Genomic DNA, 144,179 nt, shown 5'->3' with positions numbered 1-144,179 from the left:
TTATTGATTGCTTGTCAAAAGTCAAAATAATAAAAAGAAAACGTTTCAGCCAAACTTGGAAAAAGTCAAGAATTAAATAAGCTAGAATGCAGGGAGGGAGGGGAAATTAAGTTGTTTATTATTCTCGTCCTAAAAGTTTTAATATAGTGTTTAATATGACTTTAGGGACTTTTATTGAATTTGTTTGGTTGGTTCATTAAGTTAAGTGTCAAACGTTTAAACAACTATTTGTAATCTGAAGAAAAGTTAATTTTGTGTTTCATAATAGCGGATGTATGTACATTAATTTACCAGCTATTGTCTTATCCCGTTAGATCCCTGGCTAGAATGACATAAATGCATGACAAAATTATAATCTCCCAAAAATAGATCTATTCAGGAATCTAAAGGGATAAGACAATTGCCGATAAATTGATGTACTTGGTGTACATACTCACTGTAAATACACAAAAGTACCCCTTCTGTAGATTGAAATTAGTGGTTAAAAAGTTTTGACACTCAAGTTAATGAAACAACCAATCAAAATTCAATAAACTCCTCAAAGATGTTAAGCCAACGAATAAGAAAACGTTATTTCAAACCTTTATGGACTAGTGTAATAAACAGCTCATTATCCCCTTTCTCTGTCAGATACTAATTGCCCACAAATAGCGGAAGAAGAATTTTGTTTATATTCAAACACATATTATTAAATTCCATAATACAATGCGATGAAACATTTTGGACAATAGAATTCATTGTTTCATCCCAAGCAAGCCAAATTTTTATGGCTGTTCTCTCATTAGTTGAAAAAAAACCTTACCAAATCTTCACTAGGTTTAACAACAGTGTTTAAACTCTTCCTCCTATAACTTTAAACACAGAAGATATAATTTAGTTTAACATAATTAGGGAGGACTTTTTCACTTTTACTAACTTTTTCACTAATGACTTTAATCTACAGGAGGGGTAATTGAGTTTATCATAATTAAGGTTGTACATACATAATTTATCGTCCATTGTCTAATCCCTTCAGAATCCTAGTCTCTTACAGAGCTTTATTACAAACAAGGATGACAACATCCATAAGTAGCGAAGCACAAAAAAAATCATGAATAATAGAAAAAAATCACGAAACCTTTCTAAAATATTTTTTGCTTTTTAATATTTTTATTTTAGGGATCATGGAAAGAAAACAAAGTCAATGATCCTATTTTAGTATGATGACTGCCAGTTTAAAATCAACCAAAAACACCAAACATATGGAGAAATATGTGGAATATAAAAAAGTACCTAGCTAAAAACTTGCCTTAAAGCAATCCGACCGCAATAAATGTTTTATAATTATTTATTAATGGAAATGCTGACAAGAAAATCACATTTCCTCAAAACGTTTCAGACTGAAGGACAGATAGACAGACATTTCAAATTATAGAGTAGCTTCGCTACTAAATAAGCTTTTAATCATAAAAAACTTTTATATTGTTTTTATTATCAATACAAAAAAGACAAAACAATTAAAACTAATAATGAAGTTATAATCAGTACTATTGTCTAGTGACTATCTATTACGAGTGGCCACTCTATAACTCACTTTGTTTGTATGTCTGTCTAACAATTATTGTGAATATTCCTCTGACTTATGAACAAATGACAAAACATACTTGCTTGAATAATCTGTATATTATAGAGCAGCTTATAGTGCCTAATAACAAATGATAGGCCAGTATTAATTATCCCATTAGTCAATTACAATATTTTCTGGTTCATCATTGGTCATTTGTATTGTATGACGTCAGTTTTTATTAGACACTATATGCTGATTCGTATATTATATTTTTGACTATGCAAACTAACTTAAAAGGCCAAATCCGAACCAGTAGTTAGTAATTTTGAATCTTACATATTTCTTCAGATCTAGGTAAGACGAAGGAAGCCATGAAAAATCATAGTGTCTGGACAAAGTGTCTAAAAAATCAGCCATGTGACGTCATAAAGATTAGGGAGATGGGAGGAGAAGTGAGAAAGAAAACCCCTAATAAGAGATGGATAGTCAATCAATTTTATGACATCACAAGGCTGATTTTAAAGACACTTTGTCCAGTTACAATTTTTATAATTCTTCTTTTAATATTAAAATTGAAACACACCTTTATAATAGGTCCCAATGCACAAACATCCCAACTATAGCAGATAACTAACCCTTTAATTGTACGACCTTTCTCTAAAAGTCCTCGCTGTGCATGGTAATAAATTGTGCCTGTTTTAGGCCAAGGCATTCCCCATATTATCTCTATTAATTTCGCGCATCTGACATTGCAGCATTAGGTACAACTTTTAACATGTGATATAGACCAAGATTCGAACCATTCACCTCCTCAGCGGGTTTATGTTTACTGATAAAAGTTTTTTTCCTTTGTATAATTTTGTTTTGATATAAATAGCTTTTATCATTTTCCTTATCAAAGGAAGAAGTTACATTGTTATTATTAACTTGCGTGGCTTTTCAGAAACTATTAGTTTTTCTAAATATCAGAAAAATACTAAAGGAAAAATAAATTTTATTACATGTACAGCATAATGATAAAAAAATAAAAAATAAATATTTTACAGAAATGTTCTTTAAAAAAACCGATCTTGTCTGTATGTGTGTCGACCTTTAATACCAACAATAAATAATTTCTCGTTCTCATTTCCCCTAAATTTCTCTCTTTACAAAACAAGCTTCTTGGTTCTATTCCTCAAAGTGCCTTGCGAATAAACCCCCCTTCTCATATTTTTAAAATAGATGGAATTAAGGAGTTGGATTTAAATCCTGCGATGACCTTTGCCTAACACACGAAAAACTGTTTTAAGTATTCGACTAGGCATTTTGAGAGAAAAATCCATTTTTTCTTCATTTGATTATTGTTTATTGTTAAAACATTATATTAATTGTTTTAATTTTAAAGGAAGTCCTATCAAGAATGCAATGCAACGCTTAATCAAAGCAGTAACCTAAAGGGATAAGACAATGGCCGATAAATTGCTTTACATACCCAATGATGATTAACAAAATTACCCATACTGTAGATTACAATTAGTGGTTGAAGCGTTTGGACACTCAACTTAATAAACCAACCAATCACAATTTTTAAAGTTTTCAAAGTTGTTTAGTCAACAAATAAGAAAACGTTAGTACAAAACTTAGGGGCCTAGTCTAATAAACGGTCCATTATCCCCCCTCTCTCGCTCTCTGCAATCAAAGTATATTGAAAATATAAAAAAAAAACTTTATCAACTCAATTAAAGTGATACTGTAAAACTTTTCTTCCCCTCCCCCTTTTTTATTGTAAGAAACGATTCTGTTTGATTTTATTGGTGATAGGATCGAATCTCAGCCCAACACCGCGTCATAACTCAAGACATTTAAAAGGCTCCTACTGCTTTAATTGCGCGATATTGTTAAAGAAGGTGGAATGCCTTAGCCTGAATCAGGCGAAACTCATTACCATGCACAGTAAGGATTTCCAGACAAGGGTCATGCACTCAAAGGGTTGGGTGTCTGAAGGGCTTTTGCTTATATAATCATGCAGAATCCACAAAAAATATTCTGATTTGGCGCAGAGAAAAAAAATAAATAAGATCTCTAGGTGTTTGAAACGTTTGAACACTCAACTAAATAAAGCAACCTATAAAAAATCACTAAAGTCCCTAAAGTTCTTAAGCCAACCAATAAGATAAAGTTATTCTAAAACTTACGGGACTAGTGTAATTGACAGGCTAATGTCCTCTACCTCCCTCCTGCTAAAGATATCTGAAAATACTTGTTAAATCTAGCTATGTGCATATTATATACTATGTTAAATAGAAATGTTTATATTATAATAATTATGAGATATTTATCCGATCAATATTAATGTATTTTTTTCCCACACGTCTACATATAATTAAGATAGAATAGAGAAAAAAAACATCATAAAGGAGGGGATAGGCATTCTGTAAATTAATGGTTGGTTGTTTTTTTTCTTTTGTAGTCCCCAAAGATTTATGATAACTTTTTCTTATTCTTTGGCTTCACAATTTTGGAGACAATTTTTAAATTTTGTTGGGTCATGAAGTTGAGTGGTGTACAAACGTTTCAACCACTAATAGTAATGTACAAGAGGGGTAATTTTGTGTATCATCATTGGGGATGGGGAGGTACATCAATTTAACTGCCATTGTCTTATCCTTTTAAATCTCTGCATGATTACAGGCACCCAGTAAACAGAGAATGTACGACACCATGGAAACTGTCCCAATTTTGTATAACTTTTGCGGAACATGTTCCAGTTACGTCATATTTTTCTTTCCCGAAAAAGGGAAGGGGGGAAGAAAATCTCTTCAAAAGATATGGGGAAATTCCCCTTTTCTCCCATATCTTTTTTCTTCCCCCCTTCCCTTTTTTTTCTTTCTCCCTTCCCTTTTTCGGGAAAGAAAAATATGACGTAACTGGAACATGTTCCGCAAAAGTTATACAAAATTGGGACAGTTTCCATGGTGTCAGAATGTACACAAACTTGTACAAAGGTTAAAAACTTAATAGTGCCTTTAAATTTTTATTGGGTTTTATAGACCTTTCTTTAAATATTTATAAAATTCGACAAAAACTCTAATATATTCAATCTACAAAATCGGTCTCTTAATTAACCCCCAATAAAGAAGAGAGAAATAATCCAGGGATATAAAGGGATAAGACAGTGGCCGATTAATTGAAGTAAAATGTACATCCCCATTGGTGATACAAAAAAATCAACCATCTGTCCATTACAATGACGTTTGGACACTCAACTTAATAAAGCAACCAATCAAAATTCACTTTCCCAGTGTTGTTAAGCCAACGAATAAGAAACTGGTATTATAAAACTTTGGGGACTAGTGTAATAAACAGCCCATTATCCCCTCTCTCTCTCTCTGAACCTCTTCTCTTAAAAAACTTTTCTTCTCAAGAATATTTATTTTTGTTTTCTAGATAATGCGTTCTAACAAAGGTTTTAAAATACATAGACCAGATAGATAGATACAAGTTTTAAAGTTTTAATCATTTCACATTAAAATTCTAATAATGAAAAAATCTAGGATTAAAAGTATAATTGATATATGCATGTATAGATTAAAAACTTGTTTTTTTGCCAGTCATGGATTTATTTTTGTACAGTATCTTATACTAAAGTAACAGGATGTCTGTGTGTCTGTCTGTGTGTCTGTGTGTACCGAAGGATCTCGCTAACCGCTGAACCGATCGGGTTCTTCTTAACAGGGTAGCTTCTCATAAGTCCCAGGAAGGTTTTTAACTATTTTGAGGGAGGGTACCACCAACCTCCCAAGAGAAATGACAAAAAAATCAAAATTTAAAAAAACGTTTAGGAGACTTCAACGTCAAATGAAGAGGTATCGTACGTAAAAAAAATTATAGTATAGACTTTATCAAACAAAAACATTTAAAGTGCCACTAGAGGCCTCTAGGGGCGTAGCCGCTAGTATTGAATAAAGTATTATGGTTCTTTTTGTCTGTAGCTAAAGATCTCAATAACTACCGAATCGATTGGGTTCTCTATTTTAGGTAAGCTACACATAGGTCCCCTGATGGTACTAGGCTATAAAATTTTCAGATTCAAGTCTTTGGATGGTTTTAAGCTATTTTTCTCGCTCTTTTCTTCTCCTTTGAATACAGAGAACCTAGATGCTAGGGATGCAGTCGCTAGTATTCTATACAGTAGCATGTTTTTAGTATACATCTAAAGATTTCGGTGACTACTGATTAGATTAAGCTCTTCATTTTAAATAAGCTTTGTATAAGTCTTGGGAGGGTTTTAGGCCATTTTATTCATACATTGTTGTGATGACTTTAGGCTATTTTTCTTATCTTCCCTACCTCTTCAAAGAAAGGGTGAAACCGTCTGAAAGTAATTTATTAAATTTTAAAAATAAATATACTAGCTGCTTTGCCCATAGAATCTAGGGGCTCTGTACTCAAAGTGGTAGTAGGGGGCTAAAATATTAAGACTTAAATCTTAAAATAATAGTCTAAAACCAACCAAGGGCATATTTGAATCTTTCCTAAATTAGAGAACTCCTTTAGTCTAGTAGTTACTGAAATCTTAAGCACCAGACCAAATCTCTACTACTTTATATGATAGAATCAATAATGTTCCTTAGCCCCTAACTTGTTAAGCTTGGCTTCTTTGTCAAATTTTATTTTTTACAATCACAAATAGAAAACATATGATTTTTTACACTTGTTGTATTTTGTATTATCACATTAAAAAATTTTCACCAACTGCCTGTAGTTAGTTACTAGTGTGTGTGTCTTCAAAATGCATGGATCTTAAGGGACAAGACAATGGACAATGAATTGATGTACATCCCAAATGATGGTTATAAATGATCCTTTCCTTATTATTGGTTGAAGAGTTTGTACATGGAGGGTTTAGAACCAACCAATCAAAATTTTATAAAGGTACCCAAAGCTTTGAGCCAATGAGTAAGTTAAATTGGTTATAAAACTTTGGGTACCAGTGTAATTTGCCGTCCAATGTCCCCCTCCCTCCCTGCCAAAGTTATACTATTTTATTTACTACACATGTTACTAGGCTGTTTTTGTAAGATAACAAAAAATTCTAAATGTTATTTTTACAGTTTGACTTTGAATTCGGTATAAAAATTAAACAGATTTTTAAAAATTGTATAGTATTATAGACAGTTTTCCGCGTCTAGAAAAATGAGAAATTAGAAGATGAATTCCAGTTTTATGAAACTGAGGGGTCGAACGCCCGGGCCAATGAAAAAGTATAAAGTTCATGATATTTATTTTATTATTTGTGGAAAATTCTCTATATTAAGATATTATACATGATTTTTCAGTATGTCTCAGAACTGGTTATAATCAAGCGGAAATTATTCGGATTCGGTGACATACTGAAAACTATTATGCTGCATTACTTTTGAGCTGCATGACTTATATAATTTATTAATCTTTTGTAAATTGGACTTTTATCATTGTGTTATTTGCTGAAAAGTATTTTCATATTATTTCTGTATTACGAAGCTCTTTATAGTGCCAATAAAAAAAATGACGTCATACAATACAAATGACCAATGATAGGCCAATAAACAGACTTCATTTAAAATATTCACTATAAAAACTCCATGTAACACTTTTTAGCTATATGACTTCTAGTATTTATTAATCTTGTAATCTTGTAAAACTTTTATTTATTAAAAATTTATATCATTTTATATTTGCTGTTTAAATTTTTGGTGTCTTTTCTTAAAATTGTTAAAAACCAGATATTTCTGAAACAAGCCTTCAAATCAACAACAATATTAAAGCCGAGCCCCCAAACTTTAGTTACTAAAGAACATATTAACTTGGAAGGAGGGGACATTTGGCAGTTTATTACTCAAGTCCACAAAGTTTCATAATAACGTTTTTTTTTATTCGTTTGCTTAACAACTTAATTTGGTACGTTTACTGAATTTTGATTGGCTGGTTTATTAAGTTTAGTGTCCATATGTTTCAACCACTAATTGTAATCTACAGAAGAAAAATATTGTGTCACGTTGGGGATGTACATCAATTTACCGGTCATTGTCTTATCCTTTTAGATCCCTGACATATTGAGCATATATGTATTGATATCAGCACAGCTACTCTATATTTAGGTTATGTATATTTGTCCGTGCGTCACTTTGCCCCTAGTCTCTAATAACTTTTACCCTCCCCCCGCATTTATTTTTTTCTTCCGATATAGAAATTTTTTTCTGAGGTGGTTTTCGTACCTATCTTCTCCCTCCAAAAAAAAAATAAAAATTTGTCTAATATATCTGTAAATAGTGGATTAAACTGTTAACTAGATCTTAGCAAACATACAGACAGATATAACAGGGATAAGAGAATGGCGAATAAAATAATGTATAACCCCATTGATTATGCACAAAATTACCACTTCTATAGATTAAAATTAGTGGTCGAAACGTTTGGACACTCAACCTAAAGAACCAACCAATCTAAATTCATTTAAGTCCCCAAAGTTGTTACCTAACGAATAAGAAAACGGTTTTATACAGTTTTGTGCATTAAACAGTCCAATGTCCCCACCCTCCCTGCAGATATAAACAAACATCCTGTTACTTTTGCATATTGGATTGTTTTAACTTCATCAACGTTAGCCTATTATTTTGTCCATTCTTTGAAAGGTTACAATTTCGACGTGAATGTCAGTAAATGAACAAGGATGAAAATATACAAAAGTAGTTAAGCAGTTAAAATAATGTAGATGGAGAATCGAAAAAAGTGAGTCAATATCTATAATACTAAGTAGAACGATGTCTGTCTGTTTGTTTGTAGCGAAGGATCTCGCTACCCGCTAAACCGATCGGGTTCTCCTTTACAGGGTAGCTTCTCATAGGTCCCGGGAAGGTTTATAACTATTTTCTTGGGGGGTGGGACACCCCGAACCCCCCAAAAAATTAAAATTCCCGCCCTCAAAATTTTTTTTCTTTTTAAAACTAAAATAAAATAGTAGGGTCGACTACCCCCCCCCCTAAAAAAAAAAAAAATTTCATCCCTCCCAAAAATTTTAACATACAAAAATTTGTTGTTAAAAAAGTAAAAAAATCTGCATGTTTCAAATGGACGTAGGACATTTTGGTAACAATCATAGAGATGATGCGCTATCTAAATCGTACCTAACTGTTTTATTAATCATCATACAAAGTTAGAAATCGATAGGACAATTCTAACTTGTTTAAATCAAGAATGAAAAGAGCTAACTATTACGGACGTACGGACCGTCCCTAATTATGGAAAAGCTTCGCTTTTGATAATCAAAAGTAAAACTTTAAATATATTTATTTGGTAGTTATATCACATATTATATTTTGACAAACATAAATACTAATTTTCACTAAACATTTATATCACACTAGTATATTATTACATATTTTAGGTCAAGTGAAGTTCAAGGTTAAATGTTCCCGGTAACGATTATCTCCAAAAATCTATGAACTTTAAAAGCGGAACGTATAGATTTTGCTCGCACAAAATTTTACCGGCCAAAGAACGCCTACAAATAATCTGGAATAGTCTTTAATAAATAATGAACAGCTATCTCGCAGCGCACATAAATGCGCAATAAAAACACTTATCTTACGCGTTTTTCTTCAGTGAAGCTTTCCCTGTGCATCATTTATTATTCCAGATTATTATTTGTATGCCTTCTTATGTCGCTTAAAACGATTTGCGGGCATGATAAGTACGTTCAGCCGTTTGGCAGCTAGCAGCCTTTAAAATTCATAGTTTTTTTTTTTTTTTTGGAGATAATCGTTACCAGGAACATTTTACCGTGACTTGCACTTGATCCTATTTTTAGAATATTTTAAGTACTTTATTTTTAGATTATTATTGTTATACAAATACAAATAAAATACTTAATTAATATTATGTTTATATGTAGCAAATTAACTACATGTTTGATGAAAAATAAAGACAATTTAAACTTATACTAACGGTTGCACCCCTAGTATTTAGGGATAGCATAGACTGAAAAATAGGCTAAAAACTAAATCTAAAAACAAAACAGTCTGAAACCATCCTGGGACCTATGTGAAGATTCCCTAAAAAGTAGAACTCAAACAGTTTTAGACATAAAAAATCTTACTACTTTATATTAAAGGATATTAAAAAAAATCTTATGTGTGATGCTTTAAGGATAGGTTAGGCTACAAAAAGGGTTAAGAAGCTCTACAGGGTTACTGCTACTAGTTTAAAAGATTTTAACAAAAGTTGAAAGGTTCTAGTAACTGTCCTACTACCTAGATAAGTTTTGACCAAAAACAAATTAAATAAAAAGATAACAACAACAAAATATAGATTTTCAAATTTTAATTTTCTTATAATACTAAAATATAATTATTGAGGTAATGAACTATCACTCTATTTCTATATATTACAGTTATTTATTTGGGTCAACTGCAGTTCACGGTAAAATGATCCTGTAAAACGAATAATAATATCTCCAAAAATAATAAATTTTACAGGCTGCCAAACGGCTGAACGTATAAATGATGCCCATAATCCGTTTTTAGCAGCATAAAATTGCCTACAAATAATCTAGAATAGCCAAGATCCAATAATGAACAGAGAAAGCTACACTGAAGACAAAACGCTAAAAATAATTCTTCTTTGCGCATTTATGTGCACTGCGAGATAATTGTGCATTATTGATTAATGACTATTAGGCTATAAAAGTTTTCCGGAATTTTAATAAATATAATAGATTTGAAATCTGCATAAAATTTTAAGGATTTTTTATAAAATTCGTTTTTTATATAATTCATTATTTAAAAGCGCAAATCCAATTTTAGTTAATAAATTTTGACCAATAGGATAGGTGGATTGGAAACTACCTGCGCTCTAATTGGTTGAATGATGTACGTCACTTAAGCTTCTCCAATCAGAGCGCAGATAGTTTTTAATCCACCAATCACAGATGTCAAAATTATTTAACTTAATTTGTATTTGCGCTTATAGATAAAGAATTATACAAAAAACGAATTTTATAAAAATTCCTTAAAATTTTATGCAGATTTCAAATCTATTATATTTATTAAAATTCCGGAAAACTTTTATAGCCTAATGACTATTCCAAAATAATTGTATGCCTTCTTTTGTCTTTTACAATTTTGTTCGAGCATAATCTATACGTTCCACCATTCGGCCATTAGAGACCTTTAAAGTTCGTATATTTTTAGAGATATTCGTAATCAGGAACATTTTATGGTAAACTACAGTTGACCCATTTATTTAATCATTTTACATTGAAATTCAATAATCTTTTAAGTCAATTCAAACTGCAAAAAGTATAATTTCTTTTAAAACTTGAGACATTTAATAATTATAAAAATATTAGCTAAATATTATTCATTGAAAAATATATGTTTAATATTTTGATTTATTCTAAAACTAACATATAGGCTTTATAAACTTTTTATTAAGACTGTATTTTTTCATCAAATAACATTAATTTTAATTTTAAATATTTCTACTATTGCATTGTATTTTAAGTTTTGTTTTCATATTTTTTAATAACTTTTTTTAAGGCTGATTACATTTTAAACACTTTAAATAATGTGTTCTTAGCATGAAACTTATATTTAAGTTTCAACTAATATTCATTTTTTCACTTTTTAAGATTATTTTTAAGCTTTTAAGCTTTTTTCTTCTATTGTCTAAAAACTTCCAAATGCCGTCAGTTTAGCAGTAGAGGACCTCAGGAAGGTAGGGGACGTTTGGCTGTTTATTGCACTGGTCCCCAAAGTTTTATGATAGCGTTTTCTTATCCGTTGGCTTCACACCTTCGGGGACTTTTAATGAATTTTGATTGGATGGTTCATTAAGATGAGTGTCCAAACGCTTCAACCACTAATTATTATGTAGGGAAGGCATAATATTGTGTAGCATCATTTGTCAGCCATTGTCCCTTCCCTTTAGATCCATGTAAGGATCTAAACTCGTGTAACCGTGGGTACTATGAGGTAAGAGTTGTTAACTTCTTTCATCGGAATTTCAACTTGAATTTGATAATTAGAGTTGGTCTCTCTGGAGGATGAAAATGGGGAAGCTGCTGAAATCTGAGTCTGAAATAATTTTTAATTTGTTAGAATTTTAGTTTACTGAAAATTGTCTGTCCGTAACGCTATAAAAAAAAAAGATTTTCTCAGCTGCTTTTAATTATTGACAGCTAAATTTTTGGTGATAATTCCTGTACCAATGAGCATCCAGTATACTAATTTCTGTCTGTCTGTATGTAGCTCAAGTAGTTTGATATTGAAAAAAAAATATGTTAATTGAGTAGTTATTGAATAAAACTAAAGGATGGTTAGAGAGATTCTTTGTAATGAAAAATTCATAGGAAAAAAGTGAGGCTTTGAAACCGATGAATATCCGCTGGATAAGAACCAGTTCTAAGGACTACGGAAAAATCATGTATTATATCGTATTATATCCAGTTTTCTACAATTATAAAAAGTACAATAAAAATATTATTCCAGTGCCCTATGCCCTATATTACTTTGCTTACCGTACGTCTGGCCAGTGGTTTCCTGATGCTGATTGCTGATGTGTTCATAAGGCGGGAATTATTCTGATTGTCGTCTTTGTAACTGAAATAGGATAAAATTTTACGCGGGAATGCGCATGAAATCCACGTGATATCCCAGCTTCAATAATAGATATAGAACAGGTGGATATTGTGGGATATATTTGCTTGAACCTGATGAAATATTTCTCATAGAATTCTACCGCACCCCATCCCCCTTATGATTTTTACCCATCCCATCCCCTGACCATATAGAAACGTATTGATCAATATCTGAGGACTTCATTGAACCTAAATTGACCACAAATATCCACGTATTCTATATCTCTTGCTAGACTATACTTTCAATTCAATCTTTTTATTTTAGATAATAATAAAAATAATGTTAGAAAGAAATATGAATTTTTAATTAGGAAAATAAAAATTTAATTACCTTTCATTTCTTTCATTTGATCCATTCCTGAAAAAAGAAAATTTTCTAGATTTGATTTTATATCTTTTTAGTAAATAAAAAAAAAAACTGGTGGGTGGATAGTTTTCATTTGTTCTTTAGTTTATTTCTTTAGCGCGTTAGGTTAGGTTATATTGGATACTGTGTAGTCCTATAGGGTTGGAGCACTGTAGGTTTAGGCCTTACAGGTTTAAGACCCTCTCAGGAATAAAGCATATTAAAAAAACTAAATCCCCCCCCCCCTTATTATCAATTAATTAAAAAGATAATTGGTTGGGGTAGTCCACATAAAGACCAGCTTTGCTTCTAGAAATATTTTCTTATTTTCCTCATTTTTTATTTTATATGATCAATGCTAATTGATTAATATTGTAGCACTTACTGGAAAATAATTTTTGTTTTCAGAAATCAAAATGAATATGTTTATTTATTTATTACATTAATTATAATTAATTAATAACAAGGATGACAACATTCAAAGCAAAGCTTAAAAATTATGGATGGACAAATGGATGAAGAAAAAAAGAATCATGAAAACTTTTATAAAAAAACAAGGATGACAACATCCATAAGTAGCGAAGCATAAACAATTAAATAAGAATTTAGATATTAGTTGACAAAAGCATGTATATTAGGAAAAAATCACGAAACCTTTTCAACATATGTTTTTAATTTCTTAATATTTATTTATATTTCAGTACTATGACTAACAGACTGACGGTCAAAGTAAATTACATACTGGATGCTCAGAACAACGGGAAATTTAATTTTGATATTTTTAACTACAAAAATTTTAAAAAACGGACCATAAACACCAAAGATATGAAGAAAAATGTGAAAAATATAAAAATATCCAAAAACCTGCAAAAAGGCAGTCTGACCGCCATTGATGTGTTCTTGAAACGAAAGGAAATTTAATATTGATATCTATAACTGAAAAACTTTGGAAATTGGGCCATAAACACCAAAGGTATGGAGAAAAATGTGAAAAATACAAAAATAGCCTAAAACCTGCTAAAAAGCGGTCCTATCGCCATTGATGTTTTATAGTTAATTGTGCTCCTTGCTAATGGGAATGTTGTCAAAAAATTACAGCCTTTTATCTTTTATAGGAGCCGAGAAAATCACGTTTCCCCCAAATTAAGACGGACATACGGACAGACGGACATACGGACAGACGGACATTTCAAATTATAGAGTAGCTTCCCTACTAATAACATTACGGATGCAATTGCACACCAATACATAAATTTCTGACATATATCTTGAAAAGCATCCTAGAAAATCAAATTTCCCCAATTTTTTGCATTAAGGCTGAAGATACAAATGTTTTTACAGGTCCCATACCTTGTTTTTTTAGGGAGAGGGATGAGACATTGGGCTGTTTATTTAACTTGTCCCTAAAGTTTTATGATAATGGTTTCTAATTTGTTGGTTTAATAACTTTGGGGACTTTAATAGAAATTTGATTGGTTGGGACATTAAGTTGAGTGTTCAAACGTTTTAACTACTATTTGTAATCTACCGAAGGGGTAATTTGGTGTATCCTCATTTGGGATGTACATTATTTTATCGGTCATTGTCTTATCCCTTTGAATCCCTGTTTTTATTACCTGGATTTAAAACAGAAATTAATGCACAGGGCTTGGTGGAAGTAATTCTGAAATTTCCTGAAATAATTAATATACTTATAATTTGATAATGGATATAGAATATACGTGGATATATTGACAGGGAAAAATTTGTTATTAATTTATGTTGCTAATGTGGTCAGTTCGTTCATCCAGTAGAAGAGGAGGGGATGGGGTACAGGGGGGTGAATAGAGGTTATCATTATTTTAGCCAGCCGCGAGTATCACCTTACAGAGTAAAGGAAAATCTTTTTTTAAAAGTTATTTATATTATGAAATATTTTTGTAATTTAATGCAGGGAGGGAGGAGACATTGGGCAGTTTATGACACTAGTCCCAAAAATTTTATAAAACGTTTTCTTATTAGTTGTCCTACCAACTTTTAGGACTTCCATTAAAATTCAATTGGATGGTTCATTAAGTTGAGTGTCCAAATGTTTCAACCACTAAATGTAATCTACAAAGGGTAACTTTGTTTATCATCATTGAAGATGTACATCAATTTATCGGCCATTGTATCATCCCTTTAGATACCTGAATTGTAATAAATCATAAAGTCTTAAAAGGCTATATATTTTTGAAAGTATAATAATATAGCAAAAAGTTTGAATAAATTAAGAAATAAAAATGATCAAATTATTATTTTTAGTAGCGAAGCTACTCTATAATTTGAAATGTCCGTCTGTCCGTCTGTCCGTATGTCCGTCTGTCCGTATGTCCGTCTTAGTTTGGGGGAAACGTGATTTTCTCGGCTCCTATAAAAGATAAAAGGCTGAAATTTTTTGACAACATTCCAATTATCAAGGAGCACAATTAATTATAAAACATTAATGGCGATAGGACCGCTTTTTAGCAGGTTTTAGGCTATTTTTGTATTTTTCACATTTTTCTCCATATCTTTGGTGTTTATGGTCCGATTTCCAAAATTTTTTCAGTTATAGAATCAAAATTAAATTTCCTGTCGTTTCAAGAAAACAACTATGACGGTCAGACTGCTATTAAGCAGGTTTTAAGCTATTTTTGTATTTTTCACATTTTTCTCCATACCTTTGGTGCTTATGGCCCAATTTCCAAAGTTTTTCAGTTATTGATATCAAAATTAAATTTCCTTTCGTTTCAAGAACACATCAATGGCGGTCAGACTGCCTTTTTGCAGGTTTTTGGCTATTTTTATATTTTTCACATTTTTCCTCATATCTTTGGTGTTTATGGTCCGTTTTTTTTTTAAATTTTTGTAGTTAAAAATATCAAAATTAAATTTCCCATCCAGTATGTAATTTACTTTGACCGTCAGTCTGTAGGTCATAGTACTGAAATATAAATAAATATTAAGAAATTAAAAACAAATGTTGAAAAGGTTTCGTAATTTTTTACTAATATACATGCTTTTGTCAACTAATATCTAAATTCTTATTTAATTGTTTATGCTTCGCTACTTATGGATGTTGTCATCCTTGTTATTTGAGTAAATTATAAGATCTGTCATTTGGGAAAATTTATTTCTTTTCATTTTTTTACAAATCATTATGAGGTTCAGTGTTAAATTGATGAAAATTTAATTTAGTACTGCACTCATCTTGATAATTGAAAATACATTCCCAATGATGATAAACAAGATTAAATATTCTGAAGATGAAATTATTGGTTAAAAAGTTTGAACACTACTAGTTTAGAAACAACCAATTGAACATTCAACAAAAGTACCCAAAGTTTTCAGACAACTAATAATAGAAAGTGCCTGTAAAACTTGTACCCAAATAATAGAATACCTATTCATAAGATAGTAAACTGTTGGATTGATGAGTGAAGTTGACATGGCCATCAAATATACACCCAGGTACAGATCATCCAACCAAGGCTGCATGCGGATATCTAGCATAGAAAGATAGATAGTGAGATAGCAAGCTTTAGATATCTACCATAGAAAGATAGATAATAAGATAGCTAGCTTTAGATAGATAGGATAGAAAGATAGATAATAATATAGCTAGCTTTAGATAGATAGGATAGAAAGATAGATAGTAAGATAGCTAGCTTTAGATAGATAGGATAGAAAGATAGATATTAAGATAGCAAGCTTTAGATAGATAGGATAGAAAACTAGATATTAAGATAGCAAGCTTTAGATAGATAGCATAGAAAGATAGATAATAAGATAGCAAGCTTTAGATAAATGGGATAGAAAGATAGATAATAAGATAGCTAGCTTTAGATAGATAGCATAGAAAGATAGATAATAAGACAGCTAGCTTTGGATAGATAGGATAGAAAGAGAGATATTAAGATAGCTAGCTTTAGATTGATAGGATAGAAAGATAGATAATAATATAGCTAGCTTTTGATAGATAGGATAGAAAGATAGCCAGTGAGATAGCAAACTAACTTGAGATAGATAGAAAGGAAGTTATAAAGGAAGATATAGATCCAGTGGCGTGCGAACCGAAGGGGGCGTTTGGGGCAATCGCCCCCCCCTAGCGACCAAAACGCCCCCCCCTGCCCCCCCCCTAGCGACCGCCCCCCCTGCCCCCCCCTAAATGTTGAAAAATGCCCCGTTTTGCCCCCCCCTGGTAAACAAAAATGCCCCTTTTTGCCCCCTACCCTACAAAAAGCAAAACTCTACCAATTTCCAAAAAAAAAGATCAAGAAATACTCAACAAAAAAATTTTTTGGCGCTTCGCGCCAAACACACAGTTACTATTCATTTAACTCTAATAGGAAGTATCTTTTTTTGTATGATATAAACTTTTTACCAAAGAAATTTTGTACATCCCCAATGATGATACACAAAATTACCCCTTATATAGATTACAATTAGTGGATGAAACGTATGGAAACTCAACTTAATTAACCAACCAATCAATATTCCATTTAAGTCCCAAAAGATGTTGAGCTAGCGAATAAGAAAATGTTTATATGAAATATTGGGGACTAGTGTAATAAATAGCCCAAAACACCTTCCCTCCTCCCTGCATATTTGAAGAAAAAAATTTGCGCTTCGCGCCCTTCCAATTGGTTTCTGCTTTTTATCACATTGTATAAAAACATTTGTAAAAATTAAATATTTAATCAAAAAGTTATTTAACCCATTAGTGCTGAACCGGGTTTTAAAACCCGGTGCCAGAAAATGTAAAAAAAAACGGTTTCCGGCTTCATAAATGCATCATTCTCAGTATGAATCCCCCCTCTACTACCCTGGCTTTCATTTCCCCCTGGAGCAGGCAGTTTTGCTTACTTCCGTTTGCCGGTATAGATCAACAAAGTTTGAAAATCATGACAATTCAAAATACCCCATCTAACTTTTTTGTTTTTATAGTAAAGTCGCTGATTTTTTTCGTTAAATCTAAAGTTTATTGACAAGTACATCTATTTGTGAATTCGTTTTATTTAAATTATTATTTTTTATATGATTTTTTTATCGTTTTTTTACGCCCTATATAGGCCCGGTTCGTCATTTCCATTTTGAGTCTGAAATTTTTATTACCCGGTTTCACTAATAGATCTTTTTTGACAACAACAACAAAACAGGGTTTTTTTACCCGAAATTGCCGGCTAAACACGAAATTTGAATAAATAAATCGCTTCGTATTATACTTGTAGCTCTTTAGATTACATGAGGTTGTGTAGTTTTCAATTACGGATCGTATCAAAGTTCTAAAAAGTGTTCATCTCACTTTTGGCGTTCAAAAATTACATTTTTCGATTTTTGGTCAAAATAACCGGGTTTTTACAGGAAAACCGGGTTTTAACGCCGGGGGAAAGCACCAAAAACGGGTGTTAATGCCTGGTTGGTATTTATGGCCAAGCCGAACCGGGTTTTTTTGCAACTTTCCTGTGCATGCCACTAGAGCAAAACAAAAAAATACGAATTCCGTTTTGACCATTATAAAGCTTCCCTGAAACTTACAGCTCAATCGGCCCATAAAAGTGGCGCTCGGCACTAATGGGTTAAATAAAAATGAAACAGCGTTGATATTTATCTAAGCCTTTTTTTCAACATTGTATGTCTGTCTAAATGAATAACTATATGTGATGTCATATGATGTTCAGGATAAGTTTATCATTTTTTTGTGTACATACCCTTACAAAAAGACATGTTTTTTTATGGCAACTTTCGTTAAAGAGCCTTAAAACTAACTACACTCTATATTCCTAACTTGTTAAAATACGTCACTCTTGTTGTAGTTAATTGATTTTAGTTCAAAGAGGAAATAAATATTTTTCGGTGCGCTTTGCACACTGCCCTAATAAATCCTTGAAAACACCACTTCATGAAAAATTGACATATTGTTAAATTGCCATTTGAAGAGGGTAGGATATGTTGATATAACTTTTTATCTTCTCTATAATAACTATGGCTGTCAGTTTGTAATGCTAATGGGGAAATGTAATTTTCTTAACTGCAATTAAAGATAGAAGGCTAAAACTTAATGTTAACACTCCCAACATTATGGAGTATAATTAAATATTAGAAATTTCTGGAGGTCGGACTGCTTTTTAGGACGTTTTTGGCAATTTTGTATCTTTCACAATTCCCCCACAATTCACAAAATTTTTGTAGCTAAGGGTATCAAAATCAAATTTCGGGTATAGTCCCTTTCGTGACATTGCCTCTTAATTTCTTCATATTTTCACAGTAGCTTTTCCCCTATTTATAGCCCCTGTGGGGCCAATTGCCTAACCCTGCGGGAAAATCACATAACCTAACTTAACCTATAATAAACTATTAAAAGCTACTATGAAAATACGACGAAATGCCCCTTAAGAGGCGTTGCCACAAAAGAGACTATACCCCAAAGTTTTCCATATTTCTAAGAGATTTTCATATCTGTAGATGAAAGGACAAGTATTTTTTTTTATTTTTACAAAGTTCTTTATATCTTTGGATTTTATAGCACAATAAATTTTTTTGTGGATTATAATATCAAAAAAATAAAATCTCTCGTTGTTCCGAGCATCTAGTATGTAATTTATTTTGACTGTCATCACACAACATACAAGAAAAAGGATTTGTGACTTTTTCTACCTAAAATATTTATTTATTTAAACTAATGCTCTTTAAATCTTCTTGTCTATATTCTTTTTTTTTCAAAAATGAGTGTTTTTATCTCCCCCCAAAAAAATTTTTTTAATGAGGTTATTCATTCTTCCTGCTGAGATTTTATAACATCCCCTTCCTCCCATAAAAAATGTTTTGTGGTGGGGGGGGGGGGGGGGGGTGGAAGGTTAAAGGAAGCCTTCAGCTTCTATAACAAAAAAGTTCTAGGCATTTTAAAAAGACATTTTATGTACAAAAAAATTTTGAAAGAATTGCAATGCTCATGTTGAAAACTTTGAAATTAAACTACGTGGCCTAGAAACAAAATTATAAGCTTATTTTTGTCATAAATTTAGGTTTCCTGTAACTAATTATATTTTTACAATAAAAATACCCATTTTTATAGTCAAAATCATTAAAAAAAATTAAGTTTTACTTGCATTGTACCGAATGTACTGTAGCCAATCAGAAGGCTGAATCAGCTTAACAACCAATCGCAGCTAAGCTTGTATTAGTTTACCCCTTTGTTTCCGCTATGATTTTCGTTTTAAAATGCAATCTAAATCGAATTTTTTTCATAGATTTTGACTATGAAATGTGGTGTTTTTATTGTAAAAATGTAATCAGTTACAGGCAATCTAAGTTTCTGACAAAGATAAGGTTATAATTTTGTGTCTAGGCGACGTAATTTAATATTGTTTTTTCTTTTATGAGCATTGGAAATCTTTCAAAAATTCCATTGTACATAAAATGCTATTTTGAAATGCCTAGAACTTTTTTGTTATTGAAGCTGAAGGCTTTAAATTTGGGGTACTAGGTCTTCTTGTGGCAGTACTTCAGCAGTTAAAGCGTGTTATTTCTTGCAGGCGTCCTTTAAATTATCTTCTGTACTTTTTTTTCGAAAATGCTTTCTAGCTCCCTTCCCTTCGGTCATTGCAGGGTGGGGAGAAGGGATGGGGGAGAAGAGAGGGGGGGGGAAGAGATGGGGGATATAAATGGGAAATAGGGATGGGGAAGAAGGGATAAGGACTAGAAGGCCCATAATCAAATAATCCCACCCCTTAAAACGCCCTTATTTAAAATTATTATATATAATCAAAATGCCCCCCCCCCCCTAAAGCAAAGTGCCCCCCCGGGGCACTTTGATTTAGGGGGGGGCAAAATTTTACAAAATCTTCAAAATGCCCACCCCTAGCAAAAGTGCTTCGCACGCCACTGAGATCATCTTATAAAGGCAACATTCTATATCTATATATCCAGATAGATAGATAGAAGGCAAGGTAATTAGATACAATTGAGATAAGAAATTACATAGAAAGATATAGGGGTAAAATGATTTTTAAAATATAAATCAAATGAAAACTACAGATACATTGCGAATGTTTAGATATAGTTAAAGATAGATAATTAAACATTTAATTAAAGATATAACGATAAAAAATGTATTATAAAAAGTAATTTAGATAGGTAAAAAATTATCCATGTATTAGTCAATTCGTAAGTGAAACAATATATAGTTAAGCCACTGCAGGGTTAGGCAATCTGCATGGCTTAGTTTTTTTTTCATACCTGGAAAAAGGTAGACGGCCATGAAGTACATATGATATGGAAGCCAGCACACAGCAAACAGGATCACCACCACTAGGCTCATCTTTACAATCTAGATAGATAGATACATGGACAGATAGATAGATAGATATATAGAATGATAGATAGATAGATAGATAGATAGATAGATAGATAGATAGATAGATAGATAGATAGATAGATAGATAGATAGATAGATAGATAGATAGATAGATAGATAGATAGATAGATAGATAGATAGATAGATAGATAGATAGATAGATAGATAGATAGATATATAGATAGATAGATAGATAGATAGATAGATAGATAGATAGATAGATAGATATATAGATATATAGATAGATAGATAGATAGATAAACAGGATCACCACCACTAGGCTCATCTTTACGATCTAGATAGATACATATATGGACAGATAGATAGATAGATATATGGATAGATGATTAGATAGATATATAGATATATGAATGAGTCATTGATGAATAGTTAAATGGATGGATGTGTTGATAACTTGATGGATAGATAGATTAGATAAAAGATAGATAAATGTATTTACTATATATATATACTAGTTGTTGTGCCCCTAGCCTTTATGGTAGGGCGGATTGAGGTCAGTATAATAGCCTAAAACCAACCCAAGAGATCTTTAAATTCAATCAAAAGATCTTTCCTACTACTTTATACTATAGTATGTACATGTATATGTTAATATAGTTAGTTCAATTTAAGAGTAATTCAAATTACTTCCCAATTCAAATATAGTTTAATTCTTTCTGATCATTAATTTCTTTTTAAAAAATCGAATATCGAGATAAATCTTCCAAAATATTTTCCTTGTTTCCCTAATGGTTTTAAATTAATTTCAAAGTACAATTTTATGCATGAAATGAAAGCTTCAAGTTAACCCTTGTCTGTGGAGTAGAAATAGAATGATTATTTCTAGACCTCTTTCAATAATTTTTTGGTGCAACATTTTATTATACAAGTGACACAACCTTTGTTTTAAAGTTCTAACGTTTCATAATAAATGTTTGAACCTGTTATTAGGCCTATAGTAGTAAATGAATTTCACCCTTTAAACTAAAAATAAAATACGCCGTTGAATATTCTAGTATAATACTCTATAGTCCTCTGTTTACTGTGAATTCTCCTTCACTTTGAAGTGTCCTTATCAACCGAAAGGGGACTATCCACGAACGAGAGCAAGTGATTTTAAGCACCTTTCAGCATTGATTCTAAATGTTATTTAGGTGAATATATCAGGGTTATGTTTAATACTTTATATCAATTTAAAAAATAAGTTTCACCTTAATTATCTGCAAATAAAACTTTGAAATATTAAGCATTTTTTTTATGAAATATAATTATATGTTTTGTTGAGTTAACGGTTCAAAAAAAAACAACACAATATATAATCAAATGTTGTAAATTACGAAAGTACACTAATAAAACTGTTAACAATATTACCATCCCTTTATCTAAATTAACACTTTTCATTCAAAAAAGTTTACATTTGTGTCACAGCAGTTTGAACTCAACAAAACATTCAATGATATTTTTTCATATAAAAACTTTGGTAAAACCCTAGTATATTCACTAAAAAAACATTTAGAATCACAGCTGGAAGGTGGTTAGAACAACTTGCACTCGTTCGTGGATAGTCCCCTTTAAATACAACAAGCAAGCAAGTTATAAAGATTAGAGGGTCGAACCCTGGACCAATTTGAGATGTTAATTTTAGGAGAATAAAGGTACTAAGAAAGAGAGGTAATGTCTGATTGAGCCAATAGGAGAATCGCATCGGAGCATACATGAAATCTCATTGGTTGAATTAAACTAAAGTTTTCTAGTTTTCAACATTAGAGTTAATTAGAGCTGTTCTTTCAACTTTTACTCGAATCAAGTCCATCACATGAAGTACTGCCTTCATATTGTTGATTCACATCTATGTTTTATCTGTGCATTAATAATAAATATGATTCATCTATTGCAATCGTTGTAAAATAATAATTATCCCTTTATGAATTTAAGTTAATAAAATCATATTTTTTTCTTGAGTTTCTATTAAAACAACAAAATAATATCTTGGACTTCAAATGTACATGATTTATAATCTTTAATTCGTAATTCGTATCTATTATAAACATTTAAAATACATAAATTCATAGTTTGTTTTAGATTACTTCAAAATAAATGATATAAAAATAAAATAACAACAAATAGCAATACAACAGTACGTTCGTTACGTTTTCAACAGGACCTAGCGTTGTACTGTGTATACACTGTACACATATGGGTAAGAGGAAAGGGCATATTTTTTTCATTTTGTTCATATAAAGAGTCAGCTGTAAATAGTCGCATTTCTTAAGATAAAGCTTTTCTCACGTAAATTATATTGTGTTAAAATTTATTTTCTAGTATAGTGTAAAGCATATTACAAATCCTTTATTAAGTTAGCTATGAATTGTTGAATTCCTTAATATAAAGTTTGCTTTCTAGAAATTATATACTCGAAAAATTTTAAGGTTTTTTGTCAGCTGGAGGAGTTCCTTTGTCAGATTTACGAAAAAGGGGTTCACACTATACTTCTTCTCTTATAATTCTATTTTTAGGAGTATCCTACAAAAGACATTACAGTGGTACTGTCAGTTGTCAAAACGTTATCTCTATTTGAAATTTTAATGTTTTATGTCGACTATCTAGGTTTGACTAAAAGTACCCACAATTGACATTTTTTCTATCTAATAATATCTTACAATACCTTTATTTAAATTAGAATGCTTGACTTGCATTAAAAAATTTACAACAATGAAAATTTGGGGCTTTCCCTCAAAGTGTTATAGAGAACCCAACCCCCTACCCCTTTTAAAAAAAATAAATTGAAATACGGGAGGGGGGGAGTGGGGTGTGTAGTTTTTTTCCAATGTCAAACCCTATCCTGCAGAGCAATCCAGTATCAATATTAACCTTACCTTTCATAAAGTAATAAACAAACAAACAAAAACAAATCTCCTTTATTTTAATTATATAAATGTGGGACAAGGGGTTTATGTGGTCCACAAGGCACTATGAGGGAAATTGCAAAAACATGAATTTTAATGAAAGTTTAGGTCTGTCAATTCATTAATAAATATAAAATGTTTGAGGAGGGTTAAAAGCTGAATTTAATTTAACTTGGTGTCTGCTAAATTAATTTGAATGTCTTAAAAGTTAAGATTGATGGTTAGGCCAGGGATCCTAAGGGATAAGACATCTCCAATGATGATGTACAAAATATCCCATTCTGTGGAATAAAACCATTGGTTGAAACGTTGGTACACTTGTAGTCAATAAGAAACCAATGAACAATAACCAATATTTTAAAGACAACAAACGTGATCATAAAAACTTTGGGTCCGATGCCCCCACCCACCCTACCTATTGGTTAGGCAAAAAACCATTGACATAAAAAAAGGAAATAAACCACTCTCCTAATTTTTAATATATTTCAGAAATAAAAGGGAGGGGGGTGTGCTCAACAGGAACTTTGAGGAAAAGCACCGGATATATATATAGATAGATAGATAGTTAAGAAGGGATAAAAACATTTATGACTGGAAAAGATATTCCAATAAATAACACAGGAATAGATTAATAGAAAATATTACCTTTCGTTTTTTATGTTTAATTCTAAGGACCGCCTCAGATTGGTAAGTTTCCTCGAGACCCTTCTCTTGGCCCCAAAGTTTTAAACCTAAACAAGATTAGTGTTCATGCCGTTTTGAAATTAAAAAGAATTATCGTTCTTCCGTTTAAGAACATACAAACATTTAACATAACAAGGATCACAACATTCATAAAAGCGAAGCACTGAAACGGTAGGACAAACGGACATTAACACTTGTATAGTGTCTAAACTGAATAATCAGAATATAAAAGTATAAGAGTCGAAGCAAAATTGTAAGTAAATTTGTTGAAAAACTGCTTGATACAGGATAAAGTTTATGGACATACTTACATTTTTAGGACTTGATTATAGAGTTGCTTCGCTTATAATGTTGTTCTTTGTTGTCCCAGGAATCAATATACCAAAAATCAGATCAAACGGATAATTCGATCGAACCCGGTATTAGTGTCTTAGAAATTATCTTAGTGACGTAAAAAAAATAGGATGTGTCGATACTACTGATTTTTAAGAATTTTTAATATAGGCCTGAAATCAAGATTTTTTTGTGCTTTTAAAAAATATTAAAAATATTTCTAAAAATTCTACATTATTTTTGCTCACTTTTAAAAAACAAAATCAACTTGTTTTTATTTTTTTTTATAAAATTATCTTTCAAAATTGAAATAAGATCTATCAGCTGATATTGTACTTCTTACATAACTCAAGAGTTGACTTACAAAGTGTAAATATTTTATAGATTATTTAGCAAAATAATAAAAAACCTATATGTAATTTCGTGATTAATAATTGGCTTAATCTTACATTAAACATTGAATGATTTTAAATAATTTTCAAATATTTGCTTTTATAATTATACTTATTGTATAAACCCCTCATAAGTTAGCACAAAATGCTATATATTTTATCACATATGAGCTATTTTTTAAGCCAGCTTTTTAGTCAAAATTTCAAACCAATAACAATTAAATCAAAAGATATTAGGTTAAAACTATATATAAACGAGAGTAAAGAAATAAGATATTGCTATCAACAACAACAAAAAAGGGTTTTGTCTAGTTTTTGGTAAAAATAACGCATATTTATCATTTTAAATTAAAGCTATCTTTTCAAGATTACATCTATAAATTCGTCTGTATTTTATAACTTATACCTGTTACCATGAAAAATCAATTGATTTTCCATAATGATTTTATTTCTATATTAAATTTAGAGACAGCTAATTTTTCTTTAAATATAATGAGATGTTTATCAGAAATTTTTAATTAAGCATAATAATGTATATATAAAAAAGACAATTAGGAATAAAAACAAAACAATCAATTATTAGATTATTTATATCAATAAATTTAACGGAATTTGAACGTAATTGTTAAAAAAGCTAGCTTAAACAGTTTTGCCATTAAAAAATAACCTTCTTTATGAATGGTACATTCTAACAAGGGTAATGATATCCAGTAGAGCAACATATTTAACAAATATGTCTTTAAATAATCAGTCTATTTAACAAATATCTTTTTAAAATGCATAAGTTATATTACCTCTCACAAGATTGTTTAGTCCTTTGACACTGTACATAATTATTATTTGATTGATCTATCCTTAATTTTTATTCATATTCAATTTTATTGTTTGTATATAAATATTTAATACCTGTATTATAATACGGTTATTATTTTTTTTGCTATGTTTTTATAAAATAAATATCTAAGCAAATGTTACCAATTCTTATAATTATCTGGAATTGAAAAGAATTACTTTCATTCGGTTGCTAAAAAGAGGAGAAAAAGAAATGTATTGAGTCAGATAGTAGCCTTAACCTGTACAGCTTTACATTTATTTCATAGATAAATTGAAATTGAAATTAGATAAAATTATTAATTGATTTTAGATTATTAAACAAGACATGTTAGAATTATCCTATCAATTTCAAACTCTTCATTATGATTCCTATGACAGTTAGGTATAATTTAGAAAGCAACTCTATCATTGTTAACAGAAAGTCAGTACGTCCATTTAAAACATGCTTTGTGTGTTTTTTGGCTGCTATTGAAGAAAGACAACTGAAATTTTAAGTGAAAAGGTCTTTTAAGAGGTGTTTTAATGTATTTTTTTTTACAGTAGCTTTTGATGGATTATTTTAGGTTAGGTTAGGTGATTGCCCTGCAGGGTTAGGAAAATGGCCCCGCATGGATAGAGCCCCCCCCCCCTGCAGTGGCTAGAAATAGGATAAAATCTACTGTGAAAATACCAAGAAACGTCCCTTAAGAGGCATTGTCATGAAAGGGACTATACCCAAGATATATGTGCATCTACTTAACGACTTCCAAAATTTGAGGGTGCCCTCAAGTAATCACCCCTCCCCCCCCCCCCCCTGCATCTACTCTATACATTATTTTGTCTGTCTGACTGTTGGTCATGCTTAAAAAACCTTATTATTGGAGAAATGTTATTTTCACGACTGCTTTTTTAGATAGCCAGCTGTAAGTTTTAGTCAAGATACCTTATATTTATACAGATCTGCTCCATATATTTATTGTCTGTCTGTCTGACAGATATACTTAAAAGGACAATTTAGTTTTAAAAGAAAAAAATTTAAAAAATGTTGGTGGTTTTTTTTCTAAGCGCGTGAGGGTGCAGGTACCCTATCCTAAATTAGTTATAAACCTTCCCATGACCTATGACCTATGTCCCTGCAAAGGAGAAGCATATTAGTTAGGAAGATCCTTCCATATAAATAGACACACACACACAAACATTCTTTTACTTTGATATAAGGATTAGCATTTTGTTACTGTATCCTATTACTAGCGGCTACGCCTTAGAGGCCTCTTGGGGCACTTGAGGAGGAGAGAGTCCAATTTAATAAACCAATTTATTTTTCTAGATTTTAAAAGAAAAAGACAAACAAACAAACAAAGAGACAGACAAACAGACATCCTGTTACTTTATTATATCCTATTATATAAATTAGTAAGCTAAGCTTTTTTTGACTGTAGCAACGGATCTTGTTAACCGCTGAACCTAAAGGGTTCTTCTTTACAGTGAAGCTTATTATAGGTATAGAGAAGTTTATAACTATTTAGCACTGCATGATAGACTCGAAATAAAGTATTACCAAACTTTACCAATAAACTGTAAACAAATATGATAAATATACAAGCAAAATAACAAGTTAATGTTGAATTTCAATTCCTTCTCGTCCCTTCTTGAGCATAAAATGAATTTGAAAATTTTGAAAATAGATTTTAATTTCCTTATAAGGATGTTGTTTTTATATGTCGTCTTTATGACAGGTAAATATTTTATAAATATATTTCTTAAATTATATATAAAAGAAAATATTATACAATAATATCAAATTAAATTAAAAGTATTTCAACTTGTTTTATTTTTTTTGGTACTAAACTCATCCCTGACTTGAATGAGAGAAAAAATTTGTTTTGAATCAGATTGCAGAAAGAACATGATAATAAAATACACAATAGTCTCCTTGTGAGTTTAAATTTATAACATTATTTTTTGTTAATGAATTAATGAAAATTATTTTGTTTAAAATTTGACTAAATGACATCTCGTATAATATACTTTACATTCCATCTTAAAAATAAATCTGTAAGGTGTATATATATGTTTAGATATCTGTAAACCACCAATTTATGACTATTGATTTTTGATCAGCTGTAGGTTTCAATACTAGATGTTTTTTTTAAGTAGCGCAGCTACTCTAAATCTAGAGAATAAATCTAATTTTGCTTAGAATTTACTTTTAGGTGTTTTAAACATTGTAAATTAAAGATTTTATTTTAATAATTAATATTTTACAACAATATCTTCTAAAAACTGTGAGGAAGTTTGGTAAAATTACGTTTATTTTGCAAGCTTGTTTGAAAATATTTCATTATTTTTATAATTCTGACAAAATAGATTTTCTGTTTAAATAAATAACATAGCCACAAAAAGGTTTAAGTAGTTATTGAAATATTCTATTACTATTCTTGCTAATTAAATATTCGTTAACTATGTTTAATTTGCATTTTTAAAATAGACAAGAAAAATATCCTACTTAAATGCTAATTTTATGAAGTTATCTTAAACCTTTTCCAAAAGTTTGTTTTATAAAACTTTTTTATTTTTCATTGATTTTATTGATTATATAGGTTAAAAATATCAAAAGTATTTTTCAAAGGCTATAGATAAATTTTGATTAATTTCGATTTTTGATTTTTAAAATTTTTTTTAAAATCTGCAAGAATATGCATGTCTATTCAAAGAATAGATTATATAAAAAACAAAATTAAACATATTCAGGCTATCAAAAAGAAAAAAATATTCTTTTTTACCATTAAATCGCAAATATTTAAAATCATTAGATTTTAAGCTTATTTTGCATGGAAACACATTTTTTCAGTTATTTTTTCTCAACAATGGATCTTAAATGATTATTACTGAAAACTTTTATGAAAATGTTATTATCCAAAACTTCAAATAAAGGAAATAATTGCCGTTTGCAAAAATGTGTGCAAAAAGTTGCCAATATCTCGTGAGAAGGGACTTAATGGATTTGAATTCTTACTGCTTATGAGTTAGTAGACTATAAACTATTAGAAAAGTGTCACTCTAAGGTGAAATTTTGAGGGTCAACTTTTTTTCTTTTAAAATTCGCAGTGTTAGGAAGAGGGCTCTCCACTCTCCAAAAAAAATAACACCTAGAAAAAAAGTACCATCTCCGCAATTTTACTTCTTTGTTTTAAAACTTAAATTGAAAATTGGAAGAATGAACTTTCCCCCTTACCACCCTAAAAGCTTCTAGTGATGTTACTGCTAGTGATAATATATTATAGTTTATATCAACATAATATGCGGATTTTAAGAAAAATTTAATCAAACATGCGGACTTTTTTCAACCTTTTTTGACATCATTTATTAGACATATTAGAATTATACTATTGATTTCAAATTTTGCACGGAAGTATGTCCTTTTACTGTATGCTATATTTACGCAATTTTGCAACAAATTTATGTGCAATTTCATTTAGACTTCAAAATTAATATTCTGCTTATTAAGTTCTGACACTCTAGCTATTGTGCGTTTGTTCTACCTTCTGATTTTTGTGCTTCGTTTTTATGGATGTTGTCATCCTTGTCTAGAAAATACAAATTAATTAATCTATGGTAGAAAGTACAGAGAGTATAAATTATTTCCTACATTTTCTTTATCAATTATCAATTATCAATCACCTCTATTATCCATCTCTTTTTTAGGGGTTACCTTTCCCACCTCCCCTCTAATCCCTCGTTTTTAAAAGCGAAGCTTTTCTATAATTAGGGTCGGTCCGTCCGTCCGTCCGTCCGTCCGTCCGTACGTCCGTCCGTCCGAGATAGATAGCTTTTAGTCGTTAATTTAGGCATGTTAGAATTGTCCTATCGATTTCAAACTTTGCATGATGATTCCTGTTGTAGTTGGGTACGATTTAGAAAGCGTAGCAACTCTATAATCATTACCAGAATGTCCAAACGTCCATTTTAAACATGTTGATTTTTCTACTTTTTTAACAACAAATTTTCAAGTGTTTTAATTATCCGTTTGATCTGATTTTTGGTATATTGATTCCTGGGACAACAAAAAATAATATTATAAGCGAAGCAACTCTATAATCAAGTCCAAAAATGTAAGTATGTCCATAAACATTATCCTGTTTTTAAGCAGTTTTTCAACAAATTTACCTACAATTTTGATTCGACATTTATACATTTATGTTCCGATTTTTCAGTTCACATACTATACAAGTGTTAATGTCCGTTTGTCCTACCGTTTCAGTGCTTCGCTTTTATGGATGTTGTCATCCTTGTTAGTTACGTCACTAAGATGGTTTGTCCGACACTAATACTGTGTTCATTCACTTAAAAATTTGTTGTTAAAAAAGTAGAAAAATCAATATGTTTAAAATGGGCGTACGGACATTCTGGTAAAGATTATAGAGTTGCTACGCTTTCTAAATCGTACCCAACTTCTACAGGAATCATCATGCTAAGTTTGAAATCGATAGGACAATTCTAACATGCCTTAATTAACGAATAAAAGCTATCTATCTCGGACGGACTGACGTACGGACGGACGGACGGACCGACCCTAATTATAGAAAAGCTTCGCTTTTAAAAAGGAGCATAAAAAAGGAAAATAATGTCTACAAGTAACTCAGCATATTAATAATTAAAAAAAATAGATTTGTGAAAAAAAAATTTATTCTAAAAAATATAAAGTTGTTAAAAACAGGAAAATATATGTAGAATTTGATAGACTGTAAATAAAAATGCAAAAAAATCACGAAACCTTGTATGTTAAAGTTCTTTACTTTGTGACATATACAGACAAACGGTCGGACAGATTTATAGTTTTGATTTTCTAATTAATTGATTAAGTTTTTATACTTTCTAAGCTAATAAGTCTGTATTAACAAGATAGTATGTTTTGTACAAAACAAGAATGATAACAACATTAAAACCGAAGCTCAAGTATCTGTCTATAGTGCCCTAGCAAAATGGGGATATATGTCACTGCTTTTGGCCCATCTATTCTATTGACGTTTGGAAATACCCTATCCCCACTCTCATTTCTAGGGGGTTTCTTTCTCCCATTCCCATTTCTTTTTGCTCTCCTATGGCGTCAATAGAATATAGGTAGGCCTAAAACTGTGACATCTATCCCTATTTGCCTAGGGCACCAAACACAGCTACGAATCTCTAGACATCAGACGGTCAGACAAACGAACGTTAACAAATATAGAGTAACAGTTCATTCTAAATAGTAAATAAGCCTGGACAAAATTCTACCCCCAAATTACTCTGTGGTAATAATTTTAAAGTAATCATTACCCTGAGTTTGAAATCGTTTTTTTCCAAATTCCTAGTAACGCTAAGGGGTATACAATACAGACAGACGGAAGGACCAAACCTAAATTTAGAAAAGCTTTGCTATAAATAATAATAATCAAAAACACTTCCTAATATACTAATCGGGTTAAGTGATGGTGGAATGAGTACAGGATATATGCAGTTAGAGAGGGGGATATGTATCTTGAAAGAAAACAATATTGCCTCTAATTTTGTGTTAGTTACCACAGAGAGAGGGGACAATAAGCTGTTTATTACACTAGTCCCCAAAGTTTTATAATAACATTATGTTATTCGTTGGCTTAGCAACTTTGGGGACTTGGGTTCATTAAGTTGAGTGTTCAAACGTTTCAACCACTTATTGTAATCTATATAAGGGCTATTTTTGTGCATCATTATTGGGGATGTTCTTCAATGTTCGGTCATTGTCTTATCCCTTTAGATCCCTTGTTAGTTACTGTTTTAAACTTATGCTTTCATCCTTTCTAAACTATTGTGCGTTTATTTTAAAAAAAATTACCAAAAAGACTTTATTAGAATAATTTTAAATGGTAGTTATAGGTTTTCAGTTGCAATATATTTCTCTCATGTGCTTTATCCAGATCCATGGAAAAAAATATAAAAAAGTGTTCAGCAATTCAGAGATCTAAAGGGATAAGACAATGACCGATAAATTGATGTACATCCCCAATGATGATAGACAAAAATACTCCTACTGTATGTATATTACAATTGGTGGTTGAATCGTGTAGACACCAACCAATCAAAATCAATAAAGTCTTCAAGGTTGGGAAGCCAACGAATAAGAAAACGTTATTATACGACCTTGGGGACTAGTGTAATAAACAGCCCAATGTCCTCTCGCTCCCTGTCAGCAATTTCTATGTATTACAAAGTAATTGGAAAAAAGATTATATACGGATTTTCTGCTCAACAGAAATCTTTCATTTTTAAAGTAAATATTAGTTTTAAATAAATTTTAATGTAAGTGTTTGTTGATATCAAGAACGTCCAAGCTTGTTTTTTGTTATTTGTTTTACTGTGGGTTAAAATTACCCGATTTGTGAAAACTGAAGGCCCCCAGGGGTCAACAAACCTGGAATTCCTATACACAGAAAACTGTCTAAAATACGACGCGGCAAATAACTAGTATCACTATATTATACCATGACCGTAAGGACGTCATACGAGTGGACTTACATCAAACGTTAGCTATAGAGTAGCTGCGATACAAGAAAATAATTAATTTTATGCTTACCAACTCTAGTGTATGAATAGCCTAAAAAAATAAAAATAAATTGTTATTTTAAAATAATTAAGTACTTTTTTTTTATAGAAAATAATGATTAAAATGAGGATTAAAACTTATAAGTTATTTTATAATTTATCTATTTTTCTTCTATCTAACTATTTATTAATCTTTCTATCTTTCTATTTACCTATCTATTTATCATTTTTTTCTTTACACTTTTCACCATTTTAAACTATCTATCTATCAAGATCTTTATTTAATAAATATATCAATGTCCAAATTTACACCTCTTAAATCATCTATCTATTGATATATTTAGCTAACTATTTAAATTTTATTTTGTGTCAAAATTATACATCTCTTTAAACAATTTATCTATTGAGATTTTAAACTAAATATCTATCTATCTTACTATTATTTTTTTACTTTCTTAATATACATTTGGAGCACTTTCTCTTCGAAGGTTGGTGACCCCCTCCCCCAAATAATTAAAATTCTTCCCAGGACCTATGAGAAGCTACTCTGTTAAGGAGAACCCGATCGGTTCAGTGGTTAGCGAGATCCTTTGGTACAAACAAACAGACAGACAGAAAACAGTCAAACACACATCCTGTTACTTTATTATAAAGGTTGAAATATCTAATTAAATATCTATCTATCTATTTTTCTTTTATATGTCCAATTATACATTGAGGGGCTACCTATGAGAAGCTACACTGTAAAGGAGAATCAAATCTGTTTAGCGTTTAGCAAGATCACACAGTACACACAGTCATCCCGTTACTTTTCTATGAGAATGCTTACCCATGATTGTGACTGGTAGAAAGTATGTTACAACACAAAAACTCACGTTATACCTGAAATAAATAATTATTTAGTAGTGAAGCTACTTAACAAGCATTGTTTGTTTGTCTGTATGTCACTTGTAGTAAAAGCTTAAGCAGCTGATAAAAAATCACGTCATACAATACAAATGACCGATGATAGGCCAGTATACATTTTACTATTAGTCAATTACAATACATACTAACCTATCATTGGTCATTTGTATGACGTCATTTTTATTTGGCACTATAAGCTGCTTCTTATTGTTTTTTTTACAAACTTCCAAACTTTAGGTCATATCTCATACATATTAAGTTATGTCTTGTCAAGCCTTACATAGTTCTATCACAAGTTATCTCGCCCCTAGCCTCTAGGGGTTGGCTGGAAAGTAAGGGAAATAGTCTAAAACCACATCAAGACATTTCTAAAGCTCTCCTGAAAATTATACCTAAATTGAACCAGTAATTTCCGAGATGTTTAGCTTCAGACATAAAACCTTACTACTTTATATTACACCAGCGGCTTACGCACCTAGCATCTATGGACACTGTACTTTAAGAGCTAGGAAATAGCAAAAAATAACCTAAAACTATCCCAAGACATAAATCCGAAAATAAAATAGCCTAACCATTCTGGGACATATTTGATGATTCCTTGAAACGGAGAACTAAATTGGTTTAGCGGTTAGTGAGATCCTTCGTTACAGAGAAAAAAAGCTTATTAATATTTGTAGGATTTGACCAATTATTCTGTCTTGTTATATTCTATACTTTTATGTATAGTCTATGAGATATTTATTACTATGATATATTCTGTATAAAATATTTCTGTATTTATATGATATTCTTTATTTATGTATTTACAGGGAGCTAAAGGAATAAGACAACGGCCGAAAGATTGATGTACATCCTCAATGATGATAAATTAACCCTGCTGTATATTACTATAAGTGGTTGAAACGTATGGACACTCAACTTTATGAACCAAAAAATCAAAATTTATCAATACTCCCCAAAGTGGAGAGCCATCAATTAAGAAAACATTATTATAAAACTTTCAGGACTAGTGTAATAAACCCAATGTCCCCCCTTCCCTGATGTATTTATTATTCATGTATGTCACTATGTACTTAATGTGTAGCATATCTTTTTTTTGTCAGAAGCATAGTATTTACAAAATTAAGTTCTTCTTTAAGATTTAAAACTTTAGTTAGTTAATTTGTATTTTATAATACGATATAAAAATAAATAAATATGAAAAGTTAAAGTTGCTTTCCCTCAATGTACCTATCGATCACTGCCCCCCTCCTCCAGCTTTTTAATGAAATAATAAAGGGGGGGGGGTGGGTTGTCTTGTTCTAACCCTGCAGGAGTCTATAACCCTGCGGGGCTACACAGTGCCAAAGATAACCTAACCTAAAACGAAAAGAGAATATGCTCCAATAATGTTAACATCCTTGTTTATTCGTACTGTAATCTTTAATCTTTAAAAGTAAAAACTCAACTTTTTTCATATTTTTTTGCAGAGTTTATATTTATATTTTTTCAAAAAAAGGAAAAACATTTATTATTTCTACCAACGTCTATCTTAAAGTAAATTTTATTTTTTAGAACATCAAATTACACTAGTCCCAAAACTTTTATAATAACGTTTATTAATTCGTTGGCGTAACAACTTTGGAGACTTTTACTAAATTTTGGTTGGTTTGGTCATTTAGATTAAATATTCAAACAGAAAAGGTAATTTTGTGTATCACCATTTAGGATGTATAACAATTGTTGTACTTTGTCGCTAAGTACAACGCAACTGTACACAAAATTGTACACTTGTTATGCAGTTACTGTCAGGAATCTTAAGGGATAAGACAATCGCCGATAAATTGATGTTCATCCTCAAAGATAATACACAAAAATACTTCTTCTGTAAATTAGAATTGGAGGTTGAAACTATTGTACACTCTAATAAATGACCAACCAATCAGAATTCAATAAAGTCCACAAAGTTCTTAGGCCAACGAATAAGAAAAGTTTATAATAAAAATTTGGAGAATAGTAGAGAAACAGCCCATTGTCCCCTCCCACCCTGCAAAAGTGTACACTTATTATGCAGTAAAAGTACACTATACACAAATTAGCAATATTGTTGTAGTAATACTATTATGGTTTACATAATAATCAAGGACAATGGACCTAAAATTCATTTTCTTGGCTGTCTTAAGGTACTGGAACGAACGCAACTTTTCTTATTTTGGCTAATTTTGAAGAGTTTGGGGATCAGTGCACATAATGCCGCTGAATTTGTTACTGGCAATATTGTTATATTTTAATATGGTTTGGCAGTTAAACTTCACAGTAAAATATTTCTAAAATCGAACCTTTCATAACAGACAAACAGATGTTTTTTTCTGCTATGGTAGTCTATAAAAATCTGATATTCTTTAAAGGTTTGATCAAGCAAACTTCAATCTTTTTAAACACATATAATTAGAAATTAATTAGAAAGTTTTAAAGTTGCATATATACAAACTCCATGAATTGAATATTTAAAAGTTAAAATTGAAATTGTAATCTAATCCCATCTATTCAACTTTATGTTTCATCATTTAATTCTTAAAAAGTTAGCTTCATTAATATTTCTACAAAAATCTACAAAATTGCAGGGAAAAAATAGCGATCCTTAACTTCTTACGGGCCCAGAAAAGGTTTTAAACTTTTGAGATAGAGAATTTTCCCAGATAAATCGATCCTTGAAAAAATAAAACCTCCAAGAAGTATGGTTTTAGGCAACAAAAAGTATAGAGTAATGTAAATTGATATCAGAATTAATGTAAAAAAAAGAATATATAGGAAATATTTGCAGCAATGATAAAATATTCTTTGGAATTTGATCAAACTAATTCTAATTTTATTTGCAGTTGAATATTTAAGTCTATTATATCATTTCCACAGAATAGAGAGGAATAGATGTGAAAACTGTTCATAAATACATTTAAAAGTTAGTACTTCTGAGATTTAGATTTGTAGAAAATCCTTGGAGAACTTGCAAAGATCAGGGAGGGAGGGGACATTGGGGTGTTTATTACACTAGTCAAAATTTTTATAAAAACGTTTTTTTGTTCGTTTGCTTCACAATTTTGGAGACTTTGAAATTTTTGATTGTTTTGTTTATTATGGTCCAAACCTTTCAACCACTAATCGTAATCTACAGAAGGGATGATTTGGTGTTTTATTATTGGGGATGTACATCAATTCATCCGCCATTGTCTTTTCCCTTTAGATCCCTGTGGAAAAGTACACTTGTCAGGAAAAAATTAGATCCAGCCAGCGAAATAAATCTAAAATAATAAGTGCCATGTGGGACGTTAGAAAAATACGTCTAAACAGGGATCAGAGGAGAAGTGGAAAAGAAAACTCCTAAAAAAGAGATGGATTTATACGTATTTTTATGACGGCACACATGACACTTTTTAGCGCTTCAAAAAAAAGTTGGTTATTACTACTAAGCATTTCCACCCAAAATTGCGCAAAATCAGGAATCCTATTTTTTTTAACATTAATTCCGTAAAATTTGCTTAAAAGCTTCATAAACCAAGTTTTTTCTTTAAAAAAAATCATTGTGTTTCTTATACGATATGAAGAAAAAGAACAAAATATTATAACAATTTATTGACACTGAAATCAAGTGCTTTTAAAAAGTCAAACTGTATCTAATTCAAATAAAAGTCTTACATAATAAAAATTTTTAATTTTTTTAAAATTCAAGTTCTTTCGATTTTTAGCCAATATATAAATAAATAGTTAAACGCCAATCCTAGTAAAGTTAGTTGTTATTTGATTTGTTTTCAAACTCAAATGTATCCTTTGGTTTAGTAAATCTTTAATTAAAATGAATATATCCAATGACAAAAATAGTAGGAAAAATCTCAATATTGTAATCAAATATTGTTTTATTTACATTTTTCTTTGAACCCCAAACATTCATTTAAAATATATTTGAATTCTTAGTAATAATTTATTGTATATGATTTGATTATTTTTTAACTATGGGTTCTTTAGTCAATTTTTGACCACAGAAAACATTCCCTTTTTCTGATATTTTTAAAATAGATTGTATTAAAGGGGGAATCTTACATGGATTATTTGTTATTATTTTTGGGAAGGAAGAAAATAATGGAAAAGAAACGTGGGATTGGTTAACCCCTTACTGGGGCCCTGAACCTTCAGGCAGGCTACTGTGGTATGCGGCAGCTCTGGACCATGCAGAAACCAAGACATTATAGTGATGCCACGCACCTAGTTAAATCCCGTTATTCTACAATTATGAAGCCACCTGAAAAGATGTCAGATAACGGTACTGATTTTATCTCTCAGTTGTCCTGCAAATGGAGGGAGGGGTGTTACCCCTCCCTCTCCCATCTTAAGCACCGGAACCTTCCCCTTCACCCACCAAGTTATCAGCACCACCTCAACCCTGAGGATAAAGGATCTAAACCTGCCCTCACCTGATAGAATCACCCCCACACAAACTGTTGTTGTCACAAGTAATCATCAAACCTTCCCTCTTTAGTACCCAGACCTACCACTCAACCCCTCTATGCTTATCTACCTATTGTGCTGCTCCATGGGCTATCCTGCCTGCCCCAGACAGGGATAGCCATCTACCTAACCATTGCAATTATCTATGTTTTACTGTATGATTTATCTTTAACCATCTTTATTCCTAATCCATATGTATTTATATTATGGTTAACTGTATTCTTAATTCCCCCCACCCTTTCCAGGGATGGGGAATCATGATTGCCCAAACTGACTATTGTATATGTATTATAATGCTTTTATGTTATGATCATTTATTCCTATCCATGTAGTTATTGTTTGTTGTATATAGCTTTAGTATCCTTTAACCCTTCAATAAAGTGACAACTGAAATAGATGTTGATTCTTGTCTAGTGAATGCTAGAGAAGCGTAGCTTCTCTATAGTAAGGTGTCCACGTCTGTTCACACTGCCGTAGTCTTTATTCAAACTCTGGTGTCTGCCATTTACCCTAGGCGGATACCACAACTTTGGTGACAGCTGTGTGAGATTACGGCGAACCACAAGTGTAGAGCAGACGCGCATCTGAGGCTAAGGTACTCCCAGCAGTGAATCTGGCAAAACTGACGCAAGCAACCTGAATTACCCACCCTGGACAGCAAAGTTTAACTCTGCATCCGGCAGTTGTGGAAGCGAGACAGCGAAATTTGATGAATAACCGCGAGCAGCGCTGATATCTAACGGAGAATTGAGCGCCAAAAGGGCTGAAACAGGCCTGCGGACCGGCTGAAACAAGCCAAATAAGTGTAAACGGCTGAAAATAGGCCAATTTTACTGCAAGAGATAGCAGGATCCGAACCAGTGGCGCTAGCAGGACGGGACATTCCCTGCCGCCATCAGCTGGATTTGGATAAGCGGCGCTAGCAGGACGGGACATTCCCTGCCGCCGATAGGCTGAAACACGCCACATAGCTGCAAGCGGCGCTAGCAGGACGGGACATTCCCTGCCGCCGATAGGCTGAAACACGCCACATAGCTGCAAGCTGCGAGCCAACATACGAGTGTAGTGCATCAGAACAGAGAAAAACTACGTCAACTCCAAGTATCCTGAGAGGCTACAACGCAGCCACCCATCTAGAAAAAACAGATATTATGTTACATTGCAGGGATTACCACCCTGGTGTTATGGCCAAACAATAGATTTATGAGCAAAGCTTGGCAAACAAATTGTTGTGTTGTGATAAATCTAAGAATAGAACAGGCTTGGATTATTGTGTATTGTGATAACAGCTAAAAATAGAACAGAGTTGGTAAACAAATCTGTTATGCAATTGTGATAAGGACAAAAATAGAAGCTAGATGTAATATAATAAAGACCCTGATATACAATCAAATCACCTCAAGCCTATAGCACAACAACAATACACCCCTTATTCCAAGGGAGAGGGAGGAGCCCCTCTCCATTGAAGGCAAATACAATCAGGGTGATATAATAGATAAGCCTAGGATTAAGAAGAACAGGCACTATTATACCAGCACACAGTTACCTTCCTCCCTCACAGGGGAAACGGACGGAGTTACCCCCGTCCCCTCACGCGCTTCCCCCTTCCTACCCACACTAGACTAAGTCCGTCTGTAGTGTGGGGCTAGCGATCGAACACACAGAGCGCCATTCACGGGTAGCGCAACAGAGTGCGGAAAATATCATAAATCCAACGGACGAAGCGGACCAATGAGAGAGCGAGTTGAGGGGTGAGAGCGCGTTTTATCTGTGTGCGCGGATTGACGGTGCGTAAGCGCGCTGCACGGAAAGGAGATTTCACGCACACACACACACACACACCGGAGAGGGGCCACTCTATAGCATACATCAGAGATATTTTTTTAGGAGAAAAACTTGCAACCTCCTCCCTCCCTGTCTACAGTGTGATAAGGAAAACTAAACCAGTTCTTTAAACCCGCTCAGACCCTCAACATCTCCTAGCCCTGCCAACCCTACTTCAAAGCTGAGTGGTTAGTGAAACAAATATATGTATATATCAATACCCAAGTGATAAATAATGTTTTTTTTTTTTTGTATCATGGGTACAAGTAAGTGAATACTAACCCCACCATACAACACTGGAAACTGATATGGTAACTGAACGAAAGTACGCCCACCCTGTGGACATAGCCTGACTTGATGCCCCACACTGGGCAGTGGTGGTGTGTACCTGGACCATCGACCTCATAGTTGTGAACTTTATACAGAGGAAGCGTGATTTTCTTTGGAGCAAGGAGGAAAGCTAGCTAGCTCTGGGGATATTCTTATACACGTATATATATATATGGGAGTGTAGCCCTATATATATATATATAGTTAGCCTACCTATCCATATATCTACCAGCGGATACGCTCCTAGAGACATCTGTGGATCCCTAACATATTCCTTTTACCTTTAAGCTAAGATCCGCTGGTTATCACAGAAATCAAGAGCTATACTGGAAAGGAGAACAACTCAGGCTCAACAGTTAAACAAGACGTTGGCACCAACAGACCAACCCCCTGCTACTTATCATGGGGACGCGCCAGCCACAGAAACTCTTGAGCCAGGAGGACCGAGCCTACGGCTACGTGGACTACCACCCTAATTACACAGCTATAGTATTTATATTAGGGGTGAGCCGGCTCGAACCCCCTTGCGGCGCGGCTACTCTACTCTGCTCCTACATCCACAAGATAAGAACTTGGCAGCCCCTAGCCTGACGTGCGGAAATAGAAGACATACATGATTGGGCATTAACTGTGTGCCTAGGCCTGCTGCTGACACTGTGGTGGACAGAAGTCTTCATTTGGACCAGAACCACCAACATCTGTACCCCACCACTCTCTGCTTCTTCATACACGATACTGCTTCTGTTATTACTCTGGCCTACTGTGTTGAGTACAGTGGACATCAAACACATGCCAGGTCACAGACCCCTGGTCCCTGAGATGCCCTTGTCTGGAAGGGTGACTGAATGTCCGCTGCACCGCTCCTGTGCAGTTGGTGCTCAACACACGAGAAATAGCAATACTGGACTGGGGATTGCTGAACCTGTAGGTGTCCTCCTGGGGGTGTTGAACGATGCAACTGAGCCTAATGAGAAGGTGACAAGCTTCAGAGACTTAGTGGCCAGCCCCAAGATGGACACTACTACCAGAACTGAGATTTCAAAGGGGCCCAGCCCTAGGGCCAGTACCACCTGTTTCTGGGGTGGAAAGGTCCTCCCTGGCACTGGCCTCACCAATCTGGAGGATGGGGAGCTGTCCCAGGGGAATAGGCTCTTCACCCAGATGCCCAACGCGTACCTGGGGGTGGGGGAGCCGCCACCCAAGCCTCCCTGGGAGCCCCCAGGCATGGAACGACTGGGGACCGGCCTAAGGGTGGGGGCTGGTGACCTGCTGCAGTGGAAGACTTTACCCAGCACGGAGGGAGCAGGGTTGACCAGCAGCAGTGAGGCTGTTCCCCCACACTCCAAGACCAGATGCCGCTACTCTGTTGAACCACTGCACATGTCCCAGCCAAGTTCCCCCATGCTGCTGAAGATGGAGGCCCACCAGGATGCAGAGCTCCAACTAGGGAAGTCAATAAGAAGGCCACCCCTTGCCAAAACCAGAACCACCGCAGGGGCTCCCCACCAGCAGCTGACGGAGCCTGGCAGGGACGCAATACCAGCTGGCAACTCTGGCCCAACTCAGGTGGCTACCAACAGTCTGCTGACAGTCCGGAATACAGTTCAGGCTACCATCAGTATGGCATCTTCTGGGCCTTGCTGGTCCACCTGTGGGTACCTGTCCACCCACTGGCCACAGGTACCCCCCAGAGATCATAGCCCCCTTTCCGACTGGCACCATCAACAGCCTTTGCTACCAACCACCTGGCATACCCAGAGGCAGGATCCCTCATGTGGAGAAGCACCCGCAGAAGCTAAGGCCGAGGCTGGCCTCGCCACCCAGGGGAGGAGAGCCGCTGTTGGATGGAAGGAACCTGTGTGTATGGGGAGGAGGCTGAATGTAACCAAGGAGCCACCACAAGCAGCCCAGCACCGCCTGACCCCTAGTAGGGGAGGCCCTGTTTGTCAGCTGGTGCCCCAACTGGAGGAGGAGAGACCTGGCAGGTTGATACACCCTGGGGAAGCCGGCCTGATGGGACCCAGCTGGACGAAGGGGCGCTGCCGCTTCAACGGCCACACAGCCGCCAAGTGTAGAACCGGTTGGGACCGGGCAATGAAGAAACACCAGGCCGCCCAACAACCTGCATGCAACCAGTCTGCCACCCAGGTCCACCTGGAGGGAGATGCCCAGCCGTCACCCCAACTAGCTGCCGCCGCTGGGGCCGCGGCTACCCAGGAGTCTGTGTCTCAGATTGGGACCATGGTGGCCAGGATCAACGTGCTGGGAGGAGCGGCTGAACCCAACCGGGTTGGCCTGGACCTCAGCCGCAACCACAGGGGACCGGTGTCCGTAACCCCTGTCACCCCCAGCAAGAGGCAAGAGGCGCTAGCCAGCGAGTCTGAGTCGATGTATGGGACGCCAACCGGCGTCGCCACCTGGAAGGAACGAGAGGTGCTTCCCTGCACCACCAAGCTGATGTCTGGGGCGACAACCGTCGCCGCCACCTGTGAAGACTGGGGGGTGCTATCCAGCGCCCCACGCTGGTGCCTGGGGCGACAACCGTCGCCGCCACCGAGAGACCTGGACCCCTGTGGAGACTGGGGGGTGCTATCCAGCGCCCCCACACTGGTGCCTGGGGCGACAACCGTCGCCGCCACCGAGATACCTGGACCCCGGAATGAGCCCGCAGCCCCAGAGGAAGTGGTGACACCCGTCACCCCCAGCCAGCCAGAGCCCCCAGCCAGCAGGGAGAGTCCAGCTGTCCCTCACCCTCAACTGCATCCAGCTGTCTACCTCCCTCAACCAAGCCAGGGTAATTGTATTGCACTGGTGTACCAGGAAGTTTGGGCTGGGCCAAACTTGCCTGCGCCCCCTGCATCTGCCCCAGGAGCCAGGGTATCAGCCATTACCAGCCAAACTGAAGAAGCTTTGACCGCTGCCTGGGGAGTAACACAACTAGATGCGCCAAGTGCCGAGCCTAACCATAGAAGTAGAGGATCTCCAACAATTATGTCTACCCAAGATGGAGACAATGTGCCTGGACCCCTTCAGGCTAGGGGAGGAAATCCGGAGCCTTGTGCATCCAGTCCACTAGCAGCAGTGTCCGTGGATGGGCCTGTCTCCCAGCCAACTAGAGCGGAGCCACCCTTGCAGATCCAAGACAGCCTCCGGCATAAAGGGTGGACGGTTACCTTTCCCTACCCCGCAGGTCAGACTGCCATGCACCACCCTGCCAATGTCCAGAATGAGCCTGAAGGAGGCAACGCTCCTACAGTATGGCAACCACCACCTGCCCGCGTTGACAGAGACCCTGGAAGCCGAATGAACCTGACCAGCCCCGAGGGCGAAGAAACTGCGCCTGCATCCAGTAGCCAGCCTGCCAGCAGCAAGGTGACCAACACGATGGAGACCACCAGCCCAGTGGAGAAACCTGCAGAGGTGTATACCAGGCGGCTGTTGGTCCAAGCCCCCTCATGTGCTGTGCCACCCCTGGAGGTTGCCAGGGTGGCCTCAGAGGTACACATCCAACGGCCAGAAGATCCAACAGGACCAGCTACTCCAGCAGATATAGCCGATTCCGTTAGACCTGGGGAGGGCTGGAGTCCACCACCGTCCAGCAACTGGTACCCTGGCGGACCCATTCCACAAGGACAACAAACTGAAGGCCGCAACCACTGTCGGAAGTCTGGCGGTGCAGACAACCCCTCCAGCCTTCCGAGGGGAGAGTTGTGGTATGCGGCAGCTCTGGACCATGCAGAAACCAAGACATTATAGTGATGCCACGCACCTAGTTAAATCCCGTTATTCTACAATTATGAAGCCACCTGAAAAGATGTCAGATAACGGTACTGATTTTATCTCTCAGTTGTCCTGCAAATGGAGGGAGGGGTGTTACCCCTCCCTCTCCCATCTTAAGCACCGGAACCTTCCCCTTCACCCACCAAGTTATCAGCACCACCTCAACCCTGAGGATAAAGGATCTAAACCTGCCCTCACCTGATAGAATCACCCCCACACAAACTGTTGTTGTCACAAGTAATCATCAAACCTTCCCTCTTTAGTACCCAGACCTACCACTCAACCCCTCTATGCTTATCTACCTATTGTGCTGCTCCATGGGCTATCCTGCCTGCCCCAGACAGGGATAGCCATCTACCTAACCATTGCAATTATCTATGTTTTACTGTATGATTTATCTTTAACCATCTTTATTCCTAATCCATATGTATTTATATTATGGTTAACTGTATTCTTAATTCCCCCCACCCTTTCCAGGGATGGGGAATCATGATTGCCCAAACTGACTATTGTATATGTATTATAATGCTTTTATGTTATGATCATTTATTCCTATCCATGTAGTTATTGTTTGTTGTATATAGCTTTAGTATCCTTTAACCCTTCAATAAAGTGACAACTGAAATAGATGTTGATTCTTGTCTAGTGAATGCTAGAGAAGCGTAGCTTCTCTATAGTAAGGTGTCCACGTCTGTTCACACTGCCGTAGTCTTTATTCGAACTCTGGTGTCTGCCATTTACCCTAGGCGGATACCACACTACCATATACCTTATAAAACCTAACCTAATCTAGGTTGAAACCGTTATGCAGTTACTTATATGAAAATTATTTTTTGATTTATTTCACAATAAGGGGAGAGGGCATCCTTTTCTTGAACATACATTTTAAAGGAAACTTAAAAATAACATATTTCTTAATTATTTTCAAAGACAAATATGAAAATACTTGAATTAAACCCACACTTCAATTCATCTTAAATTCAAGATATTTAGGTTTTTATCAAAGACTAGCGGATACATTCCTATATAAGATCAGCTGTTTTTATTCATGTTTCTGGCTCTTTTAATAAATCATTTAATTTGCTTAGACTTTCTCTCCTTAAAATTTAACAGAAGCGTTACACTTTAAGACCAAACTACAAGACATCAAGGAGGCTGAAGACATTGGTCTGTTTGTTACACTAGTCCACAAAGTCCTCTAATAACGTTTTGTTATTCGTTGGGTTTACTACTTCGGATATTTACGTGATTTTTGATTGAATGTTTCATTAGGTTTAGTTTTCTAACATTTCATCCACTAATTTTAATGTACATGAGGGTTAATTTTGTTTATCATCATTGGGTATAATCATAAATTTATCGGCCATTGTCTTATCCCTTTAGATCCCTGCAGAAAAAAAAAGAATTATTCCCCTGGTAAGGTTTTTGTAAACCATTTATATCCATACATGGGATAAACTAATTATGAGAACACTGTTGTCTAAATAGAGGCATGTGGAAATACACATTCTTAATCTTATCCTATTATATAAAGTAATAAGATGCTGTGAGTATTGGTGCAAAAAATATGACGTAACAAAAAAAATTAGCCAATGAGAGGCCGTTATTGACCAATGGTAAAATTTATAGTGGCCTCTCATTGGCTAATTTTTTTTGTTACGTAATATTTTTTGCACCAATACTCACAGCATCAAGTAATAAGCTTTTTTTGTCTGTAGCGAAGGATTTTGCTAACCACTGAACCAATATGGTTCTCTTTTACAGTGAAGCTTCTTATAGGTCCAGGGAAGGTTTTTAACTATTTTGGGGGAAGGTATCCTCACCATCCCAATAAAAATGATGCCCTTATAAAAAAAAATATTTTGATTTTTCTTTCTAAAACTCAAATTAAAAATGGGAGGAGGCGACTTTTCCCTTATCCACCTTAAGTCCCCCTAGAGGCTTCTAGGGGTTCGTAGCCGCTAGTACATAGATATGACTGACACTAGGAATAATTACTTATCAAATCGTATTATAAACACCTTTCCAAGGATATGAAAATGTACAATTATAAGAATAAAACACATTTTTTTAGTCTAAAAAACTGGTTTTATTATTCTGATTGTAAATTTTTATATTTTAAGAAAAATGGATATAATACGATGCTATACATAAATTTTCTGTATGGCTAAGAACCAGTTTTAATCCATCGGATATTAATCAATTTCAATGTGGTACTGAAAATAAATTTCCCCCAGTGAAGAAAAAGATTTTGATTAAAACATGTAAACAAGAACATGATAAACTTGTATGCATAATATTTTTTTATTTCTAATTTTTTTGTTACAAGGCAATCATAAGGACAAACATATTAAGGGAATTAAATAATAATTATGAAGAATTTTTAAATATATAATTTATTTTTTCTGCTCTCAGAAAAAAATTAACAGTAGGTATTAAGGTAGTGTAATAAAAAATATTTTTCATCAAGAAAAAAACTATAATAGTTATTTCTCGCATCGTATTATAAACGGCTTTCCGCGGATATAGAAAGTACACCTTTGGCACCTCGGGGCTAAAAAAACTAGTTTTAATCTTTTGATTGTGCATTTTTATATTCGTAGAAAGCTGGATATAATTACGATGCTAGACATAGTTTTTTCGTATGGACGAGAACCGGTTCCTATCCACCGGATTCGAATGAATACGAGAAAAAACTTTCATAAACCAATTAATATTGTTTGTAAAAGGTATATACAAATTCGTCCTTTGAGGACCTTTCTCTTATTCTGTTTTTTGCCAAGTCATGCCATGAGTCTGACATAGCAGCAGTGTGCATTGTCTTTAAAGCAGTAATAAGTAACTGGACAAAGTGTCTCAAAAATCAGCCATGTGACGTCATAAAAATGAAGGAGATGAGAGTTGAAGTTGGAAGTTGGAAAGAAAAGAGATGGATAACCACTCATTTTTATGACGTCATATGGCTGATTTTTAAGATACATTGTCCAGTTACCAGTAACAATTCTAAACTCACCAGAAATCTTGTTTGGACTGAAATGGAATACCATCCGGCCACAGAAGAAAGCATACAGTGTGAGGGGTGGAACCAGGCTCCAATGAACTACCAAAGAAATTAGCGTTAAATATTCATATAGACTGACATAATAAGGGATGGAACCAGGCTTCAACAAACTTCTAAAGAATCTAAAGTGTGTTACCTTTTTATATGTTTCATTATTATTTCGCCACAACTTGGTCAAAAATACTCACAAATCAGACCTTTTTCAATTATACTCAAATGATTCCTTTACAAGCCCAATCAATCAGTTTTAAGATATCTTTATATTTCAAGGAAAATACCAAAAAGGCAAATTTTGGGTGTTACCTTATATACACAGATACCATAATATCAACAGAAAAAATACTTATTTTTACTTTTCTCTCATTAAATTGTCTATTCTTGACGGGATTTATGCATTGATTATACAAAAACATAATATTGGGTAGAAATTAATGTATTTCAAAGAAAGAAATTCGACATCTATCAATTCAGAGGACAGCTGCAACCTAGAGTTTACAGGATGTAGTTAAATACTTGTAAGCGATAATAATTAGCCCAAAAAGTAAAACAAAATTTTTTTTTTAATATGGTGAAAAAATGATAATCTAAATCTTAATTTTAGGGATGATGATCTTAAGGACGCTCTTACTGGTGGTGATGATGACCCAGATGGTATCAAAGTACATTAGCATTATGACAACTCATCTATTGAACTATGGTCCAATTTTTGTACTTGTAGCAGCCTTCTATAAAAAGTAGTAACAAGAAATACAAATACAAATGGTGCCCATATTAGCAAGTTGAATTGACAACAAATTTTTCCCTGTCAATATATCCACGTATATTCTATATCCAATGTTTCTTGCAATATTTTTCAAGCTGTCAAGTTTTTCATTTTTCATATTAAAAAGGATATTTTTTCAATATTTTATAAGGAAAGTCACAAAATGAAAAAGTTTTGTAAAAAAAAGTTTTATCACATGAGAAAAATGAAAAAAAAATATGGATGAAAACATACATAAGTAGCGAAGTATGACAAAATAGGATAAACAAACGGACAAAGTGAGTTAAAGAGCAGATTTTTATATAGAGATACAGATCTTAATAGCTAACCAGTTTTGTTAGCCTCGAGGGGCTGTATTTTATGATTTTTTTCTTCTAATATTGGTGGAAAATTGTAATTCGATGTTATACATGATTTTTCAATATGGCTGAGAACCGATTCTAATCCAGCGGATTTTGATCGGTTTGGAAGCCATCAGAAATAGACAGACAAACAGACAGACAGACAGACAGACAGACAGACAGACAGATAGATAGATAGTTACTAACCTGGTGCTACCAATCTTAGTATATAGAATGGTGGGTAAGCACAGGAGGGAGGACAGACAGATAGACAGACAGACAGACAGACAGACAGACAGACAGACAGACAGACAGACAGACAGACAGACAGACAGACAGACAGACAGACAGACAGACAGACAGACAGACAGACAGACAGACAGACAGACAGATAGACAGACAGACAGACAGACAGACAGACAGACAGACAGATAGATAGATAGATAGATAGATAGATAGATATATAGATAGATAGCTACTAACCTGGTGCTACCAATCTTAGTATATAGAATGGTGGGCAAGCACAGAAGGGAGGACAGGCAGACAGACAGAGAGACAGACAGACAGATAGATAGATAGACAGATAGATAGATAGATAGACAGATAGACAGATAGACAGATAGACAGATAGACAGATAGACAGATAGACAGATAGACAGATAGATAGATAGTTACTAACCTGGTGCTACCAATCTTAGTATATAGAATGGTGGGTAAGCAGAGGAGGGAGGACAGACAGATAGACAGACAGACAGACAGATAGATATAGATAGATAGATAGTTACTAACCTGGTGCTACCAATCTTAGTATATAGAATGGTGGGTAAGCAGAGGAGGGAGGACAGACAGATAGACAGACAGACAGACAGATAGATGGATAGATAGATAGATAGTTACTAACCTGGTGCTACCAATCTTAGTATATAGAATGGTGGGTAAGCAGAGGAGGGAGGACAGACAGATGACAAGGATGATCCCGCCCAGTGCGTGTACACGGCGGGGCTTCGGCCGCAGCGGCATCATAACAACATAATACCTGCCAAAATAGAAATGATTATAAAAACTAATATAAAGTAACAGTTTGGATATCCAACTTTAAAAAGATAATGGATGAATAAATGGATGGATGGACAGAGATATTATATCATATTAGGTAGTGGCAAAGTCTAATTGTTTTAGCGTTCTAAAAGTTATTGGTCCAAAAATGTTTTCACTCAATAAACTTCAAATTCATTAATTTTGACCAAAATGATTAAAAAATAAAGTGTATCTTTAAAGCACTAACGTAATAAAAACTAAAAAAATCAATTAATCTTAAATTAATTAATTAAAAACATTTTTTTGTCTATTTCTTATTGATGTTAGAAAGCTATAACAAATAGATTAATCTACGATTTAATCTAATAGTCTATCTATAAATCTATCTGTCTATCCATTTATATGTTCATCAATGAACACAGTAATAGTGTCTGACTGATTATGACGTAACAAAAAAAATTAGCCAATGAGAGGCCGTTATTGACCAATGGTAAAATTTATAGTGGCCTCTCATTGGCTAATTTTTTTTGTTACGTCATAATCAGTCAGACACTATTACTGTGTTCTTCATCAATCTATCTATACATCCATATATCTGTCCATCCATCTATCTGTCCATCCATCTATCTGTCCATCCATCTATCTGTCCATCCATCTATCTGTCCATCCATCTATCTGTCCATCCATCTATCTATCCATGAAATTACCTTTCTAAAGTTAAAGCTAGAAGGCTGAAAACTGAGACTGCAACTATGTACAGTGATGATTGTTCATCCATCTATCTGTCCATCTGTCTATCCGTCTATTTATCTATCTGTCCATCCATCTATCTATCTTTGAAATTACCTTTCTAAAGTTAAAGCTAGAAGACTGAAAACTGAGGCTGCAACCGTATATAATGACATAAAATTGTTAACCATGCAATAACCATATCCAAACTTCCAATTTCTGAAAAAAATGCATTTTCTAATTAACTGCAATTTTGACCTCTGAAAATGCAGGCTCATTTAGGGAACTAAAGTATAGATTAATTTACCCACATACCCTTGACCAGATGTCAAAGTTATTTGTTGAAACAATAACCTTTTAAGTTTGCCTAAAGTCCCTCCCTCTCTGGTTAAAGTAAAGTATCAGAAGGAAAATGGCATTGAAAACTTTTAATATATTTAATTTTGACTTGGCACAAAGCTACAATATATACTTTTATTAAAATGACAGGATATTTGTGTGTCTGTGTGTGTGCCTTTTGTGGCGTAGGATCTTTCTAACAGCAAAACCGATATGGTTCTTCTTTACATTAAGGCTTCTTTTTTTCCCAAGAAGCTTAATTGTTAAGGAGACCCTTATGTCGGTCTTAAGCTAAAGACACACTCATATAGACGGACAGACAGACATTCTGTTATTTTTATATAAGAAAAGAAGTAGCTTTTAGGATCTGTTTTAAAAGAGGTCAGAAATGGGCAACAAAATAGCCTTAAACCACCGTAAAGCTTGGGACTAAAATTAAACTTGTTCAAAAAAATCCCGTGTCCAATGTAAAGCTTCCCTAAAATTGAGAACCTAATCGTTTCATCAGTTAAAGAAATCTCAGACAAAACCTTACTACTTTTTATTATATGTTGGGATATTTACTTGTAAATCATATAATCCAGATTGAAGGCACAGTTGAACACACACATAGCCAGATCTGACAGAGCCAGGTGAGCCAGGAAATAGTTGGCTACATTCCTCATACTAGCATGACCTAGATAGATAGATACATAGCCAGATCTGACAGAGCCTGGTAAGCCAGGAAATAGTTTACTACATTCCTCATACTAGCATGACCTAGGTAGATAGATAGATAGATACATAGCCAGATCTGACAGAGCCAGGTGAGCCAGGAAATAGTTGGCTACATTCCTCATACTAGCATGACCTAGGTAGATAGATACATAGCCAGATCTGACAGAGCCAGGTGAGCCAGGAAATAGTTGGCTACATTCCTCATACTAGCATGACCTAGGTAGATAGATAGATAGATACATAACCAGATCTGACAGAGCCAGGTAAGCCAGGAAATAGTTGGCTACATTCCTCATACTAGCATGACCTAGATAGATAGATAGATAGATAGATAGATTAATAGATACATAGCCAGATCTGACAGAGCCAGGTAAGCCAGGAATCAGTTGGCTACATTCCTCATACTAGCATGACCTAGATAGATAGATAGATCGATAGATACATAGCCAGATCTGACAGAGCCAGGTGAGCCAAGAAATAGTTGGCTACGTTCCTCATACTAGCATGACCTAGATAGATAGATAGTTTGATAGATACATAGCCAGATCTGACAGAGCCAGGTGAGCCAGGAAATAGTTGGCTACATTCCTCATACTAGCATGACCTAGATAGATAGAAAGATAGATATAGTCCACATAGAATGAAAAACAAAAGTTTATTTGTAATAGATAGATAGATAGATAGATAGATAGTTAGATAGATAGATAGATAGATAGATAGATAGATAGATAGATAGATAGATAGATAGATAGATAGATAGATAGATAGATAGATAGATAGATAGATAGATAGATAGATAGATAGATAGATAGATAGATAGATAGATAGATAGATAGATAGATAGATAGATAGATAGATAGATAGATAGATAGATAGATAGATAGATAGATAGATAGATAGATAGATAGATAGAAATATTTGAATAAAGATATTCATAATTAATTAGGTAAAAATATACAAATAAGGTCTATGCCACGATGAAGTACACGTGGTCCTACTCACAGATAAACAGGGATAGACCAATACAATACAAATTATTTTCTTCAAAATTCTTTAATCTGACATTGAGATCTGTATTTTAGGGGTATTTGATCAATTAAAAAGTCATTTTCTACATCTATTTTAGGATTTGACAAATCAGCTTATAGTGCCTATAAAAAATGATGTCATACAATACAAATGACCAATGAAATGTCTATACGAATAAGAAAACATTATTATAAAACTTTGGGGACTAGTGTAATATACAGCCCAATGTCCCCTCTATGAGTACATTATGATAATATGCAGAATGTTTATTAGATTAGGTTAAAAGCTTATTAACATGACTCACCCGCCTTACCACTTATGTACGTTAGATGTTAGTTTTCTTGGTTTAGGAGCGAAGCTACTATAAAAGTCTTTAGCATTTGTCTGTCCGTTTTACAGATCATTTGTCGTAGCATGCATATGCATAAAGTGCCCCCTCCCCCCCAAAAAATGACGTCAGAATAAATTTACCATTGGTCTATTACAATGCTTACTGTCCTATCATTGGTCATTTTATTTTATGACGTCATTTTTTTGGAGGCACTTTACGCTGTTTCCATGCTTATAAGATTAAATCCGGCAACACATAGTTGAATTGACAACCTTTTTATCTGCCCCCCAATTATTATTTTAAATTTATTTCGCTTGTTGGCTATACCTTATTCTTCGGTCACTAGGTCAGCAAGATCTTGAAAAAATCCTTTTTGTAGTTCTTAATATGGAAAACTTTTAATTCAAGACTTGATCATAGAAATACTTCAGTTACAACATTGTTGCATATTAATCGTAGGATTCATAGGATTAATCATTTCATAAGTCTTTTTCCACCAAGGCTCTGCGACTTTATATTAAATTCTATTGAATTTGACGAAATGAAAATAATGTTTAGAGATCGATTTTATTGCATTTTAAGTACTTTTTAGTTGTGTAAGTTTTGATGTTTTTTGCAACACATGATATTTTATTAAAATTTAACAATATACAATAACATAAAACTGAAATTAAATATTTATCTCATTCTATTTAGGGATAAGACACTGGCATACAAATTGATGTATTTACCCAATCATGATACAAAAAAAGTTACCCTTTCTGGAGATTACAATTAGTTATTGAAATGATTGGACACTTAACTTAATGAACTAGCAATTAATATTTAACAAAGTTGTAAATTCAACGACTATGAATTTATTGTAAAACTTTGGGGACTAGTGTAATTAACAGCCCAATGACTCCTTCCTCCCTGCATTTAAATACAAAATTTACAAAATACAACGGGCGCGCGGGGGGGAATAAAAAGTCCCCACCCTCTTATAAAACCAAAAATTGAAATTCCTTCAAACACAGGCATGTTGCATATCAAAATGACCGCATTGAAATGCTGATTACATAGGTATCTGAAAACCGTTTTGAAAAATATTGATTCAGTCTGAAATGATTTTCAAATAACCTACCAAAATGAACAATTTTGACTAAATCAGCTGTTTTTAGGTACTTAATGAGCTCTTATTCGAACTAGGAGCAATATTTTTCAAAACGGTTTTCAGATTCGTAATCAGCATTTCAATGCGGTCATTTTGATATGCAACATTCCCCCCCGCGCGCCCGTTGTTTTTGGATTAAAAAACCTGTTTCACAGGGTTTTATATTGGCCCAGTAACCCTTGCCAATGTGAAAAAATGTGAAATTCCAAAAAAGTTGGAAATCAACCCGCCTTGTCCCCCGCAGAAATATGCATAAAAAAATACCGCCATTCCCACCCTTATTTCAAATAACTCAAAAAAAAAGCGGTGGGGGTGTTTAGTGCTCGACAGGCAATTTTGTGGAAAGCACCTAGAGCCCATTGTAAAGAAAGAGTGTATTAGAAAATGAAGATAAATTGTGTTTTTTTCAATCCTATTTTTTTCAATTTTCTTTCTATTTTCTTTTTCGTCTTTTGTTGTTGTAAAAATTTTTTTTTTTAAAGAAGCTTTTCTATGATCCAAATCAGATGTATGACCTTATGTACATCTGACCTTACATAACGGATAGCTCTTATAGATTATCTCAGCATGCTTGAATTGTCCTATAGATTTTAAACTTGACGTGATGATTCCTGTAACGGGTGGGTACAATACAGAAAGCGTAACGATTCTATATTCATATGTCCGTATCAAGTATCTTGTATTAAATTTTAAATCTTTATGGTTTAGAACAGGTTTTAATCCAGCTGAAATTAATCGTATTGGGGGCCATAATCATAAACCTTGAATTTCTTTAAAATATTCAATGCAGAAAAAGTTCCTACTTTTTTCTTCTGAAAAATGAAAATTCGTTAAATTAATAAAGAAATTCAACTGTCAAGGGGACAAAAAATGTAAATAGCGGAAATGAGAAAAATGAAAAATAACGTCAGCCACAAAAATTCAAATTCTCAATGAATTCGGAATTTTTATTTTAAAAAAATAACGTCAGCCACAAAAATTCCATTTCTCAATGAATTTGGAATTTTTATTTTTTCACCTGTTTTTGTATCTTAAAAGTTAAAGTTTTCAGAAAGGTACAAAGGTACAAAGTACTAACATTAACATTTTTAAAGCGAAGCTTTTATATAATTAGGATCATTACGTACGTACTTAAGTAAAGATTACCTCTTTTTGTCAAGTTAAACATTTTAGAATTGTTCTATCAATTTCAAACTTTGGATGATGATTCCTGTAACATTAAGGTACGATTTAGAACTCTATAAACGTTACCATAAAGTCCGTATGCCCATATAAAACTTTTTATCTTTTGACAACAAACTTCTCTGATTTTTTTATATCTTTAAATTACTAGTCTGTTTATCAAGTTATGACAACTTACAAGTGTTCATATTCGTTTGTTTTACCGTTTGATTTCAGAACTTTTCTTTTATGGCTGTTTTCAAACTAGAATCTATAGTAAATAAATTGTTTACGAGAGCTTAAATAAAAATAATACATTGCGCTTATAAATTTAATACAGGAAATAATAGAGAAAAACATTTTAATTGCAAATGTTAATCAACTTTATAATTTACAGGGAGGGAGGGGACATTTTGACGTAAATTTCATTGGTATTCAAAGTTTTATTACCACGTTATCTTAATTGTTGGCTAAAAAAACTTTGGGTACTTTTATTGGTTTCCATTGGTTTTAAAGTAAAGTAAAGTAAAGGTAAACCTTTTTAACCAATGATTGTCATCAGCAGAGGGGGTAATTTTTTTATTATCAATAGGGATGTCTATTGTCTTATCCCTTGAGGTCCCTGATAATTCTTAATTAAATGTATTTTTTTTGCAAAAAATGGCAGAAATGAACATTTTAATTAATTCATTTGTGGGGGCCCAATTTCAGAATAGTTATGTAACTAAATAATAAAACGAGAAAAAAATGTTTCATTAAGGATTTTCCTCACAAATATAAAAAAATATTTAAATAAAAGCAAAGCTATAAATTAGGTGGGTAGGGAAAAAAGGAACATTAACACTTGTAGATTGTTAGTACTTAATAACCTTGTTGTCATAAGAATCATTATAAAAAAAATCAGATGAATTGGATAATTAGACTAGAACGTTCAGAAAATTAACATGTTTCAAATGTAATGATTATACAGTTGCTACGCTTTCTAATTTGTACCTTTTTGTTACAGGAATCATTATGATAATTCTAACATGCCTAAATTAACTTTTAGACGTTATGGACAGACCCTAATTAAAGAAAAGCTTCGTTTTAAACAAAAGTTAGTGACATAATGCTGCTAAATGTAAAATTAGAGAAATAGAGTTGCTGCGCTACTTAAATTTATATTTCACAAAACAAAACAACAAAAAAACAATATATATAAACTTAAAAATGTTAATAAGGCTGTGTATTTTAATAAGAAAATTATAATCTAAACAAGGATGAAAACGTCAAGAAGTATTAATGTACAAAAATACAAGGATGGACAAACCGACAAAATGAGTTAGAGAGCAGATGTTTAGTGGAAGGAAAATTTAGAAAAAAGAAAATCTAGAAGCCCTATAAAATTACATAATTATAGGCCAATTTTAGCATTAACTGCAAACCGACGGACAACTTAAATTACATAATGGATGTCCATAGGTATAGGGAATCTGCACAAAAAATTCAGCCGTTTATCTTGAATAGGAACTGTGAAAATCAAGTTTCCCCCAATGTTTTAGACATTTCAAATCAAAGAGTAGCTCCTCTCCTTATTAATCTTTTGACTAATTCAGGGAGGAAGGGGACTTGGGACTGTTTATTACACTCCAAAGTTTTATAACACTTTTATCTTATTCGTTGGTTTAACAACTTTGGTGACTTTTATTGAATTTTGATTTGTTTGTGCTTTAATTTGAGTGTCCAAACGTTTCAAGCACTAATTGTTATCTACACAAAGGGGTTAATTTTGTACATTGTCATTGGGGATATGCATTAATTTATCGGCCATTGTCTTGTCCCTGGACTAATTACTTTAAAAGCAAAAGTTGTTGAGAACCTATCAAATTAAACTTTTTAATCTCGTGGATTTTAAATGGAAATAAAGTAAAACAAGTACAATATCGTCCATAGGTAAAGTAGCTATTTGCCAATCTTCTATAATACAAGGTAGAACGATCTGTCCGTCTGTCTGTCTGAAGATTAAGATATCAGTAACCACTGAACTGATTTGGACAACTCTATGGTTTTGATACAATACATATTTTTACAATAAGCCTTAAAAATGTTTTTTTTTTAATCGGCCAATGAAAGAATTTGATGATTGCTAGTGTTGATACGCTGGATCAATTCTACTTTGATGTTACAGGAATCATCGTATTAAGTTTTAAAATTGATAAGACTATTCGAACATAATAATAACAATCTAACCGTTACGGACGAACGTACAAACGAGCCTAATTATAGAAAATATAAAAAATCTAGTTATGATAAAGTTTAAAGGGGCCTAAATAATAATCTACAAGTAAAGTGCAATAAACTGAGTATTTAGTGATAAATCAAAAGTTTCTATGGTACAGTCTCATATTATGCGAATTGAAAACGTACCACAAGCCCCCCCCCCCCTTCTCTAAATACGTGTAAAATCAAGGGGTACAGACAATTTGACACTTGACGATTCATTACTGAAAGAAATTTTTAATTTGAGAAATGCTGGAGATTTTTAAACTGTCTTTTAAAAAAAACCTAAACTAGCGGCTGTGCGACTGGTATCTTAGAAATTAAATAGCCTAAAACCATCCCGGGGCATAAGGGAAGCTCCCCTAAGATGAAGTACTCAATCGTTTCTGCAGTTATCGAAATCTTAAGCAACAGACAAAATTATATAAAAGGATTATGTACTACACGGAAAGGGGGAAGAGAAGCATAAAACGAAATTTTGCCAATTTTTGTATATGAAAAAAACTTTTTAAAAGTTTGTTATGCTAAACTTTTATGATTAATTATTTCAGTTTTATCAGTTTAGACAAACATTTATACAATGCAATATCAATATCAAAATTAAGTTTTAAAATGATAGTACCATTCTAAAAATCACAATCAAAGCTATTATTACGGTCTGACAGACGGACGGTAACACCCAAATTTAGTAAAGCTTCGCTTCTCAAAGAACAAAGCAATAAAATTTGTGTAAATATCAATGTTTTTTGTTGAATGTATGACACATTGCAAAGAAAAAATGACATTTTTTGCATTTTCTATTCATGATGAGTGTATGTCAGGGATCTAAATGGATAAGACAATGGCCTATAAATTGATGTACATACCCAATGATGATACTCAAAATTATACCTTCTAGAGATTACAATTAGTGGTTGAAACGTCTGAACACTCAACTCAATGAAAAAACTAAACAAAATTCACCAAAGTCCCCAAAGTTTTGAAGCCAACGAATAAACATTATTTTAAAACTTTGGGGACTAGAATAATAAACACCTCATTGTCCCCCCTCTCACTGCATGTATGTATGTATATATGAATGATAATACGTTGCACTAATGGATATATGATACTTAGATATTGTGCCTCAGGAATTTTTGTCGTAAATTTAGGTTGCTAATTTAGTTCTTAGATATTGGCCAATACGTTCCTCCATTGTAAAGTAATTAGGGGAGGGGAGGGGGGTAGAGGGCATTGTTATATTAGCCAGCTAGGAAAAAACAATTTATTAAGGTATGCGAAAATCTCTCACAATATCCACATATTCTATATTCATTGGTGCAAGATGCCTCTAGAGGCTTCTGTAGAAAACAATGTTGAGGGTTGTAAATTTTGGACTAGGGTGAATGAATCCTCCCCGAAAATATTTCTTGTTAAGTCTTCCTGGGGGAAGAAGCGTTTCAGCGGTTAGCGAGATAGTTTGGTATAGATAGACAGACATCCTGTTACTATAAAATAATTATATTTGTATTTAACGGCTCTAAGCCCGCGAGACTCCTTCCCTACGGGTTACTATAAATGCAAAAGACTTTTCACCTCTACTTAATTTATGTCAGTTTAACTTTAGAAAAGCATTTAACATGCATTAATTTATATATTTCAACTACAATTAATGGGGAAGTGTTTTTTTGTAACTGGACAAAGTGTCTCAAAAATCAGCCACGAGACGTCATAAAAATGAGGGAGGTGAGAGGAGAAGAAAAACCCTAAAAAAACTGATGGGTAATTTTTATGACGTCCCATGGCTGATTTTTGAGACACTTTTTCCAGTTACGTGTTTTTTTCAGTCTTATAGTTAAAATAAATAGTACCTTATTACATTTTGCTACTAGATCATGTATTATCTTTTATTATTATAAAAACGTCTGGATCATGAAAAGGAAACAAAGTAGAGGTTATCGTTTTATTTTCTCAGGAGCTTTCGATAGGATATTTTAGGTTTGGTTAAGTAAATGTTAATGATTGCCCCGCATGGTTAGGAAATAAACTACTGTTTAATTTCGACGAAACCCGCTACTTCGTTTTTATTCAATTATTCTAACTTTTTAATAAACTTTTGATAACAACTTGGATGGCTTATTGAATCTTTTTACATTTTAACAATTTCAGTATATCATTATGAGGGATTTACATCTATTCATCGTCAATTGTCTAATCCTTTAAGATCCCCGGGTTTAAAAAGTAATTAAATCCATTATGAACATTCATTCAAATTTAAATGAATTTTTATTTTAAAAAGGTACTTACATATAATAATCCAGATAACAATAAGATTCATTGTGATAGCTACAGTCAGCATCCCTCCATATACAATCTAAAATAAAAAACATTTACATTAATACAGTTTTTGGGCGGTTTCCCTCTCACAAAGTTATCAATCGAGCACAGAAAACTCTACAATTGATAATAAAAGAGGAATATAAGTTTCTTTGTTGTCTATTACTTTATTTCAGGTTAGGTTAGGTTATAGTGGGTACTGGGTAGCCCTGCAAGGGTTAGGGATAGAAAAAAAATTTCAATTTATTTGGAAAATAAGTTATGGGTTTCAATGGTCAATGTGTACTTTAAGGAAAAGTATTATTAAGGTATATTTCACAATTCTATTTTTGCATTCAAAATCTACATGGAAGCTTTATTGGAAATGATAGTAACCCCCCCCCCCCCATTACAACCAAAACTTATTATTTGCTTAATAAAGTCTAGAGGCAAAATCACTATTTTATTTCAAAATTATGTAAAGCTGAAATTAAATTATTTGTTTGTTTTGCGGGCAAGGGTGGGCAACAGGGAGGGAGAGGACATTGGGCTGTTTATTACACTAGTCCTTAAAGTTTTATAAAAACACTTTCTTTTTCATTGGCATTGAATTTTGATTGGTTGGTTCATTAACTTAGGTGTCCAAACGTTTCAACTACTAATTGTATTTTACAGAAGGTGTAATTTTGTGTATCGTCATTGGTGATGTACATCAGTTTATCGGTCATTGTCTTATCCCTTTAGATAACTTGTAGGCCTGATTTGATACAGCTGTAGGGAATAGCAAAATATTTTCAATCAAATATTTTATTTACCTTTCTCAAATTAATATTTGCTTATTTCCAGGGAGCGAGAGGACATTGGACTAGAAATTATAATGACCCCAAAAAGTTTAGGAACTATTTTGCCGGTGCAGTGGTTGGATTGGAATTTTATGGGTCTAATTGTGATTGGTCTGTACAAAGTAACAGTATCTTAACTTTTCCACCAATAAAGGGTGATTTTGTTGATCATAGTTAAGTTTTACATCAATATATAGTCAATTGGCGTATGGATATTAATAAAACTATTTTGCTCCGATTTACTTTAAATTTTGAAGATGTGTAATGAATTATATCTTAAAACTTTGGGTACCCGTGTAATTTATACCCGCCAATTCATTCCATGATTTTTAAGATTATTTATTTAGAATTATAATAAAATATAGATTTCCTAAATATTTCTAAGAAAAATCCATATTTCCTATATTTTTAAGATTGAAATTTATACAATTTCTAGAAATTTAATAAATAGGATAAGATTGTGATACAAATTTTAAATTCTTGTGGTCAAATTAAATTAGAATCTTAAAGATTTTATCATTTAAATTTAAAAATATTTTAAAATGGTTTTATAAATACATCATATTGCTCTAAAGTTCAAAGAGTGAAAAGCAGGGTTCGGAAGCCGCGCCTCAGCCGCGCATGAGCCTCAGTTTTAAACCTGCTTGTGAGCAGAAAAATAAATTTCAGAAAGAAGGATTGTCTGCCAAAGAGCAGTTTTATACATCCAGCTAAATTTTATAGTGATAAAATGACGATTTCAGTGAGGCTTACACGCGGCTTCCGATCCCTGGTAAAAAGGATTCAATATTTAATAAAAAAAACTGTAAAACACCGAATTCGAATTTCAAAAAAAGAACTTTTAAAATCTGTTAAACGGCTGAATAAAAACATATGTTTGTACATCAAGGCAAAAATGAAAAAAACTAACTTCGAGCGGTTGGCTATATATTTCTTTTTCGGGCATCTACATACGCTGCAAGATAACTAAGTATCTGTCTGTTATAGATTATTTGTAGGCATTCTTTTGCATGTTATAGCGAGGTTTGTAACCAAAAAGTCAGGGATCTAAAGGGATAAGACAATAGCCAATAAATTGATGTACACCCCTAAAGATGGTACACAAAGTTAACACTTCTGTAAATTACAATTAGTGGTTGAAACGTTTGGACACTCAACTTATTGATAAACCAATTATAATTCACTAAAAGTCCCCAAGGTTGTTAAGCCAACGAATAAAAAAACGTTATTAAAAACTTTGGGAACTAGTGTAATAAAATGCACATTGTCACCTCTCTCTCTGCATTTTTATTGTCCAAGGATAAGAAAATAAAAACTACACTACCTGCCAACCCGACATAGTTCTTCTAGTCTATATTTCACTTCAGTTAGAAACAATTATTTTTATTTATTTCTACTTGAAAAAATTTCATTTCTTTAATTATCATTGTTATTTTTAACAAGTTTGTTATTTCTGATTTGACAATTTTTTTATAACTTTTTTCTAACTTTGAATGTTTGTCTGTCAAGAGCGAATGATCTAAAATGACTCCGACATAATTTGTATCAAAGGTTGGACCCGACAATTTAGGTCTCTTAGAGGTTTTCAGAGGTAACAGAGAAAATAAGTTTTATCGGAGAATGAGAGATAGGGTGAAGAGAGAGAGAGAGAGAGAGAGAGAGAGAGAGAGAGAGAGAGAGAATGAGAGAGAGAGAGAGAGAGAGAGAGAGAGAGAGAGAGAGAGAGAGAGAGAGAGAGAGAGAGAGAGAGAGAGAGAGAGAGAGAGAGAGAGAAGGAATATGAGATATAAATAAATTAGGTTCGGTTGCATCTGGACCAAAAATTACTTTTTTGACGAAGTAATAAAAAAACACAAATCTAAGCTAAGAAATCCGTAAGATATTTTTAATGTCTGCCATTTCAGGCACTCACAAAAGATATCACATATCCATTCTAAAATCTTTTTTTTAACAAACTTCTTATTTCTTCTTGGCTCTTTCCTGCTATTTTGCTGATATTTTGGCAGAAAATTTTGAGGTTGTTTTTGTAGTAATTTACGAAAACCCGATTTGTTATATAATAAATTATTCCTTATTCCTGTTAACAATAGATTTATTGCCCTTGATGATCAAACAGTTAACAGACTAATTTGTCGAAAAATTTTTGTCAACGAATAAGGTAACGTGGTTTCAAAACTTTGGGTACTTGTGTAATTTACAGTTCAATGCATGCCCCTACCTTCCCTTGGTTTCCAATGTTTTATTAACTCAAGATAATCTAAAAAAGAATTTTTAAGGAATTTTTGCTACGTACTAATTATTATTATTTTCTATTGTTTTAATAATTGGTTTTGAATTATAATTTTGTTGAAATCGTTTTATTTTCTTGATAATTTACGATAATTTGTTTACGTTTTTATACAATAAACAAGGATGTGAAAAAGACATAAATGGAATAAATCACGAAACCTTTTAAAAATGTATAATGTCTTTTTAGGCATTAAGCTAAAAAGAAAAAACGTAAAATCTAGGAATGGATCTAGCACCCAAACCAATAGCAAGTCTTTATTAAACTTAGAGAAAATATGTATAATGTTGACTCATTTCATCCCTAAAAATTCCAGCTTTTTATCTTGAACAGGAGTCGAAAAATTCATGAAAACTTGAAAAACTAGGAATCGATCTAGCATCCCAAACAATTATCATATCTTTAAAAAACTTAATAGAAATGTGTAGAATGTTTACATAATTAATCCCTAAAAATTCCAGCCGTTTAACTTGAACAGGAGTTTAGATAATGATGAAAACTTGAAAAACTAGGAATGGATCTAGCCCCCTAATCAAACTAAATATTTAGGATGCAAATTTATTAAATCCCTGAAAAGCTCAGTCGTCGGTGTTGAAAAACAGTCGAGAAAATTACGAAAACAAAAAAAGCTAGGAATCGATATAGCACCCCAATTAACAAACAGATGGACAAACAATGTATAGATTAGCTGCACATATGTCATATGAATCTTCACTAAAAATTTCAACTGTCTATCTTTAATAGGAGCCGAGAAAATCACGTTTTCACTACTTTGTCTTCAACAGACGGACATTTCAAATTGTAGAGTAGCTTCGCTACTTAAAAATGTAATGCTGATTAGTACGAATAAGCAGAATATTATCAGTGGAACCTCTTTAGGATCAAGTCTTTAAATCTAGTATTTACCTTAATTTAAGCTTATTTTATATATATTTTACCAGTATTGCTTCCGAACAGATTAACATGCCCTGGATTATAACCAATTTTCAGCCATACTGAAAAATCATGTATAGCATCTTGTTACAGACAATTTCCCACGAATACAAAATCATTTTTAGCATCGTATAAAAGACAATTTTCTACAAATAAGAAATAATACAAGCTTTGTTATCCCGGGCCTTCAGTCCCTCGCAGCAAACCAAACCGGTTTTAATCTTAGAATTTTTCATTTTAATCTCCGCAGAAAGCTGTCTATAGTATGATGCGATAAATAACTATTACTGAAATTTTATTGAGACTTCTAAATAACATATATATAGTATAGATGTATATACAGATAACTACCTCCCTTCCTTTTTCAATGATCTTATTCGTCTGCTACCAAATTATTTTCTGCTACAGTTCTGGAATACAGTTATTTAATCCTTTCCCTCTCTAGTGTTTTACTCTAATTTCTAAATAATACAGATTACTCAATGCGTTGTTACTATAGATTTGTTACTGTTCGTTAGCCTGAACGTCTGACGTTATGAGCTTCGCGTTATGGATTTTGTCATCATTGTCCTTATATAAATCTAATTTCCTGACTTAAAAAAAACCCGCATATTAAACTTATACAACAAAATTTAAATTAAATACAATTTTCCTTCTTGAGTTAAAAAAACACGGTGTTTTTTTTTACAAAGTTATGCAACATATTTTGTTTAGTCTTTTACATTAATATTCTGCATAATCAGTTCTGACACTCTACAAGTTTAAATGTTCGTTTGCCCTACCGTTCCAGAGCATTGGTTTTATGGATGTTGTCATTCTTGTTATAAATATAATACTAGCGGATTTGCCCCTAGCCTGTAGGGGTTTTGTCCCAAGAGGTATAATTACATCTTCAATTACCTACCCAGCGGAAAAAATACGAATGGATAACAAATTTTGGCGAATAAATAGCGAATTCGCAAAATTAGCAAAATTCGCTAAATTCGTAAAACAAAAAAATGGGGGGGATTTTTTTGTTTTTTGGGGGATTAAGGGTGTCCCACCCCCCAAGAAAATAGCCTAAAACCACCACAGGACCAGTAGGTATCTGATCGGTTCAGTGGTTACCGAGATCTTAAGGGAAAGACGGACAGACATCATTCTACTTTGTATTATAGATAAAAAAGTAACAAATCAGCAAGTTTTAAATTGAATTTCTGGTAACGACTAATGCGTTGCTACGCTTTCTAAGTCGTACCTAACTATTAAAGGAAGCATCATGCAAAAATTGAAATCTATAGGACAATTCTAATTTGTTTAGATAAACGAAAAGAGCTAAATGTTACGGACGGATGGACCGACCATAATGATATAAAATCTTTGCTTTAAAAATAAACTAATATTGAAAATATTCTAAATTAGATTTGATTTGCTATTTTGAGACTAATTTCATATTGCGGGTATAGTCCTTTCCACGACATCCCTCCATAAGGAGCGATTCTTCGTATTTTTCACAGTAGCTTTTCTCCTATTTCTAGCCCCTGCGGGGGGCTCTAACCCTGCGGGGCCAATTACCTAACCCTGTGGGGCAATCACCTAACACAATATAACCTAACCTAACCTAAAATAACCTATAAAAAGCCATTTTAAAAATACGAAGAATCGCTCCTTATGGAGGGATGTCGTGGAAAGGACTATACCCCATATTGCTAATGTCGCAGCTACTCTATAGCTCGGAAATGTCCGTACTGATATTTATCTCTTTAAACTATAACCTCTTGTTTATTGACAGATTGAGTAAGAAAAAAAAGATAAAAACTAAGGATTTTCATAATATTATAATATACATTATTTTTAATTGAACCATAATTTTTTTTACATGTTATTGTTGCGTCACTAATTGACTTGTATTTTACAATAAAAACCTAATGGCAACTTTTGGCCAGTCAAATTTAATCACTTAAGAACAGAATTTATTATTTTCTGCATTTTACTGTACTAGAGCAAGCTAAATGAATATAAACAAATTAGATATAAAAAAGTAAAATAATCTTCAAGTGACATATCCCCACAAGAAAGTACTACTATCTGATTTTATTTTAAGAATTAAATTGATAATATCCTATAAATAGAAATAATTCATTTCAATTATGTATGTATCATTTAAATCCAAATCCGGGCGGTTTCCCTCAAATTGCCTTGTAGTGCACAGTACCCCAACCCTTATTTTAAAAGAAATTGAAAATAAGGAGTTTTCTCGTATTCATTCGAATCCGGTGGATAGGAACCGGTTCTCATCCATACGAAAAAACTATGTCTAGCATCGTATTATATCCAGCTTTCTACGAATATAAAAAGTACAATCATGAGATTAAAACCAGTTTTTTAGCCCCGAGGTGCCTTCTAATTGTACATTCTATATCCGCGGAAAGCCGTTTTTAATACGATGAAAGAAATAACTATTCCTTATTTTATTTATTATTTTAGGGCAGGTTAGGTTAGAATATTGGGTACTTTGCATTCCCAAAAGGGTTAAGACACCCCAGCAGGGGTTGAGCATTAGAATAAAACACCCCATTATTTTTAATCTATTAAAAAAATTGGGGGGTTGGGTTTTTAGCGCTTGAATGGCATTTTGAGGGAAAGGACCCAAATCCGTTTGGTAGGAAATTAAATTAATGACATTCAATTTTATTTTATCTTCTTTCTAACTAGAACAATTACTAGGGCAAAAAAAACACAGCAAAATAAGAAGTTTAAATTTAGATTTTACCATTGTAAAGGGTATAAAGTAAATATTTCGTAAATCAAAGTATCTAGTAAATAATTTGTGTCTAAATGGAGCATAAAAATGGACAGACATTTCCTCGCTATAGAGTAGCTTTGAGATATTTAAAAAATATTTAAGATCTGAGATATTTAAGATCGTTGGTCCATGCTAATACTTTATTCATCTGAATTTTGGAATGTAGTTTCTCAGGACAGCAAGGTACAATGTTAAAAGTGAAGCTTCTCTATAATCACGTGCTAAAATAAATTTTTGATCTTAAAAAGTAACATTAGCTGGATCTTTTAATCATTGTAGTGGTGAGCCAGATCGGGGTGAGCCGAATTTCAGCCAATCACAGCGCGGCATTTCATAAAATGCTGTGCTCTCATTGGTGGAAAGTTGGCTCACCCCGATCTGGCTCACCACTAAGATGATTTAAAGATCCAGCTCTGTATTTTAGCAACTGTATGAAAAATTTAATTACAATTTTGTTTTGACTAATATATTGATATTCTGTTTATTAAGTGCTGACACTTTACAAGTGTTGATGTTTGTTTGTCCAACCGTTTTAGAGCCTCCATTTGATGAATATTATCAGCCTTGTTATCTTGAGGATATTGGTAGTGGGATCAACAGAAAATTGATTGCCCATTTCTCCCCTAATTTGCAAAGTTGTACAGCAGATAACTTAAATATTGCAAAAGCTATTTTCGGCTACTCCGGTCAAAGGGAAATCGACATAATGTATAAACGAGTTATACATTATACAGTATACATTCAGATGTTAAATTCAGATGTCAAATTTTGAAGCTTTTTTAGTTAGTAGTAAATATTGAGATAGGACGAGGAAATTATGTACACCATCGGAAACTCAATTTCAACTGACCGGTAGTGAATCATTATCCAGGGAGGGAGTGGACATCGGGCTGTTTATTACGCTACTCCCCAAATTTTTATAATAAGATTTTTATTTGGTGGATTAGCAATTTTAGGAACCTTTATTTCATATTGGTTGGTTCAGTTTGATTAAGTGTTTAAACGTTTCAACCGCTATTTGTAATTCACAGAATGGCTAATTTTTTGTATCATTATCGGGACTTACATCAATTTTTCGGCCATTGTCTTTTCCCTTCAGATCCATAATCATTATATATCTTTCAACTATTTCGACATGTCATAAGATTAATCGTTTTATTTTTTTTTTGCAATTTTCCCTGACAATTTTCAATCTAAAGTTAAAGAATACATTTGTCTTTTTGTAGCACAGCAACTCTGTAATAGCAATACTTTCACACAAAATGCCTGTTGAGGACTAATGACCCCTTCCCCCATTTATGATATGCTATGAAAAAGATGCAACACTGAACAAATACAAATCTTTATTTTTATATTTTTCTATCATTTATTACTTATGTACAAAATTGAAATTAGTCTTAGTGTAGAACTCTTTATAACTACATGTACATTGTAGCTACTCTATATCTAGTTGTTGAAGTATGATGTAGATGAACATATACAAGGTTTTATCTCCATGTTTGTCCCTTCGTTTAGCTCAAAACAATCCTGAAAAATAAATTAAATATTCAAGTAATGTATAAAAGATATTTTTAGTATTGCTTCAAAACCGGTTAATATCCGCCGGATTAAAATCGGTTTTAGGTCATACTAAAAAATTATAAAGGCTACTATGGACCAAACAAAACTGTAATAAATCACAATTTTTAATATTACTATTCGCAGAAAGCTATCTGTAATTCAATGGGATGATTTTATCCTATCGTATCAAAGACAGCTTTACGTGAATAGTAAAATGAAAAAAAGTATAGGATTAAGGCCTGTTTTATTGGCCACAAGGGTCCGCAGACCAGGCCAATCTAGGAAAGTAGGAATTTTGAATAATATGAAGGGGAAAATAAATTAGAATTTAATAACCCATCCTCGGCTAAATGACTTATTCAAAGTATACATTTAGTTTTCAAAAGAATAACATACTTCAAAAATGTCTAAAATATACTTTAAATATAAAATATTCTGTAATGTATAATAAGCCAGGGGGGTAGGGGGCATTGGGCTGTTTATTCTAATAGTCTCCAAAGTCCTATGATAATAACCTTTTCCTATTCTGATAATAGAAAATTGTGCCTTTATCTTTGCTTCTTTTGTCATTGTTGTGGTACAGCGGAAAGTGTCATGTGTGACATCATAAAAATTACACATCTATTATTCATCTCTTTATTAGGGGGTATTCTTTCCCTCTTTTCATCTCATCCTTCCTTTTAGATGTATTTTTATGACGTTACACATGACACTTACCGCTGTCAAATTGTTGTATTCTTTATTTAATTTTCTTATCTGCCAGTTTGACATTAATTTAGGAGTATATTAAAAATAATTCAAAGAAATACTTAATTAATATCACGTACTCAAAAGATCTTTTATATTAATGTAAATTATATTTCTAATATCATGTGAATTATTTCTTAAGATTATCTTTAAATAGATGAAATAGAATTAAATTCAGACAGTTTTCAGTGGTGTAAAGAAATATATTCTAAAAAAATTGAATAAAAGGCTCCAATGTTTTGAAGCCAACGTATGAGTGAGCCTAATTTTAAAATTTTGGGGACCAGTATATTTACGCCTCTAAAATTTTTAAGACAACGAATAAGGTAACGTAGTTTTAAACTTTTGGGACCAGTAAATTTACAACCAATTTCATTTCTCATTCTGTTTTAAACTTATCAACCAATAATTTCATTCTTTGTAGTTCTTATCCAATTGAAGTGTTTAAGAATTTTCCATTCAAAATTATACAAAAGATCTTAAAATAAAATCTAAATATAAAAGTATTTGCAGAGTATCATATAACAATTTGTGCTAAGTTATTTTAAAATCTTACATAAAAAGTAATTTTAGATTTATAATAGACGTCAAACAAAAAAAGCTTAAATATCTTAAAACACATGCAGCTTGGACACTATATATCAAAACTGCTGAAATACAGGTGCATCGCTTATAACATTATACCTTGATGTAATAGGAATCATTATTCCATAAATCCGATATATTAAAAAAATTAAAAAATCAGCATGTTTAAAATGTACATACGGGCTTTGCTGGTAACGATTATAGAGTCACTACGCTTTTTAAACTGTTATAGAAATTATCATGCAAAGTCTGAAATCGATAAGACAATTCTAACATGTCTAAATTGACGAAAAGAGCCTACAGTAACGGACGGACGTACGGACCGACCCTTATCATAGAAAACATTCTCTTTTAAAAACACGAAAAATGTAAAATAACCTTTATTGTGGAATTGATGGATGGATCATTGCTGTTACAGATTCGAGTTCTAGCCTAGATAAAATACAGGTGCACAGAGTTTAGCCACGGGGGTATATCTATCTATCTATCTAAGTATCTATATATGTATCTATCTATCTAGCTATCAGTCTGTCTCTCTGTCTGTCTGTCTGTCTGTTTGTCAGTTTGTCTGTTGTTTTGTTTGTCTGTCTGTCTGTCTGTCTGTTTGTCTGTCTGAATGTCTGTCTGTTTGTCTTTCTGTCTGTCTGTTTTTCTGGCTGTGTGTCTGTCTGTCTATCTATTTGTCTGTCTATCTATATATCTATCTATCTATCTATCTATCTATCTAACTATCTATCTATCTATTTACCTGTGTCTGTCTAGGATTTCAGGGTGTAGAGGTACACTGTGTCCACTCTGTCTCTCTATGTATCTATCTATCTACCTGAGTCTCTCTAGGATTACATGGTGTAGAGGTACACTGTGTCCACTCTATCTATCTATCTATCTATGTACCTGAGTCTCTCTAGGATTACATTGTGTAGAGGTACACTGTGTCCACTCTGTCTCTCTATGTATCTATCTATGTACCTGAGTCTCTCTAGGATTACATGGTGTAGAGGTACACTGTGTCCACTCTGTCTCTCTATGTATCTATCTATGTACCTGAGTCTCTCTAGGATTACATGGTGTAGAGGTACACTGTGTCCACTCTGTCTATCTCTCTATATATCTATCTATGTACCTGAGTCTCTCTAGGATTACATGGTGTAGAGGTGCACTGTGTCCACTCTGTCTCTCTATGTATCTATCTATGTACCTGAGTCTCTCTAGGATTACATTGTGTAGAGGTACACTGTGTCCACTCTGTCTCTCTATGTATCTATCTATGTACCTGAGTCTCTCTAGGATTACATTGTGTAGAGGTACACTGTGTCCACTCTGTCTCTCTATGTATCTATCTATGTACCTGAGTCTCTCTAGGATTACATGGTGTAGAGGTACACTGTGTCCACTCTGTCTCTCTATGTATCTATCTATGTACCTGAGTCTCTCTAGGATTACATGGTGTAGAGGTACACTGTGTCCACTCTGTCTATCTCTCTATGTATCTATCTATGTACCTGTGTCTCTCTAGGATTACAAGGTGTAGAGGTACACTGTGTCCACTCTGTCCAGGATCCCCAGCTAAACCTTTAAAAAAGGAAAATCTATAGATGTATATGTAAATAACTACCTGTCCCACTTTTCTGAGGACCTAAAAGTTTGCAGACGGTTGTTTTTCTTTATGGTCAAGAAACCTTATAAGCTGTCATTGAAATAACTTTACTATTTAATTAGAATCACAAAATTTTTTGGGGGACCTTTATTTTTAATTAATGTCACTTGATTATTTCTAAAAAGAGTACACGGATATGATAGCATCCATAAGTAACTAAGCAAAAAAAACTAAAACATCATTAATATAAAAGAGTGAAAATGCCAAATCAAACAGTCGGACATATGCACAAATATTAACAATTTAACACAATAAAACCTCATTTGATATTTAAAAAATAAAATTATATTACTTAAGATACACTAACGTACTTACATTAATTATAGAAATGCTTTTGCTAATAACATTGTATTCATTTGTTATAGGAATCACTTTTTAAAATGTTAAGTTAGAAGTATAGTGATATAAATTATAATGTAAACTATCGTTGTAAAAATTAATGAATTTATGAGTTACAAAACTAACTGAATGTACCTATGGGCTAATTTTGATAATCATGATCGGGGATGGATATCAATTTATCGTTCCTTGTCTTATCCCTGATAAAATCGAAATTTGAATAATTTAGCAAAAAATGGCATCAGACAATTTGCAAAGGAATATTGGTTGAGACGCATAATGGATATAGGATATTTGTGGATATATTGACAGGGGAATATTTGTCGTCAATTTGGACCTCATCTAATCGTAAATTCGTTCATTCAGTAGGAGGGGATAAGGGGGTGTATTGTTATTTTAGCCAGCTGCAAGCATCACTTTATCAGAGTACATAGAAATCTGGTGCAACCTCCAAGAAATAATATATCGATATGTGACGTACTTCTGAAAGACCTTAATTATTGAATATCTTTACTTTCAATAAGACTTGTGACATGAATCAAAGAGATATCAAGGAAAAAGACAACAGAAAATAAATTGATATACATCCCCAATAAAACAAATTCCCTTTACTTTTAAATTATTGGTTTGGACACCAAGGCTGATACACAGAAATATTCCTTCCGTAGATATAATTATTCGTTGAAACGTTTAGACACTATGCTTAATAAACCAACCAGTAAAAAACGCAATAAAAAGCGCAAAAGTTATTAAGCCAACGAATAAGGAAACGTTATTATAAAACTAGGGGAATAGTGTAATAAACAGCCCATGGTCCCCTACTTTCTGGGTTTGGAGACTACTATATAGTTTATAACCAACCAATCAAAATTCGAAAAAAGTAACCAAATTTATTTACATCACCGAATAGGATAATATAGGAAACATAAAACTTTGGGTACCAGTGTAATTTACGTCTAATGTTCGCTCCCTCCCTACATAACTCATGAATGTACATTACACATATTAATAATAAAAATTGATAATAGATTATTATTACAGCATCAAAACATGTACTTTTACTTAGTCCATAAGCGTACTATTATTTTCCCGGAAAAATATACACTCATACAAGTAATGCAATGAGGGGAGGGGACATTGGGCTGTATATTACACTAGTCCCCAAGGTTTTTAATTACGTTTTCTTTTTTGTTGGCTTAACAACTTTTTGGACTTTTATTGAATTTTGGTCTGTCTATAGAGTTGAGTGTCCAAACGTTCCAATCACTAATTTTATCTACAGAAAGGATAATTTTGTTTATCATTATTGGGGATGTACATCAATTTATCGGCCATTGTCTTATCCCTTTATATCCCTGGATTTAGCATCAAAACATGTACTTTTACTTAGTCCATAAGCGTAATGTATTTTCTCGGAAAAAAGTACATGCATACAAGTAATGCAGGGAGGGAGGGGACATTGGGATGTATATTACACTAGTCCCCAAGGTTTCATAGTAAAGTTTGGGGACTTTTATTGCTTTTGATTGGTTTGTCTATAGAGTTGAGTGTCCAAACGATTCAACCACTAATTGTAATCTACAGAAGTTGTAATTTCGTGCATCATCAATGGGGATATTTATCAATTTATCGGCCATTATCTTATCCCTTGAGATCCCTGCAAGGTAATGGCAAAAATCAGGGACATCCAAGGGAGGGGGGGGGGGTGGCTGAGCCATGGGATATATTTTCTCGGCTGCTGTATAAGATAGATTACTGATTACCCTTTACAACTTAGGGTAAAAATACATATTTTGCTTTTACAGAACATTTAATAGGGATGAGACAATGGCCTATAAATTGATGTACATCCCCAATAATTATACAAAAAAATACCCTTTCTGTTGATTACAATTAATGGTTGAAACGTATGGACAGTGGGCACTTACTGAATCAATAAATCAAAATATAGTAAAAGTCATTAACGTTGTTAAGCCAACGAATAAGAAATCGTTACTATAAAACTGTGGGGACTAGTCTACTATTCAATTTGTCCTTTTGTCAATACAAGATTATTTTGTAATGGTCCTTATATGTAGGAAGATGGTGTAATCCTTGTTTTTATTTATGGTTCTGTCTAAAAATATATGAACAAACAGGAAGGGAGGGGACATTTTACTGGTACCTAATTGTGTGCTTGGGATGGGAGACCAGTTACGTGCACGCCGTCCATCCTGCACCGTGCATCAATGATCCTAGGAGCTACACCAGAAGAGTCCTACTGTGCTGGAAAGGTCCTAGGGTAGATGCCAGACTGAATTCTGGTCACTTCCCCCAGTTCAGGGGGTTTGGGTGGGGCTAACAATCCTTCCCTAGAAAAAACCTGCTCACGTTCAATCTGCACAAAGTAAAGACCAATTTAACTTTGGGCTCGGGAACGAAGTAGAGGTTGGAAACAACAATATGATGTTTGGCTGGGAAACCGCTAAAGGACCAGTCAGGCGGATGATTCTGAATTCCCGCAGACCAGCAAAAATTTGCACCTGGAATGTTCGGACAATGTTTCAGTCAGGCCAGACAGAAAACATTTGCCGAGAAATGCTTAAAGCCAAGGTTGATATCCTGGCTATCACCGAATCAAGGTGGACAAATAATGGAGAGTTTAAACATCATTCTGGCTTGAAAATACTTTACTCAGGCCATATGAATGAGGATCTAGGACATAACCAAGGGGTGGCTCTTATGCTGACCAAGCAAGCAGAGCAGGCCATGATCAGTTGGCAACCCCATGGTCCAAGAATCATGGAGGCTTACTTCAAATCCTCAGATAAAAACATCAATCTGAGAATAATAGTAGCATATGCTCCTACAGAACAAGCAGATACAGAGGTCAAAAACGAATTTTATGACCAGCTTGACTCTGTATTTAAGAATGGTCATAAAGAAAAGGACCTGACCATGCTCCTAGGTGATTTCAATGCTCAAGTTGGGAGTAATAATGAGAATTTAGAAGAAGTCATGGGCAGATATGGCCTAGGCTTAAGTAATGGCAAGGAAAATGACAATGGTGATAGACTTGTAAGTTTCTGTACTGAAAACAAACTTGTCATTGGTGGAACCATCTTTAAACACAAGAAGATTCATACTGCCACCTGGAGATCACCAGATCAAAGAACCTTTAATCAGATAGATCACATCTGTATATCTAGACGTTTTAAAGGTTCTCTCCTTGATGTCAGGGTTGAAAGAGGACCTGATGTTAATTCAGACCATTATCTTCTATCTTCTAAAGTTCGGCTTAGATTTAAAAAGCAGGACACAAAGCCTAACCCCAGGAAAAAGTATAATTTAACAACCCTTCAAAACTCTGAAAAGCTACAAGAGTTTAAGCTCACTCTAAAGAACAGATTTGAGTTGTTGACTCTTCAAGAGGATGATGGAGTTGAAGATATTTGGCAAGGTATCAAAAAAGTTTATAATGATACTAGCCAAGAAAAATTAGGTTTTAAAAAGGCTAACCAAAAGCCGTGGATCACTCAAAGATCCATTGATCTCATGGATCAAAGAAGAGAGGTAAGACAAAAGACACTCTCCAGAAACTCTCCAGAAGATAAAGACCTGTATAAGATGCTCAGCAGGGAAATCCAAAGAAGTGTCAGAATTGACAAAAAAGAACACTTGGAAAACCTTGCTATGCAAGCAGAAAATGCTTTTAATCTAAATAGAATGAAAGATGTCTATGAGATTACTAAGAGCATTGCAGGTAAAGTACACAAATCAGGATCACACATCAGGGACAAGGATGGTTCACTCCTTAAAACTGATGAAGATATTCTAAATAGATGGGCAGAACACTTCACTGAACTGCTGAATCTTCCAGTTCCAGAGGAAGAAACTGAGATTCCACCCTCAGATGCACTTGACATTGACTGTCGAGCGCCAAATCTATTGGAAATCAAGGAGGCCATTAAAAGTTTGAAAAATAACAAGGCCGCTGGACCTGATAACATCCCAGCTGAGGTCATAAAAGCAGACCTAGATACATCTGCTGAGGCATTCCTACCTCTGATCACAAAGATATGGAATGATGAGTTATGCCCAGAGGACTGGAAGAATGGACATATCTCAATACTAGCCAAAAAAGGAGACTTGACCCAATGTGGAAACTACAGAGGGATAATGCTCCTTTCAGTACCTGGCCGTATCCTTAGTAAGATTCTTCTTAATAGAATAAAGAAGAAGGTTAATGAAAAGCTAAGACCTAATCAGGCTGGATTTAGACCAAACCGTTCCACTATTGATCAGATAACCTCTCTAAGAATCATCATAGAGCAATCCAAGGAATGGAACTCTGAGCTTTTTGTAAACTTCATTGACTACAAAAAAGCATTTGATTCTTTAGACAGAAGATCTCTCTGGAAAATCTGCCGACACTATGGCATTCCAGAAAAGATAATCAATATCATTAAAGCTATCTATCATAAAGGAGGTGGAAATGTAATGTATAAAGGTAAACTATCAACCTTTTTTGAGATTGTAACAGGCGTCAGACAAGGATGCCTTCTTTCTCCCTTCCTTTTCCTCCTTGCCATTGACTGGATCATGAAGAACTGTGAAAGTAATGATGGCATTCATTGGGAGCTATTTGGCAATCCCAAATATTTAGGAGATCTGGACTTTGCTGATGATATCGCTTTGTTAACAAGCAATAGAAGTCAAATGCAAAGAAGGACTAACAGGATAGCTGAAACTTCCAAGAAAGTTGGACTGGAAATAAATGTTCCTAAAACCAAAATACTCAGATTAAATGCAAATTCCCAAGAACCAATTACTATTGGAGACCAAATTCTTGAGGATGTAGATTGTTTTGAGTATCTTGGAAGTAAAATTGATGAAGCTGGAGGCACTTTAACAGATGTTAAAGCTAGAATTAACAAATCTAGGACAGCCTTTGCCAGCCTGAACAAAATTTGGAATTCCAACATCTCCATAAAGACCAAGTTAAGACTGTTCAAGTCAAATGTTCTCTCTGTTTTGCTGTATGGGGCTGAAACTTGGTTCCTAAACACAGCAGTGGTCTCCAAGCTACAGACATATGTCAATAAATGTCTAAGGAGAATCCACAAGATCTTTTGGCCAAATAAGATCACAAATGCTGAGCTTCTAGAGCGCAGTGATATGTCAGACATTAAACTGACAATAAAACAGAGAAAATGGAGATGGCTGGGGCACACTCTAAGGAAAGGGCATGATGATATAACCAATCAAGCCTTGACTTGGAACCCCCACGTAGGAAAGAGGAAACCAGGTAGACCAAAAACAACCTGGAGGAGGGAACTCTTAAGTGAACTGAAAGAAAAGAAAATTTCATCTTTCAGCAATGCCTCTAAACGTGCCCAAAAAAAGGAAGATTGGAGAACCATTGTGCATGGCCTACGTTCTGCCGAGAACTAAAAGGCAATGATGATGAATTGTGTGCTTGTTTTATCATCATTGTGGTTGTATATCCTTCATTGTCTTATCCCTTAAGATCCCTGATTTATTAACCATGTTGTACGATATTCGTGGAAATATATTTTAAATTCTCAAAATTACTTATTTACATTATCATGAGTAGAAAAACAAGGAAAAATAAAGTTAGAGAGAGCGCTCGTATTTTCTATAATGTGTTGTTATGTCTAGGGAGGGAGGGGACATTGGACTGTAAATTATACTGGTACCCAAAGAATTTTATAATCAAGGTTCAAAACGAATAGTGTCAAAACTTTCCAACCAATAATCATGATGTACGTAAGGGGTAATTTTGCTTATCAGCGTTGGGTATGTTTATTAAATTTGTTTTTGTTGTTTCCAAGCTGGTAGTGAACAAACTTTTTAAACAATAATTTTAAACTACAAATGGGGGAATCTTGTTTTTTTGTCATTGGGAATGTAAATCAATATATCGTTCATTGTCTTATTCCTTAAGATCCCTGGGTTGAAGCTCTGAAATCAGACGATAGGACAAACAACGAAAACAGTAAAAGTGTCAAACTATGACGTCAGAAAAAATTAACAATTAACCAATGAGAGGCCGCTATATATTTTACCACAGTGAATTCTGGCTTCTTATTAGTTAATTGTTCATTTTTTCTGACGTCATAGTTCGACACTTTTACTGTTTTCCAAACAACCATTAACATTAGTGTATTTTAGACTTAATCAAAGGGTTTGATACATAACATGATACGTCTGTGTAATACAAATTAGAAATATTTCAGCATCTTTGTCTTTCTGTCCATCAGACGCTTGAAATAAGGCTTAATAATTATTTATTTTTAAAAAAATAATTATTTGTGCAACTTTCATTCATATTATAATTTTTATTAGCAGCTACCACCTCTAGGGGTACTTGAGGAAGGGGGAGGTGAATTCGATTTTTAAAAAAATAAAGAAATTTTTTGGGTTGGGGTTGACTCTCTTCCTCTTGGGAGGGTTAAAGTACCTTCCCGCAAAATAGTTATAAACCTTCCCAGGACCTATGAAAAGGTAAACTGTAAAGGAGAACCATATCGGTCCAGCGGTTAGTAAGACAGACAGACAGAAACACTCACGGAATTACAAAATCACAGACATCCTATTACTTTATTTTTAAAGGATCAATTTATCTTGGGACGATGAAGTTTTCCTACCAAAAAAGTTATAAACCAGAAGCTACCCTGTTAAGGAGAACCATATCGGTCCAGTGGTTAGTAAGACAGACACATACACGGAAAGACAGAATCACAGATATCTTGTTACTTTTATATAAGCATAACATCCACTAATAAGAAACCTTAGATAACATACATTTTTTTATTACCTAACAAACTTTTAGGAAACGTTTTGTATTTCAAAACAGGAAAAAAATATAAACAAAATTAAATAATTTTACCATTTAAGTAAAAAACTTTAAGCGTAATATATATCGTAATAACTATGTTGGTTGTTTTCCTCTAAGTGCATAGTCAAACCCTCCCCCCCTCACTTTAGTCATACCTCTATTTTGAAGAAAAAAAAATAAGTGGGTTGGGTAGTTCTCCATTTGTTTGTTTATTACTTTAAGATAAATTGGGTACTGATTGGCCCCCAATGGTTAGGGCCCTCGCAGGATGCTGTCTAAAATGGTGCAAAAAATGGGGACAAATTTCAAATTGATTTGACGGGGCTGTTTATTTACGTCACAAGTGAGGGGAAAGAAAAGGGAAGGAGGAAAGAAACCCCCTAGAAAAGAGATGGGGGTATGACGTCACACGCCAAAACAATTTGAAATTTGTCCCCATTTTTTGCACCATTTTAGACAGCATCCCTCGCAGGGGCAAGCACTAGGGGGAAAAAATATCCCCAAGCCCTTATTTTCACTTTATTGAAAAGATGAGAGGGAGAAGGTGCTCAATTGACACTTTAAGAGAAAGAACCATTAAGTTTTGCTTATACAACAGAATCCTTTTTAATTTACCAATATAACCAAGTGGCTTTCATAAAATTATAATTAATATCTTTCAAGCATCAACTAATGTATGCCCATACGTTCATGTATTTTATTGTATTGTCTCTACACAGTATCTTTGTAGGCATACATGTACAATTTACATAATTGTTTCTATAATTAAACTGTTTTTGTTATAAATTCAAATTTGTTATTGCTGCGCTACTTCTAAAAAACACCCTTGTACGCCAGTCCATCCGTCCGTCTGTAACGATATGGGGTTAAATATGATTTTTTTCGGATGCTATTTAAGATAGACGGCTGATTTTCTTGTTCCTTCTGTCTGTCGGTCATGATTCAAAGTATATTTTTTGTGTAAAGGTTTCGTGATTTTTTATATGATTAATCGAATATAATATCTTTCTGAACATCTGCTTTATTAACTAAATTTGTCCATTTTTGCATCCTAAGCTTTATGATAATGTATATTTTTATTTAAAATCCCAGCTTAAAGAAAAGCTTTGGTCCCAATAAAAAATAAAATAAAAAATGCTATATAAGAAATAATTAAAATTTACCTCTTAGTTCGACTGGTACTCGAAAAATCTAATAAAAATATTTCATTAGAAAACATTAAATATAAAAATTTATATAAATGATAAATATTAATTATAACTGTCAAGATAGTTTTTTAACAGTGAATCTATTCTACAAGTGTAGTCCTACTATTTTTTATCTCTCATAGATTGTGAATGGGGTATCGGTCCATCATTTATTCCCTTGGGTAAGAAATATTCATTCCTAAACAAAAAATTGGACAGGAATATCATTCTCATTTAAACAAAAAACTCATTTTTTATGCTAAAATGTGGTTTAATTTTGGTTTTTAATTTTCATTTATTTCCCGGCTATGATAATTTTTATCCCTGATATAAAGTTTCTTTTAATAATTAATAAAAATTCAAAAATCTTCCAAAAAAATTTGAAAATCTTCTAAAAATGACTACCTCAGGGAAATAAATGGTTACCTCCGGGAAATAAATGGGGTATTCCTGTCCAGTTTTTTGTTTAGGAATGAATATTTCTTACCCTCGTGAATAAATGATGACCTATTGGTCCATCATTTATTCCTAAACAAAAAACTGGACAGGAATATCATTCTCATTTAAACAAAAACTCATTTTTATGTTTTTAAATTTAATTTATTTCCCTGGTATAATTTTTCTATCTTTTAGTAATTGATAAAAATTATAAAATCTTCCAAAAAAAATTAAAAATCTTCTAAAATCATACCAGGGATATAAATGAGATACCAGGGAAATAAATGAGATACCAGGGAAATAAATGAATATTTACATCCACTATTTAAGGGGTTGTTTATATGGGAATGAATATTTACATCCACTATTTAAGGGGTTGTTTATATGGGAATGAATTGTTATGGATATTTCCTGAAAAGCATAGCCCAATCGGTTCAGCGGTTATTTAGATCTTAAGTTCTAGACGGAAAACAGACAGGTAAAATGACTGACGGATAGACAGACAGATATCAATCTCTTTAAAAAAACCAAACATTTAAATTAAATTAATATCTTATCTTCTTTTTAAGATCTAGAAAATTAGGCATTTACTTAGTCATTGACTATATATCAGAATTTCCCGCGTAATAATAAACTAGTCACCTGATTGGCTAGAAGAGAAAATGTTGCCAGAGTTAAATGATGGCACAGTGTTACCAGATGTTGTCTGATTAAATTGGCCAATTGCACTAGGTTTTGCTACAGTAATGATATCTCCTAGTAAAAATATCATTTTTAAATGTAATATTGTTTTGGTCTGTTGGTAATTAATCTTGATATTAATTCATTGTCATGTAGTAGATTGATAAACTTTTGTATAGCCACTTGGGTAAGCTTAAACTCGAAATTCCCCCCTAAATTGCCTGGCCTACAGGCTTCTAGGAGCGTAACCACTAGTATGTTAAAAAAGTAGCATGACTTTTTACTTTCTTTTTAATATTTCTTTATGGTACAGAGCACATTTTGTGATTTAATACTTAATGATGCTGTCATCCTTGTTTCTCCTTTTTTCCCCAACCATATTTCGAACCTTGTTAACCAAATATAAAATATTAGAAACAATATAGTTACATAAGAGAATAATTAGTAAATGTGTATGTATATCAAATAATAATTAATTATTTGAAATTCTCCTTAATAATCTCTAAAATAAATTATTAAATATCTCATATTGTGCTTAAAATATGTACATATGATCTTTCATTATATTTTGCACCTATATCTTAAAATTTATGAAAACAAGGATGACAACATCCATAAAAGCGAAGCACTGAAACAGTAGGACAAACGAACATTAACACTTGTATAGTGTCTAAACTGAATAATCAGAATATAAAAGTATAAGAGTCGAAGCAAAATTGTAAGTAAATTTGTTGAAAAACTGCTTGATACAGGATATTGTTTTTGGACATACTTACGTTTTTAGGACTTGATTATAGAGTTGCTTCGCTTATAATATTATTATTTGTTGTCCCAGGAATCAATATACCAAAAATCAGATCAAACGGATAATTAGATCACATAAAAATTGGTTGTTAAAAAAGTAGAAAATCAACATGTTTAAAATGGACATACGGACATTCTGGTAATGATTATAGAGTTGCTATGCTTTCTAAATCGTACCTAACTACTACAGGAATCATCATGCAAAGTTTAAAATCGATAGGACAATTCTAACATGCCTAAATTAACGAATAAAAGTTATCTATCTCGGACGGACGGACCGACCCTAATTATAGGAAAAACTTCGCTTTTAAAAAGTTTACTCCTAACTTAAAATGCATTTCCTTTTCTTTTGAAAACTAAAACTGAAAGGGGGATTGATTTCCCCCCCGAACCTCAAGTGCCCAATATAACCTAATCTTCCCTAAAGTAATAAACTAACAAAGTAAAACTACCTCCCATTCTTATTTTCAATTGATTTTAAAAATAAAAGAGTGGAGGTTACAGGCGGGAGTGTGGTGCTACTCCGGATACAAGCCCTCTCCATATAAGAAATGGGGGTTTTATGCTAAACAGGCACTTTGAGAGAAACAGTTGATATTCTGCTGTCTGTACATACCTTGAAGATAATATATGGCAAGTGCGGCAGGTACTAGAACACAAATTATAAGAGCAGTCAGTTTGCACCCTAGAGGGAAACTCCGTTTCCCCTCATTCTCCCCCTCTTTCAACTCATTCATCCTAAACATGAAGCGAGATCAGTTTGCAACCTAGAGTGAATCCACGCTTCCCCTCATTCTCTCCCTCTTTCAACTCACTCATCCTAAAAATATAAGAGCGGTCAGTTTAAAACCTAGAGTGAAACTCCGCTTTCTTCATTCTCTCTCTCTCTCTTTTAACTCATTCATCCTAAATACGTAAGAGCGGTCAGTTTACAACCTGGAGGCACAATCCGCTTCCCCCCATTCTCTCCCTTTTTCAGCCCATTCATTCTAAAATCCTAAAGAAAATAAAAGGATGACAACATCCATAATAGCAAGGCTCATAATTCAACAAACAAACATGAACACTTGAAGAGTGTCAAAAAGTAATTTAATGGCATGAAGAAAGTAGAATATAAACTTGTTGCAAAACAGCATAAATATAAAGAATTCTGTATAAGGACATACACTAGTTGAAGAACCAACCAATAACACGGGATTATAAAGCTTTAGGCAATACTGCAAAAACTAGTCAAATGTCCCCTTCATCCCTTAACAAATTTTGAAGAATCAAAACCACTATATATTTTCTTAAAAGCAAATCACAAATAATATTTTATATAAAATAATTAATTATGAAATATAGGATTTAGATAAACTGTAGCAAGATGTAAGTCTAAAATTACAACATAGGATAAAAATAAGCAAGCTAGTAAAACTTAATAATTAATTAATTATTTGTATAGCAAAGAAATTCTTTTCATCAATAAAGAATTATTGGCAGAGCTACTTTATAATGCTTTTATAGTGTCTTTAGTAGGTACTAGTGACCATTGAAAGTGAGAGGGGGAAAGAGACCCTTCCCCCCTAATCCAATCCTTATACTAAAGTAACAGGATGTTTGTCTGTGTGTCTGTCTGTGTATCTGTCTGTGTGTCTGTCTGTGTGTCTGTACCGAAGGATCTCGCTAATCGCTGAACCGATCGGGTTCTCCTTAACAGGGTAGTTTCTCATAAGTCCTGGGAAGGTTTATAACTATTTTCTTGGGGGGTGGGACACCCCCAACCCCCCAAAAATGAAAAATACCCCCCCCCAAAAAAAATTTTTTTTTTTTTTACGTTTTTTAAATTTTTCTTTTAAAATCTAAAATAAGAAATTGGGTTATCAAATTCGACTCCCCCCTCCTCAAGTGCCCCTAGAGGCCTCTAGGGGCGTAGCCGTTAGTTATCAATATAGTATTTAAAAGAAGAAGTAAAAAAAAATTTGGTAGAGGGTAATTTTTTCTAAAGGTGAGTACTCAAAGTCGTCAAAATTATTAAAGTTTTCTTTGGTTCAAGTACCCAAAGTCCAAAAGACCTAATTTTACTACCTTTACCTTAAAACCTTTATTCCTAATCTTTTCTTTTTTCTATGTGCTTCGCACTCTATATATATACTAGCGGCTACGCCCCCAGAGGCCTCTAGGTGTACTTGAGGAGGGGAGAGTCAAATTTGATAACCCAATTTCTAATTTTAAATTTGAAAAGAAAAATTAAAAAAAAATTCCAGTTTTTTTTTAAATCTTTTTTTGGGGGGAATTTTTTCTAGGGGCGATTTCTCTTGGTAGGGTGGTGGTACCCTCCCCCAAAATAGTTTTAAACCTTCCTGGGACCTATGAGAAGATACCCTGTTTAGGAGAACCCGATCGGTTCAGCGGTTAGTGAGATCCTTTGGTACAAACATACAAACACACAAACATTCTGTTACTTTAGTATAAGAATAGTGATTGATATCATCATTGCTCTAATGAGTATTTACATTGTCTACTAATTAATCTACAAACATGACAACAACAGGATAATTTCTAAATTAGTTTAATTAAAAAGAAATAATTGGATTGCAAAAAAAAGACCAAGGACATACACCTCTATTAGTCCAAGGACAAATTACCGATGTCAGAGATATGACATTAATAGTTTTAGTAGGGGGAATGTCTCGGCCCAAATCAGGTGCAACCAATTACAATCTAGTTAGAATGTTAGTTCTTAAGGACTACTGCATTATCTGATTCTACTTTTCAATAAACCTTCCCCAAAAAAGAGGACAAATTTTTTGGCCAGAGTGTCCTGATCGACAACGTCATATTTCCTTCTAGGAGATACTCTTACCAGCTGCTATATGTTATTATTTTCTTTATGTAATAAAAATGATGAGTCCCAAACCTACCTGTTAGTAATAGTGTTATTCTGTTGAGCTGGCAAAGGAGTTGAGTTGCCCATATTAATACCATAGAATTCAGTCAGTTCATAATCTCCACACAAACCTAGTTATTTGTTGTTAATATTGAATATAAACGCTGTTGGATATATGTGGTGAGTATACAGACGCCCCTGCTACAGATAACCAGTAATAGACTTCAAAATTAGAGAAAAAAACTTCCTTGGATCAATAAAATCTTGCCTAACAGTTTGTAAAACAACCAATTTATTGGTTGATAATACCTTACTGACATAGATACATGCATACAAATAGAAATCATGTTATTTAAATAGTAAACAGGATAATTATTATGTCAGAGTATAATAGGAAGTATGTAAGTTTATTTCCTTAATTGTCCTATCGTAGCTTAAAATTTTGCAATGTAAATAATTTGCATAAACAAATATTCCTGGAATAAACTCACCATCTTCCCCTAATCCATTTTCAGTTTCAGGGTAATTTGTGGTTGAGGCGGGTTTATATGGCACAGAGTACACATTTACAGTATTAGTCAATGTCGTCGTTGATCTTGGGTTAGGCGGAGGCGGAGCAGCGCCGCCATTTTGAATTGGAGTTGCGCCGCGTGTTGAAGGAACTGATGGTTTGCCGCTATTTTTGATCAGGTACTTCTTTTGTTGTTTCTTATCTAATAAAGAGCAATGTCTATTTTATAGATAATTTTTTATCTTATTGATTATGACAAAAAACTTATTTTTAAGCAGAAAATTATTATTAGCTTTTACAACATTAGATTTTTTATGCATGAGTTCACTGAAAAAAAACTATTGAAAGCTATTTTTAACATTTTTTGAAAATATTCATGATTTTGGATTTATCAAAACTATTTTTTTTCGCAACAACATAAGTTGAAATAAAATGATATTCATCATATCTGTTAATATAATTTGCAAGTTAATTAAAGTACGTCCAGAAAATTAAATGAAATTTTAAAAATTCATTAATATAGGCATTACATTCATGACATCATACATGGAAATATTTAAATAAGCTGAGTAAATTTCTACTAGATCTTTTATCCTGGCTAAAAATGGCAAAATTTTTTTTGTAGTACTTTATACACTAACTAGCGGCTTCACCCCTAGCCTCTAGTGGCTTTGCCATAAGGTAATTTTTAAAAAATGAAAAAAATTATGGGTTTTTTTTATTTTAGATTTAAAAGAAAATTTGTTTTTAAAACAATTTTTTTGGGGGGGTTGTTTTTTTTTGGGTGGGGGATGTTAGTCAACCCCACTATTTTAATTCTAGTTTTGAAAAGATTTTTTTTGGATGGGGAGGTGGTTATTTTCATTTATTTGGATGGTTGGGGGTGTCCCCACCCCCCCCCCCCCAAGAAAATAGTTATAAACCTTCCCGGGACCTGTGAGAAGCTACCCTGTAAAGGAGAACCCAATCGGTTCAGCGGTAAGCAAGATCCTTTGGTACAAACAGACAGACATACAGACATAGATATCTTATACATACAAAAAAGTGTTCTAAAAAATGTGAAAGATTTCTAATATTTTCTTGTTAACAAAAGAAGAAAGAGATACCTTTAGTCTAATTATCAAAATATTCTTTAAATAACTTATAAGAACAAATATGTTCAAAGTAAAAAAACAGCATTGATAAGCTGATTTATTTGGTTTAAGATTTTAAAAACTTTATTTTGGCAAGTAATCACAACATACTAGGAAAAAAAGTTTTTGATCAAAAATTATGCAGAAAGGGATGTTTCCAACCCTCCTGCAAAATTAAGGTGTCACCCCCCTATATCCCCCTGATAAAGGCCTTCAACCCTCCCTCCAACCACTATACAACCCTTAAAACAGCCAAGGTAGGTGTCCAGAATAAAGAAAGTCACACCTGCCTTGAATTTAAGAGGGGTGCAAAAAAATTCGCGCGTCAATTCACCAGTTAAAGGACGCTTTTTTGACTTTTAAGTAAGTTGACTTTGTAGGGGGGTGGATCCCTTTAGATCCCATATTCCAAAAGAACGTTAGTGTGTTTATTACACTAGTCCCCAAAGTTTTAGTAAAACGTTTTCTTATCCGATGGATTAACAACTTTGGGAACTTTTACTGAATCTTGATTGGTTGGTTCATTAAGTTGTGTGTCCAAATAATTCAAGAACTTATTGTAATCTACAGAAGTGGTAATTTGTGTGTCCTCATTGGGAATGTACATCAATTCATCGGCAATTAGCTTATCCCTTTATATCCCTGGTATGATAGATATTTGAATGTAAATTACTGACAATAAAATCTAAAATTGAAATTTTCAAATGCAGTTTTTTTACTTATTTTACTGAAATTTTTTGATATTTAGCTTTTATAATCTTTTTTTTGCGTTGCTTAATGTTAGATTAAAGACCAAAACTGATTTTAAAGTAGCTGCGCTTATAAAATACCTTAAACATTTTTCAAAAATAGTATCTCTACTATGTACGTACATCCTTTAATTTAAAGTGTACGAAAGAATTTTTTCTGCATTTCCCAAAAATTTCTTTACCAGACAACTTGTTGAAATGTATAAAAAATCAGATATATTATTTTTAAAAAAGATAAAAGTTTCATGAAATAGTTTAAAGTTAAATAAGTTACTAAGGAATTATCATAAACTTTCGTCAAAATATCATCATTATATTTGCATTTTATTGTATATAGACTTAAACATTGACGCAAATATCAAAATGTTTATAAAGTAAATGAAACTTTTAAGCAGGCGTCAACAGCCTCAGCCCCCATCAGCAGCGCGGCTTAGGGAAGCCTCAAAAATCAGCCCCGCGACTCTCATAAAATATAAAAAGATTGTACGTGCTACTACTAACACAAATAGCTTAAATATTAGCTATGCTACACACAAAAATATTTTTACCTTTTCTTCTTATTGAAGGGAATCGTCTGGTAAGTCCAAAAGGATCCACAGCAACTGCCTAAATAAATAACCGGATTATCCTCTTGTTGGTTCAAAAGGATCCACAGCAACTGTCTAAATAAAAAACCGGATTATTTCTTTGAGTTCAAAAGAATCCACAGGAACTGGATTTATAAAAAAAACTGGATTATATTCTGGTGAGTCCAAACGGATCCACTGCAACTGCCTAAATAAACAAGGATGACAACATCCATAAGTAGCAAAGCTAAAAAAATATGAATGGATATCGGGAAAAATTCATTGTCGTGTCATTCAATAATCATTAAACTTGATAAAATAGGGAAATCACAATAAAGGTACTCTTCTATTTCTATTGAAATCACAAAGCATTTAATATCACGCAACCTTATAATTATGAAAACTTAAAAATTTAGGAATCAATCTAGCACCGCAATTAATAGACAAATCTTAATAAAACTTGCCAGAAAAATGTAGAATATAAACATATTCCAGCCCTGATAATTTCAGCCGTTAATCATGAATAGGAATTAAGAAAATCACAAAAACTTGAAAATCTAGGAATCAATCTAGCACCCCAAGTAACAGACCGATCGACAAAACAATGTATAGATTAGATTGGCATATGTAATAGGAATCTTCACTAAAAATTTCAGCTGTCTATCTTGAATAGGAGCCGATAAAATCACGTTTTCCCCCATAGCGTTACGGACTGACCGTCGGATGAACTGACGGACAAAGTGAATTATAGAGTAGCTTCGCTACCAATAACAGGATTTTTTCCAGTTTGGCTTCGAAACCGATTAATTCAATGAATTAGAACCAGCTCTCTGCCTTGACTATGAATTTTCCAAGACGATTAATATAAAAATAAAAAAATCTTATAAATTTTCATTGGTGCAACCTATATTTTGATCAGATTTTCCTTCTTTTCCTTTTCTTTCTATCATTATTCAATACAGAACTTTAGTCTGTGAAAACAAAGTTATCTAAATAAATATTACCAAATATCATATTGTTATCATTACCAGGCAGGGAGGGGACAATGGGGCCTGTTCACTAGTCCCCAAAGTTTTATAGTAATATTTTCTTATTCATTGTCTTAACAACTTTAGGGACTTTTGTTGACTAAGTTGTTGATTAAGTCTACAAAAGTTTTAATCACTAATTGTAACCTACAGAAGGATAAATTTTGTGTATAATCATTAGGGATGTTGCAATTTTTGTCATATCCTTTTAGATCCCTGTATCATTAACAATCTTATATGAAAGTTTTATAAATCTCAATAAAACAAACACTATAAACCTTAACCACTTAAAAAAGAAGCAAAGCTAATCTCTTATTTTTAATTCCAGTATAATTCTATACAAAAATTTTTGGTCTCATTTAAGCATAATATATTTTTTACTGCATACAAAAGCTCAAACTATTATATTTTTAGTTTTTTGATTGATTGATTGATTAGCCATAGTTTCTTAGGGATGGGCACATTAGGACTTGACCCGCTGTCTCATGAGAGCTACTCATTATTACCTCACCCTCGCCGAGTATGGCAGGTGTCCCAAATTAAGTCACCCTAATGAATGATGCTCTCAGAGGAGCTTGGGATAAGGGTAGTACTGATATCATGTACGGGACTATTGAGTATCCAAACTTACTCAATAATTCCCTTCTAACACAACCAGGGGAAATTGCGTGATTATTATTGCGAATGAGAAATTTGAGTCAACACACAGAGAACTCGAACTTTCACCACCGTAGCTCAGTGTGTTACTGTAGTAGCAGCCGCAGTTATCAGCCGTTACTGAGTTCGGTTATTACGGCGGTGTAAACAGACATGGACAAGCTTTGTTATAGAGGAGCTGCACTTCCCTATGTTTCACCAACAACAACTAGAATATCAGTTAAGGTGTGGATTTATTGAAGGTTCACAAAGTACTAACTATAATACAACAAAATGATAGATACATGGATTGGGATAATTAATAATCAAAGTCAGAGGTTAAATATATATGTACAACAACAATAATTGGCAAAAGTTATTCCCCTCCCTGAAAGGGGTGGGGAATGGTAAGATAAATTAGAATACACACAATAGGGTTGTCAAACTATAAATACTTTACTACATGGGGGGGGGGGTTTAATTGCCCCACCTCCTTATCAAGGGAGATCACTAGGACCGCCCTTAAGATGGAAGCAAAGCTGACCTACAATTAGGGGCATCGGGTGGCGAATACCACATTACCACTAAGCCACCGCGCCCCTTTTTAGTAGTGAATATTAGTGTCTGTCTCTCCATCAGTTTTTTTTATGGTAGAACCGTTAGATTTTTTACCACTTACCCTTCCACATATAAAGATTGTACTAAAAAAGGAAATGTTATGCGCACTAAAGGGCTCTCTGAAAGCACCTACCTTATAGGTAAATGTTTGTCAGCTAGGATATGACAAGAAAAATACATTTAATATGAGAATTAACTTCCATAGCAACTAGAAACTCTTTTTTTTGCTTCCTCTCTATTTTCTTTACATCTATAATACAAAGTAGAACGATGTCTGTCTGTCCGTCTGTCTGTCCGTCTGTCTGTCCGTCTGTCTGTCCGTCTGTCTGTCCGTCTGTCCGTCTGTCTGTCCGTCTGTCTGTCCGTCTGTCTGTCTGTCCCTTAAGATCTCGGTAACCACTGAACCGATCGGATTCTACTCTTCAGGGTATCTACCTATTGGTCCTGTGGTGGTTTTAAGCTATTTTCTTGGGGGGTTGGACACCCCAAACCCCCCAAAAAAACAAAAAATCCCCCCCCCCCATTTTTTTTTTTTTTTTTTTTTTTTTTTTTGAAGGAGATTTCCATGGTCCTTTACGATTTTTGCCATAATTTTTTTTTATCACCTCTTGGGGCAAAGCCACTAGAGGCTAGGGGCGAAGCCGCTAGTGTACATATAATGTACATATAATTATATTACAGAAATAAAACTCGAATATTCTCCTTCTTTTTGTAACTTTCAATATTTTGATTATAATTTCAAACAGCTTCTCTGCCATGGACAAAATCATCTTTAGTTCAATTTATGTGAAGCATGCCATTAAGATTTATTATTAACTTTAAAATGATTTTAGAAGTGCTACTTGAAAAATTATTTTCTATGATGCTTCCTTAAAAGAAAAAAAGTTTTATGACATATTAGGCATCATAGATGGAATATATAATGAAAATATGTCTATACATGAGTCTGTAATATATTCTACCCCACTTATTGATGAAATACTAATAACTTTTACAGTACAGCTAGAGAATATGAAAATATGAACAAAATATAATTAATATTAATAGGCAAACATTAATAAAATAGAAAAGTACAAGTATATTAAAAGATATTAAAAGTTATTAATTCAGACAATTTTGTCACAAACATTAGAATCTCAGATCTTTGACGCTATGAAAGAATTAAAATATAAAGAAAGAGAAAGAAATATAAAGAAAGTGAAAGAAAGAGAAAGAAAGAGAAAGAAAGAGAAAGAAAGAGAAAGAAAGAGAAAGAAAGAGAAAGAAAGAGAAAGAAAGAGAAAGAAAGAAAAAGAAAGAGAAAGAAAGAGAAGGAAAGAGAAAGAAAGAGAAAAAAGGGAAAGAAAGAGATAGAAAGAGATAGAAAGAGAAAAAAGAGAAAAAAGAGAAAAAGAGAAAAAAGAGAAAAAAGAGAAAAAAAAAGATAGAAAGAGAAAGAAAGGTAAATAAAGAGAAAGAAAGGTAAATAAAGAGAAAGAAAGAGAAGGAAAGAGAAAGAAAGAGAAAGAAAGAGAAAGAAAGAGAAAGAAAGAGAAAGAAAGGAGAGAGAAAGAAATGGAAAGAAATATAAAGAAAGTGAAAGAAATATAAAGAAAGAGAAAAAAAGAGAAAAAAAGAGAATAAAAGAGAAAAAAGAGAAAAAAGAGAAAAAAAGAGAAAAAAAGAGAAAAAAAGAGAAAAAAAGAAAAAAAAGAGAAAAAAGAGAAAAAAGAGAAAAAAATAGATAGAAAGAGAAAAAAAGAGAAAGAAAGAGAAAAAAAGAGAAAGAAAGAGAAAGAAAGAGAAAGAAAGAGAAATTTTCTACATGTAATTTGTTAGTTCAGAGTCCCAAGATAAAATTTTTTAATATAACATTTGTATCCTGTTTTTTCTAGAAATACAGAAATGATTTTTAATTAGTGTTGAAAAAATTAATTAGAACTTATAAAGTGCATTTTTGTGACCTTATTAAATTTATTTTGGTGGTAAAGCTGCTCCATATGCCGTATTGAAGTGTAAACCAGAAAACAATCTGGTCCAAGAGGTGGAGACCCTTTACGGGATCTTAGACAACTGTTAATAATAATCATGACGGCAGCGCCTGGCCCCCTGGCCTGCATAGCCGCGGGCGCTCGGCCCTCTAGCTATAATATAACCTAACCTAACAATTGTAAAAAGAAATTGAAAATTGTAACAAAAAATTTCCCAACAACTTTTTGTTAAATCAACGGAATTATAAATCAAAAATTTATGAATTTTGCAAAAAATGGTTGAAATATTTTTGACAACTTTTAATTTCGTTTTACAAGTTTTAATTTTTATAACAATATTTTGGTAAGACTATCATAATTATTAACAGATAAATATAGTGATTTTTTAAAATTGCTTTTTTATTAATTTAAAAGAATTTTGATTATATTTTACAAAACAATTATTTAACTTTTAAAACATACCTCATGATATAAGTGTAGGAAAAAAATAACTTCCTTTTCGTACCAAAATATGTAAACTTTCTAACCAAGAACGTCCAAGGGGGGGTGGTAAAGGGGTGATTACTCCCCCCCCCCAAAAAAAAAAAAAATTTTTATTTTACCCCCCTCATGTAAAATTTACCCCTACCTTGGGGATGCCCTAGGCACCCCCAACAATTTAGGAGGGGGTAATTAACCCCCCTAAACAACTTTGGGAGGGTAAATACCACCCCCCCCCCAAAATAAAAATCCCTATAAAGAAAATGTTGGCATGCATCGCGCGCATTTTTTTTACTACGCCCCTGTTTCTAACCAATACTATGGTCGAATTATTCCTCCGCTGTTTTTCTATTAGCTAATTTGGGGAGTTTGTATCTAGATTTTCTATATCTATTATTCGAAACTAGAAAACAGCTGAGCTTGATCTTTAAATGTGTAGCCGTTGCCGTGGCCAGAGGTACAGCCACTAACCTAATACCGATCTTTAAATCAAATTGTCTGCGCGTGGCCACGGCTATATGCGATTTTTTAAATAGCAACCACTTTTTGGATTTTCAGTAAAAATATGAAAAAATAATAATAATGATAATACGGAGAAACTTCAAAAATTTAAAAATCCATGTTTTATTGGCAGCAGCACTGGCAGTGACGACGGCTACGACTACGGCCATAGCTGGTTACGGCAACGGCTACACATTTAAAGATCCAGCTATTTTGCTATTAGCTAAAACTCGAAATCAGCAGCGATCTAAAGGGATAAGACAATGGCCGATAAATTGTTTTACATCCAAAATGATGATACACAAAATTAACCAATTGTAGATTAATATAAGTCGTTGAAACGTTTGGACACTCAACTTAAAGAACCAATTAACAAAAGTTCCCAAAGTTATTAATCTAACGATTAAGAAAACGTTTGGGACTAGACTAATATAGAGCCCATTGTACTCTAACTCCCTGAGAAATCAGACTTTATTTTATTTTGCAAAGAAATTGCATTTATTAAAAAAGAAATGAACATTTTATTTGTTAGTGCTGTAATCTTACAAAACCTAATTTTTTATAAACATGCAGGGGTGTAAAGGGATAAGACAGTGGCCGATAAATTGATGTACATCCTTATGATGATACACAAAAAAAACCCTTCTGTAAATTGAAATTATTGGTTGAAACTTATGAACACTTAACTGTATGCATCAACCAATCAAAATTAACCTAAAGTTGTTATGCCAACGAATAAGAAAACGTTTTTATAAAACTTTGGGGACAAGTGTAATAAACAGCAAATTGTCCACTCTGTCTCTGATAAAAATGAAATGAACATTTTATTTGTTACATCTGTAATCTTACAAAACCTGAAGTTTTATAAACTTATCTAAATTTACAGGGATTAAAGGGATAAGACAATGGCCAATAAATTGATGTACATCCTTATGATGATACACAAAATAACCCCTTCTGTAAATTAAAATTATTGGTTAAAACGTATGAACACTTAACTGTATGCATCAACCAATCAAAATTACCCTAAAGTTGTTATGCCAACGAAAAGAAAAAGTTTTTTATAAAACTTTGGGGACAAGTGTAATAATTGTCCACTCTGTCTCTGATAAAAATGAATTCAACATTTTATTTGTTACATCTGTAATCTTACAAAACCTAAAGTTTTATAAACATATCTAAATTTACAGGGATCAAAGGGATGAGACAATGGCCAATAAATTGATGTACTGTACCCCAATGATAATACACAAAATACCCCCTTCTGTGGATTAAAATTAGTGGTTATAACGTTTGAACACTCAACTTCAAACCAATCAAAATGCACTGAAGTCCCCAAAATTGTTGAGCCAACGAATAAGAAAACGTTATTACAATAAACAGCCCATTGTCTCTCTCCCTCTGTTTGCTAGTACTATAATCTTACAAAACCTAAAGCTACATAAACATATCTAAATTGATGTACTGCGCCAATTGGATTTGCAGAAAATTGCTGCAAATTATCCAATCTATATTATTATTTAGTAGCGAAGCTAGTCTATCCCTAGTAATCTCAAAACGTGTAAGTAAGCAATTAACATTTTTTTTGGCTTACTTAAATGTGCCATTGTGCCATTTTTGTGGTAAATTACTGATAAGCCATAAAGAATACTAATTGCTTACTTATATCAGCATTCTACAACAATTTGGTCTTACTTGTGAGATAAAAGAGGGTGGAGTAAATAAATACTCAGTCATTTACAGTAAAAGTGGCTTATATAAGTTGAAGTGAAGAAAAGAAGGAGGAGTAATAATTAATCCCTTCCTTCCTGTAAGCAGTTTATGAAAAAAAGAGAAGATTTGGCTGATATAAGCCAAATAAGCAACCAATGTGATTGATTGCTTATAAGTAATTTATCCAAAAATTGCATGATTTGGTATATAAGCCAAATAAGCATTTATTGTGATTGATTGCTTGTAAGTATTTTATCAACAAATTGGATGATTTGGTATATAAGCCAAATAAGCATTTATTGTGATTGATTGCTTATAAGTAATCTATCAAAAAATTGTATGATTTGGTATATAAGCCAAATAAGCAATAAATGTGATTGATTGCTTATAAGTAATCTATCAAAAAATTGCATGATTTGGTATATAAGCCAAATAAGCATTTATTGTGATTGATTGCTTGTAAGTAATCCATCAAAAAATTGCATGATTTGGTATATAAGCCAAATAAGCATTTATTGTGATTGATTTCTTATAAGTAATCTATCAAAAAATTGCATGATTTGGTATATAAGCCAAATAAGCATTTATTGTGATTGATTACTTATAAGTAATTTGCATTTTCATTGATTGCTTATAAGTATATCAGAAGATTTGGCTGATATAAGCCAAATAAGCAACCAATGTGATTGATTGCTTATAAGTAATTTAACCAAAAATTGCATGATTTGGTATATAAGCCAAATAAGCATTTATTGTGATTGATTGCTTATAAGTAATCTATCAAAAAATTGCATGATTTGGTATATAAGCCAAATAAGCATTTATTGTGATTGATTGCTTGTAAGTAATTTATCAACAAATTGGATGATTTAGTATATAAGCCAAATAAGCATTTATTGTGATTGATTGCTTGTAAGTGATTTATGAATAAATAGCATGATTTGGTATATAAGCCAAATAAGCATTTATTGTAATTGATTGCTTGTAAGTAATTTTTCAAAAAATTGCATGATTAGGTATATAAGCCAAATAAGCAATCATTTTCATTGGTTGCTTGTAAGTAATCTATCAAAAAATTGCATGATTTGGTATATAAGCCAAATAAGCATTTATTGTGATTGATTACTTATAAGTAATTTATCAAAAAATTGCATGATTTGGTATACAAGCCAAATAAAGATTTATTGTGATTGATTGCTTTTAAGTAATCTATCAAAAAATTGCATGATTTGGTATACAAGCCAATAAAGATTTATTGTGATTGATTGCTTATAAGTAATCTATCAATAAATTGCATGATTTGGTATACAAGCCAAATAAGCATTTATTGTGATTAATTACTTAAAAGTAATTTATCAAAAAATTGGATGATTTTGTATATAAGCAAAATAAGCATTTATTGTGATTGACTGCTTGTAAGTAATTTATGAAAAAATAGCATGATTTGGTATATAAGCCAAATAAGCAATCATTTTCATTGATTGCTTATAAGTAATTTATGAAAAAATAGCATGATTTGGTATATAAGCTAAATAAGCAATCATTTTCATTGATTGCTTATAAGTAATTTATGAAAAAATTGCATGATTTGGTATATAAGCCAAATAAGCAATCATTTTCATTGATTGCTTGTAAGTAATCTATCAAAAAATTGCATGATTTGGTATATAAGCCAAATAAGCATTTATTGTGATTGATTACTTATAAGTAATTTATGAAAAAATAGCATGATTTGGTGTATAAGCCAAATAAGCAATCATTTTCATTGATTGCTTATAAGTAATTTATGAAAAAAATAGCATGATTTGGTATATAAGCCAAATAAGCATTTATTGTAATTGATTGCTTGTAAGTAATTTTTCAAAAAATTGCATGATTAGGTATATAAGCCAAATAAGCAATCATTTTCATTGGTTGCTTGTAAGTAATCTATCAAAAAATTGCATGATTTGGTATATAAGCCAAATAAGCATTTATTGTGATTGATTACTTATAAGTAATTTATCAAAAAATTGCATGATTTGGTATACAAGCCAAATAAAGATTTATTGTGATTGATTGCTTATAAGTAATCTATCAAAAAATTGCATGATTTGGTATACAAGCCAAATAAAGATTTATTGTGATTGATTGCTTATAAGTAATCTATCAATAAATTGCATGATTTGGTATACAAGCCAAATAAGCATTTATTGTGATTAATTACTTAAAAGTAATTTATCAAAAAATTGGATGATTTTGTATATAAGCAAAATAAGCATTTATTGTGATTGACTGCTTGTAAGTAATTTATGAAAAAATAGCATTATTTGGTATATAAGCCAAATAAGCAATCATTTTCATTGATTGCTTATAAGTAATTTATGAAAAAATAGCATGATTTGGTATATAAGCCAAATAAGCAATCATTTTCATTGATTGTTTATAAGTAATTTATGAAAAAATTGCATGATTTGGTATATAAGCCAAATAAGCAATCATTTTCATTGATTGCTTGTAAGTAATCTATCAAAAAATTGCATGATTTGGTATATAAGCCAAATAAGCATTTATTGTGATTGATTACTTATAAGTAATTTATGAAAAAATAGCATGATTTGGTGTATAAGCCAAATAAGCAATCATTTTCATTGATTGCTTATAAGTAATTTATGAAAAAAATAGCATGATTTGGTATATAAGCCAAATAAGCAATCATTTTCATTGATTGCTTGTAAGTAATTTATCAAAAAATTGTATAATTTAGTATAGAAGCCAAATAAGCATTTATTGTGATTGATTGCTTGTAAGTGATTTATGAAAAAATAGCATGATTTGGTATATAAGCCAAATAAGTATTTATTGTGATTGATTACTTATAAGTAATTTATCAAAAAATAGCATGATTTGGTATTTAAGCCAAATAAGCAATAATTTTCATTAATTACTTATAAGTAATTTATCAAAAAATTGCATGATTTGGTATATAAATCAAACAAGTATTTATTGTGATTGATTGCTTGTAAGTAATTTATCAAAAAATTGCATGATTTGGTATATAGGCCAAATAAGCAATAAATGTGATTGATTGCTTATAAGTAATCTATCAAAATATTGCATAATTTGGTATATAAGCCAAATAAACATTTATTGTGATTGATTGCTTATAAGTAATCTATCAAAAAATTGCATGATTTGGTAAATAAGCCAAACAAGCATTTATTGTGATTGATTGCTTATAAGTAATTTATCCAAAAATTGCATGATTTGGTATATAAGCCAAGTAAGCATTTATTGTGATTGATTGCTTGATTCTAAAATATTACATTAATTACTTCATTTGTTAAATAAGCAAGAATTTAGATTGATTGCTAATAAGTAATTTATCAATAAATAGTATTATTTGGTATACAAGGAGGGGTGTATATTCTGCACAAGATTAATTTTTTTCTCCTGCTACTAATTCTCCCTCCTTCTAGTTTTTTCCACTAAGTAGGGGGGAGGGGGGGGGGGAATGAAAAAAATATTTAAAGAACTCTATATTTCATTAATTTTTTTCCCTCTCCCACATATTTTTTTTTTTCAACAAGAAGAGGAGGAAAATGGTAAACTGTTTTTAGTTAACTTTTTTCCACCAACCATTCATTTTTTATTTTTCCCTCCCCCTTTTAGCAGAGTAGCTATGTAGAATATGCATCCCTATATATAAGCCAAACAAGCAAGAATTTTCATTGATTGCTTATAGGTAACTTATCAAAACATAGCATATTTTTGTAAATAAGACAAATAAGCAAAATTTTTCATTGTTTTCTTATAAGTAATTTATGAAAAAATAGCATGATTTGGTATGTAAAAAAAATAAGCAATAATTTTCATTTATTACTTGTAAGTAATTTATGAAAAAATTGTATGATTTGGTATATAAGCCAAATAAGCATTTATTGTGATTGATTGCTTATAAGTAATTTATCAAAAAATAGCATGATTTGGTATATAAGCCAAATAAGTAAAAGTTTTCATTGATTGCTTATAATTAATTTATCAAAAAATAGTATGATTTGTTATATGAGTCAAATATGCAAAAATTTAGATTAAATAAAAACCTTAACATTCTTTTTCCAATTTGTGGACCAACCATGCTCATGGATCTTTGATCTGTAAATTATATTTATACCCAAGGCGGGAGTGTATATTGGACTGTATTTACACAGGTAACCTAAGTTTCTTTACCATCCTTAGCTTGGTTAGCTTAAAAACTTTGGGTATTTTCATTGTATTTTGTTGGTTTCAAACAAGTAGTGCACAATTTTCAATTAATTTAATCAATAATTTCAATCTACAACAGGGGCAATTCTATTTTCAGTATGGCTTCAAAACTGATTAATGTCTGATGGATTTGAACCGGTTCTAAGTCATACTGGAAAATCATGTAACATAATATATTCTAGACAATTTTATACAAATATCAATACCAGATTTGTTAGTCCCTAAGTATTAACAAAACAAGAATCAATATTATAATTTTTCACTTTACTATCTCTGGAATGCTGTCTATATTATGATGCAATAACATTGGGGATGTATTTCCATTGAACATTGTAAAATTTGTGGTTTCACTCAGGATACCTTGTTGAGTACTAAAACCCTCCATCTCCCCTTAATAATAAAATGTTTTGAGAAAATAATTTATAATTTAATTATGGTAGGGGCTAGCTTATTATTTGTTTGTTTATTATTAGATGAGTAGAATAATTATTAAATACAAAAAATTTGATGAAAAATGTTGAAAGATGTTTTGAATTGACTTACAGACTTTTTGGTAAAGATCTCAAAGTTGCTAGGTTTCTAAGTAATATCTTCTGTTAATATTACATATATAGTTAATATTCAACTGTAAAGAGTTATTAAAAAAAGTGGTGAATGCTGGGATCTTTTACAAAGAAGCCTTGGACAAAGTAGCTTCTAGGACAAAGCAGATAGGGACAAATACTTAAAGGAACCCTGCACAAAATATACCACTTTAACTACTGAAAGACCACCATGAGTAGACCCAATACCCAAAATTTGAAGCCTCCAGCTTCAATAACAAAAAAGTTATACATGACGTAGAAAGAACATTATAAGCTTATTTATGGCAGAAACTTAGGATGCCAGTAACTGTTATCATTTTCATAATAAAAACACCCTTCTTTATATTCAAAATCATTCAAAAAAATTCAGTTTAATTTGCATTGTACTGGTAGTACTGTAATGTAAGAATGACAGCCTTTAGGATTTCCAGCCAATCAGAAGTCTAAGTCCTTGCTAAGTCCCCTGAACAACAAATCACAGCTGGTCATCTGTATTACTGACATTAGTTTCATTCTTTCCCGCTATGACTTTATGCGTACAAATGCAATTTAAACAGAATTTTTAAAAGAGATTTTGATTATGAAAAGGTATATTTTTTGTAAAAATATTATTAGTTACTGGCAGCCTAAGTTTCTGACAAAAATAAGCTTTTACTTTTGCTTTAATATTGAAATTTCCATCAAGATCAATAAAAATCTTTCAAAATTTTCATTGTACTAAAAATAATTTTTCTTGCAGGGTTTCTTTTAGAAAAGTAGCCTCCACTGTTAATAAAGGTCATGTCTACAGCACTTGGCCCCCTGGCCTGCCTAGCCAAGGGCGCTTGGTCCCCTAGCCTATAACCTAACCTAACCTAACAAATGTATGGAATAAAAAAATATAAAATTAGAAGTTAATGTACATTAAACATAACCTAACCTAACATATATATTAAGGGATATAAGTTTTCCGGAATTTTGATGTAGGGAGTAGATTTAAAATCTGCATCAAATTTTAAGGATTTTTTATAAAATTCGTTTTTTGTAAAATTCTTTATCTAAAAGCGGAAATACATTTTAAGTTAATTAATTTTGACCAATAGGATAGGTGGATTTTAAACTACCTGCTCTCTAATTGGTTGAATATTTTTATTCCATATATATTAAGAGATATAAGTTTTCCAGAATCGTAATGTAGGGAGTAGATTTGAAATCTGCATCAAATTTTAAGGATTTTTTATAAAATTCGTTTTTTGTAAAATTCTTTATCTAAAAGCGGAAATACATTTTAAGTTAATTAATTTTGACCTATAGGATAGGTGGATTTTAAACTACCTGCGCTCTAATTGGTTGAATGATGTACGACATCCAATCAGAGCGCAGATTTTTTAAATCCACCAATCACGGATGCCAAAATTAATTAACTTAATTTGTATTTCCGCTTTTAGATAAAGAATTATACAAAAAACGAATTTTATAAAAAATCCTTAAAATTTGATGCAGATTTCAAATCCACTCCCTACATTACAATTCCGGAAAACTTATATCTCTTAATATATATGGAATAAAAATATATAAAATTAGAAGTTAATGTACATTAAACATTCATTCATAGGTTAGGTTAGGTTATAGGCTAGGGGATGGAGCGCCTGCAACTAGGCAGGCCAGTGGGCCGAGCACTGCAGCAATGACCTTTATTATAAGTGGAGGCTACTTTCCTGGAGGTCAACCCGTAACCATAGCTCAACATGTAGTGCACTTGCTCATCATTGGGGAGGTGATAGGTTCATATCTTGGCCTAAACCCCGTGTCATAACTTAAGGCATTAAAATGGTTTCTACTTCTACTACATCAGGTGCATGACATTATTATTTAGAGTAGGAGGAATGCCTTGGCCTAAAACAGGCGCAACTTATTACCTTGTAGGACTTCTCAGACAATCAAAGGGTTGGTTGACTGATGGGTGAATGAACACTTTACACCAAACTCATAAGTGGAGTTTGTTGCAAGGTGCATGGAGAGGTTCAGAACTTAAAGCAACACCAAGTCTCCTACAGTCTTAACTCTTACTTTCCCTAGAGGCTACTTTGTCCGGAGGCTACTTTGTCCAAGATCAGATTGCAGTCATACCAATGACAATTCTATTGTAAATTAGTTAAATAAATTAACGTCTGAAACATCCAGCATAGAAGAATTTTCGGGGTCCCTTTTGTGGCAAACCACATAAGTGGCGTTTTGCCATATTTTCACAGTAGCTTTTATAGGTTATGTTAGGTTGTTCCCCCACAAGGTTAGGCAATTGGCCCCACAAGGAATAGAAAGAGGAGAAAAGTTGCAGTGAAAATACAACAAAATTTCACGAAAGAGAATTTTCTTCCACAATTTCTATTTAACTATTGACTGATTGAATACAAGCTTGTGATTGGATTTTTTTTATATAAAAATGTATAAAAATCAATCTGCATTTGTCCTATCCCTCCAACAATAAGTTTTATGTTGGCCTATATTTTATGTTACAACACATACATGGTACTTAAAACTTATGTTGTTGTTGTGTAATAAAAAGCATTCACTTAAGCAAAGATAACAAATGAAATTATGAAACTAATCAGGGATCTAAATAGATAAGACACATTCCTTAATATGACATGCTAAAGTACCCCTTCTGTAGATTAAAATTAGTAGTTAAAATGTTTATACACTCAACTCAAAAAACCCTTAAAATTCAGAATAAAATGAACAAAACCAATCAATTTGGTGGTGCCTTAGGACCTCTAAAAATCTGTCCAATTTAACCCTCAAAAATAAAATCCTTAAAAAAAATATTGGCAAACTTTGTGTGCTTTTTTACTTTCACTTTCAAGTTTTTGTACCACCACCCAAAAACAAAAGACTATATAGTTCCACCAGCTTAAAACAGTTCTAAACCATGATAAAAATGGTTTGCAATGGCCCTTAAACCCATTAGTGACGAACAGGTTTTTAAAGCCCGGTTACAGAAAATCGTAAAAATAACCGGTTCCCAGTTTCTCAATTGCATCATTCTCAGTATGAATCCCCCCTCTACTACCCTGGTTTTCATTTCCCCCTGGAGCAGGCAGTTTTGCTTACTTCCATTTGCCGGTATAGCTCAACAAAATTTGAAAACAAAGAAAAACAAGGTGATTTCAAAATACCCCTCCTAACTTTTTTGTTTATGAAGTAAAGTTGCTGATTTTTTTTGTGAAATCTAAAGTTTATTGGTAAGTGCATCCATTTGTGAATTTGTTTTATTCAAATCATTATTTTATATATGATTTTTTTATTGTTTTTTTACGTTCTATATAGGCTGGCTCGACTTGGTTAAAAAAGCCCGCTAGTTTTATTACCCTGCTTGGCTCGGTTATAATCACCCGGTTTTAACTTTTCAACCATTAGATATGAAAGTTTTAAAACAATGTATAAAAAAATATTTAAATCAAAATTAATTGTCTAGCTTCCATAAATAGATAAATCAACTCAATAACCAATAAATAAGCTTGGATGCCCTTGTGATTAATTATTACTCCTCATTATACTTCACTTCAAATGATATAAGCAACATTTACTATAAATGACTGAGGATTTATTTACTCTACCCACTTTTAACTCACAAGTCAGACCAAATTGTTGTAGATTGCTGACAAGTAAGAATTTTATATTTATGTGGCTGATCAGTGATTTACCACAAAGATGACACAATAAATAACATTTTACTTTTTTTTGCCTACTTACACAGGAAGACATTACTAGGGATATTTATGAACATCAACACATAATTGAGCTTTTGTACTTGTGTGGCATGGCGCGTCATTTGATGAAAAAAAAAAATTGTTACTTATATCTGCCACTAACGCCGTAATTGTGCGTCTTACGTAGATTCTACAGATAACAACTTTTGTAGGGCGCTTTAAGTTCTTGAAAAAAGTATTTCTAGGTCAAGTCCTTAAAATAACTCCCAAGACTACTTTTATGGGTTGAAAAGTTTCGAAACGCGTTTACGCCGCTCAAAATTGCCGCTATTGCCGTAAAGGAGCATTGTAGGCAGGTGACACAGAATTTAACTTTGGTCAGGCTTGGTCAGTTCTACAATATTGTATTTAAAGATGACGCCCGTAAAACGACTCCATCCATGAGTTTTGTTAGCACTAAAAGTGTAAATGTACATTTAGCATTCAATGCGATGGTTGCATTAGTTTGTTTGTATATGCGTGTTTGTGTGTGTGTGTGTGTGTGTAGGAGTGTGTGTTACGCCACTGTGTGCGGGTCAGATCTTCAGTTTGGTTATACCTGCCTGAAGTGAAACATTGAGCGAGTGTTAAAGTTAAAAGTTATATCCTTAAAATCCTTAATTCAAAGCCTTGTATGTGAAAGCAAATTAATATTATTGATTTATTATGTTGACAATGCTGTAAACATTTTAAAATTCAAATATTAAATGAGATTGTTTGAGTTTTATTATGTTAATAATGCAATGTTGATAAAATCACACTTTAAAGAAATAAACCATAACAAACAAAGAAAAATACAAATATACTTGTTGCAAACTTCTTGTGTATATATAAGGTAGGGGTATATATAGGTCTAGTAAAATACTTTTCCGTATAGCTTTGAAACCGATTAATATCCGCTGGATTAAAAGCGGTTCTATGTCATATTGAAAAATCATTTATCGTATTGTATTATATCCGGTTTTCTAAGCATTGTTTTAAAAAATATTTTTATTCTTACAATTGTACATTTTTAAATCCACGGAAAGCTGCTTAGTGTTTATAATACGATGCTATAAATAACTATTTCAGTGTGGCTACGAATCTAATTTTTCCCTCTTGATTAATTAGGTTTTTAGTCATACAGAAAAAAAATTATCCAATTATAAAATGGGACCCCTTTTGTAGATAAAATAAGCAGTGGAAAAGTTTGGATACTGCCTGTTTGTACAATTAATAATTTTAATCTACAACAGGGGATATTTTATTTTCAGTATGGCTTTGAAACCGATTAATATCCGCGGGATTAGAACCGGTTCAAAGCCATACTGGAAAAATGTGTAATGTAGACAATTTTATTTGAATATTAAAATGAAAAAAACCCACAATAATAATGCTAAATTTGTAAGCTCAGGACTTCGGCCCCTCAGGGTTAACAAAACTGGAATTAATATTTGGATTTACTATCCGCGGAATGCAGTCTATTTGTAATTTAACGCTACACACACACATACAAAGAAAACTGGTTTTAATTTTATGATTTTTAATTTAATATTCATATGATATTATTGTAAACGATTTGGTTGTAAGGAAGGAAATAGGCGGAGTCAAAATATAAGGCTGGAGTTTGGTTAAAAGAAATAAAGTAAAGGAAATGGGATGGGGACAAAAATCTACTCATTTGTGTACTATTTGAAATTTAAAACATTGGAAAGAAATTATATCTAACATATTTTACATAAAATTACAAAAAATCTTTAGCATTTAGAATACCACCTCCCTTAAAAAAGATTAGTACAAGGGTTAGGTTTATCTTTAAATGTGTCCACTCGTATTCACAAACTTTAAGTTTGATTGTAATGAATTTAAAATAACAACCATTTAAAACAAGTAAGGTCGTCCAATGGGGGGAGGGGGTAAAGGGGTGATTACGAATTTGGGGGTGCAAAAATATTTTTCATTTTACCCCCCCCATGTAAAATTTACCCCTACCTTGGGGGTGCTGCAGGTACCTCTAACCATTTAGGAGGGTGTAAACACCCCCCCCCCCCAAAACGACAAATTACCCCCCCCCCCTTAAAAATTTTCACCCCCCCAAATTAAAAAGCATAGACACCCCTGAAAACAAGTTTTGGTTTTTAACCTTAGGTTAGGGTTTGGTTTTGCTTATGACCATCTGACTTTTGGATTGTTTATATTTATATTTCCACAGATAGAGACAAACATTTTAATAACTAAAATGTTAACTTTCAATGTACATTACACATTATGATCTAGTTTGTAAATCTTCGAGTCTTTGCCCAACTACACTTTATATCTAGATATTTTAAAAATGGTTCATGCTGCTGCTATGTCAGGTGCGTGTCTTAAAGCTATTCTAGGCTGTCCTACTGTAAAAAGCAGTAAGGTTTTTTTTATCTCTGTCTTAAGATTTTAAAAGGAACACAGTAATAGTGTCTGACTGATTATGACGTAACAAAAAAAAAATTAGCCAATGAGAGGCCACTATAAATTTTACCATTGGTCAATAACGGCCTCTCATTGGCTAAATTTTTTTGTTACGTCATAATCAGTCAGACACTATTACTGTGTTCTTTTAAAAGCAACCGAACCGATTGAGTTCTTTGTTATATGGAAGCTTCACATTTTATTTTTTTGAGGATGGTTTTATGCTATTTTGTTCCCTTCCCTACCACTTTATATTCCGAGATACCAAGCTCCCAAATGTTAAGTGCTGCCGCTAGTCAAGTAATTATTAGAGAAACAGAAATTTGTTGTTTACGTTCTTATGAAATAATTGAATTCTTACACTTTACGGCAATATTTTTTTCATTAATCTTTCCCTACTCCACTTAGATTTTTGTTATGAAAATAAACCACACTGAGATCTACGCATTTAATAAGGAATAGTTATTTATCGCATTGTATTACAGCTTTCTGCGGATATTAGAATGAGAATGAGATTTACATAATTTTTAGTTTGACTGAGAACCAGTTCTAATCCAGCGGATATTTTTCGGTTTCGAAGCTATACGGGAAAATGGATTATCAATTTTTAAAAGCAAAGCTTTTCTATAATTGGGGTCCTTCCGATCGTTGGTACGTCAATATTGGTTCTTTTCGTTTAGACTTATTAGAGTTTTTCTATCGATCTAAAACTATGCACTATGACACTATAATCAAGTCCCAAAAATATAACTATGTCTTTAAACAGTATCATGCTCATTTCAGAGCTTCGATTCTATGGGTTTTTTCTTTGATATTTATCAGGGATCTAATGGGATAAGACAATAGCCGATAAATTGATGTACATAAATTTTGATAATTATAGAGTTTTAGTTGGTTTCAAACTTGCTGTGCCCAAACTTCAATCAATTCAATTAATGATATTATTCCATAACAGGAGTAATTTTATTTGTCAGCATTGTCTAATCTCTTAAGATATCTGAATTATACCTTACCACTTAATGGCAGGATTCTCCTTTGATTTTTAAGTCATCATCTAGAGTTGTTAACCGAAAAAATATATATAAAAACGTAATTATGAAACTTTGGGGACTAGTGTAATAAACAGCCCAATGTCCCATCCCTCCATGAAAAAACTCGTTTATTGGTTAGCTCAAAAACTTTGGGTACTTCTATTAAATTTTGATTGTTTGGTTTTAAAATAGGAGTTTTGACTAATAATTTATTTATTTCTTATCATTAACTGATAATTTCTCGTCCATTGCCTTATTCCTTTAGATTCCTGGTTAAAATGAAAATTTAGTTTGAAGAAAAAACAAGGAAAATACACCTATAAAAGAATTAAAAAATATAAATATTGACGCTTTTGCTTGAAGTACCATTGTGAGCACTGAATTTTGGGTCCGGTTAGGTAAGATTGTATAAGGAGGCGAGGGTGTGGGGTGGGGGGGGGGGGGGTGTTGCCATAATTACACTGGTACCCAAAGTTTTATAACAATATAACTACTTTTCAACATAAAATACTATTACCCTTATGTATCCTTATAATAAAGTAACAGGATGTGTGTTTGTCTGTGTGTTTGTCTCTACCGAAGGATCTCGCCAACAACTGAACCGATCGGGTTCTCCTTTACAGGGTAGCTTTTCATAGGTCCCAGGAAAGTTTATAACTATTTTGGGGGAGGGTACAACCACCCTCCCAAGAGAAATCGCCCCTAGAAAAGAATTACCTACCCCCCCCCCCCAAAAAAAAAAACTAAATTAAAAAAATAGGTTTTGGATTTAAACTCCCCCTTCCTCAAGTGCCCCCAGAGGCCTCTAGGGGGCGTAGCCGCTATCCTATTATATAAAGTAATAAGCGTTTTTTGTCTGTACCAAAGGATCTTGCTAACCGCTGAACTGATATTGTTCTCCTTTACAGTGAAGCTTCTTATAGGTCCTGGGAAGGTTTTGAACTATTTTTGGGGAGGGTGTCTTCATCCCCCTCCCTCCCGAAAATATTTTCAAAAAATTTTTGAAACTGAATTTTAAATTGGATGAGATCGACGTTCCCCCTACTTCCTAAGTGCCTCTAGAGGCTTCTAGGGACTTAGCAGCTAGTATTGTATAAAGTAATAATTTTTTTTCTTCTGAATCTTAAGTTCTAAAAAACTACTAAACCGATTGAGTTCTCTATTTCGGGTAAGCTTTACATCAGTCAACAAATGAAATACTGTATTTATAATACTTTAGGTACCAGTGTAATCAAGAGTCCAATGTCCCCTAACTCTCTGGTAAAGGCTATTACATCGTTTTTAATATAAACATGACATTACAAGATTAATCTAAGACATGTTGGCCCTGAAGGTCCCAAGCCCAGAGCTAACAAAATTTTTATTTAGCTTTCTCTTACTAAATTAGATAAATTTGAATCTTTTATGACAAACTTGTTAAGACATTATTTTCTAATAAAGTTGACCTTTTATTTGCTTTTGACACTTTTTATTTTTAGGTTTTTGATATTTTAAAATATAACTAGCGGCTGCGCCCATAGCATCTAAGGGCTATGTATTCAAAGGTTTTAAAAAATAGGTTAAAACCATTTTGAAGTCTTGAATTAGAATCGCGGGACCATGTTATAAGCATCTTTATAAATATGTCCTAACAATGTAAGATGTCCTGGAGCAGTATCATGCTTATTCAGTTATGCCACTCTTATACAATTGTTAATGTTCATTTCAGAGCTTCGATTTTATGGATGTTGACATCCTTGTTTCTCTGATATTTATCAGGGATCTAAATGGATAAGACAATGGCCGATAAATTTAAATACATCCACATTGATGGTAAACATAATTACCCATTCTGTAGATTACAATTAGGGTTGGAAAGTGAAACGTTTGAACACTAAAGATAATAATGATAGATTATTGAATTTTGATTAGTTAAGTTTTCAAACTTGTTTGTAAAAAGGGAATTTTTATCAAAATATCGTCCATTGTCTTAGTCTTTAAGATTCCTAGTTAAAACAAAAATTTAGTTTAAAGTAAAAACAAGAAATATAAATCCATAACTGCAATGCTCTAAAACAAAATATTGGCGCTTTCACTCGAAGTACCTTGATGAGCACTGAAACCTTCAATTTTGGGTCAGGTTAGGATAGGTTGTATAAGGAGAAGGGGGGTGGCATTTTTCTTGAAACGTTTTTAATTTGAGGCACATCTTTGAGCAAATAAAATAAAGTTTTCAACGCATTATTCTAAAAATATTTTTACTCTTACAATTATACATTTTAAAATCCACGGAAAGCTGTTTAGTGTATATAATATGATGCTATAAATAACTATTTTAGTGTGGCTACAAATCTAAGTTTTTCTCTTGATTTAATAGGTTTTGAGTCAAAATGAAAAAAAAAATATTATATTGTAGAAAAACAGAAATTTACTTGCGCGATAACTGTTTACAATATTCACAATTACAATTATTAAACGGGACCACTTTTGTAGATTAAAATAATTGGTGTAAAAGTTTGAACACTGCCTTTTTGTAGACACACCATACCCAGGGATGTAGGGATCATTGAGCAGCAAATTACATTTTTACCCAAGGAGGGAGGGTACATTGGACTATATTTTCAAAGGTACCCAAAGTTTTATTACCATCCTCGCCTATATTTAGCATACAAACTTTGGGTACTTTTATTTAATTTTGATTGGTTGGTTCCAGACAAGTATTGCCCAATCAATGATTTTAATCTACAATAGGGGTTATTTTATTTTCAGTATGGCTTTGAAACCTATTTATATCCGCAGGATTAGAACTGGTTCAAAGCCATACTAGACAATTTTATATGAATATTAAAATGAAAAAACATAACATCAATACCAGATTTGTAAGCCCAGGACTTCGGCCCCTCAGAGTTAACAAAACCGTAATTAATCTTTTAAATTTACTATCCGCGGAATGCTGTCTATAATACGATGCAATAAATAACTATTATCATCATTGGGGATGTATTTCAATTAAACATTCATTGTCTTATCCCAATTAAAATTGTAACTTTCACTCAGGATACCTTGTTGAGCACTAAATCCTAAAACCTTTGAAAGAAGGTGTATCAACTTTTTTTTTTATAGCTAGCCGGTTCTTTTAGTAAGTAGTAGATGTAAAATTTTTCATAGAATTCAGATATGCAATCGTTTTTTTTGTAGACCTCTTATTTTTTAAGTAATTTAAGTTTAAAAAAAAAAGATTAAGTCGATTTTAAGGTACTAAAACGCAACAAAAAAAAAAGGAAGAAAATGTCCATTATGTACAAAAATAGTAAGATCTTTAATTTGACACCTTACTTTTTGAATTTTGTCAGGTAATTATTAAAAAAAATTGATTTTTTTAAACCCATGAGAATAAAAACTTTGAACTTAATTTTATCATTTCACAGGTAAAAAAATATGGGTTAATATATACCTTTAGAATCAGAAAAATATTACGAATCCATTGTAAGCAAAATTGAAAAAAAGGTAAAAAAATAAAAAATAAACAAATGGCCAATTATATTTTTTGTTTAGGCAACACTTACGTCTTCCCTTTTTTACCCCCTCTTTACCCCCTTCCCATTTTTATACTCAATTCAAGAATTAAGACATTGCCTGTATAATATAATATGATATTTTCATATAATTCCTTTTATTGTAGTTTATATACTATATTGTAAACTTTTTATTTCAATTTTGCTTAGAATGGATTTGTAATACTTTTCTCATTCTAACAGTATATATAATGCCTATTTCTTATGCCTGGGGAATGAAAAAAATAAGTTCAAAGTTTTTTTTTCTCGTGGGTTTAAAAAAATCGATTTTTTCAATAATTACCTGACAGAATTGAAAAAGTAAGGTGTCAAATTAAAGATCTTACTATTTTTGTTCATAATGGCCATTTTCTTTTTTATTTTTTTGCATTTTAGTACCTTAAAATCGACTTAATTTTTTTTTTTTTAAACTTAAATTACTTAAAAAATAAGAGGTCTACAAAAAAACCGATTGCATATCTGAATTCTATGAAAAATTTTACATCTACTTCTTACTAAAAGAACCGGCTAGCTATAAAAAAAAAGTTGATACACCTTCTTTAAAGGACAACTCTAACATGCCTAAATTAACGAAAAGGTATTGACAGACATACAGACGTAAACAGATGGACAGACAGACAGACGGAGAGACAGATAGACAAATGGGCAGATCGACGGAAAGACAGACAGACAAACTGATGAACAGACAGACGGACATATACTTTTAAGAATATTTTGAGTGTTAATTAAAATTATGCATTAAATTAAATTAAAATAGGCACGTCAGAATTTTTCTATCAATTTCAAAATTTGTATGGTGATTCTTGTGGTTGATAGGTAGACTTCAGAAATTGTAGGAACTCTATAATTTTTACCTGAATGTCCGTACGTCCATTCTAAACAGCTAATTTTTGTGTTATATAATTTTTTGATTGATCTGATTTATGAAAAATTGATTCCTAGGACAACAAAGTATGATTTTGTAAGCGTAGCATCTATAAAAATGTAAGTATGTCCTTAAACATTATTCTGTATCTAAGCAGTTTTTCAACAAATTTAATCAAAATTTTGTTTCATCTTTTAAACATTTATATTCTGATTATTTAGTTCTGACACTCTAAAAGTGTTAATGTTCATTTATCACACCTTTTCAGAGCTTCGCTTTTATGGATGTTGTCATCCTTGTTTACCTATTTTGACCCCACCCTTTTAAATTTTTTTATGAGCAAATCATTTTGTTTTTTAAATTTCCTTGTTTTAAATTAGTAAATGGGTTAATGTTTGGCTTTATTTCTTAAAATGTTTTTAATATGCATTTGTTTGAGCAAACAAGGAGGGAGGTTTGTGATTAATAGTTTGAGTATGTGGAATGTCTTGGTTTATAACAGGTGCAACTCATTACCATGCAGTTAGGACCTCTAGACAAAATTCGTGCAATTAAAGATTTGGCTATCTATTTGGTGTTACCTTACTTAATTTTTACCCAAAGTGTCACCGAGCCCCTAGAGGTAATACTGGTATAAGGACAAGTATGACATAAAAATTTTTTCTGGTGGTTCATGTGTATTTTTAGAGAAAATTACTTTTTCTAGTCATAGCGGTCAGACTGCTCCTTAGCCGCTTTTTAGCGGCCAGCCGCTAAATATTAAAACAGCTGTAGAGCGGCCAATTTTGCAGCTAGGATGACCAAATTTTAGGAAGAACTTTTAATTTTTCATAACAAAAAAAATACTTTTTCTAATCATCGCCAAAAAACAGCAAATAACGGAAACCGCCATTTTCAGCGGTAAAACAGCGGTTGGCGACGCCAATTAATATTTTTATCTGTTTATTGTTGCTCGAGGATTTACCAAAAAAATTTATAGGTCTCTAGCTGTAATATAAGCCACGATATTCATGATATATGTTTTTAGTAAAAGCCGGACAAAAAACGGTCATAAAGTCGGTCAGGGAGCGGTCAAATGGTCATAACACCACTTTTCTCAGAAGGTCATTGATATCTAAGTATTCACCAAAAAAATTTTAGGTTTTGCTTATACACAAAAGTCATAATGTAGAAATTAAGATTTATTTAAAATTTTTTCTTAATTTGGTGCCACCTAACCAACTTTGACTGGATGCCACGACCGACACAGACCAGATATCCTTATAAGATCAACTATTGCCAACGTATAATTACAAAACTTAAATAGTCATGAAGTCACAACTCTCTATCTTACCTACAAAAAAAATGACATTGAAATAACTAGAGGGGGGGGGGGGTCAATATGACTCCCCCCCCCCCCCCCCCCAATCTGTAAGGGTTAACAAGGACATTAGTAACGCAACATTATTCCTTCTAATGTTAACAAGGACAGTTATATACATATGTAAAACAACAACATTATACTATACTAATTTAAAACAAGGATAAGTATATCCATAAGTAGGGCAGCAACATTAAACTATTTAACAAAGTATCCTCATTCCTCTCCCCCTCTGTTTTTTAAAAACTTTCTGAATATAATTGATTCTTACACAAATAATTTTTTTTTATTACTCCCTTATCATTTCTATGGCATTGGGGTACCCAAAAATATAGGTACCCTAAAGTTTTTCTGTGTGTGTGTGTTTTTGTTATGCAGCAAATGCTACAATAATATTTATAATTCAGTACCAAATTTTGCCCTGGATTGTTGGGCTTGTTTTTATCCCCCAAAACACTAAAAATGTAAGTTCTGAGCTTATTTTTAAAGATATCAATCTGATTTTTTTAAAGAAAACTTTTTTAACATAACTTAACTAATTAACCATTACAGATTTCATTTCGGGACTTCCTTTCTAGAGGCTAGTGGAGCAAAAGACCCCCTCTAAAACTATGAATATGAGTTCTGAGCTTATTTTTAGTAGCAAAGCTATTCTATAATTAGTAGTGAAGCTACTCTATTATTTGCAATGGGTATCTGTCTGTCCGTCCATCTGTCCATCTGTCAGAGACAGAAAGGGTGAAACATGATTTTTTCAACTCCTATAAAAGATACAGAGCTGAAATTTTTAGGGATAATTATGGTAATAATCTTCATATTTTCATTAGGTTTCATTAAGTTTTGCAAATTGTTTGGGGTGCTAGATTGATTCTTACATTTTTAAGGACTTTCAAGCTTTTTTTTGAAAGGAATGGTAATTTCCATTTCAGGTTGTAAATCTTTTTTATTCCCAAAACTTTTAACCTTGGAACTAAAATTTGTGGGTATAAATAATCCCAACAATAGAAAAATGCTTTTAACTCTAAAAACTTAATTTTTTCATCACAATGTGTATAATAAGGGAAAAATTCCGACATTTATTTGGCCCCCTTTTCAACATATCTCTTTAGATCTCTGGTAAATTATGCTTTTGAAAATCAAAACTCATTTTGATGAAATTTTATTTTGTTGATATCTTTTTTGTTAATAAAGTTAGGATCATGAAAATATCATTAACCTTACAAGACTCAAAAAAATACTTTCAACTTAAAAATTATTTTAACTTTTTACTTAAAACTTATATAAGTTACTTTTTCTTAAGTTACTTTTTCAAAATTTAGGCTCTTTCTAAAATTTTTTTCTTGTGTGGAAATGTTAAGAGATCAAGAACATATGCTACTTTTTTTGATACACTAAGTAATATGGTCTGTAAACCCTAAAAAATACTTTTTGTGTGTCATGCTGTATTACATAGAAGCTCCACAATGATGTCTTAGTTTCTAAATGCCAAATTTCATTGGGGGTGGGGGTTATCATACCTGTACATCCCTCCCCCCTTAGACATCAGTGCACTTCATTGCTTGTTTTTATATATAATAGCTTTAAATTTTTTTTTGAATAAAAGTCTAATCCCAAATGACAAATACTATATTAGATATTTTACTATTATTTATTTATTCTAAATGTTAATAATAATTCATGAATATTTATTGTAAATATTAAAGAAACATATGTTAGAAAGAGTAGTTTTGTGTATTTCATATCAATATTAAATATATTTTATTTTTAGTAATTTTTTTTCAGGAGTTTACTTCATTGGAGAACAGAGTTGATAAGTCAATCAAAATATCATTAGAGTACATTAGAATCACTCCAAAGACAGATTGTCTCAGTCTGTGGTTAGAGTGGTTTTGCTGGAACTTTATAACACAACTTTAAATCAGAAACAGAAGATTGATTATGCAGAAAACTAGTGAATTTGATTTAAACATCTAATTTGTATAAATTTAAAACAAATTTTCATCAGTCATTTTTTAAACATGAAAAGAATATAAAATTGTTGAATGTATTGTAATACTGTATAATATCATGTAGTTTAATGTAATTTGACTTACAAAGTTTTTTTTTTACATTAATTATAGGTTCAATTTTGCCAATTTTCATCGTGAAAGTAGGAAATAAATCACAAAAATGACTTGTTTAAGTAAGGATTTTGTAGCAAAAATGGAAGATTTAAGTAAGAAATTAATCTCAAAAATGGCTTGTTTAAGTAAGAATTTTGTAACAAAAATGGAATATATAAGTGGGAGATTAATCACAAGAATGGCTTGTTTGAGTAAGAATTTTGTAGCCAAAATGGAAGAAAAAAATAGGAATTTAATCACAAAAATGGCTTGTTTAAGTAAGGATTTTGTAACAAAAATGGAAGATATAAGTAGGAAGTTAATCACAAAAATGGCTTATTTAAGCAAGGATTTTGCAACCAAAATGGATGATCTAAGTAAGTAATCAACCCCAAAAATGGCTTATTTAAGTAAGGGTTTTGCAACAAAAATGGATGATTTAAGTAAGCAATCAACCCCAAAAATGGCTCAATTAAGTAAGGATTTTGCAACAAAAATGGATGATTTAAGTAATTAATCAACCCCAAAAATGGCTTATTTAAGTAAGGATTTTGTAGCAAAAATGGATGATTTAAGTAAGCAATCAACCCCAAAAATGGCTTATTTAAGAAAGGATTTTGCAACAAAAATGGATGATTTAAGTAAGTAATCAACCTCAAAAATGGCTTATTTAAGTAAGGGTTTTGCAACAAAAATGGATGATTTAAGTAAGCAATCAACCCCAAAAATGGCTTAATTAAGTAAGGGTTTTGCAACAAAAATGGATGATTTAAGTAAGCAATCAACCCCAAAAATGGCTTAATTAAGTAAGGATTTTGCAACAAAAATGGATGATTTAAGTAAGTAATCAACCCCAAAAATGGCTTATTTAAGTAAGGATTTTGTAGCAAAAATGGATGATTTTAGTAAGCAATCAACCCCAAAAATATCCTATTTAAGTAAGGATTTTGCAACAAAAATGGATGATTTAAGTAAGTAATCAACCCCAAAAATGGCTTATTTAAGTAAGGGTTTTGGAACAAAAATGGATGATTTAAGTAAGTAATCAACCCCAAAAATGGCTTATTTAAGTAAGGATTTTGTAGCAAAAATGGATGATTTAAGTAAGCAATCAACCCCAAAAATGGCTTATTTAAGTAAGGATTTTGCAACAAAAATGGATGATTTAAGTAAGTAATCAACCCCAAAAATAACTTATTTAAGTAAGGGTTTTGCAGCAAAAATGGAGGATTTAAGTAAGCAATCAACCCCAAAAATGGCTTGTTTAAGTAAGGATTTTGTAGCAAAAATGGAAGATATAAGTAGGACATTAATCACAAAAATGGCTTGTTTAAGTAAGGATTTTGTAGCAAAAATGGAAGATATAAGTAAGCAATCAACTACAAATATAGCCTAAATGGCTGAGAAGGGATTAAATTTTGAGGAAAAATAATCCGGATTAAAATCTTAATCTGTAAGACATTTACGTCAAAAGCGTCCGATTTGGCTGATTCTTATCAGCCACCCTTATTTTTGGGGATTTTTAGGGGTTTATAGGGCAATAATAGTTCTTCAAGTAAGCAATTAACCTACGAAAATGGCTCGTTAGTCCGACATGTCCGATTTAAGTAAGCCACTTTTGTTGTAAAGTGCGGACTTTCTCGATGTGAGCACGTCCTACTTAAATCTGACAAAAATGCTTATATAAGCACAAAAAAAGGTAAATTGCTGAGACAGAGATTACTAGGGTATAATTCTCTTTGTCTGACCGTCCGTCTGTCAGTTCACAATGCTCTGGGGGATATATGAGAAGCAGCCTATAGTACCTTAAAAAATGACGTCATACAATACAAATGACCAATGATAGGCCAGTTTACATTTTACCATTGGTCAAAAAAAAGGATACTGGTCTATCATTGGTCATTTGTATTGCAATTGTTGTAATTCTAATTTAGGGACTCTAAGCTGCTTCGAAATATGATTTTCTTGTCTGCTATTTAAGATAGATAGGATAGATTTATTGTTTAAGAAAGAGTCCCAATATCAATGAGCATCCAATTTGATTGGTCCGTAGGTCTGTCAGTCAGGCTGTTCTTGATGAACATTTGCTCTTTAAATCCAGGGAGGAAGGGGACATTGGGCTATTTATTTCACTAGTCCCCAAAGTTTTATGATAGTGTTTTCCTAATAGTTGGCTAATAACTTTGTGGACTTGTTGAATTTTGATTGGTCCAAGCATTTTATTTACTTAATGTAATCTACAGAAGGGGTAAGTTTGTGTATCATCATTGTGATGTATATAAATTTATCGGCCATTGTCTTATCTCTTTATATCCCTATTTTAAATCCACATTTTCGTATTTCTATCAATGATTTTTTTATGTGCATCACTCCCTAAGAATGTTGTCATCCTTGTTCTTTTTATTTTCCTCAGTACATACCTACTACATACGTAATGGTAATTTTTTTCTAATCTTTTTTCCTGCAATTAAGTAACCTGACCATTTATCTATTGATAGACTATCTATTTATCTACATTTTTTTTATCTATTTATCTAATATTTTTCTATCTATCTATCTCTCTATATATCATTGTATGTGACTATATCAATACATTTATCTATCTATCATTAATTTCTTTAATATATGCAAACATAGAAAATTAATAATATTGTCTGCTATTTATACTATCTTTAATACAAAGTAGCTTGATGTCTGTCTGTCTGTCTGTCCGCCCGTCCGTCTGAAGCTTAAGATCTCGGTAACCACAGAACTGATCGGATTCTACTCTTCAGGGAATATTCCTACTGGTCCTGTGGTGGTTTTAGGCTATTTTCTTGGAACACCCCCAACCCCCCCAAAAATAAAAAAATCCCCCCCCCATTTTTTTTTTGCAGAAGATTTCCTTGGTCCTTTTTTATGCAGAAGATTTCTTTGGTCCTATTACGAATTTCGCCTAAATTTTTTTTTATCACCTCTTCGGGCAAAGCCCCTAGAGGCTAGGGGCGAAGCCGCCAGTCTATAATACAAAGTAGAACGATGTCTGTTTGTCTGTCTGTTTGTAGCGAAGGATCTCGCTAACCGCTGAACCGATCGGGTTCTCCTTTACAGGGTAGCTTCTCATAGGTCCCGAGAAAGTTTATAACTATTTTCTTTGAGGGTGGGACACCCCCACCCCCCCCAAAAAAATGAAAAATCGCCTCCCTCAAAAAAAAAAATTTCTTTAGATTTTTCTTTTAAATCTAAAAAACGAAAAATTGGTTTGATTAAACCTCTTGGGGCAAAGCCCCTAGAGGCTATGGGCGAAGCCGCTGGTCCTTTTAATAAAGTAACAGGATGTCTTTCTGTATGTTTGTAACAAAGGATCTCGCTTACTGCTAAACAGTTATGTTTCTCCTTTACAGGGTAGCTTCTCATAGGTCCTGGAAAGGTTTATAAATATTTTGGGGGAGGGTATCCTCCCAAAAGAAATCGCCCCTAGAAAAAAATTACCCCCAAAAATTTTTTAATGCAAAGTAGAAAAAAAATTAGCAGTGCATTTTATTGTTTTAGTCGCTCTATTTCCTTTAAGTGCTTATTCAAAATCATGTTACTCTTGATTATCATTAAAATTAATTTGGTTTTTTTTTGTACTAACTATAAAATTAACTTTACTTGTTTTATCAATGGACAATCATGTTAAATTTAGCTACCTAACTATTTATCTAAAGGTATCTGTGGTCAAAGCTTGAATGAAGCTGAAAGTTTGAAACATATATGCATCAGGGAGGAAGGGTGCAATGGGTTTCACCAGCCTACAAAGTTTATAATAACGTTTTCTCGTATTCATTCGAATCCGGTGGATAGGAACCGGTTCTCATCCATACGAAAAAACTATGACTAGCATCGTAATATATCCAGCTTTCTACGAATATAGAAATGTACAATCATAAGATTAAAACTAGTTTTTTACCTCGTGCCTTTGGCACCTCGGGGCTACAAAAAACTGGTTTTAATCTTAAAATTGTATCCGCGGAAAACTGTTTATAATACGATGCGAGAAATAACTATTATATTCGTTGGCTTAACAACTTTGGGGACCCTAATATCGGCAATTGTCTTATCCGTTAAACAACACAACAACAAACAAGAATATTATTAAAAATCAATTATTCTATCCCTTAAATCTGTGGAGGAAACCACACAAGTAAAGTTAGATAGGTAAACTTTATATAGAACTACATACTTACTGAATCAGAGAGAGAGGGGACAATGGGCTGTTTATTACACTAGTTTCCAAAGTCTCATAATAATTTTCTCATTCGTTGCCTTAAATACTTAGGGCTTCAGTGAATTTTGATTGGTTGGTCCATAACTTACGTGTTCAAATGTTTCAACTACTTATTTTAATCTGCAAAAGGGGTAATTTTGTGTATCATCATTGGGGATGTGTATTAATTTATCGGTCATTGTGTTATCTCTTTATAACCCTGATACTTAATAAACAAACAAACAAATGCAAGGGATAAGGCTTAAAAAAACAAGGACGATAACATCCATAAAACATTAAGCTCTAAGACCAAAGTTAAAACACACCAACATCAACACGCGTAGAGTATCAGAACACATAACAGAATAAAGAAAACCCTAACTCAAGCAGTCTAAAAAATTAATATAAGTATTGACTTATTGTTGAAGCACTACTTATGTATCTACTTTTCCTTATTCAAAGCGAAGCTTTTCTATTATTTAGGTCGGCCCGTCCGTCTGTCCGATTTAAAACTTTGTATAATGATTCATTGAACACAGTAATAGTGTCTGACTGATTATGACGTAACAAAAAAAATAGCCAATGAGAGGCGGTTATTGACCAATATGGTAAAATTTATAGTGGCCTCTCATTGGCTAATTTTTTTTGTTACGTCATAATCAGACAGACACTATTACTGTGCAGTTCTGATTCATTTAAGGAAAAAGGTACGATTTAGTAAGGATAATAATTCTATAATCGTTACAAAAAAAAAGTTCATATGTTCATCTAAATTTTTTTTTACTTTTTATCTTATTTTTGAAATACTGATTCCTATTTCAACAAGGTACAATGCTCTAAACAGTATCATTTATTTAAGCAGGGTTTTGCAACACATTTACTTACAATTTTTTATTTATATTCTGTTTATTTAATTCTGACACTCTGCAAGTGTTAATGTTCGTTTGTCCTACCGTTACAGAGCTTCGCTTTTATGGATGTTGTCATCCTTGTTTATGCTTCTATTATTAGCCTATATTAATAAGGAAAATTGGCTTCTATTCATAATTTACTTTTGGGACTTTCTCTTAAAGTGCTCATCGGACACTGAAATCACCCCCTCCCCACTATTTTTGAATAATATAAGATAAAGGGGATTGAATTTTTTTCATCACTCTATGGCCTAACCCATACGGGGTTACTCACTGCTCAATTAAACCTAAACTGACCTAAAGTTATCAACAAACAAAATAAAGAGCGGTCGGGTTTAGCGCTCGACTAGGAGTTTTGAGGAAAACCGCTTTTCTTTCCATACCACTTTATACCAATTACAGAAATCAATATCAATACAATAAACAGACAAAAGCAAAGCTATTCTTCATTTATGTTTTGTCCGTCCGTAAGTCTGTTTGTCTATTTACAAATGTAAGCGTTCTATCAATTATGAATCTTTTATGAAGATTCCTTAAATGATAAGGTAAATGTTTAAGCATTGCTTTGATATGGCATTATTGATTTGATATAGGACATTAATGTACAAAGAGCGTATTTTTTTGCATAATTGCGTAAAGTTATGTTCAAGTTTCATGTCAAGCGCTCTTATCAAGGTCAAGTTGTTCTTAATTGTGACCAATTGCATAGTATGATTAAACGCATAATTAAGAACAATTTGACCTAATAAGCACATTTGACTGTAAGCTTTACAGAGGATCTTTAAATCATTTTAGTGGTGAGCCAGATCGGGGTGAGCCAACTTTCCACCAATGAGAGCACAGCATTTTATGAAATGCCGCGCTGTGATTGGCTGAAATTCGGCGCACCCCGATCTGGCTCACCACTAAAATGATTTAAAGATCCAGCTCAGAATTATGCGAAAAAATGACGCTCTTTATAAAAGCGTACCTTCTATAGAATTGTAAGATGTTAATCTTGAAATTCAAGAAACTTTGGTGATTTCCCACAAAGTACATGTAAATCACTAAATCCTCCCTCCTATTTTTGATACAAATTAAAGAGGAAGTATTTTTTTCCAATGCCTACAGGAATCTCTAACCCTAATGGGCTTATGCCTACGGTACCCTAACCCTGGAGGGTAGATTATGTGTTTCTGCCAGTTTAATTTTATCCCTGGGTATAAATTTTGCCTTTGGGGAGGGTAAGAAAATTAATGAACGTTTGACAATTTGAATTAACATCCCCTTCTATTTTAGTTTCAAGAAAATAAAGCAAAGAAAATTTATTTCTGGGGATCATTTTTTTCTAAAAGAGCGATACCTTCCTTGAAAATATTTATAATTCTTTAAAAGAATCACAATAGTAAGGAGAACCATATATGTTCAGAGGTGAAAAAAATCCTACGCTACACACTATGTAAAAACCTTCATATTACACATTAATATTAACAAATGTAGAAAAGATTTTAATATTCTGAGCTCATTAATTTTTAATATATTGCATATAAAAATAGAGATTAAAGATCTATCTCTCTATCAATCTAGTCAACAATCTATCTATTTAAATGATAAATTACTTGTTTGTCTGTCTGTCTATCTATCGATCTATCTATCTATCTATCTATCTATCTATCTATCTATCTATCTATATATCTATCTATCTATCTATCTATCTATCTATCTATCTATCTATCTATCTATCTATCTATCTATCTATCTATCTATCTATCTATCTATCTATCTTTCTATCTATCTATCTATCTATCTATCTATCTATCTATCTATCTATCTATCTATCTATCTATCTATCTATCTTTCTATCTATCTATCTATCTATCTATCTATCTATCTATCTATCTATCTATCTATCTATCTATCTATCTATCTATCTATCTATCTATCTATCTATCTATCTATCTATCTATCTATCTATCTATCTATCTATCTATCTTTCTATCTATCTATCTATCTATCTATCTATCTATCTATCTATCTATCTATCTTTCTATCTATCTATCTATCTATCTATCTATCTATCTATCTATCTATCTATCTATCTATCTATCTATCTATCTATCTATCTATCAATCTATCTATCTATCTATCTATCTATCTATCTATCTATCTATCTATCTATCTATCTATCTATCTATCTTTCTATCTATCTTTCTATCTATCTATCTATCTATCTATCTATCTATCTATCTATCTATCTATCTATCTATCTATCTATCTATCTATCTATCTATCTATCTATCTATCTATCTATCTATCTATCTATCTATCAATCTATCTATCTATCTATCTATCTATCTATCTATCTATCTATCTATCTATCTATCTATCTATCTATCTATCTATCTATCTATCTATCTATCTATCTATCTATCTATCTATCTATCTATCTATCTATCTATCTATCTATCTATATATAGTATATCTATTAGGTTGTGAAAGCTCTGGAATCTGGTACAGGCTTTCATATGCGTCCATACCTAACTATCTATCTAAATATCTACCTGTAGTGGCAGGCAAGGTTGTGGTTAGGGTTGGGCCGGATATCCGGTGTGGCCGGATATCCGGCCGGATATCCGGCCATTTTCAATATCCGGCCGGATACCGGATATTGAAACTATCCGGCCGGATATCCGGCTCTATACTTTTTTATACTTTACACCAAAAATCTCTGCTTTTTAAAATTTTAAATGGCTATAATTTTCTTATTATTGAAGCTAGAAGAACATTTTTTCTGAATAAGTTTAACTTTATGTAAATTTATATAAGATTTCTGAAGAAATTTTTTTTTTACTACTTTAATATCTGGTAATTTGGCCGGTTATCCGGCCGGATATCCGGTAATTTGGCCGGATAACCGGATATTTGCCGGATATCCGGCGTTGGCCGGATATCCGGCCGGTTACCGGATATCCGGCATTTGAAATCAGCCGGATATCCGGTATCCGGTATCCGGCCAAAAAAGTATCCGGCCCAACCCTAGTTGTGGTATCTCTGGATTCTGGTATCTATCTATCTGCATACCTGAAGTGTCAAGCTAGGTTGTGGAAGCTCTGGTATCTGGTACAGGCTTTCATAAGCGTCCATACTTTTCTTTCCTAAAACAAGGATAACAACATCCATAAAAGCAAATCACTGAAATCAAACGAACGTGAACATTTGTAGAATGTAGACTGTAGAATAAGTAGAACAAAACTGTATATAAGCTTGATGAAAATTTAGATACAAAATTTTGTTTAAGGACATACTTGCATTTTGGGACGTAATTATAGAGACGACTTGCTTAATAATATTGAATCTAGTTGTCCTAGGAATCATTGTTCTACAAATCAGATTTATCGGATTATTATATCATACAAAATTGTTGTCGAAAAAGCTATAAAAAATCTAATGACATATTTTTATAGAGTCACAGCGGAAATACGGACATACTATAGTTATAGAGTAGCCGTGCTACTTAATAAAGGTATATACAATTATAAAACCTTCAATTGTCAGTTCCTTATATGTAAATAGGATATAAGATTCTGAAAGTAACTCGTTATAATAATCGATATATATAATAACTTGGATGTTGCGCCATATTTTCATGTACTCTACTATGTGTGTGATATTTCTCAGCTGGCTAAATAACAACAATACCCCCCATCCAATTAACCAATAAATGAGGTCCTTATGAGCAACCTAAATTAAAGGCAAATTTTCTCCTGCCAAAATATCCACGTATTCTATATCCATTGTTTTAATTGAATCATTATATTCCAACTTTATTGCATTAAACATAAGTTGTCATGGATTATATGCAAACTATCAAATGTCGTTTTAATGCTGTCATTGTGGTATTATATTAAAGTGGCCAGGAATAACATATTATCGAAATAACATTATTTGTTACTTCCCTCCAATGCATTATTTTTTAAATAAATTAAAAATATATGAAGGATCCTAGCCCCAGCGGGGCTACCCAATGCCTCATATAGTAATAAACTATCAAACGAAAACCCACCTCCCCTTAATTTAAAATAAAAGTGGAGGGGTTTTAGGGCTCGAAGAGGCACATTGAGTAAAATTACCCATGACTACAATCGTCCAAAAGGAGAGAGAGGAGAATGGGAATTAATAACACTAGTCTCCGAAGTTTTAAAATAACGTTTCTTATTTGATGGCTTGGCACCTTTGAGGACTTTAGTGAATTTTTATTTGTTGTTGAAACGTTGAAACACTTAACTTGATTAACCAACAAATCAAAATTCACTAAGTAATCAAGAGAAGGGGTAATTATGTGTATCATCATTGTTGTTTTACATTAATTTATTGGCCATTTTCTAATCCCTTTATGTCCCTGAAAATCTCAGAATCTTTTCCCCTCTCCCAAAAGATGCAATTTGTCTTAATCCAGGTTTTTATAACAAGTTTATATCTTAAAAGCTCTACAGAGACAGAGGGAACAATGGGCTGTTTATTACACTAGTCCCCAAAGTTTTATAAGTTTTAAAAACTTTGGGATATTAGTGAATTCTGATTGCTTCATTAAGCTGAGTGTTCAAACGTTCCTACCAATAATTTTAATCTACAGAAGGGGTAATTTAGCTAATAATAATTAGGGAGCTATTGGAATTTATCGGCTATTGTCTTATCCCTTTATTTCCCTGCAAGCTTTAGCTCTATTCTTTAAAAAATTTTATTAATCTTAAGGGATAAGACTATGGGCGATAAATTGATTTACAAAATGATAAACAAAATTGTCCATACTGTAGACTAAAACTGTCAGTTGAAATATTTGGACCAACTAATTAAAATTTTGAAGAAGTACCAAAAGTTTTGAACGAATGGAATTACATCATGGTTATAAATTCTAGATACCAGTGTAATTTACAGTTCAATGTCCCCTCCTTCAATAAAAATTCCAAGTAGTGTCTGTTTTCACAAAACACAAGTATTTTTTTTAATGCGTTCCTAACATCTAGGTAGGGGGACAAAGTCAATAAAAAATCAGCCATGTGACGTCATAAAAATGAGGGATTATCCATCTCTTTTTTAGAGATTTTCTTCCCCACTTCTCCTCTGATCTCACTCATGTTTATGACGTAGTATGGCTTATTTTGAGTCGCTTTGTCAAGCTACGCATTTGGTTCTTATTTTAAAAGTTAATTTAATTGGTTCAACTTGGGTTGGGGTAACTTAATGGAAAAACTAAAAATCTCGTGGCTTCGTCCCTGGCATTTAGGGGGTCTGTATTCTTATGGGTAAGCCAGATAGCCTAGAACCAACCAAAGTCTTAAATCTGATCTACGTGTTCTTCATTCAGTTCATTAGCTTCTAAGTCTTCAGCTTCAGACCAGAAAGAATCCTATTTTATATAATAGAATACTAAAAGTACGACTAAGGTAAAAAGGATCAAACTTAAATGAACCCTCACCGTCTCAATATATGTTTTATAACACAAAATTCTTTGATGCACTATAGAACTTTCCAGGAAATTAGGTATAGCCAACAACTGAAAAAAAACTAAAATAATATTTAGGGGTAAAAAAGGGTGGTCTTTGCTACGAAGTGTTGCCCACCAAATTCACGAGAAAATCTGTTGAAATTACCAAATATTTTTAAAGAATTAAACCAGTTGTTGGTTATAGCTAAGAATTGTTACAGAATAGGGATAGATAATGAAATAATGGATATTTTGTCATATAGATTTAAAAAAAAAAAAAAAAAAATCTTTTGGCGGTTTCCCTCTAAGTGCAAAGAACCGCACAGAAACCCCCCTTGTTACAATTTTAGTTTTTCTTCAGTTTATTCATTGCTTTATGTCAGGCTAGGATAGGTTAGGTTATATTAGATACTAGGTAGCCCCAAAGGGTTAGGGCACTAAGTTCAAAAAACCCCTCTCTCATTTTTAATTTATTTTTTTAACAAGTGAAGGAGAGGTTTCAAAGCTCGATAGGCACTACGTAGTCTTATTAATTGGCTTAAATTATCTAGATACTTTTATTAAATCTTAATTGGTTCGTTCAAACTAACAGTGTCCGAACATTGAAACAGATTTATTGTGCATTGTCTTATCCCTTAAAATCCCTGGATATCGTTCGTGAAGAAAGTCGCTCAAAAACTCAGCATGTGACGTCATAAAAATGAGGGATTCTCCATCTCTTTTTTAGGGATTTTCTTTCCCACTTCTCCTTTCATCTCCCTATATGGATATCACTATGAAATTGTTTATGGATCTTAAGGTACAATAAAATGATATACACCCCCAAAATAAAAATGAATAAAATTACTTACTGTTTAGATCAAATTATTGGTTGAAAAGTTTGGACGCTATTAGTAAGGAACCAATCAAATTCATTAAAAATAACAAAAGTTTTTGATCCAACAAATGGGATACGGTGGTTATAAAACTTTGGGTACCAGTTTGTTTTACAGTTCAATGTCCTCTCCCTCTGGTACATGATCCTTCTGATCCTCTCCCTCTGGTGCATGATCCTTCTGATCCTCTCCCTCTGGTGCATGATCCTTCAGATCCTCTCCCTCTGGTGCATGATCCTTCAGATCCTCTCCCTCTGGTGCATGATCCTTCTGATCCTCTCCCTCTGGTGCATGATCCTTCAGATCCTCTTCCTCTGGTGCATGATCCTTCTGATCCTCTCCCTCTGGTGCATGATCCTTCTGATCCTCTCCCTCTGGTGCATGATCCTTCTGATCCTCTCCCTCTGGTGCATGATCCTTCAGATCCTTTCCCTCTGGTGCATGATCCTTCAGATCCTCTCCCTCTGGTGCAGGATCCTTTAGATCACTTACAAAAGTGTAATAATGGATATAGTATACGTGGATATACTGACAGGAGAAAATTTGTCATCAGTTTAGGTTGCTAATATGGAACTCATTTATTGGTCAGTTATTTTATCAAGTAGGGAATGGGTTAAAGGAGGTGGCATTTTTTTGGCCGGCTGTGAATATAATTTCATTAGAGTACATTAAAATCTGTTGTAAATTCCAAGTAAAAATATATTGATTAGTGTAGAAGGAAAAGGACAAAGAATTAAATGATTGTGACGAATATACTCAGGGATATTAAGGGATAAGACAATGGAAGATAAATTGAAATTCATCCCCAAAGATATTATTATTATACACTTTGGAACCAATGAAAATTTGATAGAAGTACTCGAAGTTTTTGAGCCATCGAAGCAGATAATGTGGGGTTAGACTTTGGATACCAATATTCCAATGTCCCCTCCTTTCCTCCCTGACTGAATGTATGCACTTTGAATTGTAATTAAATGCTTGTAATGTAGATAATGCAGGAAAGAGAGAAAAACAAAATATAAGTTGTAACATAGTAAACATATGATAGATGGAAGGGTACATGGCATAATCAGCACCGTCTAAAATATATTAAAAATAATTGTTAATAAATATGTGTTGGCTTAAATATTTGGGTACTTTTTGAATTTTAATTAGTTGATTCTTTAGAAGTTGTAATTATGTTTCTCGTATTCATTTGAATCCGGTGGATAGGAACCGGTTCTCATGAATACGAAAAAACTATGTCTAGCATCGTATTATATTCAGTTTTCTACGAATATAGAAATGTACAATCATAAGATTAAAACTAGTTTTTTTAGCCGGTGCCTTCGGCATCACGGGGCTAAAAAAACTAGTTTTAATCTTATAATTGTACATTCTATATCCGCGGAAAGCCGTTTATAATACGATACGAGAAATAACTATTATCATCATTGTGGATTTATATAAATTTACCACCCATTGTCTTATCCCTTGAGATCCCTGTTTTTACCTGAATTGTTGGTGAACTCAATTTGTTCATAGTACTGGTTGTCCGCCTGAAGATTCTGATAGTCACCCTCGTGAATCTAAACAATGGAGAACAATATCGGTCTAGCGGTTAGTGATATCCTTTGGTGCAGACAGAAACACACACATACAGGTTCTGTTACTTTCACATGAGATACGGAAAGTGGCATATGTAACGTATAAAAATACGTCTAGATCCATCTCTTTTTAGGGGTTTCCTTTCCCACTTCTCCTCTCATCCTTCCTTTTTAGACGTATTTTTATGACGTCACATTAGACACTTTTTGTATCTCATATAAAAGTAACAGGATCCATTTGTCTGTTTGTCTGTCTGTACCTTAACTGCCAAACCGATATGGTTCTCCTTTACAATGTATCTATTCATGGGCAGGTTTAAAACTATTTCTGGGTAGGGTACCACTTCATTCTAAAGAGAAATCGTCCCTAGAAATGATACACCAAAAATATTTCAATGTGCCGCTAGAGACCACCACCACTGGCGTAGAAACTATGTCTTAAAATGCCGGTAGAGACCTCTAGGGTCATAACACCAAAGTAATTGAGAAAATTCTGACCTGAGGCCCCGAAGATCTAACAAGTTGTTGCGTAACAACCGCAGGGGTAGCGTGTACTAGTCCTTCTATCTGGGGTAATTCCTAAATACAAAACAAAATTATATTTTTCTACTCTCAAATAAAAGAGAAATTCTTTTTTTTAAACAAAATTTGGTGTTTTATATCTTTACATCTTTCATTTTGCATATTTTGCTTGGTTTAGTATATATGTGGATAGACTAGCGGTTGCGCCCCTAAGATATAAGAAAGGGGCAGAAACATATATAGATAGATAGATAGATAGATAAAAAGATAGATAGATAGATAGATAGATAGATAGATAGATAGATAGATAGATAGATAGATAGATAGATAGATAGATAGATAGATAGATAGATAGATAGATAGATAGATAGATAGATAGATAGATAGATAGATAGATAGATAGATAGATAGATAGATAGATAGATAGATAGATAGATAGATAGATAGATAGATAGATAGATAGATAGATAGATAGATAGATAGATAGATAGATAGATAGATAGATAGATAGATAGATAGATAGATAGATAGATAGATAGATAGATAGATAGATAGATAGATAGATAGATAGATAGATAGATAGATAGATAGATAGATAGATAGATAGATAGATAGATAGATTATACCTGGAAATTAGACTGCTGGTAATTGTCAGCATAAGTTGTTGTTGGTTCAAGTCCCAGCTTAAAATCTAATGCCTAAATAAAACAAAAGAATTCTTATAAAAAAAAACTATAAAAATTATATATAATTATCCCATTCATAATCAAGTCCTATAAATGTAAATATTTCCTAGAACAGAATCTTTTATTTAAGCAGTTTTGCAATAAATGAACTTACAATTTCGTTTAGACTTATACATTTATATTCTGCTTATTCAGTTCTGGCATTCAACAAGAGTTAATTTTCGTTTGTTTCGCTTTTTTGGATGTTTTCATCGCTGTTTGAATGCAGGTAAAGGCTTAGAAAATAATATTATTAAAAATTTTCTAGGAAAAATGCACAAATAATATAAAGTTTAGATAAGAGGTAGAAATAAAAGTAATTGATTAATATTATTTCAATAAAGAACTGAAGTTGTTTTTTTAAAAATAAGACGAAATACCTATAATCTTAAGAAAATAATTTAAACTGTAGCAACATATTCATTTTTTTATCAAAGATAAATTGTTAAGATCTTTAATTTTAATAAACAAAATTACCCCTTCTGTAGATTAAGATTATTGTTTGACAAGTTTGGACACCTCTAGTCTCTAACCAACCAATCTCAATTCATCCAAGTATCACAAGTTTCCAAAGTTTTTAAGCAAACAAATAAGATAACGTGATACCCAGGGAGTAAGGGAGGGGACAATGGGCATTTAAGAGTTTTGGCTGAAAGACAATAAAATCCAGATTAATCCAGAAAATATGGAGGAAATTGTAAAGGGAGAGTTAATAAAATACAGAAAACTACAAAATAAGAAGAAAGTTCCAAGAAAAAAGCATTCATTTGAAAATTATATTACCAGCACATCAGTCTGACCAAAATTTAATTGGGTTCTTAAATTGTTTATTAAACAAATATCACAATAAAGTTTTTATCTATGAAATGATATTTTCTGGAGAGAAAAAAATTGTTAAAACCAGCCACATCATAACAAATTAAGTTTATTGATACTTGTCTGCTATATTGAAAACTAACACACGAGTGCGCGGCATTTTGTGCGCTAGTACCCAAAGTCAGTCAGAAACTGCTAAATTCTTGTACATTGTCCCTTTAAGCCAGTACCCAAAGTCTGGGACTCCTAAAAATTGAATATTCGATCCATTGTCCCCTCCCTTACTCCCTGCGTGTTACCAGTATATTTTACAGTCCAATGTCCCCTCCCTCCCTCTCGTGTTGTTATTAAACGAAGAAAACATATTTTTGATAAGATTTTGACAACTTATGAAATATAGATACAGAGAATAAGGATAGGTGAAGGAAATAATTTTTTTTTTTTTGGGGGGGGGGTAATTATTTCTAAGGACGATTTATCATGAGAGGGTGGTTGTACCTTCCCACAAAATATCTAAAAATCTTCAATGGACCTATGAGAAAACAAATTGTAAAGGAGAACCGTATCGGTTCAGCGGTAACAAATTGCCCCTTCTGTGTAGATTAAATTTATTTCTTAAAAGTTTGTACTAGTACTAAAACACCCATAGTTTTTAAGCCAACGAATAAGACGGTGTTATACCTCTTTTGGTTGCAGTCCAATGTTTTCTCCCTTTATGATGGAATTCAACCCTTTGGAATTCTGCGGGTAAAAATCAGTGATATATAGGGATAAGACAATTGCCGATAAATTAATGTACATCCCCAATGATGACACACAAAATTACCCCTTCTGTAGATTAAAATTTTGTACATCCCCAATGATGACGCACAAAATTACCCCTTATGTAGATTAAAATTTGTGGTTAAAACTTTGAACACTCAACGTAATAAACCAACCAATCATAATAAGTCCCCAAAGTTATTAAGCCAACGAATAAGAAAACTTTGAGGACTAGTGTAATAACAGCCCATTTTCCCCTATATCTCTCTGGTAAAAATAGAATAAAACCATCTATGGAAAGAGGGTGAATCCCTTGTTCTAAACTAGATGGAAATTCAATAATATTATTGTTTTGAAATATGTTTGAAATTAAGCATGTGGAGAATTTTCTAATAGTCACAATAAATGTTTCTCTTAAAACATGAATGTAACTAAAAAGTACATTTGTAAAGCTTACCACAGAGGTCTAAAGGGATAAGACAATGGAGATAAAATAGAGTACATTCCAAAAGATGATTAAATAAAAACTAAAACTGACAGTTAAAACTAACCAACCAACGCACGGTTTAAAGCCAACGCATAAGGTATATAGCCTATCTAAATATAATACAAAGTAGCTTGATGTTTGTCCGTCTGTGTGAAGCTTAGGGTCTTGGAAACCTATTGGGCTCTACTATTCAGGGAATATACCTTGGTTCTGTTGTGCTTTTAGCCTATTTTCTCGGAGGATGCGACATCCTTACCCCCTCCCCACAAAAAAAGGAAAAATACCCCTCTCCAAAAGATTTTTTGTTTTTTTTTGTAAACAAAAACATATAAGCGTTGGTGCGAAGTCCCCGTGAATAGCCCAATGTCTTCTCCCTCACTGAGTTTAACACAAGCAATATTACAACTTGGAAATAGATGATTCGCTCATAGCCTTAAAGGGGTCTAATGAAAATTTTCTTTTGACATGTTAATTTATAAATACTTGACAAAATAAAAAGAAGTTGAAATTTTATTTGAATAAAAAGTCATTTTAGTTTTTAAAAAATGGGATCGCGGCTTTATAGAGCTATACAACACAACAAAGAACAAACTTCTTCGCTTAAAAGCTTTACTAAAGTCAAAACTACACTAATTAACAATTTGCTCTAAAAATTACATTAATCATATTCCAGGAGTTTCTGTAACAAAATCATTGAATGTAGTTATGTTTGTGGAATTGCCTTGGCCAAGAACAGGCGCAACTCATTAATTCATTAATTTTATGTTTGTATTACAGGGAGGAAGGGAGTGAACAATTGAAAGTAAATTATTGTGCCCTAAGTTTTCTATTTACGTATTTTCTTATTAGTTGGCTTACAACTTTGTGTACTTTTGTTGGATCTTAAATGGCGTCTAATCTTCTTGAGCAATAAATATACAGAAGGGATTATTTTTTTTGTTAGCATTGGGCATTTAGACCAATTCATTGTCTTCTGTCTTATCCCTTAAGATCCCTGACAGTTATATACTCATACCTGATGATTTTTTTCCTCAAGATTGTCTTCAGGATTCTCTAAACTCTGTTGGATGCCCCACTCAAGGTTATCTTTATTATCATTGGTAGTATTGATATTATGCTTGGTGGTAAGTTCACCTGTACCCTCATGGCTCTCTTCTAATGTCAGAGTTTATAATTTATATGTTATTTAATAATACTTGTGGCTTCGCCTTTAGCCCCCTGAGTCTCTGAATCATTTTAAAATTACAAAGTGCTTTCCCCTAAAGTGCCTATCAAGCACTGTACCTCCACTCTTATTTTAAAATAAATTGAAAATAAATGGGAAAGGGTATTTGTTCTCTGCCGAACCCCTGCAGGGGCTCATTAACCTGGCGGGCAACCCAATATAACCCTATTTTCAATTTATTTCATAATATGGAAAAATACAAAAATACTTTTCTCCCTATTTAAGATTAAGCTTAACATGTTTCAAAATATAATATAAATATCAAATTTTCAATTAGAAAGTTTTACAATATGTTTAGACTAAAACCCTGCCTAGTGGAGATTTTGGTAGATTTTGTGTAGAAGGCAAAGTTTGGGTTGAATGAATATCTGCTAGCTCCTGGAAAATGATACAATAAAAGGCCTCCAGGGGCAATGGGGGGGGGGGGGTTAAGTGCTAAACTGATTAGACAATAGACATTCATAAAACACATTCTGTTAGGTTTTGAATGCTGCGCTCTCATCAACAATCAACAATCAACTTAAAATTATTAATTTGTTTTACCTGATTTTTCCTCTTATTATGGTAGATTTGCTTATAAACTGATGGCTTTTCCTAAATATTTAGTAAACATGTTTCATGCTATATTAAAAACAAAGATGTCTACATCCATGAGAAGTAAGGCATAGAAAAAAGTAAGAGAAATTCTAATATACCCTATACCCTATTACTGACTAAGTGATATACTGGATAATAATTGTCATAGAGAATATTAAAAATTCAGACGTAAATCTTGAATAGCAGCAGAAAATGTTTCTTAAAGAAATTTTGCCACAAGGGATTATAGAGAAAAAAATGTGGGGAGGGGGGTGATCATATTTTAGGGGTAATTTTACTTGGTGGTAACCTTCCTAAAAAAGCTATAAACCTTCCCAGTTCCTATGAGAAGCTGCACTGTAAAGGAAAATCAGTTACCAAGATCCTTCAGTACAGACAGACAGACATAGATCCTGTTACTTTTTTACAAGGATATACCTGGTCCGCTAATTTTTTCTCATACTCTAGAATCCTCAAATCAACGGGACTTCTAGCTTTATTTATATTTTTGTTCTTGCCAGGCGTTGATTGACTGACATTTTCTATAGAACTATTCCTCCTGAAGCTTGTCCTGATATTATTGACAGTAATATCATTATCATAATCATCACTTGAAATATTAACATTGTTAAAAGTTGTCCTAAAATCATTTTTTATTGGATTTCTTAGTCTCCCTTTGGGACTTTCATTTGTTATTTTTTCACCGTTTTTCACTATGTTTATGTTCCTAGGGCTGTTTAAAGTCCTAGCTTCACTAATTTTTGTTTTATTTTGTAACCTAGGACTCTTTAATGTCCTATTTTCACTGTTGATAACATTGTTTCTTATTCTAGGACTATTAAATGTCGTATTATCATCTTTATGCAAAGTCGTTTTATTATTTCTTAAAGCCGTCTTCGCATTTATTGAGTAGACACCTTCATTTAGCGGCATATTTCTGTTATCAGAGACATGTTGCAATGTAAAGTCAATACTGCTGTCATTTGTTGGCGGATTTTTAGTTTGACTGTAGATTTCTTCGGGAATCAAATCTAATGAATCCTTTTCATCTATAAAATACATGTTCAGAAATATAAAATCATTAATCTCATTATATTTTAGACAGCTTTCCGCGGATAATAAAGAAAAAAATATAGTATTAATTCGAGTTTGAACTTCCCTGAGGGACAAAAGGCCTAGGCCAACTAGATTGGTATTGATGTATAGATTTTTAGTAGCGAAGCTACTCTATAATTCACTTTGTCCGTCCGTCCGTCCGTCAGTCAGTCCGTCAGTCAGTCCGTCAGTCCGTCAGTCCATGGGGGAAATGGGATTTACTCAGCTCCTATAAAAGATAGAATGCTGAAATTTTTTGACAACATTCCCATTATTAAGGAGCACAATTGACTATAAAACATCATTTGCGGTCGGACCGATTTTTAGCAGGTTTTAGGCTATTTTTATATTTTTCACATTTTTCTCCATATCTTCAGTGTTTATGGTCCGATTTTCAAAAATTTTTCAGTTACAGATATCAAAATTTAATTTTCTGTCGTTTAAAGAAACAATCATGAAGGCCAGACTGCCTTTTTAGCAGGTTTTAGGCTATTTTTATATTTTTCACATTTTTCTCCATATCTTCAGTGTATGGTCCGATTTTCAAAATTTTTTCAGTTATAGATATCAAAATTAAATTTCCCGTCTTTTAAAGAAGACATCCATGACGGCCAGACTGCCTTTTCAGCAGGTTTTAGGCTGTTTTTTTTATATTTTTAACATTTTTCTCCATATCTTCAGTGTTTATAGTTCGATTTTCAAAATTTTTTCAGTTGTAGATATCAAAATTAAATTTCCCGTCTTTAAAGGAAATAACCATGACGGCCAGACTGCCTTTTTGGCAGGTTTTAGGCTATTTATAAATATATTTAACACTTTTTTTCCATATCTTCAGTGTATATGGTCCGATTTTCCAAATTTTTAAAGTTTTTAAGGATTTAAAAATTAAATTTTTTGTCGTTTTAAGAAAACAACCATGGCGGCCAGACTGCCTTTTATCAGGTTTTTAGCTATTTTTATATGTTTTACATATTTCCCAATATCTTTGTTTATTTTGATCCAATTTTGTCATCATACAAAATAAAACAAGGTTTCATATTTATTTTATCCAATAAATCTATTCTTGATTTTAGTAAAAACCTTAGAAATCTACCTGTACGTATTCCCATCTATGATTTTTTGTGCTTCGCTACTTATGGATGTTGTCATCCTTGTTATTTTATTATTCGGGTTAAATCATTTGTAATACGATATTATACATGATTTTTAAGTATGGCTCATAACTAGTTATATTTCTAGCAGATTCAAATCTATTTTGAAGCCATACTGAAAAAATTTTAGGCTTCTCTAAATAGATAAACAGATAAAATCAATTACAGAATACTAAAATGAAAATAAAAATACTTAAATTTTCTGAAATTCCTGAATTATTTGTAGACTCAGCATACCCCGAATCTCTGGCCCAATATTCTGTCCTAAAATAACTTCAACATAAGATTACTTGTGGCTACGCCCCTTAGAAACCTCCAAGGGGTGGGGGGGGGGGGGGGTTAAGTCGAACATCTCACATTTTTTATTTATCAAAAACTTAAAAAAATCGTAAAAAAAATTATTTTTAGGGTGGCCATTTTTACTAGGGTTGACTTCTCATTGTAAAGGAGAACCATATTGATAAATCAATAGTGAGATCCTTTTATTGTTATCCTTATATAAAAGTAACAGGGTGTCTGACTGCATGGAGTAAGGGAGGGGACAATGGGCAATTATTTCAATTTAAGAGTTTTCGCTGAAAGGCCATAAAATACAGAATTATCCCGAAAATTTGAAGAAAATTGTAAAGGGTATGTTAATCAAATTTAGAAAACTGTAAAAAGAAAATTGTTCTAAGAAAAAAGCATTAATTGAAAAATTAGATTACCAGTACATTGGACTGACGTAACCATTCTGTAATTAATTACTAGAAAAATCATTCCTGGAACTCATTCACCACATATTCCTAAATTTAAATAAAAATGCAACTATTTACAAGAATTAAATTTCAGGGTTCTTAGATTGTTTATTACACAAATATCACAATAAAATTTTTATCTGTGAAATGATATTTTTGGAGAAAAAAATTGTAAAAAACAGCCATCTCATTACAAATTTTTCTGTCTGCTATATTCAAAAATAACTCAGCAAGTTAGCGGCAATGATGAGCTAGTACCCAAAGTCAGTCAGAACCTGCTAAATTCTTGCACATTCCCTTAAAGCCATTACCCAAAGTCTGAGACTCCTAAAAATTTAATATTCGATCCATTGTCCCCTCCCTTACTCCCTGGCCTGACTGTCTGTAACTTTTGTCCTTGCTTACCACTGGACTGCCAGGGTCCTCCTTTATATCAAAGCTCCTTAAAGGTTTACGAAAGGATAATAGCTCCTTTGGTGTAGGATACATTCACACCCTCTCAAGAGAAATAAAAAATAGGTGAGTAGCCGCTAGTATTTATATAAGAATTAAAAAGCCTACATAATATATTGGATTTATTGTGTATCATATAACCTTTTCCCTTTTAGTTATCTTTTTTAGAGAATATTAATAATTAATATTTTGAGTGTTTATGAAAGAATCCTAGCTGCTCAGTAACTCAACTTTTAGAGCAATAAGATATTTTTTCAGTTTAACTCTTATTACGATTCGTTTCCACCAGATGAAAACCAGTTTTAGTCACAACGAAAAAAAAATAAATTGGCCACGAACAATAAAATAAAAATCATATAAATATATAACTGTTGGTAGGGTCTTTGGTTAATTGAGGCCAACATAATTGGAGTAATTCCAATTTTTTAAATTTTATTATCTGCGTAAAACTATCTATAATACAATGCGATAAATGAGTATTTAGCTTCTGCTGAAGAATCTAATTTTCAGAGGTTATCAAAGCTATAGACACCCTTTTATTCTTGTTTTTTCCTAGCATAAGTGTTTTGGTTCGAATCTCTTATTTCTCCAGTTTATCAACCTTTGCTTCTCTTGACTTATGTAATTTTGAAAAGCTTTTCTAAAACCTACTTAACCTAACCTAAATATATACATTTTTTATAACAAGTGGCTACGCCCCTAGAGGCATCTATTTCCATCTGAAGGAGAGGGGGGGGTGAGGTGATTCGAGCCTAAAATTTTAATTTAAGTTTTAAATAGTTATAAACCTTCCCCAGACATTAATTGAAGAGAAGAATCATATTGGTTCAGATGTTATCAAGATCTTAATCTACACACAACCATACATCATGTTACTTTTATGTAAGAATAAATTAGGATTATTAGAGCACTATGAGTTGTATACACTCTATAGTTGGAGAACTCGAGCTCAACCATAGACGTTTCTTTCCTATATATATCTGACATGGATGTTGATGCAATAAAGCAAGCCGTTTTGTTAATGTTTGAAATTAAAATATCTTGTGTAACAAAAGTTGTCACAAATGTAGGTATCAAATTATAAAATGAATATAGGGAGGGGTTGAGGCTATTTATTGCCCGCAGTAAAATAACAGATTTCTCCTGGATAAGAATTTAATAAAAATATTTGATGACACTCTCATAACATTATTATCAAGAATTCCTTATCCCATACCTACATCACGTAGAAAGGGATAGGAAAAATAGCCTAAAAATCTGCCACATAAAGCTTCAATGAAGATCATTAACAATCGATTACTTGATATACTAGCGGCTACACCTGTAAGTGCAAACTAAAGAGAAGAGTTAGTGAAAAAGAAACAGCGTATAGTGTCCAATAAAAAATGAAGTCATACAATACAAAGGACCAATGATAGGCCCGTATACATTGTAATTGACCAATGATAAATTGTATATGGCCTATCATTGGTCATTTATTTTGTAAGGCGTCATATTTTATCCAGAAGTTAGCAAGATCTTTTGGTACAGACATAGACACTGAAAAACAGACACCCTGTTACTTTAGTTTTTGTATAATATTTACTCCTAATATCAATCCTTGAAATCCGTGAAAATTTTTACGCTGATGTTATATAGACAAGTATTAATTAAATAAAACAAAAACAATGTATATAAGAGACAAATACGTATAAAAATAAAAATCTATTGATAATGAAATATAAATAAATGGTTGCAAAACGATTTGTATAATTTCTCAGAATGCTATTGTGTCCATTAATTAATTTTATTAATGTTCTTTGTAAATATTGTACATGCATACATATCCGTAGATAACAGCACACCTAAAATATTTTATAAGTGCTAAAAACCCACATTAACTGTGTAAAGTTTTTTTTGGATTATACCACCCACTAAATAAGGGGGAGATGGGATTGACTTCGACAAGCAACTTTTTTTTTAGATTTAAAAAGAAAAATTTGTAACAAATTTTTGTCGGGGTGGTGGCACTTTTTTATTGAGGGGGGGGGGGGATTCGACCACCCCAATCTTTAATTTTAGTTTTAGAAAGAAATATTAAATTTTTGTTTTTGTAGGGGAGGGGTTTCTAGGGGCTATATTCCTTGAAAGGGTGGTGGTATCCTCCCTCAAAATAGTAATACACCTTCCCAGGACCTATGAGAAGCTACTCTGTAAAGTAAAACCATATTGATCCTTCAGTACAGACAGATAAACAGACAGTGATCCTGCTACTTTTTATAAAAGGATTTACACCTTACAGGTATACCTGAGTCAAGCCTATAAAAAAATGACGTCATACAATACAAATTACCAATGATAGGCCAATACACAAACTAAACTACTAATGGCAGGCCAGTATATATTTTAATTGACCAATGTTAGGCCAGTATAAAGTCATTTTTATAGACACTATAAAAAAAAAACTTTTACCTGAGTTCGATTTCTGTAAACAATTCATAGTTTATCTCCTTATTTCTCTCCATTATCTGTCATCATTAAATCTGAAACAACACTTTAATTATTTTTAGTAGCGTAGTAAAGGGTGTCCAAAAAAGCGGACTTTTTTAAAATTGAAATTGCGCGGCTTGTGTTAATAGTAGAAAAATACTACGCGTACCGTTAGAACCGTAAGAAGTCTATTTTTAGGAAATATTAAAACGATTCCTGTGCTACGAATAGTTTAGGAGCTATGTGTTTAAATGTCCCAACTGACTTAAAACTTTACTTGCGAGTAAATTTTGGGACATTTTACCATCTGGCTCCTAGATTATTTGTAGCACAGGAACCGTTCTATTATTTCCAAAAAATACAGTTCATAGCGGTTCTAACGGTATGCGCAACATTTTTCTACTATTAACACAACCCGCGCAATTTGAAATTAAAAAATGTAGTAATCTCTTTTTGCCAATATCTTCTCTAATTTTTAGTTATATTTTAAAATTTACTCGCAAGTCAAGTTTTACACCAGTTGGAACATTTTAACACGTAGCTACGTAACTATACGTAGCGGTCAACTGAAAATAGTTGCCGAATGTGTACGCAGTTTCCTGAGTGTTTCCTCATCCTAGCTCAATATTTACTACTAGCTAAAAAAGCTTCAAACTTCAAAAAAAAAATCAAAATTTAAAAAATTCAAATTTATAATGTATAATGTATAAATCGTTTACACATTCAAATTTTGATTTTTTTAAGGGAAGTTTGAAGATTTGTAGCTAGTAGTAAATATTGAGCTAGGATGAGGAAACACCCAGGAAACTGCGTACACATTCGGCAACTACTTTCAGTTCATCTACGTAGCAGAGGAATCGTTCTTATAAGCTGCGCAATTTCAATTTTTAAAAAGTCCGCATTTTTTTGCACACCCTTTAACTCTATAATTTTCTTTGTATGTGGGGGAAATGTCATTTTAACTGCTGCTATTCAATATATATTTACATGAAATTTTTAGTTAATATTCAATAACATATGCGCATCCAATCTATACATTGTTGTGTATGCATGTATTGCATGTATGTATGTAGCCCTGATTCTCTGAAGTTATATTTCAGACGCACACGGAGATTGGAGGTGAGAATCCTTTGGCCAATCGTAGATTGGTAAGCTTCGCGCACAGCTGAGTGTATTTTATGTTACATTACAAGCTAACCCGCAATTCTCGTGGAAGCTACTCAATTATTACATTACCCTGGCCTAGAATTTTGGTAGATGTTCGATATTAACCCACCCTAATAAATGGAACACTCATATGAATGAGGAGTATGGATGAGGAAAAGCATGATATACATTGTTCTGTCTGTCTCTCGGCCAAGCATAGAAAGATGCAAACGTTATTCATTAAAGTTTTATAGTTTTCTAGCTACTGTGAAAAATATGAAGAATCGCCCCATAAGGAGCGATGTTACGAAAGGGACTCTACCCGAGTTTTTGCATATTCTCTTTTTTTCGCAGTTATGAGAACTGAATATCACAGACCTATAACTGTCTGTTTGTCCATTCCATGATTTATTATGCTTCGCTACTTATCGATGTTATTATTTTATTAGCGTAGCTATACACTATAACTTGGGTTTGTCCGTAGGTCTTATTATATTTAAAAAAACACAATGACAAAATTAACGAAAAAAGGTAACTTTTGAAATTTATACTTTTTATATTTATCAGCCCTCATAAGATAAAATATTTTTCGGAAGGGCAAAGGAGGTCTAAAATATAATTGCACATTTTAATGAACTAAGTATTTAAGCTATACCATGGTCTACTATGAAAAAACACATAAGATGTAAAAACTGTAATTACAAATAACCACCTGTTTTGCTAAATTGTGTGTCTTTCTTTTTTCAATGTAGCTACTCATAGGTCCTGGGATGGTTTATAACTATTTTCGGGGAGGGTACCACCACCCTACGAAGAGTAATCGCCCCTAAAAAAAAATAACCCCCACCCAAGAATTTTTTTTAGATAAGATTAAGAATTTGTGGGTGGTCGACTTCGCTATTTTGACATACTGAAATTTAATTCAAATTTTAGGTGCTATGACAAGCTACTTGTTGCTTAAGATCTCTTGATGAATTGCTTGGTTCCCTAAAACACTTACTATTAATTTTGTTATGACATTTTTCTTTTTAATAACATAACTAACAAAGGACTATTCACTAAATTTTTCAAAAATCTTCATAATGATAGTCATAACTAAAGACAAACAAACTTAAATTTTCAAAGCCTTTAAAATTTAAAGAATCTTTATGTCTAAATTTTTAGCTTTAAAAAACACTTTCAAAATAAAATCCCTTTTTATATATTCTTTACATAATAAAAATTGAATAAAAAATCTATTGGTCTAAAATTGAAAAAGCTTATAATTTCGATTTTTGACTTGGACTTATTTTGATTAAACCAAAAGAGTTATTTTTAAAAAATAACAATTAATTTATTTGGTAAGGGTGAAAGAAATCTTTTAAAAATCATTCAGCCATTTTTAATGTCTTTCTATGAAAAGTGTAGATTCTGAATTGATAACACTGTGATAAATCGGCTTTTTGGAATGCAATCTTTATCATTTCTTGACCGATTTCCAAAATGGTTTGGATACACAAAAGAAAATTCTATTTGTTCACAGAAATTTAAATTATCATATAAAAGTAACAGGATATCTATGAGTCTCTCTGTTTGTCTGTGTGTTTGTTCCAAAGGTTCTCGTAACCACTAAACTGATAAGGTTCTCCTTTACAGTATAGCTTCTGGTACCTATACTGGGAAGGTTTATAACTATTTTGGGGAAAAGAACCACCAACCTCTCGTATAGAAATCGCCACTAGTAAAAAATACCTCACACCCCAATTTTTTTCTTTACCTTTTCTTTTAAAACTAAAACTGCTTGGAGCAGAATTTTTTTACTTATTGAACTTTTAAAGAGGCCAGTAAGGTAGAGGGCATTGGGCTGTTTATTACACTAGTTCCCAAAGTTTAATGTTTCCTTATTCGTTGGCTTAACAATCTTGAGGACTTTTATTGAATTTTGATTGGTTGGTTCATTTAGTTCATTGTCCAAACGTTTCAACCCCTAATTGTAATCTACAGAAGGGGTATTTTATGTATTATCATTGGGAATGTGTATCAATTTATCGGCCATTGTCTTATCCCTTTAGGTCCCTGAAAAAAGGCCCTATCCATTTCAAAGGCCACACTGTGCCATGAAACTAAATTGAACGGACAAAAAATCACGTTATAAAAAATGTTATATATATCTATAAAAATAAAAACAATAAGACAATTTCTTACGATTGGATGGTTTTCTTTATAAAATAACGTTTTAAATAAGTTTGAGGTCTTTAAAATTTTCCTATAATCTTATCTTGGATAAAGGGGTAGGTTAATTACGGATAAAAAATCCTTTAGTTTATTTTAAAGCAGAGGCATATATTATCCATCCTCCTAAGTGTCCACATCCTACACCCCTCTTGAAAAAGGTCTACGCCCCCTGATATACCCCCGAACCCCTTAATACATCCAAGGGTGATGTATAAGGTAGAAAGAAAAGGTGTGGATTTAAATTTGGCCCTAATTGTGGGTGGAGATTTGAATTCTGAAATCTGCTGGGTGTAGTTATTCTTGGAAATCAAGATGGTCAATTTAAAATTTAAATCTAAACTAAGATAGTAAATAGAATTTTAAATATGTGTATAAAATCGGTCAACAAATAAAGACAGACGGACAGACCTCTTGTCATGGAAATCAACTAAAAAAACAGGGATCTAAAGGGATAAAACAATGGCCGATAAATTGATTTACATCCCCAATTATGATAACAAAATTTCCTCTTAAGTATTTTAAAATTATTGTTTGAAACCTTTGGATTCTCAACTTAACATGACAATTAATCAAAATCTTAAAGTCCCCAAAGTTGATAAGCCAACTAATAAGAAGATCATTATTATAAAACTTTGGGGACATAAGCATCCCAGTGTCCCCTCCCTCAATAACTAAATATCCTTAAATTTCTTTTTTATATTTTTTGAAAAATTATCTTTTGTTAATTATGTTAATTATTTCAAAGTTAAAGCTTGATAATAAAATTCTTTCTTATTATATCAAATTTTATTATCTTATGCTTTTATTTAAATTTAAAAGAAAGTTAGCAGAGCATGGACTCTTTTCAAATACAGGGTGTTTCAAGAGAATTGTTTATTAAAATCTTAATTATGAATAGCAAATAAAAAAATTATATGAAATTCTTTATATATTTGGAAAATGTGTTCTGGGACATTTATGTTTCAAATATCTAAAAATGATTTTTTCAACAAATTATACCTTTTTCAAAGGCCTTATTTTTTAGGATTTATGGATTTAAAGGTGAAAAAAATGCGCACTTTTAAAAATTTAAATTGCAGGTCTTGTATTAAAAGTAGAAAAACATCATGCATACCGTTAGAATCGTCTTAAATTCTAGTTTTTGGGAATATAAGTACTATTTGAACTTTCTTGCTAGTTTAAGAGCTACTTAGCTCATAAACTATACGTAGCACAGGAATGGTTCTTATATATCCAAACTGTTTTTAATTCTCTTAAAGTCATGACTTTATAAATTCATAAATTTCTTTCTTATCTATGAATAATCTAATCTTCTACATTAATATATGTATAAATAGAAAATACATCAGAAGGAAAAATTGTTAACATTATAGTATAAATAGTTCTTTAAAAAAGCCTTCTTGAAGTTAATAAGTTTAATTATCCTTATATAAGTACCAGGATGTTTGTGTGTCTATGTGTTTACCGAAGAATCTCGGTTACTTCTGTACTGATATGGTTCTCCTTTACAGTGTAGCTTCTAAAAATTTTTATTGCATTCGGCCCAATGATCTTTAACGGAGCATTTCTAAGTACCCTATTAAATTACAGACAATGCAACGAATCAAAAAAGTAATTCACTGATTGCCTATTAATATAGAAAATCACCTTTCCCATTGTATTGTGGACTGACGAACAGACAAAGTTAGTTAGGATTCGCTTTTAACAAGACGTACTATCAATTAATTAATTGCAAATTTGTTGAGACATGTTAACAAGAGATAAAACATGGATAATTATGAAATAATTTCTGTCAATGATTCATCTCATTTTACACTGCTAATGAGACTCAGAAATGTTATTATATATGTGTTTTCTTTTTTATCTGGCATAGAACCGGCAGGGAGGGGATAGGGGACTGTAAATTGTGCTAGTACAATGGATATAGAATTTATGTGCAGATAAAACAGGAGAAAAATTGTTGTTAATTTAGATTGCAATTTTCCCCCGCATTTATTTGGAACACAGTAATAGTGTCTGACTGATTATGACGTAACAAAAAAAAATTAGCCAATGAGAGGCCGTTATTGACCAATGGTAAAATTTATAGTAAATCTTATGATTGTACATTTCTATATTCGTAGAAAACTGGATATAATACGATGCTAGACATAGTTTTTTCGTATGATGAGAACCGGTTCCTATCCACCGGATTCGAATGAATACGAGAAAATGCTTTACATTGCTTGGAAAATTATTATTTCAACAAATTATGCCTTAAAAACCGGTTTTACCAAAGGCCTTATTTTTGAAAATATATGGACCATGACCAACTTGAAGGCTGTGCAAATGGTCCGATTCTAAGAACTAAATTAATTCTAAAAGAAGAATTTCAGATGCATTTTTTAGGCCTCTCTAGTATTTACTAAAACTGTCCCACAAAATCAGCTAAAATTGAGAAATATTAATGTTCGAATTATTTCCATTGTTGGTTTCAGCTGATTTTATTATATTTTTAATTGATGTTTCATTCAAAGATAGAGAGGGGACAATGGACTGTTTATTACACAAGTCTCTAAATTTTTATGATAAAGTTTTCTAATTCGTTGGCTTATACCTTGGGTGACTTTTAAGAATTTTGATTGGTAGGTTTATTAAATTGGGTGTCCAAACGTTTCAACCACTAATTGTAATATGAAGATGGAGTAATATTGTGTATTAACATTGGAGACGTAAATCAATGTATCGGCCATTGTTTTATCCCTTTAGATCCCATTCCCCGTGTATCATTTACGTTTGGACCAACTATACTAGTTAAATAATTAACTAATTATAAGAGATTCAAAAAGAGATTTGTATCATTAATTTGAAATGAGACACGTTATATAACACGTTTCTATTAGGTATATATTTTAACAAGGTCGATTAAGTACAGCTTTAAAATCAAACAATAGTTTTAAAACAGCTTTCCGCGGATATTAAATGTACAATAAAAATGATAAAACCAGTTTTTAAGCCCCAAGATACCGAGGGCACGGAATAAAAAAACTGGTTTTAATTTTATGATGAACATTTTTATATTTGTAGAAAACTGGATATAATATGATGCTAGACATAGTTTTTTCGTATGGATGAGAACCGGTTCCTATCCACCAGATTCGAATGAATACGAGAAAAATAAATATAACCACTAAATATATCATGTCCAGGATTTTAAAGGATAAGATAATGCCTGATAAATTGATTGTAAAAATCAGTCATGTGACGTAATTA

The 144,179-nt window shown here is 32.7% G+C and overlaps 2 protein-coding genes and 2 long non-coding RNA genes across 4 annotated transcripts; all 4 read right to left on the bottom strand.

Moving 5' to 3' along the window:
• Positions 1–10,869: 10,869 nt before the first annotated feature.
• Positions 10,870–13,828, bottom strand: LOC145335168 (uncharacterized). The gene is made up of 4 exons (XR_013885181.1): positions 13,776–13,828; positions 12,535–12,561; positions 12,084–12,165; positions 10,870–11,640 (listed from the first exon to the last, which is right to left on the bottom strand). It is a non-coding gene; the product is annotated as an uncharacterized LOC145335168 (long non-coding RNA).
• Positions 13,829–14,155: 327 nt separating this feature from the next.
• LOC145303982 (tachykinin-like peptides receptor 86C) lies at positions 14,156–61,500 on the bottom strand. Its single transcript, XM_080145703.1, has 12 exons — positions 61,296–61,500; positions 59,121–59,187; positions 50,749–50,860; positions 49,963–50,064; positions 48,980–49,114; positions 46,927–47,013; positions 33,424–33,476; positions 32,626–32,646; positions 24,457–24,542; positions 20,788–20,878; positions 15,953–16,055; positions 14,156–14,222 (listed from the first exon to the last, which is right to left on the bottom strand). The coding sequence occupies exons 1-12, from the start codon at positions 61,308–61,310 to the stop codon at positions 14,162–14,164; spliced, it is 933 nt and encodes a 310-aa protein (XP_080001829.1). The 5' UTR covers positions 61,311–61,500; the 3' UTR covers positions 14,156–14,161.
• Positions 61,501–67,386: 5,886 nt separating this feature from the next.
• Positions 67,387–131,096, bottom strand: LOC145335167 (uncharacterized). The gene is made up of 15 exons (XM_080180897.1): positions 131,058–131,096; positions 130,877–131,011; positions 127,698–127,769; positions 127,048–127,128; positions 126,456–126,531; positions 121,685–121,758; positions 86,626–86,683; positions 84,176–84,397; positions 83,719–83,815; positions 81,432–81,553; positions 79,973–80,086; positions 78,869–78,896; positions 70,371–70,440; positions 69,247–69,300; positions 67,387–67,503 (listed from the first exon to the last, which is right to left on the bottom strand). The coding sequence occupies exons 1-15, from the start codon at positions 131,094–131,096 to the stop codon at positions 67,423–67,425; spliced, it is 1,323 nt and encodes a 440-aa protein (XP_080037023.1). The 3' UTR covers positions 67,387–67,422.
• Positions 131,097–131,397: 301 nt separating this feature from the next.
• LOC145303796 (uncharacterized) lies at positions 131,398–132,707 on the bottom strand. The gene is made up of 3 exons (XR_013873824.1): positions 132,101–132,707; positions 131,630–131,680; positions 131,398–131,464 (listed from the first exon to the last, which is right to left on the bottom strand). It is a non-coding gene; the product is annotated as an uncharacterized LOC145303796 (long non-coding RNA).
• Between the last annotated feature and the right edge of the window lie 11,472 nt (positions 132,708–144,179).

Source organism: Acartia tonsa, chromosome 13, assembly GCF_053477335.1.
Source record: "Acartia tonsa isolate MP-2025a chromosome 13, ASM5347733v1, whole genome shotgun sequence".
NCBI lineage: Eukaryota > Metazoa > Arthropoda > Copepoda > Calanoida > Acartiidae > Acartia > Acartia tonsa.
Note: the sequence above shows the minus strand (reverse complement) of the source record. Positions and strands in the feature narration are given on the sequence as shown.

Coding starts and splice junctions, on each gene's coding strand:
- LOC145303982 (XM_080145703.1), bottom strand. Junction 50,065..50,748: donor CTGGATTATATGATTTACAA/GTAAATATCCCA, acceptor CATTTTTTTCAG/AAATTGGAAGTTTGGATATG. Junction 14,223..15,952: donor GTTTACTATCTTATGAATAG/GTATTCTATTAT, acceptor TAATTATTTCAG/GAAATTTCAGAATTACTTCC.
- LOC145335167 (XM_080180897.1), bottom strand. CDS start 131,096: ATGATTCAGAGACTCAGGGGGCTAAAGGCGAAGCCACAA. Junction 131,012..131,057: donor GGCTAAAGGCGAAGCCACAA/GTATTATTAAAT, acceptor ACATTAGAAGAG/AGCCATGAGGGTACAGGTGA. Junction 127,770..130,876: donor TTGAGGAAAAAAATCATCAG/GTATGAGTATAT, acceptor TGTTTTATTTAG/GCATTAGATTTTAAGCTGGG.